This window comes from Sphaeramia orbicularis, chromosome 9 (genome assembly GCF_902148855.1).
Source record: "Sphaeramia orbicularis chromosome 9, fSphaOr1.1, whole genome shotgun sequence".
Classification (NCBI taxonomy): domain Eukaryota; kingdom Metazoa; phylum Chordata; class Actinopteri; order Kurtiformes; family Apogonidae; genus Sphaeramia; species Sphaeramia orbicularis.
In genome coordinates this window covers 33,995,740-34,139,918 of record NC_043965.1, presented here as the reverse complement: position 1 = coordinate 34,139,918, position 144,179 = coordinate 33,995,740, and the positions used below count along the sequence as shown (strand labels likewise).

Sequence of the window (144,179 nt, the reverse complement as noted above, 5' to 3'; positions counted from 1 at the left end):
TGTGTCTGCTGAGATGTCCTCATTTTGATCCTCATAATGATTGGTACCCAGCCAGGTGGCAATAATGCGCCCATTCTACTGTGTTTCCTTCTAGGGGTCAGGGGGTGTCGGCTGATTAACACACAGGATGTGACCTTTAATCCACTAGCAGCTCCTCACAGCATTAATCTCCCCCAGCCAGCATTCAGCTCTGATAATGGCATGTTAATTAATGGCACTCTTTTGAGGTGGCGTCAGCCAGCACTGGAAGCTCTAAGAGCTGGTTAACACCTTGCACATGTTCTCAAGCATCCAAGCCCCAAAATATCACATGCAGATACAGACTTGCAGCATAAAAATTCACCACCACAGCCAAATTATTTCTGTCCTATTTTGCCTCATGTGAATGTCTTCCCACATGATTAAATGTTCCCTTTGAAAAAATGGTACGCTATTGCTTCGTGAATTTCATCAATGGTAAAAATGTTCTTTGTGTCAGTGATGAGATTTATAGGCTTTCCTATACATACCCGCATACCTGACTTGAATGCATGTTTTAGCAGGCTAAATGTCAGACAATCCTCTCTTCCTGTCTCCTCATATCCCACTGACAAAGTCAAACGCATTCATAAACATGTATCCGCCCAATGGAGTCTCACGGTCCCAGCTTATACATATTTAATAAAATATTTATATTATCTTGTTCACTATTCCCTGTTGATGTTAGAAAACATCAGACAACTGGTGTGGCCCAGACTTGTGTACATTGGATGAGTCAGGGGAAGAGAGGCAAAAGCTAGGGTTATCACTGTCTGGGAACGGTGACAGGATTTATAGATCTGGCCTCAGAGGGGAGGGCTCAGCTAGAGTCTGTGTATGTGTGTGTTGTGTGGAAGAAGGGGGCTTGGATACACAGCCCACCCCCCCAACTTTATTCCTTCTGACTTCAATACAAAGATTAATCAGCAATAGTATTAGCAGAGGTCCATCTGTACAAAAATATTTTCAAATATATACTTCACTGAGTTGCCTTTTCCCTTTTAAATTGTGACAGGGATATTAAAAAACACAATATAGCGCTATGTTACTGCTGCTGTGATGTGATACGGGTACATTAAGAGTGAATGACCACATTTCCACAGAGTCAAGAGATGTGAATTTTCAGCAGTAGTGACTCACGCTATTTAGGTCATTAAATAGGCACAAACATAAGCCTTACACTGACATAACTGCAGTTTTTTAGCATAAAAGAAATCAACAACAAAGCTACTTTGCATTCTGAGTTAGAAACATGTATATATTATCTGTTTGTCACACTGGTTTTGTCGGAATGATCATGTCTCTGTCTTTCCTGTGAGCTCGTATGTTCCTTTTTAGGGGTAGTTTATTTATAACTTCGGTTTTAATTGCAGACACATATTGGATACGTTGAATTACAGTATGTTAATATGCAACTGCATTAATTGTGAGTTCCAGTAAATATATTCTCAGTTGGTGTTCTGATGATAATAGAGAGTGCTGTTTATCCCATATGTCGCATAGGTGTTGCATTAGGTGTAGATCTGTAGAACTGTAAAACATAAGACTGGTATGATTTTCATACTCATTAAACCATTCGCTGACCCTTTGCTTAACCCATAAAGACCCAAATATCCACTGGCAACCAAAGTCAACTCCTGAGCTAAAATATTTAATATCTGTTGATCCATGATTACTATTAATACATGTCGATAATTGGTGTAAAATACAGTTTATCATCTTTTCATAGTCATCCATTTGGATGCTCAGAGGCGCCGTAGTGAACATGGAAACACAGTCATTTTCTACAACATTGATTCACCAGTAAAACCCATGGAGTTGGATCAATGACAATGGTTAGAGATGCTTGGTTTATGTTCAGTTAATGATATATTTTACTGTAAAAGTCACCTTTTTTTCCCCAATTTTCTCTGTTTTTGTTATAATAATCCTTAAATTAAATCTGAACTTTTATGAACATCCACATGATCACAGTACATTAAATATAGCAAAATACATCATTTTCACTTAAAAATGCAAAATACTGAGCATAATATTATACCAAATGATGATAAATCACTTAAGAAAGGTTAAATATAGAGAAAAATCAGTCTGAGAAGTGCCACAAAAGTAGCACAGGGTCTTTATGAATTGGGGGCAATTTTAGCCAAAAGAGACCCCACTCATTAGGATAAAGGCAATAAATCAGAACAACTTAGTATTTATCTGCAGGACTGCTTCTATATGAGGTGGCATATGGACTCAAACCATGCCAGCAAAATGGCCCTCACAGCATAACAGGGCTGCTGCGTCCCCTCACTGTTGGCGTACAGCGTTAAAGCTTATCCTGTCCTCTTAGCCTGGATCACTATTTTCCACCACCTATGGGTTTTGCACCACTGAACTCTCAAAAGTGCATTCATCTTTGTAATGAGGGGTTTATGCACTGCGGCCCTGCTCTAATATCCGTCTTTATGTAAATGTCGATGGATGTTGCTGCTGACACGGTCTGATCATGGTCTTTGTTAAACTTTTGTATACATTCTTTGATTGTATATGTAATGAAAACAGATATTAGATGGATGCTGCACTTGCACTTGCAACACTAGATATTAGCCTATAAAAGTAGAACATGCACACATGCAGAAAAATGAAATGGCTTAACACATAAAGACCAAAACATCCACTGTCTACCAAAAGCATCTACTGATCTGAACTGTTGATCCACTAATCCTATCAATACATGTCAATAATTGGTGTAAAATAGTACAGGGTGGGGAAGCAAAATTTACAATATTTTGAGGCAGGGATTGAAAGACAGTGTATGACCAATTAGTTTATTGAAAGTCATGAGAATTTATTTGCCACAAGAAAATTTACATAATAGAAAATGTTTTTATTCTGTGAGTCCTTCTTTCTCAATAACTGCCTTCACACACTTCCGGAAACTTGCCCAAGTGTTCCTCAAATATTCGGGTGACAACTTCTCCCATTCTTCTTTAATAGCATCTTCCAGACTTTCTCGTAATAGTTTTGCTCATAGTCATTCTCTTCTTTCCATTATAAACAGTCTTTATGGACACTCCAACTATTTTTGAAATCTCCTTTGGTGTGACGAGTGCATTCAGCAAATCACACACTCTTTGACGTTTGCTTTCCTGATTACTCATATGGGCAAAAGTTTCTGAAAAGGTATGGATAATAGTGTTAGGTATGATTATGACATCAATATATGTTTGGTTTCAAAACAATTGACGTAGTGCCTGCTGAGAAAAAACAACTACATGTTCATTGTAGATTTTGCTTCCCCACCCTGTAATTAAGTAAGTAAGTAAAGCTTTATTTATATAGCACTTTTTAAAACAACATGTTACAAAGTGCCTCACATAAAGGGGAGATAGATCAAATCAAATCAAATTTTAAGCCAATTTACAGAAACCCAACAGAACCCTCCAGGAGCTAACACTTATGACTGGTGACAGTGGTGAGGAAAAACTTCCCGTTAACAGGCAGAAACCTCAAGCAGACCCAGACTCCTGAAGGATGGCCGTCTGCCTTGGCCAGTTGCGGTTAGAGCGAGAAAGTAAAGGAGGAGAAAAGAGAGAGCGATAGAGATAGAGAGAGACAGGGGGAGAGGGTGGAGAGGGGGGAGGTAGGGGGAGACACATGCACAGATAACTGAACTAGAACATGTATAGAACAGTATAATAAACACTATTGTAACTATATGGATAAGTGAGTGATGGGTTTGTTGGGTTTCTGCAAATTGGCTTAGAGTCTGGTTTTGACCAACTCTATATATAAAGTGTCATGAGATAACTTTTTTGTTGTGATCTGGTGCTATGTAAATAAAATTTGACTGATTGAGTGATTTGATTGGTTTTTCCCTGTAAGTCGCTTTGGAAAAAAGCATCTGCCAAATGCATAAACATAAACATAAACATAAGTGAGTGATGATGATAAAGGTGGAGAGAGGCAGGACCACAGCAGCAGGTTCAGAGATGATCTTAGGAAAACCTGTGAAGATCCAGGGAAAAACCGGTGATGATCCTGGGAAAACCTGTGAGGTGATAAAGCACAGAGACTCCAGGGAAGAAGTCAAGTCAGTAACATGAATTCACTGGGGCGCAAACAGAAGAGATTTGATGAAATGCTTGTTTATAAAAGTGAGTTTTTAAGAGTCGATTAAAATACAGTTATTTATCTTTTCATGGTCATCAGATATGACCCACTTGGATATTCAGAGGCTCTGTAGTTACCATGGAAACACCGTCATCTTCTACAACATTGATTCACCAGTAAAACCCATGGAGTTGGATCAGTAACAGAAGATGGACACATTGGGTTTATGTTCAGTTAATGTCATTTCACTGGAAAAAGTTACCTTTTCTTCAGTTTTTTTCTGTTTTGATACAATAACCTTTGAATTTACTCTGAGTTTTTATGAACATCTACATGATCAATCAATTAAACATAGGAAGATAGATGATTTTCACTGGGAAAATGCATAATTCAGGGGATTATATTGTATTAAATGGTGATCAATCACTTAGGAATTGTTAAATTGAGAGAAAAATTCATTTGGGAACTGACATAAAAGTCACACTGGGTCCTTATGGGTAAAAAAAGTGCCAGTAAAATAGGAAAACCAGGAGGTCTGTCGATAGACTAATGTGGAGTATCCAGACTGGTGTCAATTGGTGTGGTCAGGTCAGATTTTACTGGTGTGGTCATGCAGAAAACTGGACTGTAAATAGATTAAAAAAGGATGTATGGTTTCCCCTCAAACATTTTATTGTCACTGGATTGTTTTATTATGCAGCTGTCATTCTCAAACTCCCCTGTCATTTCCTCACATATCTCAACTGTCACAAATACTTCTGTAAAGCAACATTGCAACGATGATAATTCAACACAGTCTGTGAAGAAACAGATACTTTTCCATTTCCTAATCACAGTTTTTAAATACCAGATCTGCCAGTATGAAGTTATAAATGCTCGTGTTCATTTGTAATGAATACCAAACAGTCAACAGCCAGTCTGGAATAAATCCTCAACAACATGTGTTTTTATTCATTGTTGCTATGTGCTATGAGAAACTCTTCAGGACTGAGCAGCAGACGCACATGAAACAGGTTGAAATTTGACAGAAAAGTATGATTTATTTATCCTTCCTAATCTAGAAAAACAAATCACAAAGTATTATCATGAACAAAATTTGATGAATGACTCATGAGGGGAAGCTATGACAACATAAAACAACTTATTAGAAATGCACTATTAATTATTTTACAGAAGAAAAGCTACATTCACCCTCTAAATAAACTATAATACAGATGAGTGTAAGACTCCTCCAATAACCCATCACCCAGTCACCTCATATAAAGGCCAATGTGAGATCATTAGTATTATTTTACCAAATAGACTCCTCACTGATGGGATGATATGAGGTTTCAGCCCATAAGAGAGATAAATTAAACAGAAACATCTGTTACAGCTCATCACATACCTTTCATAAAAGCCAAGGGAATACTTCTCTTTTTGCTGTTTATCTCAGCTCTTAACTGCTTTTATTGATGTCTTTCAGCAATGTGAAACATTACAACTTATAAACGGACGCACTATCTTGTCTATTTCTGGGTATTTGCATCCACCTGCACGTCCTAGTGTTTACCTGTGTATGCACGTTTGTGTGGAACAGGTAAGGTGATGCGTACATTGTGTCTTTTGTCCTTGTTTGCCCTCCTGATTGGCACATAAATAACATTGTCCACTTTAGATAAGAGATATCCCCCTCCCATATACTCGACAGACTTATGGTGATGATGACATTTCTTGACTTTATAGTAAACATTTCAGTCAAGTGGGAGGTGTCCTGTCTTTAATACCTTCATGCATGAATTATGAGAACCTTAATTAAGATTTTTTTTTTCCTGAGTGTTTTTGTCCCTCTTTAGGCATGAAAAAAAAAAACAAAACAAAACAAAAAAAACATACGATTGATTTTTTTATAAACCTATTTTTCATGGAGTTACAAAAATGTCCACTCAGCTGGACACCATGCATTTAATTTTAGAAGTACAGAAACATGTATTTACTGATATACTGTGTGAAAACTATGAAATAAAAACATTTTAGTGCTGTTAATCTGATGTTTTCTCACATTTTAACGTACCTGCATGGAGATAATACGCAACAACCCCCCCTAAAAAAAACAAACAAAAAAAAAAACACTTTTTGTTTAAAAAAAAACTAAACTAAACTAAACTGTTAATTACAGTCTGATAACAATTAGCAATTTTTAAAAACTCAAACATGTTACTGCAGATCAGGTTTATCTAGAACAGCAAAGTTACAGAAATGGTATGAATGTCAGTGTATGGGATGGTGCATAAGCATCCACTGTGTTGGCTGATATGGAACTAAAACAACAAAATCCATGAATATAAAAGAGAACACCTTTAAACAGCTGTCCACTGTGGTGACCACTATGCATGAAAGGGTTCAGCAGAGATGTATCTGTTTTCTTTTCTTTTTTTTTTTTTTTTGCCTACACAGAGCTATTCTCCTGCTATTGTACTTTTGTTAGAGATAGAAAACCCATGTGACTAATAATATACACATATTTAATCTTATTGATTATTATTGTTTATTTTATCAGAATTATACTGTTATAGTGCAGTGCATAGCACTCATGCCTCACGGCAAGAAGGTCCTGGATTCGATTCCAACACCAGTCGATGGGGGTGGGACCTTTCCGTGTGGAGTTTGCATGTTCTCCCTGTGTCTGTGTGGGTTCTCTCTGGGTACTCCGGCTTCCTCCCACCATCCAAACACATACACTGACAAGTTAATTGGTTAATCTAAATTGCCCATAGGTGTGAATGTGCGAGTGATTGTTTGTCTCTATACGTCAGCCCTGCAATGAACTGGTGACATGTCCAGGGTGTACCCCGCCTTCGCCCATAAGTAGCTGGGATAAGCTCCAGCGACCCCCGTGACCCTAGTGAGGATAAAGCAGGTTCAGAATGAATGAATGAATGAATATACTATTATAGTGATTTTTTTTTTTCCAGAAATAAAAATGACCAATAAAGTGTCCTACAGGGAACAAACAAATCAGTTTTTATCAAGTTAAAAGCTTTAAAGTTTAGTGACTTAGTCCACTTTAAAACAGCATAATTTATGTTCAAAATAAAAATAAAAAAAAAATCAGTTGCCTGTTCATACTCAGAGCTTGTTTAAAATGTGGGAAAGTGTTTATAATTTCAGAGGAGGTAATGTGTTCAAAAAACCTTATGTTAGAACAAATAAGAAGCAGTTTAGTCTTTGTGTTGTTGGAGTAAATGTTTGGAATAAGTTAAATCCTGAGTTAAAAGACTGTGCAACATTATTCAGGTTTTAAACTATGTTTAAAAGAAATGTCATGAAAATATATGAAAAATGTGAATGTTAATTTTTCCACTACCCACACTATTGAATTGCTTTGTTTTTTGTTGTTTCTATTGTTACTAAGCAAAAGGCATTGGTAGGTATTTTATCTCATTTTGTTTGGTGATATGAGTAAGGAGGTTGGCATAATAAGCTTAGGCTTCAGACTATTCCTTTTCAGACTCTTTCGTTTTTAAACATTGTATCCTGCACAAATGCATAATGCTTGAAATGTCTGAATAAACACAAACTGAAACTGAACTGAAACATACAAGAACTGAAACTGAATATTACAGACTGAAAAAAGGGCAGCATTATCTAACAACGTCAGTGGAGTTCACCAGCACAAACCAAGAAAAAACACATGGTAGTCTTACCAGAGACGTTCATGTATATGTATAAAAGAAAAAAAAATAGATTAAATAAAGCAAAATAAATTAGAAAATACCTCAATACTGTTAATCCTAACCCTCTAACACACAGGTGTCGAACATGCTGCCCGGGGGCCAAATCTGGCCCGCCAAAGGGTCCAATCTGGCCCATAGGATGAATTTGTGAAATAGAAAAATTACACTGAAGAAATTATCAATCAATGGTGTAAAAATCATTTTAAGTCAGGTTTCACATACAGACTAATAAGATGTCAACTGGGTCAGACCAGTAAAATATTATCACAATAGCCTATAAATAATGACAACTGCAGATTTTATCTTTGTTTTAGTGTAAAAAAGTAAAATTACCTGAAAATGTTTATATTTACAAACTATCCTTTTACAAAAAATGTGAATAACCTGAAAATGAACATCCTGAAATGCCTTAAATGAAGTAAATGCAATTTTACCAATATTCTGCCTGTTGCTAAATGTTTTGCGTATTTGTGTACGTTGTAATGCACATGTGTAAATTCTAAATTGATAAACCGAGGCAGAATATTGTTCAAATTGCACTTGTTTTTCTCAAGACATTTCAAGTTGTTCATGTCATTCCGATTTTTAAGGAAACATTGTAGATGTAAACATTACCATAATGTAATTTTACTTTTTTCACTGTTACTATTTTACTAATCCGGCCCACTCAAGATCACATTGGGGTGAAATTGGCCCCTGAACTAAAAAGAGTTTGACACCCCTGCTCTAACATGTTTTCTCCTTTAGTAAAAAAACAAACAAAGCAGTGAATATCTTTCTTTCTAATCACCTTCTGTCATCATTGCTTATATTCAGGTCTAACTGAGGTTCTCCAGTATCACTCAGGATCACTCACTGATCATATATAAAATTTATTGGGACTGAGGCAAATACAGTTCTAGAAATCACTCGCAAACATAATCGAACTTCTAAGAGAAACAGCTGAACTGATTCAATTATGGGAATATGTGACCAACCTTGGATTGTTTTAACCCTTTCATGCACAGTGGTCACTCCAGTGGACAGTTATTCTACAGCTGTTCTCTTGTATATTCATGGACTTTGTTGTCCTTTTCGTTTTTTGTTTTTTTTACACATATCTTTACAAAAGTTTTAAGACACTCCATATCTTTTCTGACATGAATTGGTAACATTATGTAGATCTCTCCTGAGCATAAACCCCCAGAATCACACGCCCTCCCCATAGTTTTCTCACAATTTATCAGTAAATACATGTTTCTGTGCGTCAAAAATTAAACGTGTGGTGTCCAGCTGAGTGCACATTTTTGCCACTTTATGAAAAATAGGTTCATAAGAAAATTTTTTCATTATTATTATTTTTGAATGTATTTTTTTTTACATTTTTAAAATTAGTTTTATTTTATTTATTTATCTATTTTTATTTATTTTTCAGAAGAAAATTTTCAGTCGCATTGTTTTTTTCATGCCTAAAGAGGAATAAAAACTCTCAGGAAAAAAATTTGATTAAGGTTCTCATAATTCATGCATGAAAGGGTTAATTACCTCTTAGGCAAACCTACATTACATGAATACAAGAGCCTTCACAGCTTTTACATGTCTAACACTAATAATTATTAAATGGTAAATCTATTCTATGGTGACATACAGGTGCAAAATACCAATAGTGGAATATCTGAAGTCCTTGATTGAACACCAACCATAACTGGATATCAAAATAGTTCAAACATCCACTTCAGTGTTAATGGTTTTATAGACAGTGGAGTCCAGCTGTTTGTCTTTAGGTCATTTAAAAATAAATTATCCTCCTCTGAAAATATCCTGTAACTGTAACTATTATCTCCAAAAGCCTAGTTTGTCTTTTAGACCAAACATAACACTAAACCCTTGAAAATGTGATGTTTTTCTCCAGCTTCTCTTCTATTTTAACCTCACAGTAACATGACATGAACTGATCAGGTGAGACTTGAATGGTTGTCATGTCTTTTAGGATTCACTCTCAGTTTATTTATATTCCAACTGCGAAAAACATAAAGGGAACATAAAAAAAAAATCACTAGTTCTGTCACTATCATATATTTAATTCATATTTATGCTATGTGACTCCACATCCTATGTGAAAATACCAATGCGTCCTCAGTGTTTCATCACTTTAATGAGAGACATCAATTGATCGGTTAGTTTAAACTGAATTCATTCTCATTGTGACAAATCTTAAGCGTAGTTCCATTAAAAAATACCATAAAGAAAAGTAACACGGTAAAATTAACAAATGACAACCGATCATAGATGGAGAGGCTAAAGTAATTTTTGTATTTTTGTTGAAGTTTTCAGTCAGAAACAATTGTAGAGTCAAAAACTAGGTACTTTTTTGTCAAGATCTGCGACTGATTTCATTGTCAATGTGGAAAATATGCAGTGGCTGATATTTTCCTTCGAGATAGAATTTAGACGGACAAAATATAATAAAACCTAGCCCTTCTGTTGTTGGGTCTGGTGTAAAAGATGTTGCAATGTTGATTTCAGTGCAGTGTTGAAACTGTATATGTTGGCCAATTCCTGGAATTGTGATCATTTCACTTTAAAGGTACTAATGGAGAAGTGGAAGTTTCAGTCTGATAGTGAAGAATAAGTGAGGATGAAGTGTTACTTAACCCATAAAGACCCAAACATCCACTGTCAGCTAAAAGCATTTACTGATCTAAACTGTCAATCCACTAACCCTGTCAATCCATGGAAATAATTGGTGTAAAACACAGTTTGTCATCTTTTCATGGTGCCATTTGGACGGTAAAAGGCTCCGTAGTTACCGTGGAAACACTGTCATCTTCTACAACAGGGGTGTCGAACTCATTTTCTTTCAGGGGCCACGTTCAGCCCAATTTGATCTCCAGTGGGCCGGACCAGTCAAATAATAGCATAATAGCCTATAAATAATGACAACTACAGTATTTTTTATATGCAAAAAATAAGATTAAATTATGAAACTATTTACATTTTACAAACTATCCAAACAAAAAAGATGTGAATAACCTGAAAAAAACTGAAATTTCTGAAGAAAAATAACAAGAAATAATAAGAAAAATTTGATCAATATTATGCCTCAACTTATGATTTCTACATGTGCATAACGGATCAGATCTACCAAGGCACAAAACAGGCAGAATATTGTTAAAATTACACATATTTTTCTTTAGACATTTCAGATTGTTCATTTATGTTCAGGTTATTGACGTTTAATTATTAAAGGATATCAGAATTTAATGTTCGTTGCAATAAATCAAAAAGAAGAAATTGGTGTTGCCATTATTTAGAGGCATGATGTCATATTATTTTCTCCACATTAAACCAAGAAGAACATTTGGAAGTCATTATTTCTAGGTTATTATGCTGTTATTTTCGAGTTCGACACCCTCAACTGTTAATATCTTCTGCGCCTTACAAATTCATCCTGCAGGCCAGATTGGAACTTTTGGCAGGCCGGTTTTGGCCCCTGGGCCGCATGTTTGACACCTGTGTTCTACAACATTGATTCACCAGTAAAACCCATGAAGTTGGATCAATAACAGCGGACGGAGACACTTGGTTTAGGTTCAGTTACAGATTTTACTGAAAATGTCCCTTTTTCTTCACTTTTTTCTGTTTTGATATGAAACCTCTGACTTTACTCTGAGCTTCTATTAACATCTTCATGATCAGTCAATTAAACATAGAAAAATAGATGATGTTCACTGGAAAACATGCAAAATTCAGAGGATAATAGTATAATAGATCATGATAAATCGCTTGGGAAAGGTTAAATAGACAGAAAAATTGATTTGGGAACTGACACTTAAGTCAGAATGGGTCCTTATGGGTTAAGCATTAAGTGATAAAAACAAGCTGTGAAACAAGATAAAGAAAGCCATTCAGATTTGATTCCATTTCTTTTATTCTAGCGCTATGGATGGACATCTGCTGTGACTTTTTAGTCTGTCATACGCCTTTATATTTACATGGACGTAATTACTGAAAACTGTTGGTTTGCGCAATACCTACAGGATGGAAACGTTGCACAGTTGAGACAAAGAACATACACAGACTTATAATGATGGTTACTCTCTTGAATAAATCACATTACAACTGCAGATCATATACTTTCTCACACTAGCATTAGAATAACTTACTTTATTATTGGTAGCATTAACCTGAAATATCAATGTGATATCTTTTTCCTTATTTACTTTTGTCTGGGTTTTAATCCATCAGTGGCCCCTGGGTAAAACAGAACATATGGACCCTCTTTGTCTTAATTCCTCCTACTGTGCTCAATAGCAAATACCCACTGCATGCACTGCACCAAGTGTAATGTGCAGGATATCCTCATTATGTAAAGCCTAAAGACGCTCTGGGAACTTTACATTCAGACAAAGTCGAGCAAAGATAATGGATGCCACACCCACAGTGAAAGAACATTCTGGATCTGCATTAGGGTCTTTCACATCAGAATGTTTTGTAGTTATCCACTTGTGCTTATATGACAGATGCACGGTTTTAGGTCCCCATAGTGTTGAGAGTCTCAGCTAAATGGAGCCTCAAACTGATCGAATTTATCTGCATGTATTGGGGCTATAACAGGAAACTGGAGCACTTGGAGGAAACCCACACAGACATGAGTAGAACAAGAGTGAACACACACAGAAAGCCCCCAATAATAGTAAATCACTCCCCCCCCCCCTCTTCTCCCTTCTCCTTTCTTCTCCCTTCCTTCCTCTACTGTCTCCCTCACCTCCCCCTGCTTTACTTTTAGCCCCTTCTAACGTTTAAGGTATAGGAGACGAGGCCCCCTGGCCCAGATACCGGACCCCATCGCTTCATGACATTGCATTACTTGTGTGTGTGATTTATGTGTCTTGTCCAGACTCAGTGGGCGTACAGACCCCCCATCCTCCCCCCATTCGCCCAACAAAGCTCTCTAAAAATGTGTGTGAGAGGTTTTGGGGGAGGTTCCCTTGAGAGCCAAATAGAATTAAGGAGCCGACTCGAGTCACTGAAACTATGCTATAGCTCCTCAGCTGACAGCAGAGGCATACACCCAAAGCAGTGAGTATTCCCTTTTAGAGAAGTGTGTGTTTTCCCTCCACATACCTGCATACGTTAGAACTGATCTGGATCCTCAATTTGGCATGCGTTCTAGACTAAACACCCAGAGAACGTCTAATTTGCACTTGGCGAAGTACTTTACCTTTAATCTCACATGCTGACATAAGCAGTGAATAAATCAAACACACACACACACACACACACACACACACACATAGACAGAATAACAGCATCAGTACTTCCTCTGGCATTAAGCTCACACATTTATTCTGGTCAGTCTACTTGCAGGCAGGAATCCACCAGGACATCTCATGTTGCATATCAACACTTCCATTTGTGCAGCGTGAGGCTTAAGTAGGTTAGAGGCAGGCATGCACACTCCACTTTCGTCTCCAAGCCCTCCAGGCAGTAAACGATTCTGTCAGAGAGGCTGCTGCTCGTTATCGACGCGCTCACAGGCTGGAAGTAGTGGGCACCACAGCAGCTCCTGCGTATGGCTGTGCAGCCTCTGCCACACAACAGCCATGGGTGATCGAGTATATTATGGATCAGCTATAACACCATGCACTGCACCGGGGCTGGTATATTGATTCCAGTAAAGCACACATGAATTTACAGCAGCACTTTTATGAGCCGGAGCTGTAGGTGTGAAGATAGAAAGGTCATTATTCTCAGATTTTGCAAAATGATTCAAACTATAAGAGAAAACTGCTGATTCCTAACACCATTTGCCTTCAGGTGCTTTGAAACAGACCTGTTATTAGATAGTTTGTCTGCACGTCTGCATCCTCCAGCCGGTAGCTGTCCGAGGGAGGGTGGGAGGGTGGGGTGGGATTTGTGGATGCGGTTAGACCAGAATAACAACACTCTGATTAATGACCCCTGTTCCTCTGCAACACAGAGACTTTATGTTGTATTTCTAGAGTATTTGTAGCTGGAAAGTGCCGGTGTGTACTGTACTGTTGAGTAGGTGTACAGTAGAAGTGGGGCCTCTCACACACCCTGTGATATTTACATAGAGAAGAAGAGCATATTGGCTGGGGGGGGGGTTGCAAAGGCAGCTGACTTGTATGATCCATGTGTTTGTATCCAAGATGTCTGACTGGAACTCCCCACCACCACACACACACACACACACACACACTTACACACATACCCCAGGCATAAATGTGACAGGGAATTCCATTATCTCCCACCGACCAACCTCATCTCACACACATGTTTCCTATCAGGGCCAGGACGTTTCAGGTGTTGCCCAGCATTCCACAAAGAAAAAAAAAAATGCAACAAAGAAAGCACGTCTGCCTAGATAGAGCAAAGAAAAACACCACGCTGAGGACACTCACTGGATCACATGTATGCAGGATGTACCCGATAAATGCTCAAATATTTAGCATTTGTCAATAATTAATGTATAGTATAAAACATGAACTACTTGGAGAAGGAGGTGACACGAGGTGAGGACAGCGATGCAGACGCTGTGTTTATGTGCCTGGTTTTCTATGTTTTTGAACTTTCACTCATCTCCACTACACTTGGTTCTATATTTTCACTGACTGGTTGTAAAAAAAAAAAGAAGAATATGTCCTCTGTTGCTTACCATACAGCAGTACTTCTTCCTCAAAAAGGTAGATTTACCGCCGTCATAACCACCGTCCAGAATTTCAGTCTAAACGTATAAGACAGAGGAGACATTTAATTATAACCAGTGGCTGAGTTTGACATGCACAAACAAAGAATAAAACATGAAATACCACTCTTACAGTTGAAAACATTGGGTAATCTGGCATTTCTTGTATCAAAATTAGGTAGTCTAGCTCAAAATCATTACTGATTAGTGGGTTTTACCCCCCCACACGGAAGGGGAGGCAAGGGGTGTTGTTTTTGGTTCAGTTTGTTTCTTTGTTTTTGTTGTTTGTTTCTTTGTTTGTTAACACTCTAGCAGCAAAACTATTGGTTGAATTCATACCAAATTAGGTTTATAGATTGCCAGTGACCCAGAACAGATCTCATAACATTTTGGGAAAAGTAAGTCAAAGTTTAAATTTTTTATGAATTTTTTGTAAATCTTTTATTATTCCCCATTTACTTCTAATGGGTAAAATTTCAAATGTCTGTAGCAGCAAAACTGTTGACTGAATTCATACCAAATTGTGTTTATAAATTGCCAGTGATTCAGAATAGATGTGGTTACATTTTGGAAAAAGTAGGTCAAATTTAAATTTTTTTATAAAATTTAAAAAAAAAATTTCTCCCATTTACTTATAATGGGTGAAATTTCAAATGTCTATAAAAACATACATTTTGTTTCTATTGACTTCAGACTTGGTACATATAGAGAGGCAATTGATATGCTAACATCAGCACACACATAGACACGATGACATCAGCTGGATCGATGCCAAAATAAGCTACAATATGTGCGAGGGGCGGGGTTTGTTGTACCTGGGACCACTTTTCTATTTTTGTTGGACCAGCAAGTTTGTTCTGCATGGAAACTACACAAATATATTAAGCAACTACTATATAAACAAGATAAACAAGAACTGCAGAAGGTTTTTATAGGTGATCAGTATACCTTTCAGCACAGTAGATATTACCAGGACCATTTGCTACTGTGCAGTCAGGTCCATAAGTACTTGGACGGTGACACAAATGTTATGGCTTTACCTCTGTACATCACCACTAAGGATATGAAATGAAAGTCAAGACATGACTGAAGTCTGGACTTTCAGCTGTAATTCTAGGAATTTAACACAAATATTGCATTTACCATTAAGGATTTACAACCATTAAATTATTTTCAGAAGCTCAAAAGTACTTGGACAAACTGAGATTGTTATAAATAAGAGGATTGTTGGATGAAAATCCTTTCTGCCTGAAGTTTGGAACTCATGGACATCACCAAATGCTCAGCTTCCTCCCTGGAGATGCTTTTCCAGGCCTTTACTACAGCCGCCTTCTGTTGCTGTTTATTTGTGGGCCAGTGGTTTACAGAGGCAACATTAAAAAAAATTACGTCACAGTCCCACTATTTACAGATCAGACTAAATAAACATTAGCATTTTCTCAAAAATATTCAAGCAATATTAATTATTTTGGCTGAGATTAAGTGCTACTTGTTTAGCTGTACGTTTGTGTGGTTGTTTTGTTGCTTGATATCAAGCCAACATGTGATACTATCACAGCTCACACTGCTGTACGATCAGAGGCTGCAGACCGTCTGTGATTCAGCAAACAAAAGCTAAAGGATAAGGTTTTTACAAAGCACTCTGTATGACATTCACTCCACGGATCAATCATTCCCTTCTAACTAAATGCAGACTGTTTTACTGTATGAACCAGCAAGTATCAGCAAGTAATAACAAGTTCTAATCCTTCATTGGTATTTTCATTTTACTCGTTCTGCTGTGCAAATGCAGCTGATCCCATGACAAATCTAGAGGCCTCACGTGGTATGCAAACATTGACTCACCTTTAATAACCCTAAACATATACATTGCCTGTAGTCAAATAGGGTAGGGTGGTGGAATCAGAAGGTTGTTCTTTTTTTTTGTTTTGTTTCTTCAATAGGAGACAGGAGGAGGAGAGTCAGCAGAGCTGTGGACGGGGGGCGGATCAGGACAAGATCAATGGGAGTGACAGGGAGTGCAGGAGGCAGCAGGAGATTCAAAGTAAGCCAATAAATAGCATCCTAGTGAGACAGCAACTACCTCCTCCTCTGCTGACGCCCCCCACGACCCCCTGGCCCTGCCGACTGGGCCCCCTTGATTACTGGTCTGCAAGGGGTGGGGGGGTGGGGGGTTGGTAGGAGGCCCCGGCTGCACAATACACCTCTCATATGGGGCCTTCACTCACCACTTGCCTCCATTTGTTGGACATTCATCTTTCAGCATGTGTGTGAGTTTGTTTAGGGGGTGGGGGCTCTGTGGATGAGGGGGTGGCACGGACTGGTGCAGACACGGATGGAGAGATGGAACAGGGTGGAAGTCTAAGTGGGGTAGGTTTGGGGGGTGATTTTTCTTTCTTTTTTCTTCTTCTTTTTTTTTTTTTTTTTTTTTTTTACATCTTTTGCCTTCAAACTATCAACATTAACCCTTTATAGTTCAGTCATAGAAATGCTCTGAAATTCAAAATCTCAACCTTAGTGTGTTATTGAAGGACCTAACAAGACTACCAGTAAGTGGTAAGGAAAAAAATACAAGAAGTAAATATAAAAAAATACAGGAAAAACACATGGAAGGTGAAAGGCACATATATTTGAGAACATTAGAACATGACTTTTAGAACATTACAACATAAGTACTGATCCAGACACCTGTCCACATCCACATTCTCCCTTTGAACATCATTCCTTACATTAGTACCATTACTTCATGGTACCTAACAAAGCAGGTACACTCACTGTTCATGCAGAGGTGGACCTTACAGACCCTGTAGACCACATTGGACCTGAGATTGTTGACTCACTGTCCTCAATGTAACTGTTGCTGTCATTGTCTTATAATGTACGTGGAAATTGCCAAAAATAGTCACTTACCCGATAAAGGGTGAAGCACAGTTCTGTGTCCTTGCAGAACTTAGACAGATATAGTATTCAAAGATTAACTGAAAACTGCTGATGTATTTATCATAGAGTTTATAACGATTATTACACTTGTTCTAAGAAAGACTTCTTTTGCTCTTGTGTGCTTCTGTACTTTGCGGCTGTAAACCTGGAACTTCCCCTTGTGGGACTAATAAAGGCATATCTTATTTTATTTTTGAAGAGATTAAATAATGCCGTGAGAAGAACTCAAACTGAGCCCAATAAAATATAATGAAATTATTTCATTATCACGAAATAAAAGGTTGAAGTTTAATTTCATTGCATGAAAAAAATGACACAAGTGCAGGTTTGTTTCTGGATTGACTCAAATATGGTGGAAAACTTTGCATCATTTCTCTTATTATTTACATACAGTATGAGAAATAAATTCTAAATTCTTGATTTTAGGTGAAACAGACTAGAAACAAGTGAAATTACCTGCTGGTGCCATAAGATCTAGGCTTTTGAAAGAAGAATGAATGAATGAATGAATGAATGAATGATTTATTTTTAAAATGGGACAGTTTGTATTAATTAACATTTACGTGTGAATACGAGGGATTATAGCCATATTAGCTATTATAGGAAAAATTGCTTATTTCCATCTCGAGTCCCACTGGCAGGTAAAAGAAAAAAAAAACAGCTTACAGATAACATAATACCATAACTGACGCAAGATACACAAAAAGACAAACAAGCAATAGCATACAGTGCACACAAACAGACAAGAATGGGGACTAAGGCAGCCACCAAACAAAAATGTACTAAAATTTTCTCATGAATTATATTATAAATATCCCATTGTTGCTATTACACATGTTGAGAAATAAATGGCACAGCACTCATTCCAAGCACTTCATCAAGTCAAATCAACTCAGAATGCATGTTGGTTTATGATTTACGGTCCTTTCTAAATATTTGCAAGTATCATTTATGATTTGTATGAAAAAATAACAGGCAAATTCCTCTGATTACAGGGAAGAGAAGAAATAATGTGCATAGTTTGACTTGGGTATTAAAAAAGTGTTCTTCTGGTTCTTGCTTTAATCATCTTGTGCCTCATTTTTGGGGATCTTCAAAGCTTTTAATATCTGTTTTGTCGTGGTAACACATGGTGACATGTATCAGCCATCAGGACAAATTAAAATATTGGCCTTTGGGCTGTTTCTTACACTTGATGATGTGTCACATAATCAGTGTGAGATAAGTGGGACATTCCATGTTTTTAAAGCCAAGAAAAAAACTACACATCCGGAAAAAACCTTCTTAGGGCAAAAACATATGTAGATGGTTTGTTGCTTTTTTAAATATATTACTCTTTTAAAATTTGTTTACTATTATTTTTGTGTCAGCTTTGAAAGCATGTGACTGTTCCACATTACATACATTTTATCTTTAGTGTGTGCTGCAGCTGCTCTTACAACTGGGACCTAGTATTTCATCATAGTATTGTACCTTGACCTTTGCCCCATTTACTCTGAAGCAGGCCTGGTGTTTTTGAAGAACGGGAACATAACATACTAGCATACTGAGTAGTAGCACAGGGATCACTGCACCACTGCCTTTCACTGTGTGGTCACAGTCTGAAGATAACATGTGATAAACTAGTCAAATGCACATATAGATATGAACATTCAGTTCAATAAAAATAAACCCAAGTATCTGAGTCTGAGATAGTTTCCTGCTGTAAGAACCAACAGTAATCACCATCATGTTTGGGTTGAAACCCCTTGGTACCTGGATTCCATTCCAGAAATATCTTGGTGAAACTGTTCACCAATGCTCATCAGTTATATCACATAAACACAGGTGGAAAAGATAAAGGTGTGGGTTGAAGAAATGAATCTTAAATGACAATCTGTAACCCATGTGTTCATCTGCTTTATCATGTCCTCAAACAGCTGATCATAATTCAGGGTTCTACAGTCGCCCAGGACATTTTGCACCATTTGCACAAATGAATCCCAGGCTGTTAATTCTAGAGAGCTGAGCGTTAAAGGGAATACAGGTTCACCAATGAGCTCTTCAATCGGAGGTCCACTGAAAATTCCAGCTTTTCACCTTTGCTTCACTTTGGACTGCACCAAATATATCCTCCAGGTATTGAAAGCATCGCAATTTTGACCATGTCGAACTACTAAACTGGAAAATGAATGAATGAATTACTAAACTAAACTAAAGTAAACTCAGACACTGGTGTGATATTCTGCTAATGAATATTTATTAATTGGCATAAGTCAAAATCATGACATGCTGGATAAATTCTAATTTCAGATTTGGAATCGACACACCTCATTTAAAGGAGTGATATTTTGCTTTTTTTTAATGGAATTATGCATTTTAAAACATTTCCATGTGGTCTACATAAACTGCAAATGCTATGCTTGGGTCTGATTTCTTCATTAATTCAACTCCACAGGTCCATCTTCAACCCTATTTCTGAGTAATGACACCAGAAAGGTCGTTTTGAGTGTTGGCCCTTTAAATGCACATGAGCCACTTCAGGCCCCACCCCCTTCAGGTTGTTGGCTGTGCTGCTCTGTTCTGTTCAACCACTTGTGTTCGTTAATACAACCAACAACTGAACATTTTAGGTAATCAGCTCAAAGTTTGGACATATTTTCAGTATGGACTACCATCGCTGCTGCTGACAAACAATTATGGCGAATTCGGAGAAATGTTCGTCGGAAGTCTTGACCTTAAATGTGCAAATTTCATGATGTAACTAGTTATAAAATGTAACAAATTAAGAAGGAATTAAAACGGGTTGTAGAAATCCACTCGATTTTTGCCAAAATGAATATAAAGATAGTTTTGCAGCACCTGGAGGGTTCAAATTCAAACTTTATGAACTATTATGGTCTAAATACACAAATAAATGAACCAAAGACTAATAAAAGTGGGTTTAGCAAAATATGAGCCCTTTAACTAAAATCAGATATTTTTCTCCTGGGAAATCACTGTTGACCATTAATCATGTGACTTCTCACCTGTTGTATTTACCTGCCCTGTTCATGTGACACGTTAGCTTAGGGCTGGGTGATAAAATAATAACAACATATTTTTTGAGTTAATGAATATAATTATAAAGTCTTATGAAATCGGACACCCCCAGTACTGCTTCACAAAGGCTGAAGGGAATGATTTTTATCTTGCTTTAGAAAAGATAAGTTATGCAACAAAGAACAGACGTGACAAGGAAATCTGGACCATTTTCTGCAATTTTCTGGAGAATAATAATATACCTGTTGATGGTTGGATGGATGACACAAATGGGTTTATTTTCTTACTCATTTTATTGTGTTTCTGTTCTGTAATATTATTAGTTGTTTCTTTTTATGGGAGTGTTTTGTATTTTTATATGCATAAATACTCTATATGTGCTTTGTTGTCTGTAACTTGATCTCTTGATTATTAAAGAAAATCTCAATAAATACATGTTTTAACCCATAAAGACCCAAACAGCCACTGGTGACACAAACCATCAACTGAGCTAAACTGTTTAATTCCTGTTAATCCACTAAACCTATCAATCCATGTCAATAATTGGTGTAAAATACAGTTTTTCATCTTTTCATGGTCATCAGATATGACCCATTTGGACGTTCAGAGGCTTTAGTGAACGTGGAAACACGATCATCTTCTACAACACTGATTCACCAGTAAAACCCATGGAGCTGGATAAATGACAGTGGATGGACACACTTGTTTTTACATTCAGTTATTAAAATCTTTGCTGAAAACGTCACTTTTTCTACAGTTTTCTCTGTTTTAATATAATAACCTTAATTTACTGAGTTTTCGTGAACATCTAAATTAAGAATAGGAAATTAAATAAAGGAAAATGCATGATTTAGAGCAAAATATGTAAAACACAGAAGATGATATTATAATAAATCGTTATAAATCATTTATGAAAGGTAAACTAAAGAGAAAAAATTATGTGGAAACTGACACATAATTAGCACTGGGCTCAGAAAGAAACAAAAGAAAGAAGTTTAATTTCATTGCATTAAAAAAGTAGACACAAGAACAGGTTTGTTGCTGAATTAACTAGGATATGGTGGTAAACTCTGCACAGTTTCTCTTATTATCTACGAACCATATGAGAAATAGATTCAAAATTCTTGATTTTAGACTAGAAGCAAGTGAATTTATCTGCCGGTGCCACACAATCTAGGCTTACAAAAGATGAGAAATAAAGTCAAATATTCACCCTGGTTCTTAAACTTTCAACTACAATGGAAAATCTACCTTTTAACTTGCAAGAAATAATGATTTGCAGTTATTGTGATAATTATGGATAGATCACCCAGCACCACATTAGAATATATGAAAAAACAGTCCAAAGTTAACTGTTTTACCAATATGGAGGCCAAGTTTTAAGTGTTAACTATGATTTAGTAGCCAAGAGATATTATTAAACACTGAGATTATGCTCAAAAGGAAACAAAAAATAGAAGTTTAATTTCATTGCAATTAAAAAATAGACATAAGTACAGGTTTGTTGCTGAATTAACTAGGATATCGTGGTAAACTTTGCATAGTTTCTCTTATTATCTACAAACTGTATGAGAAATAAATTATAAATTCTTGATTGTAGGCGATATAGACTAGAAGCAAGTGAAATTGTCTGCCAGTGCCACAAGATCTAGACTTAAAATAGATGAGAAATAAATTCAAATATTCACCCTGGTTCTTAAACTTCCAACTAAAATGGGAAATCTACCTTTTAACTTGCAAGAAATAATGATTTGACAGTTATTGTGATAATTATGGATAGATCGCCCAACACCACATCAGAATATATGAAAAAACAGGCCAAAGTTAACTGTTTTACCAACACGGACGCTTAATTTTTAGAGTTAACTATGACTTAGTAGGCAAGAGATAACATTAAATACTGAGATTTTGCTCAAAAGGAAACAAAAGATAGAAATTTAATTTCATTGCATTAAAAAAATAGAGATAAGTACAGGTTTGTTGCTGAATTAACTAGGACATAGTGGTAAACTTTGCACAGTTTCTCTTATTATCTACACACTGTATGAGAAATAAATTCTAAATTCTTGATTTTAGACTAGAAGCAAGTGAAATTAAAGCTGCAAACAGCATTGGGCGGGACCTCGCACCGCATCCCACCTCCTGCGCATTCCGCCTCCCGTGCGAACCGCCTCCCGTGACCGTCGACACCTCAGCTCCACTCACACCTCTCCGTCCTGACACCAGCTCCCACCCTTTTGTGTCCGTCCTCCTTTCATCCCTACAGAACACCAGCGACCCTTTGCAGAAACCACCATCACCTTTTAATGAGGCTTTTATTTTGAAAACCCCTACTGTGCATATGTGCGTGTGTGTGAGAGACAAAATCACTCTGAATAATGAATTAAAATTGTATGAATAATATAGCATAAAACTCCTGATTTACCACATTTTAAAGCTCTTATTTTGAAAAACCCTACTGTGTGTGCATGTGTGTGTCTGTGAGAAAGAATAATTTTCAATGAAGAAAAATTGTACAAACAGTCGAGCGTTTGGTCATAAAAATTAAAAGAACTTATTTAATACTCATTATTTATTAATTTTAATAGGGCTTTTATTTTGAAAAAAACATACTGTGTGTACTGTTTCCTCTGTGTGCAAATTGTCACATACCCACAATGAAATGCAGAAAACCTCTTTTTATAAATATAAAGGGCAAAAAGTCATCTCCATCTGGGAATTGAACCCCAGTGCTCTGTGTGACAGTCCTGCACTTTCCAGTTCAATAACTGCTGGTTTATTATTATGCTTTTTAACAAAGATGTGAGTTCATTAAAGTTAAAATCGAAAGTAAAGGTACTCTTTAAACAAGTCGCAATTATTCCATAACCGTAGGTCCTATCTCAAAAATTATTTCACTTGTGGATTCTGCAGACTTGTGTGAATGTATTCATGTTTAACTTGTGTGAAAAAAGTCCAAAGTGAATAAGCAGTAATCGTGGGAACGTGGAGTCACTTTGAAAGGCAGACTGGCAACTTCCTGTTGGAGTTAGCTCATGAGTGTCAGTGTATGATTTGTTGGGCTCAATCAGACCAACATTTTGGTGTTTGTTTCATGTGTCTGTGACATTCCTACTGGCCGCTAGGGCAGTTTTTGTGTGTTTTTTAGTACATAGGTGGCTCTACAGAGTCTATTTTGGCATCTAAGGAGTTAATTTTGATATTGTATCAAACCGTTCACCAGCCATGACATGTCTGCCAAATTTGGTGAGTTTTTGAGCATGTTGAGGGGGTCAAATGGTAGTTTAAAGTGGAAAAAGTATAAAAACTAAACAAATTTTAATAAATCCATAACCGTACATCCTATCTTAAAAAATTTTTGCATGTGAGAGTTGTGGTGAGTCTTGTGAACATATAGATATATAACATGTGGGGAAAATTCCGAAGTGAAAAATTAGTTCCAGACTTCGCATTTTTCCAAGCTTATAAAAAAAAAAAAAAAAAACTAAGGTAGTTCTGAAAAAATGGAGAGATCACTTTTTTGAGAAGAGTTTGGTCTATCTTTTGGTGCTATTTAGAAATCAATACAATAAATGGTGTCATACGAGTTAATTTTAGAAATTTTATTTTGAAAGGCAAATTACGAAGTTCCTGTTGGAGTTAACTCATAGGTATCAGTGTATGATTTGTAGTGCTTCATCCAGCAAACATTTTGTCGTTAGTTTCATGTCTCTACGATATTCCTATTGGCCACTAGGGCCGTAATGTTTTTTTTGTTTTTACATAGGTGGCGCCAGAGAGCACATTTTGGCACTTAATTTTACATTTTATCAAGTTTTTTGCCTGACTTGATTTGTGTGCCAAATTTGGTGAGTTTTTGAGCCTGTTGAGGGGGTCAAATGGCAGTTTAAAGTGGAAAAATATAAAAACTAAACAAATTTTAATGAATCCATAACCGTACATCCTATCTTAAAAAACTTTGCACGTGAGAGTTGTGGTGAGTCTTGTGAACATATAGATATATAACATGTGGGATAAAGTCCGAAGTGAAAAATTAGTTCCAGACTTCGCATTTTTCCAAGCTTATAAAGAAAAACTCTGGTAGTTCTGAAAAAATTGAGAGATCACTTTTTTGAGAAGAGTTTGGTTTATCTTTTGGTGCTATTTAGAAATCAATACAATAAATGGTGTCATACGAGTTAATTTTAGAAATTTTATTTTGAAAGGCAAATTACAAAGTTCCTGTTGGAGTTAGCTCATAGGTATCAGTGTATGATTTGTAGTGCTTCATCCAACAAACATTTTGTAGTTTCATGTCTCTATGACATTCCTATTGGCCACTAGGGCCGTTATGCTTTTTTTTTTTTTTTTACATAGGTGGTGCCAGTGAGCACATTTTGGCACTTAATTTTACATTTTATCAAATTTTTTGCCTGACTTGACTTGTGTGCCAAATTTGGTGAGTTTTTGAGCATGTTTAGGGGGTCAAATTCTAGTTGAAAGTGGCGACGGTATAAAATAAAAACAAATGAAAAACAATAGGGCCTTGCTTCAAGGCAAGGCTTCTCACTCTGTGGGTGAGAGGGCCTCACCTTTCAGTCCCTAATTATCTGCCAGTGCCACAAGATCCAGGCTTAAAAAAAGATGAGAACTAAAGTCAAATATTCACCCTGGTTAACTTGTAAGAAATAATAATTTGACAGTTATTGTGATCATTATGGATAGATGACCCAGCACCACATCAGAATATATGAAAAACAGGCCAAAGTGAACTGTTTTACCCACATGTACGCCTAGTTTTAAGTGTTGACTCTGACTTATTTGCCAAGAGGTATTAAACACTTTTCAGGTTCGTCACCTTTTTGTTTACCTCAGGTTTCTTCTAAAGAATTTATTGGTTAACTGTTGGTCGTCTGCCAGTGGGAAAGTCATCCTCCGTCTAAAACAGTACATCCCTGATCCCAGTATACAAGAACTGACAGCTTTAAACTTTAACATGTCATGATTGCTTAAGCAGAGATTATGATTTATGGCTCAATCCTGGATAGAAGATACATTTAATTACAACTGATGACTGAATTTAGCACGCAGCAGGAATTAAATGTTATATCTGTGGAATGCATTTCAGGTTGGGGGCCTTGACTTTGTTCCAAAGCCTGTGTAAATAATATGAGGATCTAAATATTTCACAAAGCCTGGACGGGGCACAGGCGGATGACAGGCGGGCAGGATGAGTGAGTAGTTTGTGTGCGGAGGCTGGTATTTTGCCACACCTCAGCCAAGGTTATCACCGAGACTTGGAGTGAAGACAGAGATCCCCTTTGTGGTTCGCAGCCGCTCGCTTACATGACTGTCATACCACAAGACGTTTGTGTGGAAGATGAGAGCAGCCGGGTGTAGTGAGCTGACAGAAGAGAGGCACAGAGGAAGACAGGGAAAGAGGTGTGCAGGGAAGAAAAGGAGAAGCTGAAGGAGACACAGAGAGAGCATAGAAAACGAGTGGGAGGTGGGAAAGAAGAGAGAGAAAGAGAAAAAAGAGAGAGAGAGAAAGTGGCAGACTTACAGTAGACCTCAGCGGTGCATTTTCAAAGTGCAGAATGACACTTCCTATCACTATGTCAGTGGAAGTGGAGCGTGTGAGCTCCGGTGCACTCTCACCACATCTTGCATGCGGAGCAATTACCGCTGGCACATCACCCCTTCATGTCACCACCACCACCATCCCCCCGCAATTCAACGAAATCAGCCCGCAGACCTGTGACTCATCATTTAGAGTAATGGGCTTGGCCTGCATCGGCCTCAGGAGCCTCTGTGCGTGTAGGAGGCGCAGGGAGATGACTAAACAGAGCAAAGACGAGTCATTAAAGAGGAGGACATCACAAATACTGCCATTATTTATACTCACAAGTACAATGAGGATCCCAGCAACTCAGTCTTATTTACATGTGTCTGGAATGTTACTGATGAAATGGTATAAATACATCCTTTTATTGGTCTGTTTACGGTTTGGTCTAACACTGTTTGTAGAGATTTGTGAAAATTCCCTATTCTTTCTCCTATAATTTTCTTTTTTTTTTTTTAACTTTATTTTTTATTATTTACTAGTGCTGGGCAGTGATTAAAATTTTTAGTTGCAATTAATCGAGTGGATTTTTGTGATTAATCACGATTAATCACATAGTTATATTGGGGGGTTGCCGGCATCAAGAGCGTGTATTGCCTTTAAGTGATATTTCAGACTTTAAGTACTCTGGTGATAAAAATAATTCCACATCGCAGTGCTTACAAACAACTGTGTCCTTCTCAACCTCACCATCTGAAAACATTTAAAATGAAAACGTCCATGGAACAGACCGGTACTTTCCTCCATGTTTATATCCACACTAGTTTATTTCCGGTTGTGAGTGATTGACAGGAGTCTTAAGCCCACGAATAAGTACTAATACTAATAAGCCCAATAATATGTGATGTTCAGTTGTTAAAAGCAAGCAAAGGGGGCCCTCTAGTGGTGGGAATAAGTTGCACTAACGTATGTTTTGTCCTTTTGGTGTTCCCATAGCCAGTTCAGACATAAGAAGGAACTAACAGACACATTTCTTTCACTCTGTATGTATGGTCCCAAAAACGTTTGCCTGTGAGTATTTTATGTTCAGCTGTTGTAAGAATGAATAGTATAAAATACCTCTGATGTGAACTTTTGTTGCTGGATAAAAAGACGTAAATTTAAAATTAATCTGTAAATGCTAATCATTAGCGTGTCTATGGATTTTCCCATTCAAGTTAGCATTGAGCTAATCACATCGTAAATAAGTAAAGGTTAGTTCAAAGGCTGGCATATTATACCTAAACACAACCAATGAATTTATATAAACTTAGCATGAGCCTGCATAAAGAATTAGCAACCCATCTCCGACTGCTAGCATAAACGAATTAGCTTAAACATGTTAATAACACATTGTAATAAACACATCCAAAATAACGTCATAAACATGTTTCTAACAGCACGTTTGCATGTGAAATTATTTAGTGAACAACAGAATGACTGATACGTAAAGGTGTTGAACTGCAGGAGTTACACAAAAGTTTGATTCAGCATTACTCGGAAAGTTCGCTTTCTCCTCTCAGCTACCTGCAGTTCACACAGAGCTCCAAAATAAAAGCATGAGTTTCAAAATAAGAGTCCGTATGTTTCAATGAACTAAGACTTGCTTGAAAGGCAGAACAGCATTAACGGGAGATAATTTTAAAAATGTCGGCGTTATTTAATGAATGCGTTAATGCAGTATTAACGCGTTAACTTGCCCAGCCCTATTTTTTACTTTATGCACATCTCAAAATAAGACAAACATAGGGGACATATGGGAGACATTGACCACAATAAATCCTGTGACCAACAATTGTTGTTAGCAGTGTGACATTGAAGTAAAAATTGTCCATTTCTTCCATTTATCATGATATTGTTCCTCTTCAGTCCTCAGTCTATGGGTCAGAATCTCCATCTCAAATATTCCATTCACAGTTTGTATCCAGTCATTAGTTGTCGGTGGTTCTAATCTGCACCATTTTTTGGTAATAGCCTTTTTACAGGCTGATAATAGTATTTTTAAACAAATATCTATCATTATTTCTTACATTATTACCAATAATACATCCAAAATGCATCACCAAACATGTTTTAGGAATTGCATAACCCAGTATCTTAATTGTTGAATATACATTATCCCAGAATGATGCAAGTTTAGGACATGACCAAAAGACATGTGCATGATTTACAATGATATCTCCACATTCTCTCCAACAAGGTTGAACTCTGGACATATATTTAGCTGTAATTTTAGGAGTTATGAAAAATCAAATTATATTTTTCCAGCAATGTTCTCTCCATGTTCTTGAAGAAGTGGTTGACTGTTCAGTTCTCCAGATATTGATCCATATTCCTCATCTGAGACACATATTCCCAGTTCTTTTTCCCATTTCTGTTTCACATCCAAAGTGTTCCAACCTCTCTTCCCCATTAAATGTTTGTAAAGAGATGATATAATTGTGTATTTTTAAAAATGATATATTCCAGTTATCATTTTTACAAGCTCATTGTTATTAGAATCAATATTGTGCTTTATTTTTTTGTTATAAAAGTCCCTTAGTTGTGGGTACCGAAAGGGATCTTGATTTGCCAAGTCAAACTCCTGTTTTAATTCTTGAAAACTTTTAAAGCAGCCGCCTTTAATTAGTACACACCAAGCCGTTATACCTTTATTAATCCACTGCTATAATTTTATTTTTCAAGAAGATTTTGAACAGGAAAAAAAAAGGTAAATAAAAAGAACATTTAAAAAGGGGTGTACATAATCAAATAAATTACAATAACAATATACAGCAAAATACAGTTTCCTAAAGAGAATATATAAATTAAAAAAAAAAAAAAAGATTTAAATAAAGTCCAGTCATTTTAATAAGATGCACATTTCTCCCATATTTTACCAAATTTATCATTTTGGCGTCTATTGTAAAATGTGATTCGCTTCATCACAAAAACTGTGTAAACAGTTTGATGTCAGTCTTCCAGGGGTTTCTCCTGTATTTTTGTACATGTTTATGTTATAACTGAGAGCTCAAATAACTTATTTGTGCACAAACTTGGCCAATAAAGCTGATTCTGAAGTTAGAACTAGAACTTAGAGCTATAATAAGTAATCTATATGAATTCAGTATTAACATAGTGAAAGTAAGCATGATTTCTTACTTTTTTATTGCTTTTCGGACATACAGTAGTGCAGTGTTTTTCAACCTTGGGGTCAGGACCCCATGTGGGGTCGCCTGGAATTCAAATGGGGTTGCCTGAAATTTCTAGTAAGTTATAAAAAACAAACAAAAAAAAAAAACCTTACTAATGAAAAATATAGGGTGAGTTGACAGACAATCCCAATACATAACAGACATGACAAACTGTGAAGCTGAAACTGAAACTCTGCGGTACTGTTTATCTTTCAAATGTTCATTGTGGTCAGTTTCAGATGCTGCAGCTCTTTCATAATTCATAGTTTGAGTTCTTGTTTGTTCAGTATTAATTGTCAGCCTTGTAAATCCAAGTTGGACTGACTGTACATATCCTGACCAAGGAAAATAAAATTCTCACTTTGTGCAGTAATCTACACCTGGCTTTTCTGCCTCCGTCCATAATAATATACATTATATAGTCTAAATGTCATCTAAAATTTACGTTTATTTGCAACATAGTATAGCAAAATATTACATGTTCAAAAACAAATTAATTTGAGCAAAAAACAGTTCTCTGTTTTGAATGTCTGGGGTCACCAGAAATTTGTGATGTTAAAATGGGGTCACGAGCCAAAAAAGGTTGGGAAAAAAGGAGGTTCAGAGGTTGAGAAAAAAATAAAACAAAATTCTTGACAGTTTCAACATGTCACGCCCTGGATGTGTTTCATTATCTGAAACCCCGCTGGAACAGTGCACGTACAGAAGGGAGCATGTGGGTTTGGAAAATGGAACAACACTTGTGCAATTAGAGTGATTATTAATGCAATATATCACAAATGCATGAGGTGTCCAAAAACTTTTCTTTCCATCCTTGCATATTTTATAGTACACTGGTTTACAAGTAATAATAAATGGTGTGACATTTTACCAGGTTTAAATCACTAATACAGAAAAATTAACTCAAAAATGCTGGTTGGCTGTAATTTTCATGATACAGTCTTGGGTCAAAATGTGAAATTATGAGAATTAATGACAAAATGGGTTTTACTCTGAAGGAATATTAGTCTCAGAGCTTCCAGTTCTGCTTCCAAACACTGTCTGCACATTCAAATACATTCACTTTACAGGTTCTTTTTAGTGGAGGATTTGTACGTCTCTTATATAAATGTACAAAAACCAATACATATGTGGAATCATACTTTAATCATATACACTGAAAACATCTGCAAACCAGCACTTTAGTTATTTGTTTTCCAATTCATCTTATTAATGTATGTGAGATTTAGCACATTTAATCTGTGAGGCAGCTAATTAAAAAAAACAAAACAAGTAATCCAGTGTTAATAAGGCTTAAGATGTAAATGTAAACAGTAGATAAAATAGATTAAATGAATATTATCCTAGATAGATAGATAGATAGATAGATAGATAGATAGATAGATAGATAGATAGATAGATAGATAGATAGATAGATAGATAGATAGATAGATAGATAGAGGTGATGGCAGCATAAGACAAAGCTGCTGTTAAACAAAACAGCAAAAATGGGGAAGAACCTGTATTAACACAACTAAACTAGAAGCACTCTGAGAGCGCAGACCTCCGCCAAGGCTGATCAGTGCCCCCCCCCCCCCCCCGTGGGCCCCCCCACCCCTGATCACCACCAAAATTTAATCATTTCTTCCTTATCCCATTTCCAACAAACCCTGAAAATTTCATCCAAATCTGTCCATAACTTTTTGAGTTATGTTGCACACTAATGGACAGACAAACAAACAGACAAACAAACAAACAAACAAACAAACCCTGGCAAAAACATAACCTCCTTGGCGGAGGTAATAATCTGCTACAGAGCATTATGTCTTCATATTCATGTATTGCAAGTAAAGTAGAAAAAAGACAGTGGAACCCAACAAACAAACAAAACTGAAAAGAACAAACAGTGGAACAGATGCTCCAAAGACTCACAGAGAACATCACATAAAACTGGAAAACTATAGGAAAGAGTGTTACAGAAGAATTAACCGATAATTCTACCATACATTCAAAGATTCACAGATAGATAGATAGATAGATAGATAGATAGATAGATAGATAGATAGATAGATAGATAGATAGATAGATAGATTTAATTTTATTTCATTTTCTCACTCGTCTTTTTTTATTTCAAACCTGCTACACGATTATGTGTAAGTATTTATTCCCAACACTGTCTCAGACGTCAGTGTTTTTTCCACAGTGGGGTGCAGAAGTGACAGTCTCCATACGGCCTGTTCTCCTTTACTCATCAGCCTAGTGTTACATCTGCTGGGTGTGATCTATTTATTTAAAGAGCAAATGATCCAAGGCATGTCTGTGAAGCTGCATTGCCAGTGTGTGTGTGCTACATAAACCATTGTTCCACCAGCCCTGTGATTTTCACTAAAGGGGTCGCAGTGGGTTGCCATGGCAACCTTTCAGTATAGATGGCCTGTTTCTTTTCCAAAAGCGGTGATCATGAGCATCATTGGAGGAGTATCATTAGCAGGCAGCCCCCAGGGCCAGGTTATCGACGCCTGGCTGGGACATGAGAGCGTGGAGGGGGAACACAGGGGGGTTTATATGTGAAGGCTGAACAGGAGCTCCATGTCTCCTTCATACCTAGATGCACCCCAGCACACACACACACACACACACACACACACACACACGCACACACGCACACACACACACACACACACACACACACACACACACACACACACACACACACACACACAGACAGACAGACAGTGTAGCTTGCTTCTGCATCTGTTGCCTTCAGCTCTGCTTGTCTCTTAGGCAACAACAAAGCCCTTCCAGCGCTGATCTCCTCACTGTTGTGTCAACATACATAATGGTTGTATCATCCCTGTTTCCAAAGGCTGTCATTCACGTGCCCCCCCCCCCTTCTCCGACATGCTTAGGGGCTCTTGTTCATGGTTCTGTGCAAATGGAGGAAAACGCACAACAATGAAACAGTCGCCCAGATCAATGCGTGGCACATCTGACACTGTTCACCAGGCTTTAAAGACCCTCCTGAGGTAAACATCCACATGGCAGAAAAAGGCCGGGGTCTGAAAGATGAAACTGACTCTGACAGCTTCAACACTCCTTTGCTGTGCTGCTTACCCTGCACCCCTCCTGAAGTGTGGCTTTTCCAATGGAAATAAAGATATCAAGATACAAGCCTGCACTCCACAGTGCTGCCATGGGGGCTTTGTAAACATTCAACTTCCACCTGTAAATGTCTCAGCTCGTGGAAAAAAACTGAGTTAAATCTGAGTAAAAAAAGTACATTTGTGGGTTAATACTTACAGGGTGGGGAAGCAAAATTTACAATGAACATTTAGTTGTTTTTTCTCAGCAGGCACTACGTCAATTGTTTTGAAACCAAACATATATTGATGTCATAATCATACCTAACACTATTATCCATACCTTTTCAGAAACTTTTGCCCATATGAGTAATCAGGAAAGCAAACGTCAAAGAGTGTGTGATTTGCTGAATGCACTCGTCACACCAAAGGAGATTTCAAAAATAGTTGGAGTGTCCATAAAGACTGTTTATAATGTAAAGAAGAGAATGACTATGAGCAAAACTATTAGGAGAAAGTCTGGAAGTGGAGGAAGCAACAAAAAACGTACCAAAGCTTTTATTAAAGCTCTCAAATCCAGAATCCTAGAGGATCCAACCAAATCCATGAGAAAAATGGCAATTGAACTTGAGGTAGACAACAAGACCGTTAGAAATGTAGTAAAATATGATTTGAAGTTAAGATCTTACACAAGAACACCAAAACACTTGTTGACAGCAGCAACAAATCCAGCTTTAGCAATTTTTGGGAATCATGTTTATGGCCGCCTTCTAGCCCAGATCTAAACCCTCTGGATTCTGTTATTTGGGGCGTTTTAGAACATGCTACCAATAGAACATCACACAGCAATGTCGACTTTCTTAAAGATACTATTAAAGAAGAATGGGAGAAGTTGTCACCCGAATATTTGAGGAACACTTGCGCAAGTTTCAGGAAGCGTGTGAAGGCAGTTATTAAGAAAGAAGGAGGACACATAGAATAAAAACATTTTCTATTATGTAAATTTTCTTGTGGCAAATAAATTCTCATGACTTTCAATAAACTAATTCCTCATACACTGTCTTTCAATCTCTGCCTCAAAATATTATAAATTTTGCTTCCCCACCCTGTACATCCAGACACAAGCATGGAAACTCTATCGGGTGTAAAATGACATGAATTAAAAGTAGGTACCAGAGAAGCAAAGAATGTATGTGAAGGAAAGCGTTTACCTTTCTGCAGTGTGGCGTTTTCTATCAAATGCACACACTGACAGAGGAGGTGTGATGAGAGTACGTGAATTGGAGTGATTCATCTGCTCTGTTTAACCACAACATGACAGCTTCTAGGCTTTCAAGCCTGCCAGCTGTTTTACCCTCAGCTTTAATAAACATGCACGACCATTACAGCTCATCTAGTTTTTGACACAAGTGTGACACACTTAGAAGATGACAGTCTCCACTCGAGCTGCAAAGTCTGGTTTTGAAAGAAGAAATATGAGAGGTTGTGCTGAAGGATGGAAGGATGGCCGGGCCAAAGGAACCCGCTCTGCCCATCTGTTCATCTCTCACTCCTCTCTTCCACCTCACCTCCCTTGTCTCCCTAGTTTAGTGGAGAATGTGGACCGGCCACCGAGTGCCAGTGGAGGGAAGAAACACAGGGTGTGCACGGAGGAGCAGATGGGAAATATCAATGAGCTGGAAAATCCAGAGTACTACTGGGGTTTGTTCAGAGGAGGGGCTGGGATACTGATGCCACAGCGCCCCCATGTGGACAAACACAAATCGGATTCATCTGAGGAAGCTATTTTAGATTTACAGACTTTATTTGGAAAGTGGGTCAGCAAAGTGTGGTTTAAAAGGTAAACACTTGGAGCTAATCCTTCGCTCCTGTGCCCTCATGTCTGAATTTCTCTGCTGACGGATCTGCTAGTGTCAGCGGCCGGCCAAGCCAAACCAAACCAAACCAAGCCAAGCCAAGCCAAGCCAAGCCAAGCCAGACACTTGAGATGGCATTTCTAGTCCCTAGTGTCTTCTTTGGGCATTATGCATCAAATCCAACCTCAGCGTCATGTTTAATCAACAGCCTGAGCAGTGACGGTTAACCCTGTAGTACAGCTAAACACTACAATCCTGACTGAAGTAACATCAACCACCTGTAGTTCTGATAAATATTCTCATTTTCAATCAGCTGCTGGGGTATGGTACTAGTGCATCAGCAAAATCAGGTCCATTTTAAGAATCAACAAGACTGCCAAGTACTTACAAGGGATTTAATGAAAAAAAACTTAAATAAAATAAAAGGAAAAAAGATGAATTTGTGTATAAAAACAAAACACTTTATTACAATTAGGCTGAAAAAACCCAATGAAAACACAACTACTTTACAAGTACAAATGTTTTTCATTGATATTTACACTTTTTTTTTTTCTGACATCAATAAAAAAGACAATTTATGAGAAAACACAAAATACTAAAGTACATGTTTACAGTGTATTTGCTGCAATAAAAAACAAATGACTAAAGGAACGTGCATTATTCTCCATTCAGTATCTATAGACAACAAGGGAATTATACATAAAAGGGACTATTAATGAATACACTTAATCTAATGGACAGCTTAAGCCTCAGCCTCACATCTGTCGAGTAATAATATGATCAGCACTTCCAAGGCATGACTTGTCTGATCTCAACTGTGTGTTGGGCAGTTGTGGTAACAAACGTTGGGAACTTTGTCGAACTGTTCTAACATTTTCCAAAAACATTCCACAATTTTAGAGAAGATGTTGCGTGTTGATTCAGCACATCAAAATTATGGATCCCACCAGAACTACAAGCAGCAGAGTTGTGACTGAACTGCCGAACAGTGAGTCTGAGTGGGCCAAGACTTGAATGGACAGTCGAAACTGGTGTGAGGTAAAGGTTTCTGGACATCAGCCTCTGCTGAGGGATTCATAAGCAAACTTCAGGAGCCATAACATCCTCCCTCACAGGTACTACAGGTCCAGTGGACTGGGGCTCCTCAGAGTGGGTCCTCTAGCCACTCCCCCCACTGGGCTTGGCGGGGGTCTTGGCCCTGATGCCGCCCTGGCGAGCCTGGCCCTTGGTGGCCTGTTGGGGCTGGGCGGGCTGCTGCGCTGGGGACTCGGCGGCGGCGGGGGCTGCAGCTTGCTGGGCGGGACTGTGTGGAGGAGGGGTCTGGATCTGCGGCGAGGCGGCTGCCGTCACCACCTGCTGCTGGATGATCTTCTGCTGGACGACCTGGGCCGTCGCCGTCCCGGCAGGAATCATCTGCACCTGTGCAGAGGCAGATGCGGCGGCCTGCGTCAGGGCCACGGTCTGAGGCTGGATCTGAAGGAAACCATAGGAACAGGCTAAATCAGCGTTGTTCAACCTTGGGGTCACCTGAAATTTCTAGTAATTGATAAAAATAAAAACTCACTAATAAAAAATATATGGTGAGTTGACAGAGACAATCCCAATACATAAAAGACATGACAAACTGTGAATCTGAAACTGAAGCACTGTGGTACTGTTTATCTTTCAAATGTTCATTGTGGTTAGTTTCAGATGCTGCAGCTCTTTCATAATTCATAGTTTGAGTTATTGTTTGTTCAGTATTATTTGTCAGCCTTGTAAATACAACCTGAACTGACTGTACATATCCTGACCAAGGAATATAAAAGTCTCACTTTGTACAGTAATCTACACCTAGCTTTACTGCCTCTGTCCATAATAATATACATTATATAGACTAAATGGGGTCTAAAATTAATATTTATTTGCAACATAGTATAGCAAACTATTACATGATCAAAAACAAATTAATTTTAGTAAAAAAAAAAAAAAAAAAAAAAAGTCTCAGTTTTGAATGTCAATTTGTGATGTTAAAATGGGGTCACAAGCCAAAAAAGGTTGGGAACCACTGGGTTAAATCCTGGCATCTTCACACTGATTCATCATTCTGAATTTTTTTTAAATTGGTATGTTTTTACAAAGACCTCAAAAAAAACTTCGTAAATCCTACAGTGGAAAATGAGTCAACGTTCTGCCAGGGTTCGCCTTCATGAGTTAACAGTGTTGGCAACAACTACAAAAACCCATTAAACATGCCACAAAACAGAAACATAGAAAATCAAGTTATTTTTGTTCATATTCAAACTGATTGTTACTCATCAAGGACACAAAAAAGACTTTTTGTAACTGTTATACATTTGCAGTAAAAGTAAAAATTCTGGTCTCACAAGCTGTCCTTAGTTGGAATTTTAATTAAAAAGAACGCTTCAATGTTATAGTAAAAATGTGCAAGGATCCTTTGGGATAATGTCTTCCAGAATTAATTAAATGTCCGGTAACTAAGCAAAAGAAAACAGAAGTAAACAGAATGAAATGCATATAAATGAAACTATTAAAACTTCAACATGTTCTGATAAGCAGTTTATCCCTCATTCACAGTGATGTTTAAAGGAGTGATATTTTGCTTTTTTAAACTGAATTATGCATTTTAAAACATTTCCCTGTGCTCTTTTTGAGTTACGACACGAGAAAGGTTGTTTCGAGCGCTGGCCCTTAAAATGCACATGACCCCGCCCCCTCCAGGTTGTTGACTGTGCTGCTCTGTCCTGTTCAGCCACTTGAGTTTGTTAATACAACCCACAACTGAACATTTCAGGTTATTGGCTTGAAGTTTGGACATATTTTCAGTATGGACTACAACCGCTGCTGCTGACAAACAATTATGGTGTACGGCAGTCTTGACCTTATATGTGCACATGTTGTGATGTAACTAGTTATAGATGTAACAAATTAAGCAGGAGTTAAAACAGGTTGTCGAAATCCACTTGATTTTTTGCCAAAACTGAATATAAAGATAGCTTTGCAGCACCTGGAGGGTTCAAATTCAAACGTTATGAACTATTAAGGTCCAAATAAAAAATAAATGAACCAAAGACTAATAAAAGTGAGATTAGCCAAATATGACCCCTTTAATGTTTCAGCTGGAGTGCGAAGGCGATGACTGTGGATGTAAAGGTCTTTGATCCAACTCTGGGATGGACTTAACCTCACATTAAAGTGAACAGCTGTAAACACGTCACCTTCAGGAACCTAAGAGCACCTACCTGCTGAGGAGACGACACGATCTGTTGAATATTGGCCACAGTCGGCTGCTGCTGCACTATTTGTGGGAGCTTAGTTACCTGATAAATGGAGTAAACAAGAAAATCTCCTTATGAACACACAAGCCCATTATTTACCTACAAATATTTAGTTTGCAGTGGAGGACTGAGGGTGATGATGTACCTGGATTTGTTGAGCTCCAGTGGGTTTCTGAGCCTGGGCGATGGATGTGGTAAAAAACTGAGTCTTTATCCCTGGTTGAAGCTGGGTGGTGGCTGCGTAGGTCACCTTCTGCTGTGGCTGCTGGCCTGCCTGCACCGTCACTTGCTGGGTGCCGATCTGTGGACCATAAACTCACTTCACTTAATCCTCATAATGAATCAAGTACTGGTGGAATAGATTACTTCAGTAAATAGAGATATACCAGACTGACAAAGGCACACAATAAATCAGCATATTTCAGAGTATACTCTGTATGTGTACAGTGTGCACCTCCTACCACTAGGCGTCTCTTAATCAGACCAACAGACGAGGTCACTCACCAAGTACTGGAGATCCAGCACTTACATTAAAAATAAAAGCTCTAAACATATATCCTATATGACTGAACTTAGTCACTCAGAGGATTTTACTAAGAGGAAATTCACAATACCTACAGTTTCATTCACATCACATTTAGTGACATATATAATGCTGTCATTTCATTCTAGTAAAATATCAATAACGTTCAATGTTATGTTAGTTTTAGAAAAATAAATATATATAACAGCATCAATAGGCGACCAAATGAAACAGACCACTACAGTTAAATTGCTGCAAATATTTAATATAAAATACACAAGTCAAGAAAAATGCATAAAATAAGGCCAGCTGTTGAGATATTTCAATCTGGAAATGCTACACACTGTGTTCTTGTTCTGTTTATTGACCTTCTAGACAAGTTGGTCATATGAAAACCAATGTGTCAGTGAATGTTTACCTTCTGCTGCACAGTTGCCTGTGCTTGCTGAGGCTGCCCTGCCTTCTGCTGGGCTGCGGCCGCTGCCTGAACTGCTGCCTGCTGCTGCTGCTGTTTCTTCATCTGAAGCAGCTGCTGAACCTGCATCTGGGGGAAGGACGACGTCAGCACAGGCCCGCCTGGAAAAGGTGAGAAAGAATTACAGAATGGAACTTTAGGATGTGTTACACATGTGTGGTGATTGATATTTATTGTTGAAGTGATTGAAAAAGCCTAACACACCAGTTTTCTGTGCTTGTCCAATAGCCACACTAATGCCTGCTACAGTCACTGGTAGAGTGGTGACACCAGCAGATGAGACCACAGCGGGCACAGAAACCACAGGGGGCTTGGTGAGGGTCACCTGAGCTGTCTGAGCCGCCTGGGCCTGAATCTGGCCCTGAGCTTGCACTCGGGCCTGTGAAAGGAAACAACAGGATTAATGCTGCAATGATGGGAACCACAAACATTACCAGAGAGGAGAACATGGCAGGTAAAAGTCTAAAAACTATAATGACCGGGCTGAACATATTTTTGCTTGACAAACATCATGTCTGTTGAATGGTCAATGTAAGCTAACTTAAGTAGAGACAAAATATTTTCTAAGAAGGCAGAATTTAGTAAATCAGGTGCTTACCAGTCTGGCCACCTGCAGATTGGCCACGGTGGTTCCTGTCAGTACAGCTCCGGGTCTGGGGGCTGCTACAGCTGCCAGCTGAGGACTGGCCTGTGTGGCCTGTGCAGGTTGCACCTGGGTGGCCTGTTGAGCACCTGCAGCCTGTTGGCCTTGTGCTGCCACCACCGCTGCAGCTACCTGCTGCTGTTGTTGTTGCTGCTGCTGCTGGAGCTGCAATTTATGCTTGTGCATCTTTAACAACTCCTGCAGACAAATATATCACCAGTTTAAAATATATGCAACATATTTCATCATGTCGTGTCAGTCGACAGGGTAAATCTGAAAGGTTATGCAATACTGCCATTACTGTGTTAACAGAAGAACATGTCAAATAAACCTCTTAACAGTGTCAGAATTACATCCAACTTTATGACTATCACACATAAAGTTGCATTTCATATAACGTGAAAAAAACACTGCTGAGGTACCTGGGATTTGCCTACAGTTTTGATCTGTGGGGAGGCAGCCTGCTGTTGCTGCTGCTGTTGTTGATGTTGCTGTAATTGTTGCTGCCTCAGCATCTGCAGGTGGGCTTGAGTGAGAGGCTTTCCTTGCTGCAGTGACATACCTGTAGCTGACAGGAGAAAAGCAAACTCATCAGTTCAGTAATCATTACACTGAAAAGAAGAAAACCGGTTCATTTTCAGTTCACTTAGTACCTGGAGTGACCTGAGGGACCAGTGGGCGTGTCTGTGATTGCACTGGGCTCAGAGTGGTAGAAACTACAGTAGTTGCTGTCACTGGGGTAACAGCTCGAACACCCTGCCCTGTAGCTATGGCAACGACTTCAGCAGGGGCAGCAGCAGCTGTAACAGCCCTCTGTTGTGCGTGGACTACCTGGGCTCCGGCTGCACCGGCAGGCTGGATCAACAACAATAACACAATGATCAAAGGCTCCAACCACAGAAACAACCACTCTGTCTATATGGAGACACCAGGTGTGTAATCTGCTTCATGCCAATGCAAAAGCAATTAGTGTAATATGAATTCCTCTCAGTCAGTATGTGGTTAAGTAACGCCAGAGTGGCAGTGCTAAAGAAACGTGACTCACAGACAGGGTGCCTGGTATGACTGGAGATGCCAGGCGTTTGTTGGCCTGGAAGGGACTTGGAGGAACTCCAGCTACTGTGTTCACAATCACATTTCCTGCTACGGTGGCTGGATGAAACAAAGATAAATGAGTTATACACTGCAATAACAACAGCTCAGTAATGAGAACTGTGTGTGTGTGTACGTCAACATACCAGCCTGAATGGTTGTGCCCACAGTTGCATTTTTGATGGCTCCAGCCTGCAAATCATAAATTGTATATTAGAGCATTGTGTGTTTTCACTGCGCTGCTCCCGGAAACACAACAGAACATGTTGAAAGAAGGTGTTTTGATTCTTACCAGAACAGCTGCATTGGGCACAGCGGCAGCACCAGCCACTGCAGCAGCTTGAGGGACCTGAGCCTGAGTCTGTCCAGCAGCAGGAGCTTGGGCCTGGCCCGGTGCAGCTTGGGCCTGGGGGGTCCCAGCCTGCTGCTGCTGGGCCAATTGTTGAGCTTTCTGTTGCTCTGCAAGGGCCTGTAAACAACACCACATAAAGAATTAGGTCAAAGACAGAACAACTGAAATATTTCACTAAATATAAATACCAAACAAGTTTTGGGCCTATCCCTGTTACTTTTATTCCTTATATTTTATTAAAGAAAACCTTGTCCTTTGTCTTAAGGGGGCATACACTGGTTTTATGTAGATAGTAAATATGTAAAACACACTTTGACACTGCAGGACCAATGTACTCAGTTAAAACAGCTATACTAATTGACTAGTATTTGTTTTTGCCTTGGCAAAGCCATGTAGGATGTTACTCCAACCAAAATGTTCTTAAATTTCTAAATTTCTTAAATTAGTTTATATAAGGACCTATATTATTCTAAGAATATTTAAAGTAAATGGATCTTGAATGCTGCTGTCTACATTTAGTGTGCATGTAAGTTGAAAAATGCCGGCATAATCACCTTTTTCTCCTTGGCTATCCTTTCTGCACGCTGTGATGCAACCTGAATGGGAGGTAAGGGTTTGTCGTAGCTGATCCCACTAGGAGAAAAATATAAAACAATGTCAGCACTTTTTCCTTTTTTGATGAAATTTACAAAAAAACATCTAAATATACCTCTCTGCCAAAACTGAGGCATGTTTGGGATTCTTCTGGAATGGGTTCATACCCAACCTATAAATATCATGAAACAGGGTCACAGGTGAAGTGCAAAAGCTTTAAACAAATACCTCATTATTAATTCAATAGACAAACATTTGTACTCACAGTGGTTTGATTGGTGGACTCCTCTTGCTGGCAATGATTTTCATGAGTTCAAAGCGACTGTTGTAGAGCTGAATATGAGTTGCATTGTCATCCTGTGTGTAGATCTGAGAAGTCCGTAGAGGACGGCTGTTCTTAGACTGCAGGTGGACATAATAAAAAAAAAGTCAGCACAGGATGCAAGGACAAATAATCTTATCAGATACAAAGAACCGTATAGATTACCTTGTAAATGCTCTTGGTTTTCTTCTTAGGATTTGCCTCATACACCAACTGAAAATAGTGACAAACGAATATAAAAAGGACCAATCATTATTATGACACTTGGTAATTTGTACGTTACATTATCAGAATATAAAACCTTTCCGAAAAATGTATCAAGCAATTCATCTCTCACAAATTTAGACATGATTTAGTTAGAACAGTAGACACTATATTACCTTGCCCTCTTCTCTGGGAATGATGACATTCTCATAACGGTTGCGGCACTGTTTGGGTGAGCGATAGATGCGACTGCAGGAGTTCACCACATCGCTTACCAAGTCCCAGTTAGGTGTGTGAGCAGGAGATACAATGGTCAGATTTAGAGGCAGCTCCAGCAGCTGCTTCACAGCCTGTGGGGCAGATACACATTTAAAATATACATTCTTAACTCATTTCACCAAGTGCCATGCAATTTCATTACACTTAAGTGAGTGAAGACCACAGTGAAAAGTGATAAGTGGAAGTAGTACCTGAAGCAGTGCCCAGTCCTCACTGATGAGCCACTCTGGATTGTCCTGACCAGCTTCCATGGCAGGTTTAACCAGCGAGGGTAGTGGCTTGGCGAAAGGTGCCTGCTGTTTGAGGGAGAAGTTCTTTTTCTGATCCTTCCCCTCGCGGCGAACTTTCAGCATACTGGCCTTTTCGAAAAGGGAGCGTGGCGGAATGACCGTCTCCCCGTGACCCTTCTTCTTCTTTCTAGCTGCTGCTGGACAAACATATATCAGTAAAAAGAGAGATACCACACCACCCTGCAAGAACATTTTAACAACATAGATTATGTATTTGTTGAGATAATTTCAGATTACCTGAGGGGTCCATCTTGAGTCTCTTGTGCTCCTTACGGATGTAGATAGGAGGCAGCTTGGACTCCGGCATCGGTGTGGTGTCATACATGAGACACATCACAGAGTCGATGTAAATGTCATTGTCGTCCTGTGGTGGTGTCGGGGGAGTCCAAACCTGTAAGGAAAAGTCACAAGTCAGAACAGAACAGGGAGAAAGTGGGACTTTACGATGTGTGGATGTGTGTTGACACAAATCAGTGGAAGCAGGAGGAGAATAATAGAGTTTCATATTGTCCACAATCTCATGCACAATACAAGCATTTGTGGCAAAAATGACTAAATAACTTTACACAGTCCATAACTCCACACACTTCTAAAAAAGCATGAATTACTACTAAATATGAAAATATATTCAGTATCACATGTGTCTTTTTTTTTCCCCCTCTTGGATCACATTTGTTGTCTTACCGGCATGATTTCTGTGTGGCCATCTTCTGTGTCAAACACATACTCCTGTTAAAAAGCAGAGGAAAAAAGAATGAGACAACTGCAACACAATCAATACACCATTTCATCATACTGGATCAGCCAAAATCACGACAGCCACCCACCATGTTGTAGGCATCCTCTCTGGTGTAGGTGAAGAGATCTTCATCTCCATCCATCATCTGCCTCTCCTCCTCCTCCTCTTTGAGCTTTTTGAGCTGCTGCAGCTCCCAGCGTCTTTTAGAGCACTCTAAACGCTCCTGAAGGAAGCAAAACACAGAAAATGAATGAGTCAAATTCATCAAAAAATTACAAATTTAAAAAAATTGCTACATAAATGACAGTACCTTGAAAACAGTTTCATCATCACTGACGTGGAGGTACTCCAGGTAATGCAGGGCATACCTTTCAATTGGTGTGAGCTGTTTGAGGGATTAGTATATACAGTTATAAATTCAAAGTGCTTTTTCTGATTTGTACTATTCTATATAAAATGAGAAATGGTACCTGTTCCATGACTGCATTAAGCTCATCTATCTGAGCAGGTTCTTCTTTAGCTTGGCTCTCAGATTCCTGGTCGTCTTCTGTCACTTCTGTGTCTGCTAACTTTGCTTCTTTCTGCTCTTCTTTTTCTGGAAGAGCATCTAGGTTTATGCTGTGGAGAGCCTGGATGTATGGTCTAGCCACCCTGGGAGAGATGGCCTCTGAGGCTGATGGCTCCTGGTGCAGAACTACAAACTCCTCCACCTTCTCTCCTGATCCTGCCTCCACCTCAAACAGATCCTGGATTGTCCGCTGTAAAACAAAAAAACAAAAACAGTGTTCACTTGAGTAAGTCTGTACTGAAAGCTGTGAAATGTGCAATAGTTCTGAACAGACAATGTCTATTTCACCATTAACATCACTTATTGCCCAAATACAAAAAGGCTTTCATACTTTAATGGGAGGACTACAGACAGGTGATATTACCTGTGTGAGGAAAGCCAGTGTATAGTCAGTGCCCTGGGCAGCCACCTCTCTGATGAGGTCCTTGGTGCCATTCTTCAGCAGTTTCTCCTCAATGGAGTTACCACTCTCCAACCTGGGCAATACAAAAAATGTTACCAAAACTAACACTAACAAGTCCTTTCAGATGAAGTCTCAGAAAATTAAAGTTACTTATAGTTTTACATGTACAGAAAAATTTAAACAAATAGAAAATTCACCTATAAATGTGTATGTCCTTGGAGCGCCCAATCTTATCACACCACTCCTGGGTGCGGGCGTCCATGCTTGGATTTAAGTCTGTGTCATAGAAGATGATGGTGTCTGCATCAAACACACTTCCAACTGCAGAACAGCAGCGGTTTGTAAGGATGCTGCAGAAAATCTGCCTGTTTCTGTTAAACCTCTTCATATTCTCCTGCAAAGAGAGGACACAGAGAGCATGAACAGACTGGCTTGGAAGTTTTTCTACATAAAATGTCACTTATTTCTTGCACATTCCTTGTCCTGCTGCTTAAGATGTGTTTCCTGTACACTAACAGGGCATTATTATATCCATGTCTTTAACATGCAACAGCTAAGTTCCCCTCTGGGCTACTACACCTGTATGTTAGCTTTATTATTAATGTGACTGTTGTGACAGCCACATACAGACACCAAGTAGTCTGTATATTTTCTTTCCTATAACACCAACTGACAAAATTCAATGATGTAAGCGTAAAAGGTTGTGCATTCAACAGGTTAACAAAGTCATACAGATGCCTTTAAAAGAAAATGACAGTGGCACAGAAATGAGACTTAACCCTGAGTTAAATGTGGAAATAAAAAATGCTTAATCCCATATGTTTATGTCCGCTTCTCGCAAAGCCCTGGAAGGAATAAAATCCACCAAGGAGGGAAGAGAAAGCAATATGTTTTGTCCCCATGTTGAGCCGGGAATTCTGCACTAACATTGGGAGATCCCGGTGTTGGATGGGGAGCCACACAACATATGGGTATTATGTGAATATAGTTAATACTGAGGACAAAAATAGCAGAAGGATTACTTAGGAGTCTTGTATTAAACAATTTCTTGGTTTGCGAGTGGAACACGAAGAGGAAAAAAACTCATACCATTGGTCGTTATGGCATATAAATACCAAAATCCGCGTACATGTGACTGGTTTAATTGCTCCTTGTTAATTACATATTGTCACATTTTTGTACATTCACTGTTATGCGTCATGCAAGCAACAGTTTTTAACTTTTAATAAGAGCAAATATGGTTTGTCAGAGTCATTTTAAATAGCGGTTATTTTACCTGTCTTTCACCACGAGTAAAGTGTTCATCCACACGAACATACGTGAGCTGCCTGTGATCAAGGAAGGCTTCCAGGATGTCTAACATTTTTACCATCTGTGTAAAAATGAGGACACGGCGACTCTCGGACCTTAGCTTCTGTAGCAGAATAGCAAGTGCTTCCAGTTTACCTTCATGAAAAAAAAAAAAAAAACATACAAAAGCAAAGTCATCAAGAAATCATTAGACACTTGTATTTTCTCTTGTAACAAGGGAGTTTTTTACATTTACAGTGACTGAGAACAGAGAAGCTGAGCATGAGATGTGTGTGTCTTTTACTTTAATGTATGTTATATTTCTCAGACACAAATGTTTGTAACTCATAACACACACTGTTAACTGACACAGCATATCTACTGGTGCAGGACAGTTGTGTAAAATCCTGCTGGGCTAACCTGAGTCCATCTGCATTAGCTGCAGGTCAGGAAAAGGGAGCAGATGCCTGGAGGCAAACTGGTGGATGTCAGCACTGTGAGAGGAAGAGGCCTCCTGTAGCTGACGGTGGAGAGACTTCTGCTCCAGTCTGTGGGGAACTGAGGGATTGGCTGCGTAGAGTTGAGGAGGTGGTGCTACAGCTGCAGGCACCACACAAGCCAACCTGTAAGGTGACAACAGTAGATTTTAATTGACCAGGCATTTGTGCAATGAATGGATTAAATTATGAAATAAAACGCTCTGTATTACGATAACAACACTAAGTCAATTTGAACAAGAGAAATTTAAAAATTGTTGAGTGCCTTGGATTACACACATGATTTTAGCAAATCTGACTTTGAATGAACGCAGAAGATGGTACAAACTCTCTTCCCTCAAGGTTTTTTTTTCTGTGCTACTCTTATGTCCTACAACACCAAGTGGCAAAGTTAAGTGATGTAAGCGTAAAAGGTTGTGCATTCAACAGGTTAACAAAGTCATACAGATGCCTTTAAAAGAAAATGACAGTGGCACAGAAATGAGACTTAACCCAGAGTTAAACGTGGAAATAAAAAATGCTTAATCCGATATGCTTATGTCTGCTTCTCGCAAAGCCCTGGAAGGAATAAAATCCACCAAGGAGGGAAGAGAAAGCAATATATTTTGTCCCCATGTTGAACCGGGAATTCTGCACTAACATTGGGAGATCCCGGTGTTAGATGGGGAGGCACACAAAATATGGGTATTATGTGAATATAGTTAATACTGAGGACAAAAGTTGCAGAGGGATTACTTAGGACTCTTGTATTAAACAAGTTCTTGGTTTGTGAGTGAAACACGAAAAGAAAAAAAACTCAGACTATTGGTCATTATGGCATATAAGTACCAAAATCTGTCTACATGTGACTGGTTTAATTGCTCCTTGTTAATTACATATTGTCACATTTTTGTGCATTCACTGTTATGAGTCATGCAGTTGAATATCCAAATACTAAATGTACATGTGCACTGTTAGGCTCCTTTTTTTCCTTTCTTTGTATTACGATTATACATACTACTTTGTGTGTATACATATACATGTATTTATGCATAATTTTCTTTGTCTTATTTCCTAGAAGTGTGGATGGCTATGTGCACAAACTTGTTAATATCGTTATCATCATCCATTTTTTACAAACTAATTTACTTTGTTTATATTACTATTCTTTTTTCTTCCTTTCAGTGAGCATTATTGATAACCTTTATTCTTAAAAAACAATAGAGAACAGTGTACTTTGTACCATTGATGTCCTGTATAATATCTTATGAGACTGTTCTGAATAAAAATTTGAATGAAAAAAAACAAAAAACAGAACAACAAAAACATTAAGTCATTAATGATTCCATAACAGTGCTAGTTATGCTGCACAAATGTAAGTTTTTGTATGCTCAACTAGCACGTTCTTAACGACACACGATACATGAATTTAATCAAAACACATGGTCGGTCTAATGCCGAGCTAAAATACCTCTGGACAAGACAGTTGGCAGCCTCAAGACGATCTTTGACAGAGAGCAGAGTGGAGCGCAGTGTAGTTGTTGTTGCTACGCAGGTATCCTGAGCCCTCTGGCAGCTCTCTCTGCCCACCCACCTCCAGCCTCCAGCAGTCAGAGCAGAGTGAGCAGGTTCTGACCTCACAGCGCAGGCCTCCAGCAGGTCGGACCCATACAACACTCCACGGCTACAGCGGCGCTCATTAGCTTCAAACAGGCGGCTTAAACGCTCCTTGGTCTGTTGGGTCTTTTCTTCTGATGACTCCTGAATGTAACAGCAGAATTTTCACTTGATTCTGTCTAATGATTTGACTTGATGATTTGCAAATTGAAACTGATTGTAAAACATCTTTGCTCCGAAGTAAAATACTGACCTGTGGACCAGAAGTAGCTCCAGTAGTGGGCTTCGTGGAGGCTGGTGTTGCATTAGTAGTCACACCCGGTGCTACAACAGACAAGAGAAAGGCACATGTAATCCACTTGTATTAAGAGTGTCCCATCTACATACAAGAATAAAGTAGCATTTTGGACCATAAAAAAAAACATACAAATTGAATACATTTTTACAGGAATAATAAATAACTGTGTAAGAGAAAATGACAGATCATATAACTGTGAGGAGGAGTCACCTTGTTGAAGTTGTTGGGGAGGATGAGGTGCACTAGGGGTTGTTGAGGAGTTGGTGGCAGGAACAGTTTGTGGCATTGTCTGCATTACCATGGATCCTTGAGGCCTGATGATTTGCTGTCCTGGAGTTGACACAATCTGCAGGATATTGCCTAAAACATAAATTTAACAAAATAAAGTACAAGTGTAGAAGAAGTGTGGGTTCTTAAAATCAGCGGTCATAGGACTTTGTCAAACAAAACTGTTAAATAAATTCACATTAAATTTTATCCAAAATATTTGTACACAATCATGGTCAACACACATTTAACCATTTAGTGTCAGCTGCTGAAAATGAAAAAGCAGAGGAGAGTGGCTCAGATGCTTTCAATGTAGACATGATGTTACACAGAGACATAATAATAAACTCACAGAATTTTATATTAATGTCTACAAATGTGTCAATATGGAATGATTATCAAGGGACAAGACAGTGAAATTGTCAAAAGGACACAAAACGTATGCAAATAAAGAATATGAAGAGAATGATGGTAAGAAAAAGTGTGACAATGGGATGTACATTACCGAGTGTACCTTGAAGCTGTAAGGGCTGTCCAGTGGTGAGCTGACGGAGCTGGCTGGGAGAAAGGGTAAACTTGTTACCCTGAAACTGCAGGGTGACAGGAGTCTCTGGCTGAGAGATCCGAGTCTGATTGCCCGCTATGTTAGCCAGCTGGGCTATTTTCACCACATCTCCACCTTCAATGAGACAAAACAAAAAACAACACTCAATCGAAAATAGGACTTAAAAGGAACTTTAAAAAACGACTGACATTTTATAACTACAAAAATAAATAACAAAATATTTTGCATCTGTTAGTTAAAGGGTGAAAAAGATATTTCAACATGCAGAACCAGGGTGGGTTAATCAGTGGAACGGGTGCAGGCACCCTCCACAACAGAACCATAGCAACTTGCATTTTTACAAACCTTGAAAGGGAAAGAATATGGCTATAAGGACAGACCTCAGGTGAGACAGAGAGCCTGAAGTATACACATACAGAACGTAAAATAATGCACTTGACTGTCTTTTCAAGTTTTCATCAAGAAATTTAGAAGGAAAAATGTTCTACTGATAATCACCTGCTATGCTCACCCAGCTTTTGGATCTCTCCCTTTTTCTATCTAATAGAGGTACCAACATTATTTTAATATCGTAATTGTTACAAGGGCATTCTCTTTGTTTGGCGAGTTGACATAATTTTCAAGGATAAACACTGGGATTTGTGGACCTCAGTAAGTGTTTCATTTCTAGCTTTTATGTTGTTGAATGTTGAAAATACATTTACAGTGTTACCATAAGTGAATGCATTAAGCACAAATGTGATTTGAATATAGGCAGACTTTCAATAAAATTGGATTTTGAGGAAAAAAGTATTGCACAACAACAACAACAAAAAACAGCTACCTTTAATGTGTGTGTATTTACTTCTTAAAAACTATTTGACACTGGGTAGACCAGCTTGCAGTAATAGTAACAGCAACACATTGTTATTGTGTAAATGCAGCGAAAATACAGTCAAGTGTTCTGTTTTTGCACATAATGTATTAAACTTTAACCAAACACTCACTAATTGGAGATGATCTTTAAAACATGCAATCGAAATTATTTTTAAAAGCAACCTGAGCTTCAAAACAAAAAGTAAAATGTTTTGATAAAACTAATTCCTAAATAAACCCCTTTCAGTATATTCAAATATTATCATTGAAAAGGTGTCTCTGTTCACATTTGAGGCAAAAAGGGCTGACAAATTATGGGACCACCTCCCCATGCTTTACAGTGATACTCAAGTGAAACCATAACATTAGCAAAGAAAAAAACTGAAACAACCAAAGCTTTGGGGTTTCTTCCTGCAGATGGGCTGATGCAAGAGATAACAGAATTATTAGTAAACTGGGAGGAAAAAAAAAAGAGTCAAAGGAAGGGGAGGATATAATAATTAAGTTAAATACTGCAGTGACATGGTATAACATAACTGAGTTGTTCATAGTGTACATGCAGGTTTTGAGAAAGAAACTGGGGAATTGCTGAGGCTGTGGAGATGCTGCTGATATGGCTTTAGATGTGACTTCAGGGAGCCAATTTTTATTAATTGTTTTTAGTTGGCTCACTTTTGATAGATGGAACCAAAATAGATGAAATTCCGAAACTGTTACATCAGTGTTACCATTAAATAAAGTATGCAATGCAGTTTGTTTGCAGGCACAAATAAAAGTTAACCACATATCAGCAGTGCCCCAAGTGAAGGCCTCAGTTCAGAGCAGCCCATACTGCTGTGCCAGAGGTGGAGGGGAAATGCTGAAAGGGACGGAAGGGGAGGCCACTTACTAGGCAACCGTGCCTGGGCCTGAGATGTAAGAACCAGCCTCTGGGACAGTAAACTGGGCTGGATGGCATGGCTGGGGGCTAGAGCTGGCCTGGCGACTTGTGCTATGCCAGGCTGGCTGATGGGAGCAATTGATCCCACTACTGCACCAGCCAACGTCTGGCCCAAGGCCACAGGGGTAGCCCCCAGCACATGCTGCCCAAGTCCACTAGACCCAGAGGATACAGTGGAGGCGGCAGTGTTGTTGCTGTTGCTGACAGTAGAAGTAGTCTGGGCTCTCTGAGTAGCTGTTCCAACCACTGTGAAGTACAAGGCAATGGGGCATGGGACTACACATTAGGGGCAACCCATTTTTAGTTCAATCATTATCAGATGGCTTCTTTCAAATATTTACTAATACATGGTGGGCCAAAAAGCAAGCAGGATTAGGGATGTTGTTAAAAGGTAGAACAACTTCAACTTGTATGACTCACAGAAAGTTTATCACCCACAAATAAGACATGCTGTAGGAGCAGCAATTTTGTGGGTACATTTAGTAGCAGTAAAACTTCACTGGTAAATGTCTTTTGCCTGCAGCTCCTCATTTCAGATATTCACTATAATCATTGTTATCATTATAATGCATTTCTTTAGAATATTATCATACATAGCATGCCTCATTTGTAACTTGAGTGAGTTGAATTACAAACATCAACTGCTGCTTTAAGCATAACAAATTTCAAATTTAGAAATTTTAGAAACATATCAGTGGCCTGTGCTTTGCTGCTATTACGAAGCAACAATTGTTCATCCCACAAACATCTGCAGAGATGAATACATCTATACAAATCAACTGTATGAACAGTTCAGACTTCATAATGATGAAGGATCAATTGTCTAAGTGAGGGCACAGCAGGGAGACCTGACCATTAAATTCTGCAGCATGGTGCACAAAGATGTACACACTGTAAAACGTGCTGCAAATAGAACATGATAATGTGGTCAAGGTCAATGATTTTTTTTAATGCATGACATTTTAAATCAGGTTCATTAAAATCCAAAACAGCATCACTACCATGCAGCATAACATTGTAAAATGCAAACATCACAAACAAGGCAACACCAGTAAAAGACATTAGGTGAAGACACCAGCAAAACAGCAGTAGTACGAAGGCTACAACAGACTCTTTTGGATGTTAGGTGACACCAGTTGGATGACACATAAGCTGCTGTGGAAAAACTAACTTCCCTGTCATTCCCAGAACGCTGCATTTAACTTGAACATACCATGAGCAGTGGCTGTTGTAATTCCAGTGGTGACAGGGGATTTGCCCCTGGCCTGTGGTGCTTGGGTGGTGGAAGCAGAGGTGGTTGTCGCAGAAGTGCTCAACGGAGGACGCTGGCCTGCTGGAGTTGTGATGGAAGCCAGGCGACCATCAGGCTTTGTCCCATACTGCACTGGCTGGAACAACCTAAAATCAGAAACAATAGTTTATTAAGTTGTGTCAGTGCCAATATGAACATCACTGCTATAATATTAGGGTTCATTTTTAGTGCAACAAGTGAAAAAGTAAGAAGAGCTTACTAATATCTCCACCCGGTCGCACAACACTTTGCCCTCCTGCTCACTCATACCCTGCCTACCCAGGGATTAATTCTGAGTCTTAACTTTACCTTTTTAAAAGCCTGTCAAAAATTTGTGAGGAAAAAAAATGCAAGAATTGGGAAAAAGGCAGATGTAAAGACCGTGTGTGAAATTTGAAAAGAATTGGGTGAATGAAGTTTGAGAAATCATTTGAACAAATTGTTTAAGTTGAAATTTTAAAAAATGTATTTAAAAAAATCCCAAAATTTAAATTCAGCCATCAAACTGTCAACGACACCTCCCCTAGTGGAAAAGAGAATGTGTGAAATTTCAAAAGAATTGGGTGAACAGTGTCCAAGAAATGGGATGGACAAAAATCTCGGACGGAATTCCTGGTAGATCTATATACCCCCGCTGGGCAGTATAATAATAATTAAAAAAACAATCCTATCCACACACATCAAATACTAACCTCATAGGTTTTATTGGGCATGGTTTGGGTCGAGGTGGTGGATCTGGACTAGAATACAGCTCCTCTATGAGCTGCTGTGAAACCTTTAGTTTTGGTACTGCCTCCTCAGTCTGATACCGAGTCAACTTGTTCTCATTGTTGATTAAATCAAATATGGACATGTTTGCAATCTGTAAAGATAAACAAACGGAAGACAACAAAAGAGGTTATAATTGCTTATAATTATAGTATCAACAACAATTATACTTAAAAATAAGAAAATAATTTAAATTCATAATACAAATACTTAAAACAAGAGAATTCTGTGATAACTGCTTTATCATTTTATATGTAGTACTTTTTTTTTGGTACAATGGAATGTAAAGCACAAACATGTACCTCGCTTGGGTCATTCTGCAGGGCTCCCAGCACCAAAGATGGAACGTTATATTGTAGAGAGGAGCAGAAGTAAGAGCTGTTTGTCTCTCTGGGTACCACCAGGTCTGGGTGGTTACATACTCTCTGCAACTGCATCAAAACTTGAAGCACACTGACAAAATGACCAGTTTTCAGTGCCTCTTGGGTCCTGCATAAGCAAATCCAGACAGCAAACAAAGTGAGGAAAGCATTAAAAACATTAAAGGAGACCTCATTATGAACATGAATACATCTTATGTGAGGGGATCATTCAATGCTGAAAATATATCTAGCAGAACTTTAGGTACAAATTACAGTTTAACTTTATGTCTTTGACTAAGTTCAGAATGACTTCCTATGGCCTAGAGTGAGTTTGCATATCACAAATCAATAATACACATTTTTCACAGCCCCATTTTATTGGGTTCAAAAAAGGCCTGTTTAGAATTTAAAATTTCATAGATTCAATACATTCATAAAAGCTTCAGTCAGTAATTTAATAAAAAATGACAAATGGTTAAATAGTGATTAGTTGGTGTTTTTTTCCCTGATATATGACTCTGTGGCACAGCGTATATCTCGAAACTGCAGCTATTATATGAACAAATCTCACCCAGACTGAGTGAGGATATCCTCATACAGGCTCTTCTGTCTGCTGGAGAGGCGGCACTTCAAAATATGCTCATACTTCTTGGGTAGCTGTTTCTCTACGTCCCTTTTGGAGCGTCGCAGGATGAAAGGCTGAATCATCTATAATACAAAATTAACATAAATATTATACATTTATGGATTTCAGATGAGGGGAATATATAATGTTTCGGAACGCTACAATGGTTCATCAAAAGATTTCAATGGGCTTCACACTCACCCTGTGCAGTCGAATGACCAGTTTGTGGCAGTAGTCCTGGTTCTGGTCTGTTCCTGCCTTAACAGGGAAGTCGGAGTAAGCTCTGGTGATTCCTGGCAAGAGAAAGTGGATCATGGTCCACAGCTCCTTCAGAGTGTTTTGTAGAGGAGAGTTGATGAGGAGGATTCTCTGTTCACTGAAAAACAAGTAAATATGTCATCTCGGCTGCATTACAGTCACCTTTGGTCATTACCAGAAACACAAAAAAATATCAAAAAGTGATCGATTTAAATAAAAGGATAAGATTTCATGAGCTTAAAAACATAAGGGTGACAAACTGCTGCATTCATGAGATAGTTCACCTTCTGAGAGCAAAAATTGTTTCCCAGTGCTTCTCAGTCATGTTTTTGATGAGCTGAACCTCATCCAAGACAAGGTGCCTCCACCTCCTCCTCAGAAAGTGGCTCTGGTCCTTCATCAGTAGCTTGTAGGATGTCACACACACATGGAAGCTGTTGACATCCCCCCACCACTGTAAATAAAAGAGCAGATAAGTTATGACATGTATTGATGTTTATTAGAAACAAAGTCTTCTGCATTTAGTACCATCAATATATGCATGTTTTTAAAATACAGCAAAAATTACCATTCTCTTAGATCTGCGCTCCCGTTTGTCACCAAGGTACAGAAGGATCTTCAGACCTGGACACCAACGCTTGAACTCCACCTCCCAACTTAGTAACTTGGATGTCCTCACCACAATGAGATGGGGTCCCCAGATACCTGTGGAAAAACATAATGTCTTAATGATATTTACCCTGAGAAAATGATAGCAGTTAAAAAATTCAGAATTAAACATCCATGTTAAAACAGATGTTTAACAGCCGTACCTTCTTGGCCAGCTAAGTGAGCCATGTAAGCCACAGTCTGCACAGTCTTGCCGAGGCCTGTCTCGTCAGCTAGGATGCCATTGAGGTGTTTCTTGTGTAGGTTTACCAGCCAGTCCACACCAATCTGCTGATATTCTCGCAGTGACCCGTGTAGTAGAAAAGGAGCCGGGCTGCGGGACTAATATACAAGATCAGTTACGGAATCTTAATCATGCCACCTAATTTGTGAGTGTGTGCATGTGTATGTGTGTTTCTTACTGAGGAAGTGGTCCTGAAACTCCCCTTAGGCAGGATAAGCTCTGTCGATGCAGCTACTTCAGCAATGTCTCTAGCAGGCTTTCCATCAGAGTCAGAGGAACTGGCCTTGTCAGTTCCTCGGTACTGTTCCACACTGAGCAGAGAATCAATTAACACTGCTTCAGGTGGGCTGCCCTCAGGACACTCCATCTCTGCAGGACAAAATAAAAAAAATAAGCTACTAAAATTGAACTACTTCCATGCAGACTTTAAAGCATTAATGCAACCAAACAAGGTATGACAATGAGTGACTTTTATTTGTAGAATACAAAAGCACCTTCAGGCTCTTCCATGTCTTCTTCCTCCTGAGGACTGGGCTTTGGCCACTCAAAGCCATCAGCGTAGGCACCAGCGTACTGTTTCACCAAAGCATCCAAAGGCATCTCAGCTAAGAACAAAAGATACAAAAGTCATTTAAGCTATCAGCACACACAGGCGCATTCAAACAGGGTATACAATACAAATTAAATGGATCAATAATATGTATCAAACATATTACTTTAATTGAAGAAAACAAAATGAGATATTTTCAATACTACTGTGAACACAAATAAGACGTAGATTTGGATATTTTACTTACTATAAGCAACAACAGCCTGTAGCTTTTATGTTTCTTTATTATTATATTTGGTTGTACTGTGGGGTAAACGTATTAGTAGTGAGACTAATCTAGGTAGTATACTGCTAGTGTAATATCAAGTTATGAATGCAAGCTCATACTGAAGCCTTATTTACAGATAACAAAAATACTGTAAGCTGTACACTCTGAATATGTGCAAATTGGAATTAGCATAAATTCTTAATTTCCCCTCTTTTAAAGACACTTTTCAACATATGTACAGACAATCTATAAAGTAATTACATACCATCTTTGGCAAGGTCGACCAATTCTGCTTTATGGTCTGCTTCATCCTCCATTGCTTCCTGTTCCTCTATGGTGCTCTCTTCATCTGGGACTTGGAAAAGAAAAGTCAAGCAATGAACAGCTGCAAATGCCTTGAGTAAAGACAACAGTATGTACAGCACCGACTGCTCAGGCTTCCGTAAACATATACATTAAAATCTTCTTCAAAACAACCCTTAAAAGGTGATACATACCATCTTCAGTAGCCCAAGATGAACTTGGTTTTCTTTTTCTACTTGAAGTGGCCACCACCTATAAAAAGAGTAAGAAACAAGTGAAAAAGTAAGCAGAGTTTACCAATTCCCCCGCCCTGGTCGCAGAACACTTTGCCCCCCCCTGCTCACTGATATCCTGCCTACCCAGGGATTATTTATGAGTCTTAACTTTCAATCTTTTTAACAACTTTTTAAAAAAGTGTAAAAAAAAAAAAAAAAAAAAAAAAAAATGCAAAAATTGAGAGAAAGGTACCTTTAAAGACCATGTGTGTGAAATTTGAAAAGAATTATGTAAATAGTGTCCAAGAAATGGGATGGACAAATTTTGTAAGTTGAAATATTCAAATATTTGTAAAAAATCCAAAAATGTAAATTCAGCCATCATACTATGCACTACACCTCTCCTAGTGGTAAAGAATGTGTGTCAAATTCCAAAAAGTATCGGGCGAATAGTCTCCAAGAAATGGGATGGACAAAAATCTTGGATGCCCATGGGGGCAGGCAGGGGTATAAAAATAATGTCGAACATGCATCATCTACTTATAGACCGCCATACAGAGATGTGCCAGTGCAGCACTTACCTCTTTATCAGCTTTTTCTCCAGTGGATTGACTAGATACTGTAACAAAAGCAAGGTGGGCTTAATACATTTAGCAATAGGTGATTATAAATTATGTTAACAATTAAAGGATTGAGTGACTCCATTTAAATTTAATCCAAGCCCAGAGGATAATTATCTGAAAGCCCATGATGTTATTGCAAACAAAATGTTCTGTAGTTGCTTGGCAAAACGTACCTTTGGCTGAGGCTTTTTGTAAGCTCAGGGATTTTAGCCTCTTTTCATAAATTTCAAACTGCAGTTTAATTTCCACAACCTATCAAAAAAACATAAATATAAGTTTAAAGTTAATTTATTGCATATACCAGGAATCCATAGTTATGAGAGAAAAAAAAACATACCTGTTCAATGTTAGACCAGAAAAACTCAACCTCTCTGGCAATTGTGCTGGCAATGTGACGAAGATGAACTTCCCTCTCATTCTTTGACCTTTCTTCACTTTTCTTTTGCTCTTCATGGTAACGGGCACAAGTGCGAACAAGCTGTAATCACAACAATACATAAATTGTTAGACCAATTTGTCATTTCACTCTTCTCTCCTTGTATTATTCATGCCTGCAAGAATACCTTCTTAGCAGCGGCCACTTTCCATCTCCTCTCCTGGGCAAAATCAGCTGCCATCCATTGCATCTCCTCCAGTAGGTAATCCCAGTGGGACTTTGGTCGTGAGGCTTCCACAAGTTTAGGGAGCCTACTTGCTGACCACTGACCCTCTTTCCTCAGCTCAGAGATACGTTGATGCACTTGACTTTCCTGAGGATTAGACAGCACATTAACACCCGAGTACGAATCAAGTAGATTCATTTTTATTAAAGTCACTACATTTAATGTTATGAGACTGATTCCTAAATATGTTGCTTGTTATTTTTTTGTCATCATTATGGTCATCTTATTCATCAAATCTTACATTCATAACAGGACAGACAAAAGCAGTGTAAATAAAAAAAAAAAGTACTGAATATCAAAGGAAACACATTTTATTACATTTTTTTAATGTGTTCACATTTATACGTAAATAGGCTGTGACTGGGGAACTCACCAGTTTGGCCTGCTCAACCTGTTTATCTTGAGAGCTCTCCTGTGAAGTCTGCATGGTTGCACTTTGACCAAATCCACCAATTTTAACCGCAGAGATGCCATTGGTTCCGGTCAATTTGGACTGGGTGCTAGGGTTGATGTTGGAGCCAAGCGGGCGGAGAGGACTTGCATTATGTGAGGTTTGGACAGAGTTTTGAGCAGAAAGGGGAGCAGGAGACAGAGAAGCTATGGATAAGGTGTTGGTCATAATCCTCTGAACTGGCTGATTTGACTCTGTGCTGGGACGAGCAAGAGCCACCGTCTATGGAGAACGGAGAAAAACTTTCGTGAGAACATTCAAATAATCCATCATTCAAACAAAGTGCATTGCTATAGTTTCGGTAAACTGACCGCCTGTCCTGACTGCAGCACAGCCTGGGATTGTTGCTGCTGGGGCTGCAACTGGAGGTGAAGACCTGACTGCATCTGCTGCTGAAGCTGGGCCTGGAGCTGTGTGTGTGGGTTTACAGGGGCCAGAACAGGCCCACCTGTCTGCACCTTCACCTGAGCCTGAAGCTGAGCACCAGGTTGGGCTGAGTTCTCCACCAACTGAGCCTGCTGCGACAGAGCCATCGGAAGGCCAGCCATAGGGAGGGCTCCTTGGGGTAACCTGCCAGGCAACTGTGGGGGAGGGGTATGCAAACTGGCTGCATTCTGCACTGGAGGTCCTTTGGACGGGTCATACTGTTGCTGGTTCTGCTTTTGTCCTGCAATCTGTACCGCTTGAGGGGTAGGCGGCATCCCGCCTATATACATGGTAACCAAAATTATAGGGTAAAAAGGGGTGGTAAAGAAAGCAACACAAAGAAAGAAGGTACAAATCAGGGTCAGGTTGTCAATCTCAAATTATCTGAAGTGAAGTGTTTTTGCACATGTCTTTTATCGACTTGTTTTAACAATGTCATTAATTGTTTAACAGCTTTCCCTTAATTAAAATTTATGAATTACAGCATTTTAAGATAATAAATGTATCATGAAACAATACTTTATTATTTTAAGGAACTGTTTGAGTTTCAACTATTAAGAGCTCCTCGGGTTCTTGCCTTAATGAACTAGGCATACTGTATGGATCAACAGCAGAGGACTAGTTCCTGGTGATCAGAGCGAAAAAACTAATGAAACTCATACAGCAATGATTACAGAAGAAATGAAATCAATGTGATCATCTACATGTCTCTCAAATAAAATACTACTTTGATTAATGCAAAACCAAAATATTGCATTTTGAATGTTGAGAGAATGTGGTTAAAACATCAAAAAGTTTACATGCAATAAGAGAAGTATTTTGAGAGGAGAAAATAGAAATGATACATAGGAAAATGAAAAATAAACATTTGAAAACAAAGAGACAAGGAGAGGAAAGGGGAAATTAAAATACAGAGCGGACACTCACAAAAACACCATATGTTTGGCATGCATGAAGCGATGTCATTCTAGCGGTAACCAAGGCATCTGAATGCCTCACATAGCGACAAAGCACAGAGGTGAGCAAAAGGACACACATGGGGTCTTGCAGACAGCAGGCCTGAGCAGAGCTGTGCACACTAAAGCAGCGCCTGCCTTACCTCCCTGAACGTCACACCACCTTGCCTAGACGCCATCAACACCTGGCCCTGACTCACCCACAGCACCACAATCGCAAAACCCTGTGCCGTGAACACAACTCCTCCACATGATTCCCCTCCTACTTAGACTGAGGGAAAGAAGCCAAGTCAGAACAAAATGCCATGAAATAACATGGAAGGAAATCAACTTAATATGACCATGATATAAATAAAGAAGACACTCTTGAAGATGTGACACATGAATTGAAGACTGATGATTTTGAATCCCTGTTAATGATGCAAGGATGGACAACCGGACAGGGAAAAGATCTGTGAGGGAATGACAATGTGAAACCAAAAAGAAGCATGACACGTGGATTCATGAAATGGGAAAACAAGAACAACCCATCGGAAAGTGAATTTATTCCCATAGGGTTCCCCACTTTCTGTGATCCAGCTTCAAATTAGATGACAATCCATCAGCATGGGAAGGTCTGTCCAAATAAAGACGACGAACAGGAACAAACGTCAGAAAGAAGAGATGGATAACGACGGGTGATCGATAGTAAACACAAACAAAAAAGGAAAAATTATAAGACATGGCATCTTCCCATTGAGTGGCTACTCTTCTTCAGACTTGGATTGTCTTCTTCCCCATTTATCCTGATAGAGTGCTGGTGTTGGTAGAGCTAAGCCTTAAATTCCTTTGGACTGCTGGAAATTTCCAGTAGATGGATGAAGATCTGTCTGTTGATGCTGCTTGGAGTTTGTTTGTAGAAGATGAATGCTGTGATTCACTTTTTAAATCTCCTTAGTTTGAGGAAAGGAATTACGTCCAGCAGCATCGAACAGAACACAGAACGGCCTGGTAGTAGCACTCCTACCTTGCGCAGTTGGCATAAGCTGCTGGAGTGGAACGCCAGGTGATCCTAAAGGAGCTACACCAGGATGCTGGAAAATCAGCCCATGGCGACCAACGTCAATCCGGGACCTCTTAGCCTGATCTGGGATTTAAAACACACAATACCCTCATAACGCAAAAAAAAAGCACTCGGCACAGAGCAATGACCTTCTGAAGACCTTACAGGTCACCTCTCCTTCCTCGGGTTAAGACTTCAACATAGAGCGCTAGTAGAGGATGCCAAATATCTAAAAGCAGAAGCAATTAGAGGGAGAAAAGAAAAGAAACAAAAAACAAAGCAAACGGGGAGGAAACAAAGCAACATAAGAGACACAGGAGTCCACAATCCTTGTCCTACCTGCTTGCACCATAGCTTGTTGCCTCTTAAAGGCATCCATGTCTCCAGGATTTGTAAGGGCGCCAGCAGCAGCCCCTTGGTGTCCCTGCAAAAACAATCTCTCCAAGAGTTAGCAATGGATTTATTGTACTTGAGGTGAACTACATATAAAAACATTTTAAACTACTGTCTGCTCTATCACCTGAAACTGCTGCTGGGTAGAGAAAGCTGCAGAAACATTGGGAGGAAGCTGTGTTGCTATGGCAACTGGTGTCACTGCTTGGCCATCCTTTCCAGTGACAACCTTCACCTGAAAGAAGAACCGTTTTGTCAAAAGCACAATATTCACTGAAAACTAAACTATGCACTTTCAGCATTCACCAGAAATTCATATTCAAGGGAAGCAAACATGATACCTCATCATTAATGACCTCAGACTGCTCCTCATCCTCCTCTTCATCTTCAAGGTCCAAGTCATTTTGTCTCAAATACGTATACAATGGGACACATGGCTTTTTCTTAAAAGCTATGTAGTCCATCATGTTCCCTTGGAGATGCTGGAGAAAAAAAAGCTCAATCAGGTATTCTTTGAACACCTCCTTCAGGCTCTCCATCTTCTTGGTATGGTGGTCCATGCACTGTTTTCTCAGCTGAGCAATCTCTGGGGTAGAAGGAGCAATTTCCTCTAACTTCTTAGGAACCTGCTTCTTTATAGTGCCCACTGCCATGCTGGTGGGTCCAATGGGATTGTTAGGTATTCCTTGGGATGGACTGGTAAGAGAAGGGCTAGATGGTGGAATGGAGGAGGGTATACTGAAAGATGCTGTAACTGTGGTTCCTACTCCTGCAACCACACCCTGTGGTGTCTTGTCAAATATCATTGGGCGTGCCAGCTGTCCTTGAATGATACTGCTGATCTGTGGAGGTAGATTAGAAGTGGTAATGTGACCAGGGCTGCCTAGAGTGGGGAGAGCACCACCAGTGGCCACAGGGCTTTGCGGACCAAGGTGGTGGATGGTGCCTCCAGTCTGAGAGTGAGGCTGAGAGAGCCGACGTTCCCTCACTGAACCTGGAGTACCTGGTGAGGTCAACTGCACCTGCCCAGGTGTGGCTGGGGCAATCTGAGCCAGTCCTGTCCCCTCTTGGTAAACAAAGTGTCCACTCCCAGAGGGACTCCCTAAATTGATTTGTCGCACTAACATACCAGCCTCAACAAATCGAGTTGGACTCTGTCCACACACACTTAATGCTGTTGCAGGGGCTCCTGGTCTCGTCACACCTTGCAGAGGGACTGGGCTATGCTGTGTGGGACTCTGTGGCGGCATGGGCTGGGGCACAGGTGAGGTGACCTGGATGTAGGAGGATGGAGCATGCTCAAACCTCCATTGAGATGTAGTATGCTGAAAGCCGGGGGATGCTGGATTCTGGATAGGTAGTGGAGTAAGCGTGATTGGCTGGTTACCAGTCACCATTTGTCCCACATTTTGTAATGTGATGTTCATGTTCTGGCCAGTGACTGGGCTACGACTCATGATTATCTGATAATTAGGTGACTGAGGGGCTGAAGGGCTGGCAGCAGAAGAAAATGTGGTCACAGGAGATTGAGGGTGGTTAACTGTGGCTTGCTGCTGTGTTGCTGCCAAGGTGGGCTGCTGCTGTTGCTGTGGTTGTGGCACCTCCTCTGCTTCAGACCCACTGACAGACTTAGATCTCTGGAGTTGTCGTTGAATATTCTGTGATCCACTTCCATGGTGCATTGCGTGATACTGTTTCTGTGACTAAACACAATCTGTGAAGAGGGCACAACAAAGAGTTATATTCTGCATTAATTATGGTACACGATCCAAGATGCACCACAAACTAGGGATGCAATAGTAAAGGTTATCCACGGTTTGGTACGTATTACAATTCTTGAGTCATGGTTCACAGTACGGTTCGAATGTAGAGCACAGCTATGCACCAAAACATAACTGGGAGCTGATGAATGTTTTTTGAGAAGAAGAAGAAGAAAGTCCATAATAACAACCATGGCGACAACAGAGGAGGTTTTACTAATGTGGATACTAATGCTAATATTTAGAAAGGTAGTTGCCATAAATATGTTGGTACTTTTTAACTAACTCACAGTCGCTCTTTGAAAAGTTCCGCTATTTATGGAAATTATTCTGTTCAAATCTCAACACTGTCACCACGGTTCCCAGTGATACTGCTCCATATTCTCTGTTTGAGTACGCATCCACTAGCTCCCGGTAAATGGACAGAATTACGTATGTAATGTACACAGAGGACAGACAGAACAATCCATCCGTATCCATCTGCGTCTTTAACATAGAGCATAAATAAGCCATTACTCCGAATTGGATCTGAGTTTTGTTTAAGTCAAACAGCCAGGCTCTGCGTCCGGCTCCACCAATGACAGTAGAATTCCATAAGTCAGTTATTTTGCAAAGCTCTAATATAAACGCAAGTTGTCCAGACATGTCATTTGAACATGACAAATGAGCCATACCACGATACATGCTTGTATTGAACCGCTAGGTGCATACCAATCAGTACGACGTGTACCGTTGCACCCCTACCCCACACAGTCCCGAGACTCTGGGTTACATTTAAAGATCCTCTTCAAATGTACAAATTACATTTAATGTATTATGACATATATAATGTGGACATTACAGCTGTTATATGCCAGTCATATATCAAACCAACATGGACCTGTTTAACAGTATTTTTCTAAAGTTTAAAATGGATTAATGGGATGAAAACATACACTTCAAGCCAATATGAATTAGGGCTGGGCGATAAAGCCATAATGATACATATCGCAAAATAGCTTTTCCTCAATAGAAATATGAGACATGCTCAATCCAATTTCAATGGAATTCATTTGTCCATGTTTTCACAGACATAAAAACAGCCAATCATAATTAAGTAGAGCCGCACCAAACCAATCATGCTAGAGCCACGTCAAGTTAGGTTGATGCACACAGCACAGGCGTAAGAGCAGCCGCAGCACACACACAAATGTTTGGGCTGCAGCAGGAGATAATGAGTATTTCCTCGGGAGAAAATATGACAGAGAACTTGGGTGACTGGGTTACTGAAAAGTAGGGCGCGGACCGTTCTGGTTCAGGGCCCTCAATACAATACGGAGGTGTACCGAACAAATACATGTAGCCTATGTGAAGAACACAAACACTCGCCTTTCCAAGCAAACCCTGAAGTGGAACTTACACAGTATGTTAATTTTCACTTTCAGTTCACACTAGTTACGGAACACACCCCCACATAGACCCCTGGCATTGTTTCATGAAGATGGTCTGTTTTGTTTGTGTTCGCTTTCAAAACTTGAAAGGTTTTGCCTGCTGGTAAGACTTTTAGCTTAGTTTTAAATATATGTGCCTGTTTTACTAATCTTAAAGGAGAGATATTTTGCTTTTTTAAATGAAATTATGCATTTTAAGACATTTCCCTGTGGTCTACATAAACTGTAAATGCTATGCTTGGGTCTGAATTCTTCATTAAGCTCCACAGGCCCATCTTCCACCCTATTTCTGAGTAATGACACCAGAAAGGTACTTTTGAGCGCTGGCTCTTTAAATCCAGATGAGCCGCTTCACGCCCCATCCCCTCCAGGTTGTTGACCGTGCTTTCTGTCCCGTTCAGCCACTTGTGTTCACTAACACAACCAACAACTGAACATTTTAGGCAATCAGCTCGAAGTCTGGACATATTTTCAGTTTTTACTACAACCGCTGCTGTTGATAAACAATTATGGAGTACTCAGAGAAATGTTTGTCGGAAGTCTTGACTTTATATGTGCAAATGTCATGACATAACTAGTTATAAAACGTAAGAAATTAAGCAGGAATTGAAATGGGCTGTAGAAATTCACTAAATTTTTTGCCGAAATAAATATAAAGATAGCTTTGCAGCACCTGGAGGGTTCAAATTCAAACTTTATGAACTATTGGGGTCCCCAAATACACAAATAAATGTACCAAAGACTAATAAATGTGGCTTTAGCAAAATATGACCCCTTTACGCAGTTGTATAATGTTCTTCTGCACATCTGTGAATTCTGCCTCTGACAGAAAATAAATCATATCTAAATCTTTTTGGTAGTTCTTTTCAGTTCAGCTGGACTGGTTTAGCTCTTTTGAAAAGCACTAAACCAGTCCAGTGGAACCGAGAAGAACTATCAACAAGAATGATGACCTGGGTAAATGAGAACCTACACAGATGTATTTAAATCAAAAATAACCTTCTGATGTCTTCACAACTAACTTATGAGTAATGGAAAATTTAAGCTTGACAAAAATTGTGATTTGATTTATACCATGATACATATTGATGTAGTCTGATATGAAAAAAAATATTGTGATATGATTTTTTTCCATATCGCCCAGCCCTAATATGAATATAGCACACTAGACCAGTGTCAGCCAACCTCCACCCAAATTAGTGAGTTCTCATATACTCTTCTATTACTTATGCTTTCTCAGAAAGATAAAATTACAAACATGTTCATGTACTGTGGCAGATCCGTATTAAGAAGTAATTTAGTAATTGCGCTTCTCTATTAGGTGACAACAGTCAATTATTTACTTCTACCATTGTTAAGCTGTCTATTTACAAGATAATGTTAAACTGGCGTCAGAAAAAAATGATTTTCAATTCGTGATGTTAACAGTTAGGCTACTTTTAGTATGCATTAATATGACGAATTATACAGTCAATACAGCATGCAAAAGTAATAATGTTGTTCATGTCTCGGATCCAGACCGTAGCGAAGTGGCACATATATATATATATATATATATATATATATATATATATATATATATATATATATATGTATATATAACAAAAATATGCTATATTTTAATATACAACAATGCTTTACATGAAACATGATACTTACCGGTATCTATCAACAAAATATCTGCAGATACATTTACTTTTAATAATAAAAATAAACTACTTGCTGCTATGTTAATGTAATACAATCAAAGATAAAAGAAGTTACCTAGTTTACTGACGCCAAAGATCCCAAACCTATCTGCATGTAAAACAAAGGTGGTAGTGGGGGTGATGGTGGTTTGTATTGTTAGTGCAGTGTGTTACAGTAAATTACGCCGGTTCAGAATTCGTGAGTTCACTGTGGACTACAGTTTTACACTACAGTAACATCGTTAATTCAACTGCTAAGACAATCTGAGTTGATCAGTGTATTATGCCGACATAATAACTGTAAAGAATAATAAATAGATTTTCCTATGGCGTTACCTAGCTCTTTCAGTATCGATCCGGGGCGTAACATCGGCTAACACTACCTAGCTAGCTAGTTGCAGTACATACGGTAAAAAGACAAGTAAATCCCATTTAGGTCCGTATTGAAATGACAGCAAAATGCATACAGCACTAATGATTAAATGTAATGTCTGCAGTGATGCTGTAGGTTCAATTTCAGCAAATAATAAAACCCGTGCAACGGGACGCGTGCTAGCAGAAGTTAGCTTGTTACTGCTAGCAGGCCATCTTCCATTGTATAAATGCATAATATAAACTCAAAATTGGTACTTACAGGGAAAGATGCCTCTCTAAGGTTTCCTTAAATCCTAAGTCATATTTACAGTAAGACACAAGATGTAGCAATTGTCAAATGATGCTTAAATAAAATATAGATATTTCTAGCGGCTACTTAATGTTTTGAGCTAATTTCATTCAGCAACATGGCGACCGCGGCAACCTCTCCACTAACCCGGATGTCGTTTCCCGTACAGGAAGTTGTAAAGCGGTGATAGTGAGACAGTCGTGTGACTAAAAAAATATTTAATTCACTTTTGAGGCAATTTTATCTAAAACATGCACTGTTTATATTATGTAGGACACAACCGCACTTTAGAATCTCCATTTTCAGTTAAACTTAATTATTACAAATGCATTCAAATGGTGAAATAGTTAAATCATGGTTGTTTTCATAATGGTTTTCTGGGAATAAAATTATGTCAAAATAACATTAAGACGTGATGATGTAGAATGGAAACTTAGGAAATGACAGACAGTAAGGCAAAATAATAATATTAAAAAATATTTAATTTTTATCACAAAGCTATAACAGTGTGTAACAATTTATTTTGGCATATTTGCCTGACAGGCACAAGCCAAAAATATAAAAGGTGATTTGACAACAAGCCCATCTTACACACACGCACGCACGTGCGCGCGCACACACACACACACACACACACACAAAGAGCAAACATTTAAATCAGTGTAATATCACAAGGAAATATCACAAGGAAAAACACAAATTTTGCATTAATCCAAACTTAGATCTTAAAACCAAAATGATCACAGCCAAAAGACAAAAAACAAATTCCACAAAATCAAAAAAAAAAAAAAAGATAAAAATAAAAGGGCATGCTGTTAATGTCAGTTAAAGTATCTCAATACATCCAACAGCAGCAGAAGGGTATTGAATCCAGCTAGAAAACTAAAATGCCATCCAGATGTTATAATAAATTCAGATCTTTTTACTACAAAATGTAAATATATGTGATTACAGGATAGGTGTTGGGTATGAGCTACACATACACTTTTATTACCTTTCTAACACTCTGAGGAAACAACTGTCAATTTTTACTGTACACATAACACACAAAGTACAAAACCTAAGTAATCTTTGTTTCAAGTTTTTAACATAATTAAAAACAGTAGTAATTTCATTTGATTGTTCTTTGTGAAAAAGACAAAACAACACAGTAACACACAAAATGTGTAACAAAATGAAACAAATACAGAGTAACATTCACCTGATCAAGGTATTCAAATAATCATAACACAATCTGACTTCAAGTCTTTGCTGTGTTTTTATAAAACACAATAAACTGGTGGGTGGGATGAGAGCAGATGCTCCAGTGGTCAGTTCCCTTTAGAAAGTGCTTGTGTGAATCAAGGGTCTAGGAAGATTGAAGTATTGAAGGGTGATAGATAAGGCAAACGGATACTGTTTCTGATGATGTGAGTTTGGGCTTCAATGAAACTGTTAAGTCTGTAGAGCAAACAGCCGTCGCTCAATGCACTGCTTACCTGTGGAAAAAACAAACACACTGAGAAATTCATATTACATATAATATTCCATCTTGTGGTCCATTTGTAAAAGTAGCTCTACTTACATTTATCTATGCTGTCAACGTCCTTTTGTTCTATGATGGTTCTTGACAGACCCTCCAAGAGAAGAAGGGCCTTATGGTAGCGTTGGACAGATGCTGTGCCATAGTGGAACATTTCATCTAAGGCAGCAGATTGCACCTGGATATAATACAAACACACATTAGGCAAACATTCAGATGTATACTGGTTGAATGTCAGTACCTGCTGTTGTGGATTTAATAAACTCACCATGTGCACTGTGTGGCTGTAGATGAGCTTCTCTGCTGTGAGCCCACTGAAGCGGTCTATAAGCTTCTGTTTGTCCAACAGGAAGCTTTGCAGTTGTTCATTGAGGGAGCGGCAGTGTGTCACACAGGCCTTATATAAGTCATTCAGCTTCTTGATCACTGCACGGAGGAGGCATAATACAGACAGGTATTCTTTTATTTTAAACTCACACCCAGCAAATTAATTTGAAGAAACCAAAATTTCTGCCTGTATTTGTTTAAGGTATACCATTACCCTTCAAGTTAAATAAAATATTTTTATCTCTTGCCATGTAATGATTGTGACAATGTGATTCAATCTTGGTAGATAAAGTGTCACTGGGGCTCAGTATGTAATCATTGCACCAGGTCAAAGGTGATTACTGATGTGTAGAAATAGGAATAAAGAGAGGAATGTGGGCAACAGTTTATTTTAATGTCATCTGTTTGCTTGATAAGATTATAACATGTTTACATGTAAGGCAGTGGTTCCCAACCTTTTTTGCCTCATGACCCCATTTTAACATCACAAATTTCTGGCGACACCAGACATTCAAAACAGAGACATTTTTTTTTGCTAAAATAATAATAAAATTTTTTTATCAATTGCTAGAAATTTCAGGCGACCCCATTTGAATTCCAGGCGACCCCATGTGGGATCCCGACCCCAAGGTTGGAAAACACTGATGTAAATTATGCATGGGCTGTGATCACAATTAAATTACTGTTAATCTGTATATGTCTACAAAAGATTTTCATTGTGACTGAAAACAACAATTCAAACATTTTCACAAAAAATGTCTGTGTTACCAAAGTCTCTCTGTCTAACAATGTATATGTTAAAAGAAGAGGCTTCATTTTAACTCAAAATAGGGACAGTTGTTGCTTTTCATAAACAGCTCCCTTTCAAGTCTACGTAAGAAGTGTTTGAAAAGAGGAAGCTGGTCTCACCTTGTTTGACTGTAGCAGAGGGAAGGAGTCGGCCCTGCTTTATGTTCTCTTTAGCAGTGTGCAGAGCTGATGAAAGAAAATCCTCAGCCTTCATGTACAACACTAACTGCCCAGCATAGCTGCACACATATCAAACATAATTTGGATTTAAAAGTGTTTGTTAAGGCAAGATGGCACGTGTACGTTATAAAAATGTTAACATCTCTCACCTCCATTCTCTACTTAGAAGGCTGATCTGATCTGTCACTAAGCTCTGCTCCAGAAAGGAAATATCAGGACTACTGATGGTATTCAGACCTGGGTCCTTTGAGGAAGCCAACTCCATGACACAGTGGACAAATGCCAAAGTGAAACGAAGATCATTCAGGGCAACTGTATGAGTCTCCTGTGAAAAAAACAAGACATTCCAAACAGTGAAAACTGAAACTGGCCAGAGTGAATCATGTTTTAGGGCAATTTTGTTCCTTTTTGATGGATGATAGCAGTGAGGAGACAGGAAACAAAGGTAGAGAGGAGAGATGGCGCTGACATTCAACAAAGGTCATCTACATCTGGAATTGAATCAGGGGAAGTTATGGTTCGTGGTTGATGCCCTTAACCATTCGACAACTGGGCCACCCCGACGATTTTTTATGTGACATACTTTATGCAAAAACATTGAAGAACAGCCTCCCATTATCATCACATTGTTTATCTGTACCTCCATTATTGTATCTTCAGGGAGCTCTGGAGGATGAAAGACCAGGTCAGTGTGTGGAGAAGCATCCATTGCTTCACATTCACTGTTCCTCCGGCTTCCTCTCTGCAGAAGGCGATTGCCAAGTAGCCAGACTGAGCTACTGTAGTTAGGGGATCCTATTTTGAAGACAAAAACACATTTCTCTTGGGTTATATGAACACTTAGTACTTGCTAAAAATGCTTTTGAAATTCTGATGAGAAAATTAAACCACGCTTAACATTCATTAGTGGTTTTTATTTACACTCAGCTGACAGTAAGTTAATATTTAGGGTAGCTGGGCCATCTACCTGTGAATATCCTGGGAAGCATTGTATCAGAAGGACTGTTTCCTTTTGACAGAGATCCAAAGGTGAAGCCAGCAACAGGTGGGCTCTCTGAGGAAAGAAAACCTCTTTGACAACCAGTAGGTGGAGCTGAATGAACAAATAAAAGGCCGGTAACTGGAATAAGCAATGCTTATGGAAAATGTAGTCTGGCTCAACAGCAGTGGTCAATGGTCACAACAGAAGTTACTGTTTTCCTAAGTGTAAAAGTGTTACTGATAATATTGGTAGAAATGTGTCTGATCTTAGTTGTGTGGTATTACACTGATACCTGTTGTATCCATGCTTCTCTCACAGCTGAGGCTCTCATCATTTCCTTCTTCCAGGATCTGAGTCCCATATGCAGCCTTCAGTAGCATATCAGACAGTTTACCTGTGCTCAGTGATCTGGATATTTAATAGAGCAACAAATAATCGATTAAGCCTTATTAACTTATCAGAGCATGTTGTTTGTATGTAATGTAATGTGTTATTATGTTTTCAAATCAATGACTGAATCAGTTAATAAACATGAATATTTCCGTTGTCCTTTGATATTTCTGATTTATTTTTAATTCTATGTTATGGCAGTTATTAAAATTATACAGTTTTACAGAGCATCATTCTGTCCTGACCTTTTAAAAGGGCCTTTCCTACTAGTTAATTTCTTGGTGAGACTGGTTTGAGATACAGGAGATTGAACAAGAGACTGCAGATCTGGGACTGTCCTTCTTCGAGTGGCCAGTTTTGATTCCACCTGTTTGTGAAAAGCAAAGAAAAGTTGTAATATGCAGCATATAATATTTTATGGTTACTCAATAAATGTAAACAAATAAAAATAGGTCTCGAGTATTCTGTGGTATAGTCATTTCAGAAATAAACCTTGAGGGTGGAAGTGTCCTTTATCTCAGCAGAGCGAGTGAGCAGTGCAGTAGTGGTACAGAGAGGCAGATTCTGCTCGGGGGCCTTCGGGGTAGTTCCCACTGGAGCACAGACATATACAAGGATTAAACCTTTGGCAAACAGCTAAAAAATTTGAAAACATTCTTTTGTTCTTATTGATATCTACTAACACATTAGCAGTGTGCTCTGCATATTCACACGCTCAAATAAACAAGCTCTGACACGTTTTCTGTTTTCAGCACACTGAAGTAAAAGTGGATGTGTCAGCAAGAGTTTAAGTGGCTCTACTCCATCATAAAACAACTCATGGAATACATTGTTGTGTGACAAATATCAACAGCATAACTGTGTCCATTTTTGCAATTTTTGTCAACACCTCAATGAGTATATTGGCTAGAAACAAGCAGCATAGCTTTGAAAATGCTCAAGTATTGTGGTTAGCTGGAGGACAGTTGTTGTATAATGGCAGTAGGTACAGTAAGTAAAACAAAGTCAATTCTAGTGCCTACCTAGTGGGGAGAACTGTTGTGGCAATGCTCCTCCATTTGTTAGCCCTAATGAGTTTAGGACAAATCCTGTACTTGGAGCTCTACACCCTCCAAATCCTGGGGAAGTCTCATTGCTGTTGCCAGCACAGCAAAGTGTGGCCCTGAATGACATTAGTTAGAGAAACATTACTTATAGCTAGAGAAATGCAGGGAACTATGTTGAAAAACAAAACAGTGCTGTACGGCTAAAGGTAAAGTCAGGACAGCCAATGAGCTGCCAATACCTGGTGGTGCCATGCAGTCCTGCAGGGTGTAGGTTCTGCTCCATACGCTGATAGTTGTGGATCTGAGTTGGGACAGGAATTGGCACCGAGTGGTTGATGTTACTGCAAACTAATTCACCTGGTTTGCTGCATGAATGAAAAACAAACTAAGGAATATGACATAGAAGAATGGGCATTGAGTTATGATTGTATAATAATTAATGAAAAATAAAGTTGATTTTAACAAGTTTTATTTACATGTTAAGAAATCCAAACAACAAAAAACTATTTAACTGACTGAAAAACAGGCTGTTAGATTACTGTTCACTCTTGATCTCTTCATTTGTTACTAACCAAACTCTAAACAGGCCTGCCTTTCTCTTACCCAGTGGGCGTTGAGGGACGATAAAGCAGGGGAGAAGGGGGAGATGTCCTGCCTGCTACTCCAGGACCCCTGGCAGCCACCAGTGATATCCTATATAGGACAAAAAGTAAGATTTTACTTAGCTCGATGTAAAACAAATTATCAGTCGTTTACAAACATTCTTTCAGAGGACAACTGTTTAAAACTGTTCCTTATGCTTGCTACAGAAAATTGATTCTTGTCACATTTACATAAAAAGCATCAAATTTGCCTTCATTATCTTAACTGTTTATGTATTTTTAAATGCAAAGTACTGTTAGCATTTCAATAGAAAAACCTGATCTTGTAGAAGTGGCAATCTTTGATTCTTGGAAGTTTTACACGGATGCTGTGACTCTATATTAAAGTTCTCAGTAAGTCCATTCAATTTCTCATTTGAAACTCACCCACTGTTTATCAGGCAGCTCTCAATGGGTGACTCAACTTCCACTTCACATGTGTACTCACCTAAAAAGCAGCAAACAAATGAATGTGCCAGGCTGTAGTTGCTGCATGATTAAATGCTGATTATCTGTTATGCGAGTGCTTACTAGGAAACTGGGCAGGCACCATGACATAGTCTTCTGTGCAAGATGAGGGATCCCTACTTTCTTGATTAGCAACTTCTTTCAGTGTGAATCCAGAGGCATCCTGTGTAGAAGAGTACCTTGGGGTTAAATGAAATATAACAAAAGCAAAGGAGTGTATTCTATTTCTTTGACCTATAATATATGGTTCATATGCTTTACACACTTGAGGGGAAGCCTGATGAGATGTAGAGGAACTGCTAGAAGAGCTGCCTGAGCCAGAACTGGGGTAGGAGGCCATGGTAGCTGGAGAGCCTGTCCAAAAAAGCACATTCGTTAGGATCTCAAATACAGCACTTGCAATAAATATATACAAAGTAAAAAGCAAGATAAAGGGCATACATTTCTTGATGGATGAGCCTGTTTCCAAGAAAGGATGATGGAAAAACTCATCTGTAAATGGGAAGATGTAACTGTGAGAGAGGGTTTTTAAAATGATGAAAATGTGCTCTGTGTCTTAAAATGCTAGTGCATACCAAAGCTGATCCTTTCTTTGTGGTTCCTCTGCAACAGCCCCAGCAGTAAATGTCTTAAGTGACTAGAAGTCTCCTTGGGGATGCTGGAGAAATGTAGAGTTTTGTCAGTTTAGAGGAATTCAGATTATAAAACGTGTCTTGTTTTTACTGTATGTAGTGGCAACAGAAATAACAACTAGGTTACTTGTGTTTTTTTAAGTACGGGGTGAGCTGCAAAATATGTGAATTTTTAATCACATTTATGGCTTCACTTCAAAACCTCCAGGCACCACGACTCTCAGTATCAGTACTGCCTGTGTGTGCGTGTTTATGTCTGTGTTGAGCTATGTGGGTCATGTGGAAAATGATAGCCGTGCAGGCCACTAGCTGGCAGCTCAGAGTGGTTATATATAGATTAGACTAGAAAACAACAAACCATGCCTCCTCACAAACACAGTCCAGCATATTATCAACAGCTTTATCAATTTAAAAGATAAGCATGGCCAAAAGCCAAGAGCTGGAAAAATACACCATCAAAACACTGCGTAAACAACACACTTTGAACCATTGCCAGGTCTATGTTCTGAACATCAAAGATATAGTGTCGGAAATCACTGGAGAATTCATAGTCGAGGGTCTGATATCAAAGCAGACTTGTTCAGATTCACCTTAAACACTCAAAAACCTCTAAGAAATAGGCAATAGAGTTAGTGTCAATTTTAGATGTATACATACATTTATTACACTGATATCATATAAGCTTTAAAGACCATTATTGACAGGACTGGATAATTACATAGTGACTCAACAGTGTGTGAGTGACAGATGTATTAGAAAGCAACATACCATTACAACTGCTTGTGTAAGAGTGGCAGATGGAAACTGTTCGAGATGACCAGTCCTGTCTCGTGTTTGTATCAGTTTCTTTCAAGTTAAGACTATTTTAGTAGTGGCATGCAACATGTTAATTCATTTAGCAATATGTATATTCTGTGGGCACAGGCCTGTATTTGGTTTATCAATGTAAACAAAGACCATGATTTACATAAATTATTACTTGTATGTCAGTTAGTTCATGGTAATCGGTGCCATTAACCAGTAAACTGAGATGCTTAAGAGACAGACCATTGAGTAATAAATTTGTCCATGTTCTCACTATTGAATTTCTCCATGTAGCACGTGTTTAAATATGTACATGTGATGGCAGAAAGTCGGGAGGCAGCACCGACCTTGGTAAGAGGGTCCTGTTGCTTTCGTAGAAAAACCGGAGTTCCTGTGGTGTGCTGGCCTATACACAGAAACATAAACACATCACAAACATCACTTGCACCAGATTACCACTCACAGTAAACACCAAACATGAATGTAAATAGTTGAGATATTTGACAGTTAAATTTCCAACTTTATTACAAATCTGTTAAATCAGTGGTGCATATAATACAAATTCAAATATTAAGCTGTTTGAGGATCCTACTGAGAATAGGAGTTGAGTGTGGCGATATAGGCTAAGCTAGCTGAGTAAACACCATCATAACCATCATTCTCTAACCTCACACTGGCCCTTGGACTTAGCTCACTGCCCCGTTGGCAGAAACAGAAGTCAATCTTCCCTCTCATTCTCAGGGTAAATTAATTTCAGGAAACTGCAACATAAATAACCTCAATAGGTACAAAAGGTCAAGACAACAGAATATTTCTTCCCCATCTTAAACTGTTAACACACAGGAGTAAAAAGGAGTTTCAAGAAGAGTGAAAACATTATCATGTGTCCACATATCAATCCAAGCTGCAGCACTTACAAAATAATAGTTCAAAGAGTTCCATCTGAACTGCCATGTGAGCAGCAGAAAGTAATACTCAGGGTTGTGAAACAATATTTACACAGGGCTCCGAGAAATGGCTCACAGCCACTTCCGCATGACCCCCCATCTGTAAATAAGTCTAAGCAGTCAAGCTCTTCCAACATTTTCCAAAAAAAACAACACCAGAGATCAGGGAGGCTGTCAGATTGAAGACAGGTGTTTGTTAATGACTGTGTTAAGGATCTTGTTGTTTTCCAGTTTTGAAAGCATGCCTTCTGTACAGTTGTGAGACAATAATGAACTCTTCTTAAAGCTGAAGTAAACCTAGGTCTTTATACCTATCTATATTTTTTTATTATCTAAGGGAATGGAGTGAGCTTTTGTTGAGGAATTGCTAACTCAATTTACCTTAGCACACAAGAATGATTTCACAGTTTCAGTACCTGTATATATGGGTGCTTTATATGCAACTCACATGAAATGGTGCCTTTCCTGTCAGACACTGGTAGATGATTGTGCCAATGCTCCACAGATCAGCTCTGGCATCGTAGTTCTGGGACATGATGACCTCAGGAGCCTGTGTCCAAATACAGCCCAAACACAGCTTACAGCTTAGAAACACAGTGACATTACACCTTGCTGGCAAAGCCAACAAGAATAAGAGGCCTTGATACTCACCATGTACATGGGTGAGCCACACAGCGTGGCTGCCATAGTGTTAGTCTGCAGATGACGTGCAAACCCAAAATCAGCTGGAGGGAGGGAGAAATACAGTAATGGATGGGCAAGGTCATGTGTATGGTACATCATGACACCCTCTCTAAACAATGCAACCAAACAAGACTGTGCAAAATGAATGATGCTCTGTAATTCAATGATTCCCATATACTATACACTACTAACTTATACTTTTACTTTGCATTCCCAAAAATTGGGTCAGGATCCACAGGTGACCAAGGGAAATTACATTTCATACATTTCTCAAAACTTTTAACTAGAAGCATGTTACAGATGGTGCTGAATGTTCATGTTGTGTATGGAACTGTATTTACAAACATTTTAACAGTAAATCTATTATGAGTTAATGAATCTTTAAATTTACTGGTAAGTGACAAAACAAGAATTTCCCCTTGTGGGACTAATAAAGTAATATCTTATCTTATCTTATCTTATCTTATCTTATCTTATCTTATCTTATAAGCCAATTAGGTCCATTTGAATTTATAACATATTTTTTCTGTAGGCTATAATATATGTTTTCACCAATACATGCATAAACCAAGTTTATAATTTGTGAATGGCATATGACATGTCTCAGTTGGTTTGCCTATTCAAGTTAATATTATAAGCCTTATAATACTATATAGTGAAAGTAAAACTGGTCATGAATGTGGATTTGCAGATAATGTCTATTGTGAATTAGGTTGTGATGCCTTTTTTTAAGGGAGAGAGAAACGTTTGGGAAACAGAGCACTTTACACATATATTTGTACCATACATTCAGTTTCCCTAAATTCTGCCCCATAATTCATTACCTATCTTGATGCAGATATTTGTGGGACTCGACCTTCGCCGTTCTGGGTGACAGAGCAAGATATTCTGAGGTTTAAGATCTCTGTGGAGGATGCCTCTGCTCTGCAGAACTTTCATAGCTTGAGCAATCTGCTGAACAAATATACGGATGGTGTCCTCACTGAGTGTACCCTTTGCTAAGGGACAGAGGAACAAGATACAGCAGTGTCAGTTACATCAAAAGATAGAAGACTTTTACACATAAAGAGGGGTTCATTTAATACTCATATGAAACTTGAACATAAGCTAAGGTAAAAACTGTTAGCATCTCTCTCATCAGACATTATAAGGGTAATTTTGTAACATCTGATTTGGAAGTTTCATTCATTATGCTAGCACCAACCCCCCCCCCCCCCATCTTTTTAATTCAGGTTTTTTGGCTTTCATTGTTGCTTCACTGGAGGACAGAGGATAAGTGAGTGGCAGATGGGTGAGGTCATGTGGGTGCTCTGTGAACCTTGCCAAGTGTGACTGAGTGTTGTGCTGCAAATAGTTGAATGTGCCTTCTGGCAGGGACACAAAACGGGCATGTCTATAAAATAAGGCGTGCTGGCATGGTGGGAGTAAAACATCGAAGATAACATTGACAACATCAAGCTAAACTTAGCCTGAGAAAAATCAACTCCATGCCCTCAGCTGTGTCATTATATTTTAAAACAAGGATTGAAACTTAATGCAGGAGTAATTTTCCGTTTGACAGCCGTGTAATGAAAGATCTAAGTTACCAAAAAGCAAAGGTCACTTATGTCATGTTGGCTTTTAAATGATGTCTCCAAAAAATAACTTCTTCAGAAGCCAATTCTAGGGATTTATTTGATCTAGGCTAAATACTTCGGAGTATTACAGATAAATTACCCACTGACCTGTGGGACCGATCAACCTAAATTTGCTGGTTATATGGAACAGTCTACTGAAAATCCTATTATTCTTTAAAACACTGAAAATCTTTCCCAAGCTTCTTAAAAGCCACATTGACCCACCATCGAGCCTTTAAGCTGCTGGAAACATGTTTACAAGTAACAAAAGGTGTGTTTGAGCTTCTGTGGGGTGTGAATGTCCTCATTTTACTTTGACCATAGATGAAATGGAAAACTTTACGGCAGTGCGGTGAGAGCTATATTAAGCCAGGTGTGATATATAGCACACTTACAGTGCAGATACTCCGCCAGGTCACCTCCATTGCAGTACTGAAGAGACAACAAAGAACAGTAAGAATGGCAGGTGCTACCAATTACAACTGTCAGTGAATACAGCACTTTCAACACAACTCACCTCCATAACAAGATACACACACCCACCCATTTCCTGTTGATAAAACAAACACACAGAATGCAAAAATAAAAAATGAAATACACTGGTTTCAACATCAATAATCCAATAATGGATACTGATAATTACATCACTTTTATTCCAAAAAACAGAGATGGGTAATTATAATGTAATTTGTGTAATTTCTCAACATATCAACACCTGTGTCCCTGTGTCATCAGCTCTTAGACCCTCTTTTGGAGCATCACCAGCAACTTTTCTAGAAATTACTGGCTTCCTGACAACAGCTATCTGTATCAGCTATCAACCTGTAACCCAACATGTCCCCTGAACTATCCACAACCCCCTCCCAAATTTGACACCCCTCTTGATTTTCACTGAAAACGTCACAGAGTGGTGAGGTAAGTTGGGGTGACTTAAAAGAGCAAGAAGTTCAGGGTGAGAGGGGGAGCAAACTGCATCAAATACCATCACTTACTCATCACCACTTTTAAATTTAGAATATGTTTGTATTAAGATTGAAATGTTGTAAACAAGTTAATCCACGCATTACTGATTAGCATTCCAGCCTGGCATTGAGTTTTGCTGTATTATGTAAAATACTTATCCTTATGTGCTGGTGTCAGAGTCAGTGTTTTATAAGCCTTTGTTTGAATGGCTCGGCTCTGTCACCTGTTAGAAACGTGTGAGATCAGCTCACCCATGAATGGCTGTTGGCAGGTGCCAGTAAGATGAGAAGTGGAAAGGAAACAGATGGTTTGCTATGTGTGACCCTTATTAGGTTTAAGCACATTTATTTAGGTTACAGCATTCAATAAAACCCCACTGTATGTAGATTTAGAAGATACACTCTTTTCCACTACAAACTAAACTTTCATTTGATAGATTGATCCATTTGAGATGTCTGAGGCCTGTTAGCAGCAGGAAAACTACAATATCCAACAGGCAAAGTTGCAACACTTGAGCAAAATGTCAACATATGTCAGCATATGTCAACACTGGCAACACGTGGCACAAAAAATATTACCAACCTGATAGTCAAGAAGTCTGACAATGTTGTCATGTTTGAGTTCCTGGTAGAGATGGGAAAATATTTGGTTAAAGTTACACAAACAGGGTATCAGGGGATATATGAGACATTAAAAAGTTTATTAGTACCTTTAAAATTTTGATTTCTTTACTGAGCAGAGACTGTGATTTGGCCAGGTTCTTCTTGTTGATACACTTAATAGCAACTTCCCAGTTGCGTTTCTTGAAAAGGTTGTTAAAACACACACAATTTAAGATACACACACCAAAGGAACATATTCAACAGTGATAAACATGTAGAAAAATTGTTGTTACATATAGAAAGCTTACCTCTTTATGTCTGCCTTTGAACACAACTGCAAAGGCTCCATGACCAATCAAGTCTTTCCTGCTGAACTCAAACTTCCCAACGGACTCCATGGAAAATAACAACACACCGTTCAAGTCTCCCAGTAGGTTCAGGAGGTTAGTGTTCCAAGTTTAACAGACGCACAATCCCACGACACTTTCAAAGTGCCGGTAAATCCCATTTCACTGATAAAAAATATTGTCTTCGCATATGGCAACCTTTATGTCATAAGACATATTGATGACAACTCACAGTGGGGCTGCCAACGCACACACAAAGTTACCACAACCTGCGCAGGAATAGACTCTGAGTGTAAACAAACTACTATCCACCCACTGTTTATGAGAGTAGAGCAACTCGTCGGCGTTTTCTGGGTTCTTTAAAAAACATATAACAAAAACTTCACTCACGCTAGTATTGTTATTCGCTGTTTCTGCTCATAAACTGAGCTTAGATATTATTGTCTTCCTCACCTTTTCTAACCATTTGCGGGAGTTCAGGGTGAGCATGCGCAAACACACAGGCAGATGTTTGATTGTGGTGCCTTCAGGGACACCTCGTAAAGTGGCAAATCTATTTTACAAAACATGCCTGGACTTTTTTTTATACATCCCAAATCTACTTAAACACCTTGCCAAGGTGGCTTTATGTCCACTGATGCTTTTATTTTAGAAATGCTTTTAGCTCTTGTGTTTAATTTCTCTGTATAATCTTTGGTCACAAACTGAATGTACAAATGAGACAAAGTTGGCAAAAAATTTACAAGTTAACTCTTAACCCTTTCATGCATAAATTGTGAGAACCTTAGTCAAGATTTTTTTGAGTGTTTTTATTCCTCCTTAGGCATGAAAAAAAAAAAAAAAATGCAATTGAGTTTTTTTTTCTCCTCTCTCTCTCATGGAGTTGCAAAAATGTCCATGCATTTAATTTTTCAAGTAAAGACACATGTTTAAAACCCAATATCAGAAAGTGAGATGAAAACAATTAAATAAAAACATTTTAATGCGGCTAATCTGATATTTTCTCACATTTTAACATATTCTAATGCTAGTTATTTCTCACGTCATGGAGATAATATGCAAACAAAAAACTTTGTCTTACAAATAATTAATTTACACTAATGCATGTTTATGCAGATCAGGTTTATCAAGACGAGCAAAGTTACAGAAATGATATGAATTACACTGTACGGGATGATGCATAAGTGTCCACTGTGTTGTCTGATATGAAACTGAAACAACAAAATCCATGAATATACAAGAGAACAGCTGTAGAATAACTGTCCACTGTAGTGACCAGTGTGCATGAAAGGGTTAAAGACTTCAAAATATTTTTATGGTGAATTCCAAATGAATTTTTTCTTTAATTTCTAACATTTCATAACTGATTTGTCACAATTTGTCATAATATTGTAACCTACTTTTTGCTTTTTTTTTTTTTTTTTTTTTTGTAAAAATCTGGCATTTTCCTGTGTACATTTTCCTAAAGCTCAGACTAAATTCAAAGGTCCTTACGTCAAAATAGAGAAAACTGAAAAAAGGGACTTTTTAAGCAAAATATATAATTAACTGATAAAAACAAGCACCCACTAACAGTTTTATTTAGGTTTTACAGATGAATCAATGTTTGAGACATGATAGTGTTTCCATGTTCCAAACTGAACCTATGAAAGTACACATGGGTCACATCTAATGCCAATGACAAACTGAGAAACTACATTTCAGTGGAATAATTTAAACCTATTGATCTTATTGGTCTTGAAAGTTATTATACATTTTAGATTGGTAGATGCTTTTGTCTGCCACCAGCTGTTTAGACCTTTAAGGGTTGAAAACATTAACTTTGAATTACTTTCAGCCTTATTAACTGTCTCATATTTCTTCATGGTCTTCATATTCACACCAAAACTGGTCAAAGTTAATTTTCTGGTACACTTTCAAGAAGCCGTGTTGGTTAGGGTCATAAAAATTACACTGAATTCTTGTCATAAACATTTTTTAATAAAGATAATTGGGAAGCACAAACCATAGTACCATAAGACAACAATCAATAAAGGCCTTATACATGTTTAGAAATACTGATATATTTAAACTAAAATCTGACATGGAAAGTGAGTGCAGAGTGACTTACAGTAAATCCTGTTAAAGGAAATGAAACGCTGGTACAGTGTAAGATCTTTGACATCTTAAATACGTCATCATCCTCGATTCTCACAGTACACTAAGAAAAAACAACCTTTTCAAAAGTAACAGCCCCTGTTGTAGAGCAGATTTCATATTTTATTTTACAAAAAAGTAATAAAACGTAATGGAAAGAAAAAGCCAAAGACGCCATTAAAACTTCACAGAATTGTGTCCAAAACACAACTAATATTCACTATTTTTCAAAGAGTATAACATAATGCAGCTTACTAAGATGTGAGGTACTGCAAAAATACCAGTCAGTTCAGTTTGAAAGGAAAAAATAACACACAAAAAAATAAAGACACAAAACTTAACATGAGAACATACTGATTGTTGAGCTGTGAAACTTTGCAGAAGTCATAAAAAATTACTCAGAATCACAAAATAAATAAATACATTACACCAAAATTACATGGACATGGCACTGCAACATTATTTATTGTTATTATGCAGTTCCTCTGTTATACTGTCTCCAGAATTGAATTACAATTAATAAGTGGAAGTTTTTTCTGCAAAACTGATTTGTCTTTGTAGAAACACATTACACTTTATTTGATTTTTCTACCTTCATATTACATTTGTAGCCCTAACTACATTTGAAAATATACTATCAGGTCAGATTTTAATACTTGGTATACTTTCTGCAAATTCAACAGTCTATTTTAGAAGGAAATGTCAGAGTGTATCCCTGTTATTTCAATCATCTCTGGTCAAATAGTAAATCAGTCGCATTAGACAGATGTTCCATTCAACACTCAACTGAGAGGAATGGTCAAACATTAAACTACAGTTATAGTTTATGGGCCTCACTGACTTCCTTGGATATATCTGCTCCTGTTTTGGGGAACACAATGTATTTATAAATGAGACAATAATAAGGCACAGTCCTTGGTCTGTTTGTCTTTAAAGTTGAAGATGATATTAAGTTAGAAACGCCCTCAATACCCTGGTGTCACTTTCACTTGAATGGTTGAATGAGTAATTCACAAATAAAATAGTGGGAACATTTTCTGGCCAGTGTTTGTCAGTTTACACCAGAGTGCTCTCCTGCCACATAGAAACATGGTGATGTGTTTCTCTACACGGCTGAGAGGTCGATACGATTTGCTGAGTTGGTGCTTTTGTCCCATGTGTTCATCTTAGTGGGAGTAACGCCTTCCTTGTTTCCATTCATCTAAAAAAAATAAATAAATAAATAAATAAATAAAAAAATGGAAAGACAGCATTAGATAGGGGTGTGTGTGTGTGTGGGGGGTTAATAAAATGAATAAGTACTCATCTTCACTCACAATGTCAGAGTTGAAGGGTTTCACATTGATGTTACGGATGGAACTGCTGGTAAGTGACCACACTTTGGTTTTATGTTTGAAAGCAGCTCTGACCTGTAGAAACAAGAAAGACCATCACAGGAACTGGTGACAGATGCCATATGACTTCTTTTTTTTTTTTTTTTTAACTACAAGCACACACATCCTGTCATCTTGTACCAGATATCTGGAGTCATAACAGTCCGGAGATCAGTCCCATCCAGATTAATTTCCTCCCATAAATCACAACTATCATCTAAAACACATTTTTATAAATATTAGGACTTCAACTTACCTCAGAGTTGAGAAGACAATGAAACAAGAAGACAAAGAACCCCTACAAAAAGGAAAAGCAACACATTTTACTGGTAATTTTGCAAATAACAGAAAATATTTCGCATAATGACCTGTTGTGTGAAACTTACTTGTAATGAGTTGAATATAGCAAAGATATATAGGAATGCCAAAGAGTGTGTGTTGACTGCAAGAACGCCAAAAATCCAGGAAATGCCTAGAATAGGTAGGAGTACAGCCACTGCCTTTGCAGTCAGTCTTAAAATAAAGCAAGAGACAAACCATATTTTACATTATTAACTTTGTTTGAGGGAAGTTACTTCAGATTCAAATTCTTAACTTACTTGAACTTACTTGACTGCATTTGCATCTCCATGAACCTTATAATTTTCTCCACTGATTCGAGATATGATCCTGGTCACAGATATCAGAATCCCAATGTTTACCTGGAAGTCAGAGAGGAAATCTGTTAAATAAAGGGCGTTGGTTTGCTTTTTGTATTGCTTTTCCAAGAATGGGCAGTAAATTACATTGCAGTGCAATTTAGAAAGTGAATTGTGTGAAAAATGACAACGCTAATTGTTTTTCCTCACCACAATGACAAACAGAGCTGGTGCCACAAATGCCCAGATGGCTCCATTTTTCAGTGACAGCCAACAGCTGAGAAAGCAAGGATAGGGGCAAGAAAAAAAAAATTACACAGTGTTCCCTTCCAAGAAAAATGCCATAATGCTGTAATGTAAATATGGAATAACATATGTTAACCTAAAAGCTTTTCAGTAACATTAAACGCAGATGAAGGTTCCAGTTTCTTTCCACAAGTGAAGTCATTCTTATGCAATGCCAGCAAGTAATGGTGGATTAAAATCAATCCTAACCAATTGTTGTTGTTTTTTCCACGTGTAGGTCATACTCACTTGTCAACTTCGCCATAACTATCCAGAGCTGATGTCATGGACACCACGCAGATCAATAATGGAGAACCTGATGCACAAATAAACAAACTCAGCCTGTCGTTCACTCTAGTCTCTTTGCATTATGCAGTAATAGAGTAAAGTCCAAGTTGGTAATGTCAACACACAAATTTTAAATTTCATGTACTGCTCATTGCCTTTGGAAATCACTTTTAAGATTTATTATATTATCTGCTATACTTTTACAAGTCGTTTTCTTAAAGAAGAAAATGAAAAACAAAGGGTCAAAACCTTTATCACAGCTAAGAGCAGAAGCAATTAATTACATAATTTACCTAATAACAGCTAAACTTCTAGCTTTCAGACAATTCTCTAGCACATAATTTGCAGCTGGCCACACAAAATGAAAAATTACTCTGGCCAGAAGAGAGGAAGTAATAAAAAAGGATGTTTTTTTCCACTAATGGGTTCAGCATGTGAAGGAGAGACCATGCATTCCCGAGCAGACAAAGATAGCATACGTATGTCCCAGATTCTTTTTATCTGTCCATCAACTCCAGTTCACTGAGATCAGGACAGACAGTTGTGACAGTAACATAACTCGAAGCAGATTTATTTAACAGGGTCAACGTTATTTACTTTAAAACTACCAGTTACGTGTATTAAAAAGCTGAAGTCACATTTACAGTAATGGTCTGGCACCAGGTTGCATCAGTCAGTAAAATAAAATAGCGTGCTCTTGACGAAATAACTATATTATGTATTGCAGCTCTAAGACAGGTACATCATTTTATTCGGAATAATGGCTCCTGAGAAAACCTACCCCAGCCAATGCCATAGTAGTAAAAGTGTTTGCTTCCCTCAGAGCCAAACACCTTGACAACCATACTGTAGAGATGGAGGCCCTCCACCAGCATCCAGGCAAAGGCGCTCAGAAAAAAGAAGTGAAGCAGAACAGCCATGATCTTGCAAGGCAGCTGGAAAAAGGAGAAAAGGTACAGCATTTATCATCAAAATCATTCTCATTTATATAATTATGCATTTAAACATAACTAAAAGGACTCTCAACAGATTTTAATAGAATGTTTATAACTAATCTGGCATTATGGGAAATAATGGGAAGTGGACATTATAGCAACAGAGGGATGTTCAGTTGCATTGTGGGAAATATGAAGAGTTTAAGTTTTTGGAGCTTGTTTCATAGCAAGGAACTAAAGTAAAAGACAATATTTTTCTAACAATTTGGTAATGAATCCCAGCAGGAATATTTTTCAGGTCCTACTTGAGTCTCCTCTCTGAGTTAATTTGTCTCTGTCGTTGGAATACGTACTGTTCCTGGGTCAAAGCGAGCGCTGATGAGCAGTAAGATCTCCGCCACCAGGATGGCAAAGGACAGGTTGGCATGGATATGGTAGCGTTGGTTACGAATGGTACTTACTGACCTGAAGAGCAGCAGTATAATGATTAGAATAACTGGTATACACAGATTAAAAGCTGTTATTACAATGTTTTGATGAAATTTAAGGGATGAGATATGTATATTTGAACACGAATTAAACATATGTTATCATCTATGTGTTTATTCATGACAAATGACTGTAATTTGTTGTCAGTACTTACGACAGGACTGCAAATGTAACCAAAGTAATGGCAAGACAGAAGATAGAAATGGAGCAGCCGACATAACCAATGGTTGAGAGTGCCACCCGGTGGCCAGTGGTGAGCTGTGAATACAGACAAATCAACGTGACAAGACAATCAGCAATGGAGCGGGCATAGTTTTGTCTACTATACTATGCTGTCTGAACACAAATAAAACAACCGTGTCAAACCGTCTGGTCTGTGTGCAACTCGTCTGCACAACTATAACCTCAGCCAAGGAATTCATGTGGACTTCATGTGGAGCCAATGATGATGAGCACATTTGTAACCTACAATACTATTTTCTTTGGCTGCTGCTCTAGTGGACTGAGCTACTCTATATAATAAATTAAAATAAAATTTCAGTAAAAAATAAAAAAAATCCTGAAGATAAAATTAATGTTTGAAACTCAATATTTGCTTTAGATATGTACACTGGACGTGTTTTTGTCATTTTAAAACATTGTAATTTTTCCTTAAATATACAGTAAAACTTTGGCAGTAACAAAATGTTCACTACTCAATGTCAGCTTCAATTGTATTTCATATAGTTCTGTATCCCCATGCCAGTGATGTTGTTTAGGAGTTCAGGATATTTCAGGGGTTTGGGTTTGATTCTCCATTAACCGTCTTCACATGTGCCTTGTCATTATGAGGGCAGAGGAGTCTTAGACATCCAGAATAGGGATATGTGGGATGTTCCCTCGCAGCTGAGGGATGAAGCAACCCACTAATTAGAGACTGGTTGAGGGAAAAGTATAGCATCAAATAGACTTCTGCTCCTTAAATACAACACTGGCCCACTTAGCTGCAGTAAGAACTCCTCTTTTCTATTTAAAGGCAGCTTTGGGGATGCTGACCATACTCCCATGGCACATATCCTTGGATAACAAATAGTCATTCTGTGGTTTCATTGTTCACAGAGTGGGCATTACAAAAAATGCACATAATGTAGATATAAAAATATTGCACAAGTGAGTGTTTAGGGAGTAAGGAAGGAGAAGTGACACGTTGTTTAAACTGGACAAGTGCTATGTGTGAACAATGGTTGAAATGGACAGCATGTGGTCTCTTGAGGGTCTATCGTCTTTAGCGGAATGGACCACTGACCTTTGCAGTAAACCCCTAAGAGCCACATTTAATCATGGTTGTCCACAGTACTCCATAAAAAACCACCAGTGAAACCGACTTTGTTACTGCGAAAGTCTGCTTATAATTGACCTACAGGGAGGGTAAATTGTCCAAAAGGAGCAGCGAAAAAAGGAGGGGGGTAAAGGGGGGGGGGGTCTGGTCGGTGGATAACAGTGTGGTAAACCACTGTTTCCTGGCCAATTATACTATTACAGATCTACTTATAATGCGACAAATGCACAGAGGGATAGGGGGAGAGGCGCACTTTTAAGGCCAAACAAGGGGAATTAACTTCACTCTTTAAAAACGTGGGCGATTTGAACTATTATATTAAATATACTAAAGTAAAAATGTCAAAAGAAGACAGTCATTTCAAGGACCAGTGGATATCCACAACTGAAGAAATATTTCTAATGGAAAAATTAACATACAGACTGAGACTACAAGAACCACAACTAGATAAAAAGTGAAATAAATGGACTATATTTACACAAAATCAATAGACTGAGTGTTGCTACCTGGGCACATTGTTTTCTTTTGTACTCATTTGTTCTCTTGTTTGTCCGTTCGTTTTTTGTTTTTTTTGTTTTTGTTATAACTGTTGTCCACAAAACTCAAGTTACAAAAAATATATATATCAAAAGAAGGTAAAGCCCGTACCTCTATAGGCACTACTTGCATGAGAATTGCAAAGTTCGTGAGGTGGTTGCACAAGCACACGGAGTAAGTCATGTTTCCCTCTGAGCGAACACAACCTTCGTTGGACCATACTCCTTCGTTTGAACTATTTAAAAAAGAAAAAAATATCAGGTACAATAACAGAGTACACTTTCAGAAAAGTACCAATATAAACATATCAGCATGACACCTTATAGAGCAAAGGCAGAAAAAAAAAATCGCCCAAATAAGATTTCTGGCAGGGATCATTCAACATGATCCATTGTGGGAGTCACACAGAGAATATTCTTCACTGAATATGAGAGGTTCATCTGACAGAGCAATCCAATTATTCACATTTTTCTTGAGTTTCAGAGCAAAGGGGAGTCAGGGAGCAGATCCTTCGTATCCAACTAAAACACACTCCCTTTTAAAGTGATTTATGCTTTCTAAATAGTGTTTTGGCCCCACTTACCACTTCAAAAATGTTTTTTACTGCGCGCTGTTACTCACGATATGCTGAACTGAAATAGCGGTGCATGAAGCATGGGATGTTTTTAATCTGAATGAGTAAAGGGTACACCTATCCAAATCAATGTTTATGGCCCCTGAGTTGAGACTCCTCTGACGGACTTGAGCACCAAATATGTAAAGGCTCAACAATCAAGATAAAACCCTTTTGGCATTACGTGTGAATAAATAATTGAGACATGCTGTATCTAAATCATGACCGCAGACCCACCTGTAGTCCAAAAAGGCACAGTAGAGGAAGACTTTATTGCTGTGATTTAAGACTTGATCCTGCTGTTCTTTAGTCTGAAAAAGAAAAGAAAAAGAAAACTGAGGTAATGCCATCTGTAATTTTCAGAGAGAATTATGTGATGTAGGAAAACATGTGCTTGGCTTGTACTGTCTAAACAATGTCCATTATATTCCAAACTTTGTTGTCCCATAACTCAGAAGAACCTATATGGAAAACACGCCCTCATCCAGAAGACGACATGCACAGACATCAATTACATAACTGCATACCTTCCCTAATGATCTGTGCCTTTCCTTCCTTTCATATTTTCAACAGAAACATCATATTTTAATGTATCCTTTGTCTCTGAGGAGAAGCAGAGCTGTTTTTTTTTTTTTTTTACTTTATTCTTGAGATATAGAATGAGAGCACTTGAGTAGAGTCTAAATACCAATCAAAAAACAAACCATTTTAAGGAATCTGAGCTCATAATAAAGGAGAGACTAGACGCAGATCAGGACTCAGCAAAGGTGATTATTACACTGAGTGAAACTCCCTACTGTCTTCAACAATCTTATTTGATTATAACTCACTCTTTCCATGTCATTCCTTAATATGAGATTCGGAGTCCCCAGAGACAGTGAGCTAATGGCTAAAGTGCAAGAATGCAGTAATTGGGGTTTGGCCCTGTTTTCAGGTCAAACCACTACTCTCCTCAATCGGTCTTCTGAAGAAAACAACACTTTCATTGGCTAGTTGGGTGTACACAGAGAGGCTGCACACCTCTTCTTACTCTGAGCCTCGACTCTCAGACTGAATAAGTGTATGATTTGATGGACTGTGTCTGCACCATTTCCTTTGGAAAAACTGAGAGGGAGAGTGAAAGTGACAGTCAAGCTGTCTGTTTCCTGGCTATAGGCGCTGTGATTCATATTACAAAGGAATACGTTAACTTCATTGTGTAACCAAATCATTGCTCTCATTCTGTCTGTTTTGTACATGCATCTCTTTAGTCAACATGTACTGTTACTCTCAAAATGAACGCAAAAATAGATATCCGTGCAGTCCATTTAAGCAGGCAAGACAAAGGATCCAAAAGGCTGTGAGGGAGCAAGAAATGCACCCATCATCAACAGGACGTGGCCAGCGTTGAGAAGCTGCAAGCAACACTGTGGGTGAATTTACTGATCCCCTGTGGGCTGTTATAACTCTTATTTTTTGTTGGGTCTAAATGAAAGCAGATGGCAGAGAGTCAAACTGTAAATGAAGAAAGGGAACATTCACATACTGTAAGGCTTGTTTCATAATGTCATATTTGCGCTCCACAATCTTCATATTGCGGTGTCGTGAAAAAGATGAATGATCCACCTTCAGCACAAAATGTAAACCCTTCATGAGAAACAGCCCATCATTACTGAACCCTGATACGTACCAGATACAGGCTTTAATATACACTGACTAACAGATCACCACACATGTGAAGAGTGCTGGTGCCATGCTTCCTGTCAAGCAACTCTCTGTTTGTGCTAGTATATATATCCAGAGCATGTTCCTGACTGATATCTCAACAGAGGTGCAGGAACCTGGAAGTCACTGGTGAGTGTTAAAATGCACTTGGAGAGCTGGCTGTGCTCTGTGTGCACGTCGTTGTTCCCTGGTGCCCTGAGGCCTCAGCATCTACCAGCCAAGACTGCAGCTGGGGCTCCAGCTCTTTATTAACAACAGAAGGCCAGTAAAACCAGCCTTAGAAATTACTTTGAGCCCCGTAAGAAGAATGGATGGTGAGGAGAAGAAATAAAAGTAGAGAGTTGATAGCAAGTGACAGGAGAGTGACGCAGAGTGATATGATGATAGAAGAGAAGAGTCGGTAAGAGAGAGGCTGATAAATCATAGTTAGTCAAGGTATTTCTGGTACTCCTGTGATAACATTTGGTGCAACTATTAACTATAGCACCATATGTTTACTTCAAGTCACTGACCGTCTTTTGTTATAAACCATAACGTTAAACATAATGCAAAACACACAGCACAGATAAACTATTTCCTCCGTAGCAGCAACAGCTATTGAATCCAGAAAACAAATAGTATTTCATTTGGCACCACTTACTGAGGCAAAAGTACTGTAGATTATGACGCAACTCTGGCAGAAAACAAAGTCTTCTTCGTTGCCATGTCATCATCATTGTCTATGTGAGAGTGGTTTATATAATTTGTTTGGCAATTTAACTTTGACTTTTGTTTCAGGTATGAGAAATGTATCTTGATGGCTTAATGGAAACACATTCAGGCTTAAACACCATCAAACTCATCGGTTGCCATAGTGAATGAAGGACCCTGAATATGAACATGAGACACACTGGCTCTGTCTTGTGTGTATATCCCTCTAAACCAAAGTAACACTCGTCCTTCAGCTGTTTAATGACTGTTGAGCCTTCTGGGTAAAATGATGAGGAAAATAAACCCTCTCATGATCACATCTGCATAGAACTTTTAGATGACATACAGAGCTCAGCTATTTGTGTAAATGCAAACTTCTTTATCCACTGTGGTGTCTCTAAGACCTCCCATGACTGGCAGAGTTGGAAGCTGGAGCCTCGCTGTGGTTGAACTAGCTTCACCAAACACAGACAGCATAAGCCTTCTCAAACCCCAAGACATCAGGCAACTCCAGGAGCCTTTATATTTTAACTTTTGACAGCTGGTTTAAGGCATAAATGAAGAAAAGATGGAGAATTCAACACATCATTCATCATCCATATTTCAACACTTAAGTCAAAACAGACAGGCTATTGTTAGGAGGACAACTTAACGTCTTGCAGCCAGAAGTAGACTGTCACTCGTGTCATAATGTGCATAAACACACAGAGATCATTTTAATTCCACATTTCAAAAATAATACAAGGAAAATTCAAGTCTTTTGCATGTTTTAGCAACAGCATTGCTTTAGAGATGATAGTGTTGGACATTAGTGTGTTTAGAATAAAGAGTCCTGAAGTTATAGATAGATGCCAGCGTATTGGATTATAGCAGTGGTTCTTAATCTTTTTCTGTCGGGCGCCCCTTTGGAGGACGAAACAACTCCAGGCTCCCTTCAACCCCAACAACATTGTAACAGTGGTGAAATTATAACTTTTATTGAACGAAACATCAATATCGTAACAACGCTTTTTGCTTTTCCTTGAATAATTTCTTGTGCAAATTAAAAATATTTTAGGTTTTTGCTTGAACAATACAAATAAACTCAACAAGACTGCTCCCTAAGACAATATTTTTCCAAATAAAAATAGGAAATGTGCAATTATCTTACAACTATGACAATAAAGTAACGACCAACAAATTTTGGTAACAAAGATGAACATTTTAACAAAATCAGTGGCTGCAATGAGCCAATTTGCACTGCACATCTCAGAACATTAAAGTGCAAAACAAAAATATTGCACATTTTTCTTTTCCAGTCCAATCCTTGTCCATTCTCCTAACCCAAACTCTTTGTCTAGTCTACGACAGACCACCATGGCAGTAGACTGGTTTGTTGTAGATTCATAAAATGAGTCCAGGGTGCTCCAACGCTAAAAGATTAGTTCCACCCGCTACATGTTCTATCCTGAAGAAGAAAAAAAAAAAAAACACCCAGGAGTGATCCCATGATCCCCCTGGCAAGCCTTTGTGCCCCCCCAGAGGGCCTGCACCATAGTTTGAGAAACACTGGACTATAGAGATATGACCAGAATGTATTTACCCAGGGATTTATGTGACCACTAGGAGGAGTAGTGAAGTGAAAACTTACACCACAAGGCCTTAGACCAAAGTGTCATGAAGTGATGAGGTGGGATGAGCACTAATTAGAGACAACTTTTACAGCAAAAAAGTGACAAAGTGAGAAAAGTTAGAAGCACTGTTGTAGTTTTCACCACTGGACACAGCTCTAAATTAAATGAATGGAGTTTGGTGCTGAAATTGTAGTGTTTCTTCAACATGGGTGAGTTTGATTATGAAACATATGACGGTATAAAGTTATTGTATGAAGTTATTATCTTTCCAAGGTCTTCAGTTTGTTGATCCAAAACTAAACTGTGACAGCTCTGTCCTTGTATTTAACGATTCCAAACAGATCTTTAATGCAGCTATTGACAACACAAACTGCACAGAAAATGGAGGTGATTTGTGGTTTTACTGTGGCTAAGCTAACAGAGCTATAATGTAAACTATCAGCTGATGCAGCATGTGAAAATGATAAGAAACAGTGTCATTTTGACCAAATATCAACCAGTTATGAGTTTGAGTTTGAGGAAGAATCTGATGATTCCATAATACAGACATGTATAAACAATAAGCTCTATGCGTTATTCAGTGAATGATACAGTCTGTGGATACATGGTGTTGATTTTCCTGAGGTTTTGGTAGCCCTAAGTATGTATGTACCCCTGCCGTTGAGAGAATAATATCAATGCTACATATCACCACTTTAAGCAAATATTTAAATCTTTGGTAAAACAAAAAAGAAATAAAGAAAAAGCAGAAATGATTTATTGTTTGTTGCTGCCCTTTTTCCAGATCACTAACTGAATCATCATTTGCAGCTCTCACCAGATGGATTGTCATGAAATTTGTTATTGATATTCCTGTTCCTGGTGAGCCCTATTACATTAAACTGTCATATAAAACTGCAACACTGTTAATTTAGTTATACTTTCACTGTATGCTGCAACTAGTTTGATCTAAGACTAGATTTCAACAATAGAAGTGAGTAGGGAGTTAAAAAATCTTTACTTATCAATTATTTCATTATAATGCCGACTTTCTACTCAACAAAAAAACACTTCAATTTAATACAGTACATGGATATTGAAGGTATCACCCCCTTTAGAGATCTTGTTCAAAATCAAACAATGGTTTCATTTCTGGACTTGACCCATCAGTTTAACATTGATAATAAACACTTCTAGGAATACAAATCAAGTCTTCTATTAAAAGTGAAATTGATATGAACAATACAATTAAGCTTAAGTCATTTAGTCAGTCAATTCTGATCTAAGATCTGATCAAACAAAAACAGACATCTCCAAATAGATCCTACATGCACCCACTCATTCCCTCCAGCTCTGGTACAACAATATGCAGCCACAAGTCAGGCAGTCAGGCATATTTTAGGGTAAAAAAAAGTCTGAGTAAAAGCTTTGGTTGAGCTAAATTTAAAAAGCAGTGAAAAATTATACACCAGTGCGATTGAATAAGCCAGTGATCCTCTGCTTTCACCTCAAATGGTCCAAATATTTGAGAGAACAGAGAGCCAGGGTGTAAATTTGGACTGCACTTTCTGCATTTGTTGTAGATATCATTTCATAACTGTGCAGCTGCAGAAGCCCAGAACAGCATTGAAGCATATCAGTCACAAATGATGAGATAAAAAAAACGAACGACAAGAAAAGAAGCCATCAACCTCATTTTCTAGTAATGTACAGTAGGTAGAAGTGTTTATGAAATGTATACGTCAGTAAAAGAGAGTACATCTAAGGTGTAGCCGGGGTTTGACAATGGTGAAATTGTTCTGGATAACAACAGAGAGGCTATACATGCATTTCCCAAAAGCCACATGGACTGCTGTTAAATTTAGTAAGGGAAGGAAATGTTTTATAGCTGTATGTCTGGGAAAGACACAATAAGGTATGGTGTAACATGACTCAACCCACCAGATGCTAAATAACAAAAAATAAAATAAATTAAATCAAGCTCAACACAGCTCAAAACCTAATCTGGGCTTTGAGGAAAATCTGATCATTCAGTCCCATAAAGGTCAATGTATTAGAGCAGGGGTGTTAAACTCATTTTAGTTCGGGGGCCACATTAAGCCAAATTTGATCTGCAGTGGGCTGGACCACTGAAATAATAACATAATAATATATAAATAATGTCAACACCAAACTTTCCTCAAAGTAAAATTATGCAATGAAAATGTTAACATCTACAAACTATCCTTTAAAACAATGTGAATAACATGAACAAACTAAAATTTCTTAAGAAAACTAAGTGCAATTTGAACAATATTATGTCTCATTTTATCATTTGCACGTGTAAATTACAATTTACAGATCACAGTGGATTTACAAATACACAAAACATTTAATAACAGGCAGAATATTGGTAAACTTGCACTTCAGACATATCAAAATATTCATATTTGTTCAGGTTATTTGTGTTTTTGAAGAAATGATAGTTTGTTTTAGTGTAAATACAGTAAAATTACATGAAAATGTTAACATTTACAAAAAGAAAAAATTAGAGTTGTGAGTATTTATAGGTTATTACGATAGTATTTTACTGATTTGACCCACTTGAGATTAAATTGGTCTGTATGTGGAACCTGAATTAAAATGATTAATATCTTCAGTGTAATTTTTGCATTTCACAAATTCATCCCACGGGCCAGACTGGACCCTTTGGCGGGCTGGATTTGGCCCCCTGGCCGCATGTTTGAGACCTCTGTATTAGAGCATCATGGTGACAAAACCAGTCCTTCTGATAGAGCACAGACCTTGTTCTAACAGAGTTTTTCAATCTGAAGTCTGATCCGCATACTGTACAGCATGTGGAGTAATAATCTGAATCCATGCAAAAACACAACTGGCCTTGAGTGAGATCATTGTGTCAGGGGAAATGTAATAAGACATGCAGCTGTGGTCTCAGCTCCGTCTCTGAGGTAGACACTCAAAACAACAGGACGTGTTGATAGGCATGAGAGTGCGAGGAAAACTGGAGACAATTAAATAACCCTAGAAGTTACAGAGATGTTTTTGATAAAGGTGAGTGGTAGATGTTCACTGAATTGCTGTAGGGGGGATATTACTTTGGTGACCTTCTTTTTGGAATTAAATCCACAGCAACACTGTAGGAACTTAATTCGTGTGTGAAATCACATGAGACCGCTGCAATCTGTTCTGCCTCTGTCGTTGCATTTTGATGTTAAACGCTGCTCTACTTTTATTAACATTTTGAGTCTTTGCAGAGAAGCAGGAACACGGGAAACACTCACAATCTGCACCAGGACCTATTAACTATCCTCCGGGTTTGTACTGGAGTTCTGTTTTGTTTAGCACGTAGCGAGAGGTGGTGGTCGTGAGGCTGAAGTGGTGATAGAAAGGGGGCGCTAAATGGGAGGAGTGGCAAAGAAAAAGACTCCAAATCCAAAGCTTTTGGCAAGAGAAGAATAGCAATAGCCAGACCTCCATCTGTGATTGATCAGCATGTTGGCTCACGTAGCCTGTGTTTGTATATGAGTTGCTCTATGGGTGTGGGAGGCTGGGAGAGAGAAAGAGAGCGAGAAGGAGGAGAGACTTCACCCACAAGGTTTAAGCTGGGCGTGTGCTGGGAGTTATAAAAAGACTGGCAAAGGAGAGTGGTTATTATTGTGGCCGAAAGGACTGATACCCACACTGGCTCACACGACTTAATGATTAAAGCGTGGGTATCAGAAAGTATTAAATAACCTTTACGTGGTTATTTTCAAAGTTGCTGAACAATTAATCTATTATTTTCTGCACGTATTAAAGAGCTCCAACAAGTCTAGACATCTTTGTAAACAAAAACCACCCAGTTTCCCTTTCTGCTCTGACCTTTTTCCTTCCTCCCCAGCAAATTCGCCCCTTTGTATTCTTTAGGAGACAGTATACGAAACTATATGGAAATTTTAGTCATATACACTTTCTCACCGGTTATTTGGCAGATTTTGTGCCACTTTAGCAAAGTTCAGATATTGTCTTCAGTGATTTGCTGTCAGTGTAAATTATTTCATTTATTAAAGGCTACCAGCGCTCTTCCAGTACTGCCACCCCATTTCACGATTTCAGTGGCTCTTCTTAAGAAGCCACTAAACTAACACACTGCTTTATAAGCCCATAAAATCAGGCCCCCTTGTCCAAATCAGTTTTTTAAATCCTCCCAGTTTCAGCTTTGCTTATGAAATCAATCTTTCCATTCATTCCCTTCATACCATCAGTGTGATGCTCTGAAAAAGGAAGTGGGACAAGGAGTGTCACCCTTTTATGCATGTATTAATGTTTAACTAAAGACCCTGACGACTCCCACTGTCTTTTTTCTTTTCTTCTTCTCTCCTTCGTACCTCTCAAACTAAACTACAGTCAGACAGTGGTAATAAATCACGGATGGGGCCAGGGTCCAATCAACACGGCAGCCGAATGGCGTGAGAAAGCTTGTGGGTCTCCTGCAGTCGCGATAACACCTTGTCTGGATATCAAACTTAGTACACGCCACACAACTCGCGATGGCGGCACCTCGGCTCTGACCGAGTCAGCTGGGAATGGCATGACCTCAGCGGGTTGATTCAGTGAACTAAAGGGGCATCAATCAGCAGTGCAAGGTCATGGAGACACCACCTGCATGAATCTGACCTTCAGTGAGTGGCTACCTGCCATGACACAAGGTTTTTCACAGGATGGAGACTCCATCAATTCAGGGTACGATAAGTTTTATCATGGCAGGTGTCAGATAAAGGAAATGGACGGCATTGGGTCTGAGCCATGGCAGTATGTAAGTGTTTGTACTGTACGACAGAGGTTGCATAAAGGACTTGCTGTAACCATGACGCCATGAAAAGAAGCGAGACATATGGGGAAGGTGACAGATTTCTTCACATTCAGTCCCGCTGCTAGGTTTTAATGAAGTCAAACAGGCAGTGGATACTTGTCTTCTCTGTGTGGATAAACACAGAGGTCAGTAGCAAATCACTTTGGGACACTGAACTGGTGCCATTTGAGGACATTTTTAAACTTTAACTTGTGCAAACAGTAAAAAGCGACATAAACAATGACCGCAAAAGTCTGCCACATACTGTACTATGAGTGCAGCCCTCCCTGCCTCCAAGTTAGGGAGGTGATAAGTATCCACCAGCTGCCAAAGACATTAAAATTCCAAAAATAGTCGCTTTTTGACTAAACCCAACAACAGGTCTGTAGAGCAAACCACTTATAAGAAAATAGCTCTTTTTCTGGACATGTTCACAGCCAAGTGTGCTGGGTGCCAAATAACCATGCGGCTCCTAAATATAAATCATCGTCAAAGTTCTGTAGCAAACTTTAGCAGAAAAGTGCTGGCATGGGTTGTAGCAATCAGAACAGTATGCATTAGTAATACGTTTAACAGCCTATTTTTAATAGGTTAGAGAGGAAAGAATGTGAAAGTAGTCTGATTTATCATTTCATCAGAGGTAAAGGCAATCTGACTAAAATAGAAACACCTTGACTTTACAGCCAGCAGAGCTTTTGAGCATCTCCAGTGCCTCCATAACAAAGAAGATTATAAGCTCTCTCCCATGGTGTCGGTTAAAACAAACACAGTAATCACTGTCACGAGGACTGGGCCAAGTAATTACAGCATAAACATCTATTTCACCGGCAAACAAAACAACATTGCCATGGTTTCATAAAGTTGCATGGTTTTCATTTAGGCTTTTATAATTGAGAGGAAATCAAATGTGTTTGCAATAGGAAGTGAAAATCCTTGGAGTACTTGTAAATTTAACAGAACTACATTAGTGAGAATTTAGTCAGCTGGTTTTGTCAACAAACTTCTAATTACCATTGTCAGATACACTAATAAACCATTAACACAGTGCATTCATAGAAGAATTGCTTCAGAATTATTTTATTGTACAAAGGATAAAAACACATGGCTGTGAAGTGCACTGCCACATTTCTGACTTTATGCTGCACCAGGCAAATGCAGTACACATTTTTCAGTTAATTTTCACTATGAGTTTCCAATGCATTTCCCATGGAAAACTGGCACAGTCCCTGTCATAAAGCGGTGAAAAAATATGCTGTTCATAAAAGCAAGTCATTGTTCTTTTCTAAGTACCCCAAGCCCACAGTTCAATGTCCGTAATCAGTTTGCTTTCTGGAAGCCACATGCTCCATGAGGGAAAGTTTAGGCAGACTAATGAAAAGTAGGTTCGCTCTTTGTGCTGGTGAGTGCCCAGCTGCACAATCCTCAATCAGTGATAGACACTCATCTTCTTACATAAGAGAACACCAAAAATAGAGCTGATAGATTTCATATGGGGGGATACAAGTACTGCTGCGACTGGCAAACTGTGGCCTGCTTCCCTCTGATAAGGTGGGTGTCCCACACCCAAAAACTGCAGCCGACTGGAAAAGTTAACTACTCCATTTTCCCAATATTACTGACTCACACTGCAGTCAGTAAAGATATGTGTGTCAGTTCTTACCAGGGCGTGGGTGAGGACAATTTTAATAAGCGGGGCCCCAGACAGGTTGACAGACAGGGCTGGGGAAGGCTCCACTTTCAGAGAAATTAAGCAGCTGGCCACCTGGATCTTATGATCCTTGAAATCAGTGGCTTCATTAATCCTAAGAAAGAAAGACAAAAAAATAAATTAGGTTGAAATAAAACACAACGTTAAAAAGACAGAGATGGAGTAACACAGATCCAGTGAAGTGAACAAGAAAAAAACTACTGTAATCTGGCACAGACGTCGACACATAAGTGTTACACATGAGCCCAGCGCTGTAGCATTCATGTGGGACTTTGATTTTCTGTCAATATTATTAATCACCAGACAAAGAGCCACATGGCATTGATAGTTTTTCAGGGTCATCTGATATGTGACATGGGGATCATACAAGCATCACCTCTTTATCATGAGAAGTCAGGCAGTAGACATGCTATATTAAAAGACATCAGTCACTAACATTTTAAGATGTACTTTCACATACTGGGAACTTTTAATTTAAGGTGCAAACAAGTCAAAAGTGGGGAAAATAGCTTGCTTAATCAGTGTTATGTCAACTTTGCTAAGAATAAACATTGCAGTTTCGGTGGAACAAACTGCTCCGGTGATGAGACAATAACTGAGGGGGGAGGATGGATGTGGAGGGCTAATAGCAGGGTGTATCAGTCAGTGGAGGTTGAGTGGTGAGATGATAGATATGAGAAAGGACAGATAAGACCCTGTCCCCAGGCATCAGCCGTTCTGTGGTTCAGGAAGCAGGGGCGCCTTAGTGCCTCTGGACCTGACTTCCCACACAGGAAGTACAAACAGGAAAGCTCGATAGATGTTTTTTATCATTCCGTTAAATGTCTGAAATTTAATTTTGGAATTTTCTTTGATTCCCTTGGATTAACCAAAACTGAGGGTACAAACAGTATGACTCTTGATAATATGATGGTTTTCCTTCAGTCTTTCTTACCTGGTCTTATATGGGCTGATTTCTTTGTAGTAGTTGTGCATGTTGTGGTAGTAGAGGCCAACAATGGTGGTTTGAGCTGAACAAAAAAAGACAACATGGTTGGAGGTGAAATGAATGGAAAGAAGGCGAGGAATGTGATGCAGTTCTGCTAAAATGCTCACAAAGAAGGGAAGTTAATTAACGTCGCCTTGCCGCCTAATGCTGGCACCGACAGACTAATAGAACAGCTATATTCTCGCACAAAGGTGACAGAGAAAGGGCCACAAACCACATGGATGTTGGGAAGTCTTATTAAACTACTGTGACTTCACCCCTTTAGCAGGGGGTCTTATCCCCCTACTCTAATCTGACTTATCGTCCAGCCTGGTCCCACTTCAATACTGTAAGATAAACAATGAAACTGGAGAAAATCCATAATTGCCATGTTCCTCTTTTCAAAGGCTTTCTACTCTGAGCTGCTGCTTCTGACGTCAGAGGCAAATGTGTACTGCGAGAGTGTTTCAGTGTTCCAAAAAAGTAATTTCAACACATTGCCCCCTGTCAATCCTCACAGGAGAACACTCTGTGACCATTTTGTATGTTCAAGTCTCCAAATAAGAGAGGGAATAAAAATAAAATGCAGTAAAATGTAATAGCTTGCCAACGTGTAGCCCTGCCTCTGTACCTAACCAACATATAAAACCACCGGCCAGGTATTCACACAAGTTTATTTGGTCCTGGCTCAAATGTGTCAGCAATAACATATTTCTGATAAAAGTACTTTAATGAATTATAAAAACAGTTTACTCAAGTGTTTTGTATAGTAACACAGTGCAGCAGTGGCCAGGTGAAGCCAAGAATCTGACCTGAACACTAAGAGTTTTAATGTCCACGATAATTACTCTTCTCAATTCTTTTTAATGACACAGGAAAGTGGAGAAAAAGTGCTCTCTCTTTTTTCTTTTTGTTTTGAATAAAAGAGTAACTGCCAACATTAAAGTCATAGCTGGATTTCTACAGTGTACCATAAAGTCACACAAAAGCTCTCATGGCACTCCTGTTCTCCACTGTATGCTATGTTAGTAGTCTTAAATCTAAGCATAATAAATTACGGGCTAATAATAAGAGCCTCCCGGCTGGACAATTTTCTCTTGGCAGAATGAGTGCAAGGCTAATGCGCAGTGTTCACACTTAACCTAGAAAAGCTACCAGCGAATACTCAAGATAGGAAAGGTCTGTTTTTTACATCACACTCAAGTTACTGAACATCTTTAATTTGCAATATTTATGCTCACACTGCATGGTAAAAGCTTCTCCAGGCACTGAGATGTAGTTCTTTCCTTCTGTGGGGAAGCGGTAATGCGGCAGGTTGTAGTTCTGTGGGAATTTCATCAGAGAGTAATCTGCAGGGTTAGAGGTTAGAAAAAGGGTGAAACACTGAGAAAAACATAGAAGAGAAACAAACCAAGAGGTAAGCACTAGGCCAATCTGTATTATCAGGGGTGGATCATAGATGTGAGGAGACCTCAGGGAGAAAGATACAACAAAAGCTGCAGGCAAACAAAATATTATGCAAAGAAATGGGGAAAAAAAAAGATGGAGGGAGTCGATCTCTGCTTATCTGACCTGCATTTGTCCTCCCAATAAGAAAACTAATGATGTCAGAGCTGCATTCTCTCATTTTCTGATTTCTTAACAGTAACTGTGTCTACACAAACTACAAACAGTGAGTCACCTTGTAGGCCACTGACACCACACTGACCTGCAACAAAAGATGTTCCACCCAGGGAGATGAGAGTGTTCGGGCTAGGCTCCAGGTTCGTCACCATGTGTTCCATCACTCTGTCCACGGTCTCAATCAGCCCGCTGACCACAGGGCTTGAATGCTGCTTAACAATGACCCAAAAGAAATAAACAAGAAGTGTAGTCACATTCACTGCGTTAAGAGTCCAACATTGTGTCATAAAGTGTACCACATCTGAAGAATAATTTTTACTGATGTAAATTTAATAAAATATTCTTAATTAAGTGGAGACTAAAAAACGTCAACATGACAAACTAACAAATGATTTTAATTTGTTTTAATGTTGTACATAACTTTGTGAAATGATCTTGATCTGGTTTCACAAAGACAGACTCTTACTTTGGCTCAGTTATAATAAAACCAACACCAGCCCAAAACGTTTGCCTCTGGAAGTATTTAACAGTAATAAAGGATGAAATGAGGTAGAGTAAAACAATAAAAGGTGACTGATGTTGGAAAATGGAAATTTAACAATTGAATCACCACGTGTGCTAACTTCTTATTCAGACTCAGGGAAGATACTCTGGCCAATTTCCTCACTGCTTGATATTGCTATTTATTATATTTTTAAGGGTTCCTATATTGGTTCTCTTTGATGGCTCTACATTAGCAAAAAATATAAACAACAAAATCAGCTTCTTTTGATAACACTGCTTAACATTTGCTCCTGATTGTTACCTTAGTCTATTTTTTTTACTTCCCATTTTTGTAGTTTGGGGATGGAATGGTCCAGTCATATCTTCCACATTTTTAGTCTAGACCATATGTACCAAAGATATGGCCTGCGGGCCAAAACTGGCCCACCAAAGGCTCCAATCTGGCCCGTAGGATGAATCTGTGCAAAAAATTTCACTGAAGATATTAAGTCAAATATGTCATACTCATTTTAGTTCCCAACTCCAAATTCCAACAACATTGTGTCTGTTACTAAATGTTTTGTGCCTTTGTAGAGCCACTGAGCTCTACATATAATACACATGTATAAATGATAAACTGAGGCATAATATTGTTAAAATTGCTCTTATTTTTTTAATCCATAAAGACCCAGTGCAACTTTAGTGGCAGTTCCCAGGTGAATTTTTCTTTATATTTAATCTTTCTTAAGTGACTTATTACCATTTATTGTAATATTATCCTCATTTTCAATGAAAATCATGTATTTTCCTTTATTTAATTGACTGATTATGTAAATGTAAATAAATTTAACAGTTATTATATCAGAAACAGAGAAAACTGAAAAAAGCTGACTTTTTCAGCAAAATCTATCATTAACTAAATATAAACCAAGTGTCTCCATTCACTGTCATTGATCCAACTCCATGGGTTTTACTTGTGAATCAATGTTGTAGAAGATGACAGTGTTTCCACAGTAACTTTAAAGCCTCTGAATGTCCAAAGGGGTCATATCAGATAACTATGAAAAGATGACAAGCTGCATTTTACACCAATTATTTACATGGATTGATAGGATAAGTGGATCAACAGGCATTAAACATTTTAGATCAGTAGATGCTTTTGGTCGACGGTGGATATTTGGGTCTTTATGGGTTAAGAGAAGAGAACTCAGGAGGGTAGAGACGGCCGTCCAGTAACTCAAGGGTTGGTGGTTCAAATCCCGCTCTGTCCTAGTCATGTGCCATTATGTCCTTGGGCAAGGCATTTCACCCACCTTGCCTCCAGTGCTGCTATTCACACTGGTGTATGAGTGCATATGAATGTTTGGTGGTGGTCGGATCTGCCGTTGGCAGATTTTTTTGGCTTAATTCAAGCAAAAAAAAACTAGAGTGTGATGAGATATTTTGAGTAGAAATGACAAAAATACAATTGGTAAGATTTAGATTTTTTTCCAGTGTATTATGCTACTTTTACTGTTCTGGCCCACTTGAGATTAAATAAATTGGTTTAAATGTGGCCCCTGAACTAAAGTGAGTTTAACACCCCTGGTTTAGACTAATTAAAACAGACAGTATAATTAGTTTGGATCAGTCCTGAATCGTCTTGGTTTAAGGTCTACACTGACCTGTGTGTCTACATAATAGAGAGTACAAATTTCTGACACAGCAGTCTGAACAGTGAAGGTAATCTTCACTAAACATTGTACTGTCCAAGTCATGTGTTCTCATACAAGGACATCTGTTTCAGCTCGCTCCTAAAACAACATCCATGCCGGTTCTGAGAACTCAGTGTATTGAAACCACACACTTGCTCAGATGTCTTTCTTATGGCAACAATGTGTTTGTATATGAGAGCAGAACTTTGGCTGGGATTAGAGTACAGTGCAGGAAACTGAAAATTTAGACTCAAAAGGCTTTTACACTTCATACTCTTGAACACTTTATAGACAAATTTACACCACTATGGTTTACTTTCTCAAGCATGTAAAGAGTCTGTATGATTAGTGCCAGGTAATGTTACTTTTACTGGCGATACTTTTGTTGAAAATATGCAGTGTCTGAATCTGATACTCGTAACTCCGTTAAGTTCCTGGGGTTTAAGTCTTTACATTGCCTATGTTGTATTATGTCATGTTGGACATTGCACAACAACAGTGTGAACTCATTTACCTCCGGCAACCCTGGAGAGGAAAGCACTTCTTCCACACTTTTGAGAAAAGCCTGAGTGGAAGAAAACGGACATCACGGAACTGTTGCATCATATGCACATGGGTGGGCATTGTGTCTGTGTGTGAACTGGTTCTGCAAGTTGTGAGTAAGTGTGCGTGTATCTGAATGTGCTCCAAAACCTGTGTGAGGTTGTTGGCGGTGTTGTGAGGAATGGTCCTGTTGGGCAGTGCCTGTAGAAAGCCTAACACTGGCATAGGGCCCGGGTCCTGGGAGCTTTGCACCTCCTCGCGCTGACTGCTGACGACAGGAGGACTCACTTCAGTGGCTCTCTGGGGAGACAACACAACAGGCATCAAATGAAGTTTATGATCAGGAGACTGTTTCTGAAAGAGCACGGAGTTCCAACATACACAGGATGTTTAATGTGACTGAGAGCCTGTGCTTGGGGAATTCTCTTTGGACAAATGATTCAGTGTTGCTCGATTTCAGTCTCATGTCCTAAAGGGAGCCATTTAGCGTGGTGCTGAGCAGCTGTCTCCACTTTCTTCCATTTCTTTATCTACCTCCAAAGCCCTTTAATAAACAGACTGGGTCTATTCACATGTGTTCTCAATATGCATTTTGTTCTCATTGTCTTTAAGTTCAAAACAAAGCAATAGTTTAATTACAAATGAATTGTTCATTCTGGTGCATTAGAACTGATCCATATTATTTGTTTTCTTCTTTTTGGGTCTTATTTTTGACACATTTTGCACAGTTTTCAACATGAACTCTTTATATGTAAAGAACATTTGGATTATTTGTGTTTAATATTTAGGAATAAGACTTATTCCTTTTAACTTAAAAGCGGCACAAGATCAGAAGTGACAAACTTACAACTGTTGGTGAGGTTGAGGTGACTTCCTCTGTGACACTCTGTGTTGTAACAGAAACCATGGCTTGTCCTGTAAAATAATAGACATAAAACAGACTCTGAAATTGAGGCAGGAAACACTCACCTGTGTAGATCATTGTACTCAATGATATTTAATGTATGTACAGTAGATACCTTTTTGATAACTGTGTCAGAAAGGCAAATGCTGTAAACTGTAATCCTTCTATTTAAGAAGCAATGTTGTTATTTTGTTATAAGACCCTTTGCTGAATATGATCAGGCAAGCAGCAATAATGTAGCTGGATTTTATCACCATATGGCTTCAGCAGTTTACAAGGCTGGAAGGTGCCCAGTCATGTAAGGAGATAGATTACAACCTCCACAAAACTGGGATAATGAACCACATAATACTGTGTCACTAGCTTCTGTGCAAAGCTAAGATACATTTTATGTCTTTGCTGTCATTTAATAAAAACAGCACTAACTAGCTACTAGAAAAATGGCCTTATAAGGAGCTATGTTTGAAGCATCAGTCTGAACCACCAGTCCTGCTCTTCTTTGGTTCAATGCAACATTTTATATGTGTGCTCTGGAGAAGTAAAAATATTTTTCTGTAACCATAACAGTCAGGCTCTTTGCGTCTGGTAATGGCCTGTGGAATATATTGCTTTTGGTAACGACTTCGGAGGAGAAATCACGGCAGTGTGCTTTTCTTCTACCAGTTAAAGTTCAGCAACATCTCACACATACAGACACAAGCATGTGTACTGAAACAAAAGGCAGATTACACTGAAAATAACACAGCCACTACAGAAAACAAAAGGCTTTCTGGTCTCCGCACCCATTACAATTCTAATAAATGTTAACATGCTTTTTGTCTATTCAGGGTGCTTTATTTAATGGACATGATACACAAAACAGGACCGAAAACAGACGGACTCTCAGGGATGTCCTTGCATGTTGTCACCTGTCACATTGAATCAAAATGATCTGCCCCTTACAACCCAACATGCCTTGACGTTTTTAGAAATACATATAAGGCAGAAGTATGTGAGCTGCTATACTAACATGGTGAAAGGTCATGAAAATGTTGTTTGCAAAGGTTATGTAGGGAGGCGTACTTGTACAGTTTAATATTTTGTTGTTATGCATGAAAGCTGTGGATGGAATGTAATGAGTATATGGGCGGAAATTGCTTTTTAACCTGGGGTCGACAGGGAGGAAGCAGTATAATAGATGTGCCATATTGTAGAATGACAGGAAATACTTTGCAGTGGTCTCTGATGTCCTACCTATGGCTGCATTGTAGTAGAGCAAAATCTCATCAGGAGAAAGGGCCCTTTCCCAGATGACAAATTCATCAAAGGCCCCTGTTACGTAGTGACTGTATGACCTTCCATTGCCTGTTCCAATGACGAGGTCAGGGTGAGGGTCACCGTAGTTTTCTGAGATACTGCCAGTTGAGTCACCAACAGTGAAAGTCCCATTGATGTAGACTTTCAGACCACTAATCTTAGTCCAGGTAAAGAGAATGTGAGTCCAGAAAGGCCCTAAACGGAGAGAAAAACTGGAGTTAAAAATGTAATATATTGTTAGTTGTAGCAATTTAAACAAATGCTGGATATGAGTGGAGGGAAAAGGAAAATCTTTAAAACATAAGTCTGTTATGCAGCTGATATGCAGGCATTATGGGTTCTCATCTAGAACATTTCTAATGTGGCAGGTAACTTTTGCTTTTTCCAATTAATATTAAAGTGACTAAAATCACTTTAGAAAAGCTAGAACCAAGAAATGCTAAGTATTTTGGTAGAATGGGCTGTCTACGTGATAACATCAATGTAGTTTAACATTCACAAAGCTGTTTCTTAAATGAACTTACTGGTACAAGGAGAATAACTTAGATCTGGTTAATGCCAAATATATAGAGGACTATGGAGCTGGGGTGTACATACAGCATGTGTAACACTTGCATGTCTAACAAATACGACACATGTAATGAAACTAAGATGCGTAAACATGTACATAGCAAGAAGTAGATAAATGACAATGCTATTATACAAATCCTAAACAGTGATCGCATGCTAAATTTTGTATTTAAGTCTTAGATTAGCCTACAAAAAAACCATAGTATGTCTGAGGCTGAGTTAAGTTATGGACAATAAACCAAAGTACTGGGCTAATAATACAAAACTGATTCAGATTTTTCTAGGTCTAAACCTTTCATTTTTTTCCCTTTCATTGTGAATCTTCTAAAGCCGTCACCAGTTGAGTCTCTTCTTTACCCTGTCATCCTCTAATTTCTAATATTGCAATGCGTCTTTTTACTTTCTTTTAGGAAATGGAGACCCCTGTATATACGCTACCACGACCTGCAATGTGTACCATGTGGTAATATAACAAACTACATTACACCCCCCCCCACACACACACATAAACCTTTACACTCTTAGTATATTCAAATCTGCAGACATGTTTGTGTGCATTGTGTAACATCCTTATCCTTATCCTTCATTGACCCTGAAAGCTTTTCCTGATAGTATCAGGAAGAGACAGATCTGGCATATATACAGATTATGTCCCAAAACTTTGATATGCTACACCATATGAAAACCAGATGATGAGTAATTCTCTGTAACTGAACACACATTTAAATTGAGTTATGACGCTCAAACGTGAGTAACTGAACACAAAAACAGAGATGACAGAAGTAATTTGAGAAGACAACACTGTGTTTGACTTCACTCCCCATATGGTTTATTCTATTTTGTCAAACATGTTAACAAAACATTTCATTTCATTGGAAAACAAAGTTTACAAAGTTTCTGTAATTTTATCCATCACATTCTAACCTTTGTAAAGTTTAGCTTTTCGTACAGGTTGACCTGTAATAATTACCAAAACTGCTCAAAATCTTATTCAAGATTAGAAATGAGAAAAAGAGAAAAATGTTTTAACCCATACAGATCCAGTGGTACGTTTGTGGCAATTCCCAAGTGAATTTTTCTCTCTATATAAACCTTTCTTAATTGATTTATCACCATTTACTGTTATATTATCCACTTTATTTTGTGTTTTTTCAGTGTAAATCATGTACTTTCCTATATTTAATTCAGTGATCATGTAGATGTTCACAAAAGTTCAGAGTAAATTCAAAGGTTATTATATCTAAATAGAGAAAACTGAAAAAAAAATTGACTTTTTTAGTCAAACCTATCATTAACTAAACATAAACCACGTATCTCCATCCACTGTCATTGATCCAACTCCATGGGTTTTACTGATAAATCAGTGTAGTAGAAGGTGACGGTGTTTCTGCAACTACGGAGCCTCTGAAAGGTCCAAATGGGGCATATCTGATGACCATGAAAATATGACAAACTGCATTTTAAACCAATTATTTACATGTATTGATAGGATTAGTGGATCCACAGTATTTAACATTTTCGATTAGTAGATGGTTTTGGTCGCTGTTGGTTTTTTTGGGTCTTTATGGGTTAAATGAATCACGACAGACCTGCACTAGTTAAATACACCATGAATGTGTAGTCAAAAACAAAATTATTGAGACATAGAGGATCATTTTAAATTAAAGTTATACTTCCTCCCCCTCCTTTTCGAATGTGCAAATGAAGTCATGTATACGTATAAGTTTTGTTTTGTTTTTTTTTCCATGACTTCTTACTACCTGTGTTATTTCTAAGGACTAAGTAAGATTACTTGTCTTGTTGCATATTCGAAAGAAACTAAACTAAAAAAAAAAAAATTAAATTAAAAAACAATAAAAAACTTTGTAATGCAAAAATAAATTTCTCATCAAAGCAACACTGTGTACAGATGTGAATGTGAATTCACGGTACCTGGAACGCTGATGTTGGCCTTCCATCTGTGGTTGTTGCCTCGCGTGTAAAACTCCACATATCCTCCGTAGGGATTGGTGAAAACAGAAAATCCATTGGAGATAACTTTCCCTCCAGAGGCCACAGCAAAGCGTGACTCTGCTTCATGGTTTTTCCAAAAGAAGGAGAAGGTAATCCCTACAGAATGATGGTTGGATCATTAGTAGCCATCAGTGCAAGAGCTTAGAATCATCATGTGCTTTAACTGCACTGACTGTGTGCTCAGTTACATGGTTTAGTGCCAGTCGTTAATGCAGCAGGACTCACCCTCAGGACCGCACAAAGTAGGATCACTGATGCAAGTGTTCTGGTAGTTCCCAAAGTGGAGAAATGTCCCACCGTTATCTCCATTCAGAAAGATGCCTTTGTTGACCATTCCTTCAACAATATCTGCAGCAAAGCAAAAACCAAGGGAATCATTTGGCTTGAAATTTATAGGCAGTGTCTTCCAGCCAGGAGGGCTGCACGGTGCCAAAAAAAATCTGGATGTTCAGTTCTCCACTCATTCATTAAATCTAATTATCCAATCTGCCTTAATAGTGAGGTAATTGTGAATTCATTTGAGCATGAGGATTTTACAGCTTTCTTGGTGTCTCATAAAACTGCACAAAAGACTAAACATATGAATTAACCTTCTGTTTGACTGGAGCTAACAGAATATGGATATACATTAAGACTATACATATACAAACACAATAAATAAATGAAATAAAGTCATTGCAAATTAACCAAGAGAGTCAGATGGTGAGTTCAAGGTGAGTGAATGTGAAGAAAAGACAACAAAAGGATGGTGGATAATGCAAAAGTGAATTTCAGTGAGCAGAAGTGATTGATTCTCACCTACTGTTGCAGAAATGTTAGTGTAGGCAGAGTCATTGGTATACACATAGGAAGAGTTATGGGAGGAAGGGAGCACAGTGTGGTTGTGGATTCTGAGTGCTGGACAAAGACAATGGAGAAAAACAGTGATTCACACCTACAGACACATAACACAAGACACAAGTGAACAGTGAAAGAAGACAATGGAGGGACATGGTGCGCAGGTATGAGACAGAGTGATGCCGAAGTGCAAAGTGGCATCGAAAGACATTCAGCTTTTCCCCCTGCAACGGAGGAGTTCCGAAAACTCAGAATGACTCCACACATCAGACTCAAGTCATACCCGATCCCTCTAAATCTTTGGTCTATTTTATATAAACTTGATTTAACTGTAATGATTTGTGTGGCTGGAAGGTGGATGGTGATAATAGTTGGAGACAATGCAACAGGCATTAAGTGGTGTGTTCTCATGAGTATGTGCAGTGGTTTTATGTATGAACATACTTATGTTACTGCCGTTAACATAACCTGGTCTCTTTCCAATCCGGTCCCACAATTCATGGATTCCATTCACATCATCGAGAGGCCAGTAATGTGAGGCCGTGGCCAACACCTGCAGGCCTGGATGAAGAGTTCACGGGTAAACAAGGATCCAGAAAGGGCTTTGCCCCAATCAAGCTCTGTCTCATTACTCAAAATCTATTTTCCTGGCACTCCACTTTGGATTTTAGGGGATTAAAAGATTGATATTAATGAACCAAACAGCTGTATTGCAGACAAATCAGATTAATTACAGGAATAAAAGAGAAATCATCATCCTCTGGTCTGTTAGTTAGTCAGTGACAAAAGAAGGAGCAAAATGTTTTCACAGTTCACATTATAGTTCTATATAAGCATCACAATGACATGTAATTAAACTACACAACTCAGAACAGTATGGAAACATAAGAACAATGTCACCAGCCTTCCAAAAATTAATGAGTACCTGGATGCTTCACAGGTTGCACCACTTGGGCATATACCTGTAAAAAAGTAAAAAAATAAATAAATAAAAAATCTCTTTTTAAAAGGTGCATATCCCAAATGTACAGCGTTTGGTATTCATACTTAAGTTCCTATAGCTGTGAAAAGTTCTCTTTAAAATCCTTACCTTAATACAGGAGACAAAAGCTGAGAAAAGATGAATTCGTAAAGGAAGCTCCATAGCGTTTGGAAACTGTACCATATACAGTCAGTCATACAGCTGTTAAATCCCCAAATAAAATTTAATCCAAATGGTGTGAATCATTATTCCAAAATGAGATGAGGAAAACTGTTGATCAGTCCATGTGCCCAAAATTAAAAATGTATAAAATATTGAGAAAAAAAAAAAAAAAAAAAACAGCTGAAAAAGCAGAATTAATTTAGTGTTGTAGCATCAAGCTCAAAATATCTGAAGTTTTGCTTTCATGGTAAAGTTAAAAGTCCATCTTCCACACAGAAAAAAAACGAATCCGTGATTTTTACCTCTACATTCAACTAGTACTCCTTTCTTTGACAACGCTTTCTCAAGCAGGAGAGAAAATCTTTGAAGGCGAACAGAGTTGTTGGTCCAAACGTGGGAATTGCAAAACGTGATGTCATATTTGGATCTTCTGAGGAGGGGCGTTAGAGCTGTGCGTAAATGGCATTATTTGTGCGTAATTGGAGATTGCGCGGGGTTCGAATGAGATCAGGATGTGCATTGTGTTTTCCAAACATTGTTTTGATTAAAAATGCACAGTTAACAGTTCGTCTTGTGACTAGTTCGTGTCTGATTTAACGACAACACCCCGTTTTACCGGAGCTACATACAATTATTGGGGCGGTGGGTTCTAATTTCAGACAAAGAAACACTCAGTACAGCGATTATTGTTTTTGTTTTTTTTGTTTGTTTGCTTTTTTGTTTTTTGTTCAAATCTGATTAATTTTGTGAATTAAATTACTAAAAAAACAAACAAAAAAAAAACAAAAAAACCCCGCATAAATGAAGAAGGAATCACGCAAAAAAGTAACAATAATGAAGGGAATCTAGAAATATGGACTCCAACATGTGGATTTACAGTTTGTATTTTCATACGTAATGTTTAGTAAGTGAAGTAAAAGTTGCGGATGATGCGTACAGGTGTTGGATACTTTTAGTCGTGTCCTGTTCTCACCAGCTCAGTTTACATTTTAAAGCAAATAGCGCCACCGTGAGGCCAGGTGACCAATAGTTTCATAACCTCTACCAATCCTTGCTTATGTATTATTTAGAACACCTTCTCCTATGACTTCCCTGCGTTGTTTAAAAAATAAAATAAAATAAAATAAACGCAGTTAAATACAGAATCAGTATTTTGCGTAAAATTATAATCCAGACATTTTGTGGTTTAAAGCACTGGGGTTGGTGTTTTATTGAAATTGAAATTGCTTTTTTTTTTTTTTTTTTACAGCAGTGTTCACTGGATAAAATAGATGTTAATATTAATTCAGCTGCTTTTCTTGATGTCCATGTTGCATTAAACTGTCGGTTTTTAGTCCCGAGAGACGCGCGTAAAGAAGGAAAGAGGGAGTGAGAAAAGAGAGAAAGAGGCGTATCCCGGTGAAAGCGACAATGAGCTCTATTACAGACCGTCTCTTCTCGTTTGTTAGGTGAGAAATGTCTGCACTGAAGAGCTGAAACCTGCTTCTGTCTTACTTTTATTTCATATCCAACAATTTTTCATTTGTTTTTCGTTCCAGTTTTGGCACAAAGTTGTTGTTTTTTTTGTATAGTCTCGTCTTCTAACCTTTTCTTTTCTTTTTTTTTTTTTTTTTAATGCAGGCCTTCTCTGCTTCTAAACTCCTTTTAATCCTCATCCTGGCCTGACCTCAGTCCTCAAACCAAGTGTCTCAATGATCCTCCACATACGGAGCCTTTCAAGGATGATCCAATGATTGTTTTGTTAGAATTATCCAGACAGGAGACGCGCTGATCGGTGTGATGAAGGATCGACTTGCTGAGCTTTCTGCTGTAAGTGTCTGTTTCTTATTTGAACTGAATAGTCTTGGATTGGAATAACAAAGATGGCACAGCTGCTAAAAAAGTGGCTCAAATACAGTTTTCACCTGTACAGAGCAGGACGCAAGGAGAGGAGGATGTTGTGGTTACAGTGGACAGAGATGGCTTCATGGAGGGGTTTTTCAGAAGGGTAGGTACCACTGTTTACATCTAGTGCGTAAAGTCATGGTTTGGATGAAGTGATCCATAGTGTTGATGGATTGTTTGATGGATATAGGTTGAGGAAGTTCGAGGGCTTATTGATAAGATCTCCTACCAAGTGGAGGAGGTGAGGAAGATACACAGCATGATCCTTTCTGCACCAAACCCAGATGACAGTAAGTATAGGCAGACACTAGGAATTAAGCTCAATAATGTGTATTGAGAAAAAAAAAAAAAAAAAAGCAACACTGTAAAAGATGTGTCACTTCCTGCTCATTGTAAATGAATGGCTGGCTGGTCAAAAACATGTGAAGGAAATGAAAATGATGTTTGTAGAACAGTATCAACTCCTGTCATTTTTAATAGCTATAACAGCTAAACTAAAGCATGTGGAGCCAAATAACATCCTTCAAAAATAATGGCATCATTGTGTCTGTGTGTAAAACACTCACAGAAACTGCTTTTGTTTAATGTAACATGCAGTGTTTTAAGACCGATGACGTGGAAATGGTCACCAGGGAAAGAAACAATAGTTGTGTGCTTTGTGCAGTGGGACCCTTCAGTTTTGATCAAATGGTTGTTGCTAAGTTACATCATGAAACTGACAATAAATCCAATATTTGCAAGGGGAGAGCCGCAGCGGTTAGATGCATGACATTATTTTTCCTCAAACAAAAGCTGATGTGCTTCCTGTTTGTGTGTGTGTGAAGGAACAAAGGATCAATTGGATGCACTGACCAATGACATCAAAGGGAACGCCAATGTTGTACGAACAAAACTAAAATGTGAGTTGAACCATAAAGTTGCTGAATATTTTCCGTTTGAGTTACAGCACACTAAGCAGATGCTGTTCTTACTCTGCTTTTGTGTCATGCTGGATCTTATCCCTCTCTTTCCATGAAGCTATGGAGCAAAGTATGCCTAAAGATGACATAGCTAACAGGTCATCTGTGGACTTCAGGATCCAGAAAACACAGGTAAGGACACAAGTCAACACTTCCACAAACCCACTCATGTTTTTCACGTATAATCCTCAACACACCGGTGACATTTGTGCACATGCATCAGTGTGAGATGTGTTCCTCAATTATACAACACATATAAACCCTTCATGGAAATACTCATAGAACTCATTTCCCAGTCTCTTGTTCAGATAGGGGACGTTTCTTGTCATTTCCGTTTTTTTCTTTGTATGAGAGAGGGAGGTCCTGAAATAACTGTGTAACATTGTGTTGTGGCTTATCCTCAGCACACTGTGCTGTCCAGGAAGTTTGTGGAGGTCATGACCCAGTACAATGAGACGCAAGTGTCGTTTCGGGAAAGAAGCAAAGGAAGGATCCAGAGACAGCTGGAGATAAGTGAGTGATAAATAATGGGCAGCCTGGACCTTCATGAGATCAGAATTAAAGGAGATGCATTTGTAAAATCACTGTTTTAATCAGTTCAAAAAATTTACCACGGCAAAAAAACTAGTCTTTTATAGTAACAAGTGCATTGCTTGAATGTGGTGTTTGAGAACTGAAGTGTAAGATTATAAGTCTGGACATAAAAGGCTGGCAAATAGAACCCAGAAGTTGTGTTAGGACGGGATCCAGGAAACAGACTTTACCGGTTTCCTCTCTGTGCGGATAAACAGACAAAAGCAAGGACAATTCATTCAAAAAATATGATTTAGGTTCAAACACTTACTGAGTACATCTAACCAAACTTTTATTTGCATCCAAACAGAAATTTATAGCACTTAGTAAATCATATCTTGCTGCATCAATTGAATTAATACATATGAAAACATGCTTGAATATAAGATGCAGCTATATATATTTACTGAGTATAATAGTTCCTATAATGAAATCTACAAGTAGAGGTCTAAACCTTGCAAATAAATCTAAAATCAGCATGTGTCAGGTGTGTTGTAATATGCACATAATAAGTAACAGGAGACAATAGTGAAAGGTACAAAAAAAAACAAAAAAAAAACAGTCTTCCAGTCCCTGCGGCCGGCATTAATGAGAGGCTGTAGTTCTCCACACTGCAAACGGAAGAGCCTGATACTAGAGACGCCTCAGTGTGTTTGTGTTGCCGGGGAAACGGGCAGAGGGCTCAGCTGCCTGTGTAACAGTAGTTCACCTGTCTTTGACACTGCCATGTGATCCTCGGCCACTGCTGCATTAATTTACATTGAGAAGTGATTCGGTTTTTTTTTTTTGTTTGTTTGAAGTGTATTATCTGTCACTGGCATTGATCTGTTATGTCGGAGTGTTTTGCTCTATTTGCTTGCATCTCTCTGAGGAATAGCCGACGTGAAAGGCGTGTGACATACAGTTAGCACCTGCACAGATCTATCTCCTTAGGGAAAGTTGTGTACAGCAGGGGGTATGGCTTCAGGCAGAGAGAGCTTTCTGTTTATAGAGTTTCACCAGCTATTTCTCTACGAGGACTGTTTTCCTTTGCTCCTCAGACAGTTCTAATCTTAGTCACAAAAATAGTCTTTGTCCATGAATAAACCAAACACCACAGGAACAGCTGACAGTAAAGAAAAAACAAAACAAACTTCCATAAAATGTATTAACAGCAGTTGCTCTAGTCTGTAATTAAACTGAATTATAAGACAATAAATGCTGTTATCATATATATATATATATATATATAACAAAAAATGTAACAATAACATTTTTTTTGGTGTCAGGGTTGAGAATGTTTGGCATTTTTACTCAATTCTATAAATAATTTGGTCAAATCCTTTCCATGCTGTAATAAAAAATATTAGACAAAGAGAGAAAAGGGGAAATGCAGGATTTTTCCCATATTTAAATCCCAAAAGTCAATTTTCCGCATCATCAGGATAAAATCCACCAGTGAAGTGTCTTAATTACATCTTATTTGGTTAAATATCTGGATGCTGTGAGTCAAATACATGACAAATAGCATATTTAATCTAAAATTCAATTCTCTTTTTAATATCATGTGATTGTTCTGAATCACCTCAGGGCTTTCATGTTTCTGCCTTTCTGCTCTCACAATGTAAATGCATTTAATTTTTAAATAATTCAGTGGTAAATTAACCAGAGATAGGTATATAGTACATGGGTAAAACAGATATAGATACAAATTAACTTTATTGATCCTGCATAAATTCATTTCATGATTCATTTAATGAGTGTTTATACATTGTTATAATTATTTTTAGCTGGAAGAATGACCACCAATGAGGAGCTGGAAGATATGTTAGAGAGTGGCAATCCATCGATCTTCACATCTGATGTGAGTTTTCTAGACCTCCACTGTAGCGTATAATTTTATTGCAGATATTACTGCCATCTAGTGGTGAAAAATAGTAACTGATTTGATGTGGGGTAGATGTTGGATAACTTTGTTTGTCTTACTCTTTCTTTTCGCCTCCTTCGTCAGATCATATCAGATTCACAGATCACACGTCAGGCCTTAAATGAGATTGAATCCCGACATCAGGACATCATGCGTCTGGAGACAAGCATTCGAGAGCTTCATGCAATGTTCATGGACATGGCAATGCTGGTGGAGACTCAGGTAAGTCCCACCTGGAGATAACACAGGTACAAGAGTCAGGGAACTGTTTTTTTTTCTCACCACCAAGACAAAACAACTCATTTTTAACCCATAAAGACCCAAACATTCACTAGTGACCAAAAGCATCTACTGATCTAAACTGTTTAATACCTGTTGACCCACTAATACTATAAATACATGTAAATAATTGGTGTAAAATACAGTTTGTCATCTTTTCATGGACATCAGATATGACCCATTTGGATGTTCAGAGGCTCCGTAGTGAACATGTAAACTTCGTCATCGTCTGCAACATTGATTCACAAGTAAAACCTTTGGAGTTGGATCAATGACAGTGGATGGATACACTTAGTTTATGTTCAGTTAATGATATATTTTACTGAAAAAGTCACCTTTTCCTCAGGTTTCTCTGTTTTTGCTACTTCAACTTTAATCTGAGGTTTTAGAAACATCTATATAATCAGTACATTAAATATAGGAAAATACCGGATTTTCACTAGAAAAATGTGTCTTTTTTTGTTTTTTTTTACCTTTATTTAACCAGGAGGTCCTATTGAGATTATAAATCTCTTTTGCAAGGGAGACCTGGCCAAGGTAGCAGCCATACAAAGTCCAAACAATACAAAACACATACATGATACACAATGAACAATAACAAAAAATAACAACTATTCAACCATAATGGTATCAAGAAAAACAGTCACATTCCTCCTTCACTGCATTCTCCATGATACTTTTAAAATCATTAATAGGAACGAAGGTCTGTAGTTTTACAGTTCTGCAAAATACTAAAATAATAATAATAATAATAGTAATGCAAAATAAGGAGGGTTATTTTATAGTAAATGGTGATAAATCACTCAGGAAAAAATCATTTGGGAACTGCCAAAAAAGTAGCACTGGGTCTTTATGGGTTAATGTTATCACTTCATGATAACCATGATAGTTATTTGTGGTTATTAGCCTCATGTATATGGACAAGTAGGTGGTTGTTACACATACAGTTGTGCTCATAAGTTTGCAAACCCTTTTGTTCACATTTCTCTATTGTCATGTTTAAGTTAATGCTTGTAATTTTTTTTAGAGGTCTGGTAGTTTAGTTTGAATCCCATTTAAAATAAAATAAATTTGTTTTGCCCGAAAGATCCTGGGTTTGATTCCAACCAGGGACCTTTCTGTGTGTATGTTCTCTTTGTGTTTGTGTGGGTTCACTCCAGGTACTCCAGCTTCTTCCTACCATCCAAAGGCATGCAAATAGGCTAATTGCCCATAGGTGTGAATGTCAAAATTATTGGTTGTTTGTCTCTGTGTCAGCTCTGCAATGAACTGGCGACTCGTCCAGGGTGTAATCCTCCTTCACCCATAGGTACCTGGGGTAGGCTCCAGCACCCCCCACAACCCTAGTGAGGATAAAGCGAGTTTAGAAGATGAATGAATGAATGAATATTTTGCCTGATCTCTCATGTTTTCATTAATGAATGGTACACATACACAGTTTTTGCCAAGGTATGTAAACTTATGAGCACAACTGTACTAGAAGTTTAAGGTAAGATAAGATAAGATAAGATAAGATAAGATAAGATAAGATAAGATAAGATAAGATAAGATAAGATAAGATAAGATAAGATAAGATAAGATAAGATAAGATAAGATAATACCTAACTTTACTTATCCCACTGTGGGGAAATTTCACAGTTAACAGCAGTAACATACAACAACCAAGTGCAGAGAAAAAGAAAGGTAGAAAAAAATACAAACAAGTGAAAAATTAAATATAAAGAGAAATATAAGAAATTTGGTGTTTATATAAAGATTTATATAAATACGGAATTAGAATTAAAATAAAATATTTCAGAGGAGAGTTTCATATGATCCACACGTCACAATATAGCATTCAGATGGTCATTATTTAGTCAGTGAGCAAAAAAGTTGTCCTCTGCGTTTCATTCATATCATCCATATGAATAGTTGAAATGCACCTTCTGGATCCACTGGTAGTTATGAGTGGACAAAACCCTGTATACTTGTTAATGTTGATGAACAAAACCCTTTGTGAATGTCTTTTTCATAGGGTGATATGGTCAACAACATTGAGAAGAATGTCTCCAATGCGGCTGAATACATTTGTCGTGCAAAAGAAGAGACCAAAAAAGCAGTGAGATACCAGAAAAAGTCCAGGAGGGTATGTACTCTTGCTTAACACGAACATGTGCTCTTACTTGAACACCTAAAAACATTAAAATTCAATCGAATGTTACAAATTTAAATAGGACACAAATGAGGAAGTTCATTTTCTGTTAATGGATTTTCAGCTAAAGTTCAAATCAACCTCTTCTTTACTTGGCAGAAATATATCATCCTTGCCTTTGCTCTGTTGATCCTAATTGCTGTCATTGCACTAATTGTTGGCCTGTCTGTTGGACTTACTAAACCTCCTGAATGAGACCCACTGCAATGACTGTCAAGGTAACAACACTTTATCTACACTAAACACAACAGTTAGTCATATATCTGCTCATCAACCCTTAAAGACCAAAATATCCCCAAGTGACCAAAATCCTTTACTGATATAAAAAGGTAAATCACTGTTGATCCACTAATCTGATCAATACATGTCAATAATTGGTGTAAAATGTAGTTTGTCATCTTTTCATGATCATCAGATATGACCCATTTGGATGTTTACATATATTCACTCGTAAAACCCATGGAGTTTGATCAGTGACAGTTGGTTTATGTTCAGTTAATGGTATACTTTACTGAAAAAGCCACTTTTTCTTAAGTTTTCTCTGTTTTGGGTATGATAACCCTCAAATGTCATCTCAGCAAGGTTAATATCGTTAACGAAAGCTAACGAAATGACAAAAACTAGAATTGAAAAAACATTTTTGTTAACTGAAATAAATTAAAACTACAGTTAATAGAAAGAACAATATCTACCTGAAACTGTATTGTGTGCTTACAAAACTAAATTAAACTTATAAAAATTATAGATAAAATTCCCTTCATTTTCGTCTTTGTCAATGTGGGATTGATATGAAATTGATTTTTTTTTCGCTCTAGCCATTTTAGCTAGCGGCACCATACGGCACTTTGTGGTCCATCACTTCACTTCACTTGTGGTTTAGAGTCGGCTTCTCATCCCCACTCTACCTGGAAACATGGAGACTAAAGTTGGGAGAAAGCAGCAGAGTCCTGTATGGCATTTATTTGAATACAACGGCGAGGAAGATAAAAGATATGAAAAAACCAAAACTAAACTAAAACTGAGCATTTAGAAGAAAACAAAAACTAATAAAAACTAGCAAACCTGCTCTAAAAACTAATTAAAACTAACTGAATTAGAGAAAAAAAAAGTCTAAACTAAATAAAACTAAACTATAATGAAAAATCCCAAACTATTACAACCTTGCATCTCAGCATGATGATTAAAGTACATGATCAGTAAATTAAATATTGGAAAATAAATGAGTTTCACGGAAAAAAAAATGCAAAACAGAGAGCTTAATATTATGATAAATGGAGACAAATCACTTAAAGGAGTGATATTTAGTTTTTTTTAAGAAATTATGCATTTTAAAACATTTCCCTGTGGTCTACATAAACTGTAAATGCTATACTTGGGTCTGAATTCTTCATTAATTCAACCCCACAGGTCCATCTTCAACCCTATTTCTGAGTGATGACACCAGAAAGGTCGTTTTGAGCGCTGGCCCTTTAAATGCACATGAGCCACTTTATGCCTCACCCCCTCCAGGTTGTTGGCTGTGCTGCTCTGTCCCATTCAACCATCAACTGAACATTTTAGGTAATCGGCTCGAAGTTTGGACATATTTTCAGTATGGACTACAACCGCTGCTGCTGACAAACAATTATGGCGTACTTGAAGAAATGTTCGTCAGAAGTCTGGACCTTATATGTGTAAATGTTGTGATGTAACTAGTTATAGACATAACAAATTAAGCAGGAATTAAAACAAGTTGTAGAAATCCACTCGATTCTTTCCAAAATGAATACAAAGATAGCATTGCAGCACCTGGAGGCTTCAAATTCAAACTTCATGAACTATGAGGGTCCAAATACACATATAAATGTACCAAAGACTAATAAAAGTGGGTTTAACAAAATATGACCCCTTTAAGAAAGGTTAAATCTAGAGAAAAATTCATTGGGGAACTGACATATAAATAGCACTGGGTCTTTATAAGTTAATCAATTTATTCATGTATTTGCCGGTTCAGTTGATTAGTTATGCAAACCTGACACTTATTTTTCATTGTTTATTTCCTTTTTACAGAGGTGTCTCAGCCTTGCCATGCATGGGATTGCCAGTTTCCTCATTTTACTCGTTAGATTAGTTGGAGTCTTTGAGTGATGGATTTCATGTTTCTAAACATCACAGCACTCAGCTGATCCTACAGCGATAAAACTGGAAACTGCTTCATTCACTATCCCACAGCATTACACAATGACACACAGTAAGTATAATGTGTGCAATCCACTTTGCACCAGTTACATCAAACCTCATGATTCACTGTTCTGGAGCAATTCTGTAAGGGTAATAAAGCATCCTGCCTTCGTATCCTTCTCTGTCAGCGGTAATATAATGAATACTGACAACTCCACATTGACATGTACTCTGGTGTTCATTGTGCATTTCTGCCATGTTTTCATGTTGAATATCATTTTCAGATCAGTCTATTGGTTGTAAAATTCAACAGGAACTGTAATCACTGTAATTGTCATCATCATTTGTGTTTATTAACTAAAGGGTATGTTCTTTTATTTTTGTATATTTACAGAAATTCATGTGAACTGAATGTAAAACTGAAGAATCTCAGGTTTTACTTAGAACTAGTGAAATTCTATACTTAAGTCAATACTACTAAATTACCAGCTCACGCACTATTAAAATATTTTGTTATATGCTTTGTATCACTTCCCTAAGAAAAGTGCCTTTTTAGCCTTAAATATGAAACCTTAATTTTAGTTGTATTTATCAAAATTATTATGTGTGATGACTGAAATATAACATTTGAAAAAAGTCTGTAACACAAGGACTTTTGGATGCCCTGATGTTATTTCAGGAACACACATTTTCATTTTGATATATTTGATTCTTTTTTTAAATGTTGTCTTAAGTTATATCTTGTGTTTTATATTGAATAATAAATATAAAAATAAAACAAGTCATTGTATAGAATTGTTTGCTTGTTTTGTGGTCTTATATAGGCTTCCAAACATGCCTGCAGATAGCTTTAAATGTCAGTGCTTCTGAATTTGTCAGACAGAATTAGGTTATAATTTCTGCTGCTTTCACACCCCAAACATTTGGAGGTACAGCATGTTTAGAGGAAAACAGAAAGAAACAGAGGGTGTTGTTTACTTGTGGACTAATGAGCGCAAAGTGCTTGACTTCCGTGCAATCAACCAAACAAGATTAGTGAGGAAAGTGAAAGTTGCCCCCCCAGGGCATGTTCTTTTCTCTCTTTGAATTAGATCAAAGCAAACTTCAGAGGTGCACTTAGTGAAATGCCAGTGAACGTCCTTAAAATCTGCACATAGGGCTGTCTTCAGGTCACTGAACCAGAGCACACATGTCAAGTCAACTGATATCATGAACTCTGATTGAAGTTGGAGTGTGACTAATGTGATAAACAACTTATCTGTATGGGTGTGCGTGGTCTCCTGTAAGTGTTGTTGCTGTAGAAGTAGAAATGTACAGAAAATGCCTTTTCTAAATGGAAACAAATGTTGGGACCACTTGATACTACAACCTTTAAAGACCTAAACAACCACCAGCATCTACTGATGTAAAATATTTAATGACTTTTCTACCACTAATTTGAACAATACATTGGAATAATTCAGATATGCGGTCTCTCAATTTTTCAATAGCATCAGATGTATCAGTCTTTTTTGGGATACTCAGAGGCTCCAAAGTGAAAATGATGACGCCGGTGTTTTCTGAAACATTGATTCATCAATAAAACCCATGTAGCTTGACAAATGACAGTGGCTGTTTTTATATTCAGTTAATGATATATTTTACCAAAAAAAGTAACTTTTTCTGAAATAAAACAATAAATTAAGTATGGGAAAGTACATAATTTTCACAGAAAAATGCAAAATTCAGAGGATAGCATTACAATAAATACTGAGTGGAGAAAAGTAGATACAAATTTTATGTGGAAATACTTTTCTATCTTTAAGGCACCGGCTATAAAAGGCAGATATTAATGTCTTCATTATTATCAACCCCCCCACCCCCTGAAGGGGAGGCAAGGGGTATTGTTTTTTGTTCAGTTTGTTTGTTTGTTTGTTTGTTTGTTTGTTTGTTTGTTAACACTCTTGAAGCAATGGTTGAATTCACACCAAATTGGGTTTATAGATTGCCAGTGACCCAAAAGAGATGTGGTGACATTTTGGGAAAAGCAGGTCAAAGTTCAAATTTTCAATGCATTTTTTTAAATCTTTTTTTTTCCCAATTTACTTATGCTAGGTGAAATTTGTCTATGCTGTCTATATCTATGCTGACATCAGCACATGCATAGACATGATAACATCAGCTGGATCGATGCCAAAACAAGCTACAATACATGTGAGGGGCGGGGTTTGTTGTGCCTCGCACCACTTGTTAATAATGTTAATAAATTTTTTCCAAAGGTTATTCTGGTGATCACCTGTGTTTTTTCTGTCTGTTGATAGGTAGGGCTGTTAAAATACTGAAATTTGAGTTGATGATGAATTGTCAATGATTGCTATCAATAATATAACATTATGTCTAGTCTATTAACATATACTAGTTCTGCGTTGAATTAGTATCGGAAAAGTGTCATGAATGGAGAGCTAGTCATATGGAGGAAAATGATAAGATCATGACAAAATGTTGGTTTTATATCGGGGAATGGAGACAATTATCATAATTATACTAAAGCGTCATGGTTAACTCAAATCACCTCAATTCGTTAACTATGTAATAACTGTGTCAGGCCTGTTGGTGGGATAAGGTTTCAACTTTCATGAAACTTGATGGGAAGAAAGTGGACACTAGAGCTTGGTTTTCACTTTCATCAACAACAGAAAGTAATTTATCATAAGGCTGACTTAAAGCTAAAGTAAAAGTTTAACTAGTGGCACAAACTGACAAAAAGCAAAAATGAGTGTTATTTGCAGTTTGTTTGTGGCTTAAAATGTAAAAATGAGAACATTTGACTTGATTTATTTCAAACAAAACACTCAACCCTCATAGTTTTATGAGACATCACAAAAACACAGCTGCAGTGGTGACATTAAAATACCATTCGAGTCTCCTTTAGCACTCAGACTTAAACAAAACATTCTGTCATCTTACCCAGGTAGCAGCCTTTACCTCAAACCACAATCCTGTTCCTAAAATAAAACTCCAGTATTTCACATCATCCATCCCTAAGAATTCAACATAAATGGAGAACATTTGACCAAAAATGGTATTTGTTATGTTCTCATACCAGAGCAGTTGTACAATAAATGAATCTCACTTTGTGCCGTCAGTCTATCATCTGCAGTGTCATTAAACCTGCAGGTCTGTGTAGAGTGTGGTGATGTTCCTGAATGTAACTGTGCACATTAGGATCTTTGTCGTTTGTGTAAATTATGCCTCATGTAAGGTTCTACATTGTAGTTACTCTTTATGAGACAAAATGTTCATAATGTTGCTTATGCCATTCATCAAGAGACCATTTCCTCTGCATGTTGGAATCATTTGAATATCACAGATGAAATGTATGACATTGGGCTCAAATAAAATGAGGACTTTTGCTCATTAGCCCAGAGGTGACCATGTAAAATGTCCCAATTAAATATCTTTTTTAGTGAAGTCTATTCCAAAGCATTTGGCATTTATGTCTGATGTTTAAATGTTCCCCTCTGATATCTCATCTGTGGATTTATGACCTCTGGAAAAGGCTCTAATTAATCTATGGCAGTGTTTTTCAACCTTGGGGTTGGGACCCCACATGGGATTGCCAGGAATTCAAATGGGGTCGCCTGAAATTTCTAGTAATTGATAAAAATAAAAATTAAAACTTACCAATAAAAAATATATGGTGAGTTGAGACAATCACAATACATAAAAGACATGGCAAACTCTGAAGCTGAAACTGAAGCACTGTGGTTCTGTTTATCTTTCAAATGTTCATTGTGGTCGGTTTCAGATGCTGCAGCTCTTTCATAATTCATAGTTTGAGTTATTATTTGTTCAGTATTGATTGTCAGCCTTGTAAATACAAGCTGGACTGACTGTACATATCCTGACCAAGGAAAATAAAATTCTCGCTTTGTGCGGTAATCTCAACCTGGCTTTTCTGCCTCTGTCCATAAGAATACATACTATACATAATACATTATATAGCCTAAATGTCGTCAAATTAACATTTATTTGCAACATAGTATAGCAAACTATTGCATGATCAAAAACAAATTAATTTTAACAAACAAAAAAGTCTCCCTTTTGATTGTCTGGGGTCGCCAGAAATTTGTGATGTTAAAATGGGGTCATGAGCCAAAAAAGGTTGGGAAGTACTGATCTATGGTGTACAGAGCTACAACGTGTATGTCAAGCAAAATATCTGAAAAATAGTTAGATACAGGACTCAGACATGAAATATACTTGTGCGTGGAATCCCAGATTACTGCATTGTTTCAGTGCAGATCCCAGTGCTCTAGACTGTCAATGAGCGAGCTACAACACTCACAATGTCATGTCCTCATATGAAGCCAAGATATTATACTGATCATTATATGGCATGGATTACAACAACTGTACATCACCAATGAGTTCTGTGCGCAACGTGTGTTTTGTCTTGATTATTATGACTAGTATCCATTAGTGGACTACTGGCCTCGGTCTGGCCAGGTTTAACAACATACTACTGAGATCTGACAGTGAATACCATCAGTGGTAACTCGTCAATAGAGGGTGCTAGGGTGCAGCCCCACCTGTCTCACATAAAGAAGAAGACGATAGGACTCACCCAAAATAATTTTACAAAAACATTAATATTTAAATAAACAAGCTATATATGATATAGCTAGTGAGTAGTATGTATAATCTGCATTCAAGTGTGGTTTAAAAATGTTTTCGGTCGTTTAATGAGCAGTCAAGTCATGTGTTTCCTGTTCGAGGCACTGCCCCCCGAACCAGTGGACACTGTTTTAAATGGCGTGTGTGCAGTGGACGTCCCCTTTCAATACAAGAGATGGGAGAGCGTAGGGCGAAAAAAGTTGCGCTTAAGCTGTTGTGCCGAATTGGTCAAAGGAATGTTATTTTATGACAACAGAATACCCAGGATCTCGTCACTCTTTATAGATGATGTTAATTTTATGGGAGAAAAATGTACAAACAAATTCTTGCGTGGTGCCCTTACATGTAATCTTTTCCCCTTACCATTGAAATGGAAAAATGTATTAAAAGATTTTCCTAATGAAATTATAATCAAGATTAGAACCAAATACCTGACTCTACCCATACCCCCAAAAGCGAAAGAAACTCATTTTAAAAGATTAAATGATATCTATCCTTGCAATGACTTTATGAGACAAAGATTTAATATTGAGAAAAATAATTGTGTTTTTTGTGAATTTGACATTGACTCTTTAGAACATTTATTTTTTGACTGCTCATTCATCAGGACATTTTGGACAACATTTCAAGAATGGACATCTGAGAAGGACACTCAATCGCCCAAACTGGAATACAAAGACATTAAATTTGGAGTTATAATGGAAAACAGAAAAAGAGAAATTATGTATAACATTTTGATTATTATGGCCAAACAATTTATACACAAATGTAGATTTGTAAAGACCCCCCCGCTGTTCTTAATTTACAAAAATGAAATGACAAATTTCAAAGACACTAAAACATGTAAAAACCAAACAAACCTTGATTGTCTACGAAAATTTAAATTTGTTGATTCCTGATTAGACCTCTGACTTTATTTTGATAATTATTTTATTTATTTTATTCTATTTTATTTTATTTTATTTTATGATGTTCTTTATTAATATTGTTCTCTTAAATTTTGAAAATGTTGCTCAGTCTGGAAAAAATAAGTATTTTTGTATGAAAGTGATTGAAAGTAAAACTAGATTTTGATTAATAAAGTTCGAAAAAAAAAAAAGCTGTTGTGCCGAATTCTACTCCCTGCCGAAAACTGCTCCCCCTTCCTAAGTCGGCCATGAAGAGGACAATGTGCACCAAATTCACCCTGTCACAACTTTCTTCCCTTTCTGACTGTAGGGTATGAAATTAATTGTGAATTATTCAACCTCTTAACACCATCATAGCTGGGTAGCAATTAAGTAATTAATAATATTGTAAGATATCACAGTTATGTTTTTTATCTGTTTAACATTAAAGAATGTGCAAACTGTAAGGTATATAAAACCTTTTCAAGTTAAATCTTAGATGCACAACACACAAAATATGTAACGATAGAAACAGATACCGCCGAAAAGTACACCACTTGTGGCTAGGGATGCAGTTTTCAGCAGGGAGCAGAATTCGGCACCAAATACTGCTGAAAACTGCATCCTCCATTAGAATAAGACAGCGAAAACAAAGGAGTGAAATGACTTTAGCGGCTCACATTTGGAGCTATTCTGGTGTGACAGGTTGAATTTGGTGCACTTTGTCCTCTTCATGGCTGACTTAGGAAGGGGGAGCTGTTTTCGGCAGCTGCTGCGCGATGCAGTTTTCGGCAGGGACTAGAATTCGGCACTACATAAGCACCGCCCACAAGAGTAAACGTCACATCCCGAAAAGAATCAAGCCCTTCCTAAGTAAGTAACACTGGAAAATTATATAATATCTAAAAGTAACAATAAAATAAAATTAACATCCCAAAATGTAATTACTTATTTTAAACATGATACTAACAATCTAGAATTTATTGTAAATTTGTTCATATTATTTGGAAAATTTCATATACATAAAAACAAATATACTAAAACACACCCAAATTTTAAAATCTTCCTATTAGAATTTGAAAATTATATTAAATCTTTAGAATTCATTTATAATAAAAAAAAGCTCTAATACGTTGGCTATTTATAAACAATTCTTTAATGACTGAACTCTCTGTTGCATTTATTTATCTATATTTGTCAAATTTATTATTTTTTATTTATTTAGTAATTTTTTTTTAAATTTACTATTACTTGTATATTATGCTTTGTATTTTTAAATCTATGCATTATTTTCTTAAACTTATATGTTCAAATGCTTTTTCCCTTTTGACATCTTGTTGTTTGTTTACATTTTTGTACTATATACTCAAATGTTGTTAATAAAGTTGAAAAAAAAAAAAAAATCCTAAGTAAGTAGCACTACTTAACCATGACTAGCTGGGTAGCTTAGTGGTTACCACGATGGACGATTATGCAAGAAGGTATAGGTTTGAATCCTGGTATGAGTGATATGTGTTTTTCTTGTTTTCTACTTTTTCAGTGCCATGCAATCTACTCACACTACCTTTACCCCTGGTCTAAATGCATTGGTCATACTACACTGGTCTACAAGGAAAATGCTTCCAGAATAAAAGTAATGAAATTTTACCACATGAGAGTCACTAATAAAGAAAAATCAAGTCAAAAATGCTGGTTGGCTGAACTTTCCAAGATACAGCCTTGGGTCAAAATGTGAAATTCAAGAATTAACGAGAGAATGGGTTTGACTCAAAAGGAATATTTGTCTCAGAGCTACAAGATCTACTTCAAAACACTGTCTGCACATTAGAATACATTCACTTTACAGGTTCTATTAGTGGAAGATTTATAAAACTATTATATAAATGTACATAAACCAATATATATATATATATGTAATAACACTTAATCATATACCTTGAAAACATCAGCAAACCGGCACTTTTGTCATTTATTTTCCAATTAATCTTATTAAAATACGTAACATTTAACACATTTAATCTCTGAAGCAAATCATTTCTAAAAAAATTGTAGGCCAGTGCTATCAGTGGAAAAGACACTTATCAGGGACATGCCTGACTTTAAAATAGAGTCATAGAAAAATTTGCATGTTTGAAGGATAGATGGGTGAAATTTACATACATGACTGAAAACACATACTGTGTATTTTTATTTTAATGTAAATTAATATTTTAAAATGGTGGTGCATGTACTTTGGTGTTTCCTAGTGGTCTTATGTGGTTAAAGTGCATCTGAAAACTGACTCGGATACTGCACCCCACCAAAAAACAATTTCACCAGCTGCCAGCCAGCGGTCAATAGTCTCCCCCTGTAGGACCATTCATAAGTTCTCAATGGCCCATAACAACAACAATAAAAAAATACTGATGATTATAATAGCAAAAAGGAGCTGGCATTTTCTACATCTATAGTTGGTTAGAACATAAAGTGTGGTGTAGCCTGCCTAATGACCAGAATTTTTCTAGGATTACAGCCTAACTCTAAAAAAGATTAAATTCATTTTTTACCTCAAAATTCAACACACACTACCTCACAATGACACAGTGAAATAAGTTTCTTTGAAACTTTTGCAAATATATTAAAATGCAAAAATATAACATGTACATAAGTATTCATAGTGTTTGTTTTCCACTCGTGTTTCAGATGTTTCCACAACTTAATTGGAGTCCACCTGTGGTCAATGGAGTTGATTGGACATGATTTGGAAAGACACACACCTGTCTATTCAGGTTTTGCACATACGTCACATGATCACGTGGTTTTCTGTTTACGACGCCATATTGGTAGGCAAGCTTTCCTTTGATCGTACAATTGCCCATTGTTGGTGATATTTATCTTTCTCCTGTGTAGATCTACAATAACATACAGCTTTAAGCAGTGTGATCATGGTAACCACATGTGTTGCAGTTGGTTGCAATAGATGAGTTTCATGTGACGTATGCATACATTAAGTCTTGGAGGCGGAAGTCACGCCGAGTTCGTAGTGTGTTAAACGATGGACCTGCTAAACTCCTGTGTGCCGTTTATTACTTAGTTTTCACCAAGTGTAAGTTAGGTAGAAAGACCGCTCTGTTCCATTGGTGGCAGCGGTGGTTCTGTTCTGCCGACCGCTGTTTAGAGTTATTGGCGGTTAGCCTAGCTTCTCAGTACAGTTAGCCTGTTGCGCTTAGCGGCGTGGAAAAATAGAATTGTCATCATGTGGTACGGTGATGAAGACCCCCTTTAAACCTACCAGGAGGACTTCCCCTGGCCTATCACCCTATAGAGACAGAGTGAGTGTGGATCTACCTGTTCCCTTTGCCGGTGATGGCAGCCAGAGTTTCCTCAGCTGGAAGTGGCAGTCGGAGCTACGGCGGACGACACCGGTGAGTTCAGCTAGAGCTGGTGACAATACTGCCCACCCGTCTGTGACAGTCTGCTTTTCTACTATGGGACAGCCTTCCCCATGCGGTCAAGTCAAATTGTGCGGCCGTGAAAGAGAAGATGAGATCGGCTTTTGGAGACAGTTATTGGACCGTTTTAGAGCTAACATATCGGCTCGGTCACGACTTCCGGGGGCGAGCCTGGAGGTGTATGTGAGCCGGCTGGAGCTGGTACTGGTGTTTTTGCCTCTGAGTTGCGCGCGCATCACTGTTGTTAGTAAACACTGAAACTCATCTATGGTGCCTTTATCACAAGCAGACATTCACAAGCAGACATACTCGCAAATAACCAAACACGCAAACACGAGTCCAAAGAAAAACGCGATATAAAGCAACAGTTCTGACTTTCTGGATCTAGATAACGTGCCTACCAATTGAGGGTATGCACGTGACATCACCTACCAATTGAGGGTATGCACGTGACATCACCGCTAGCGGAAGTCACCGCGGTTCCGTCCACTGAGTGGCAGAAAGAGGGAGATGAGAAGCAGCTTTGGCTTGAATACTGCAAAAACTTTAGAACAATCTAAAAAAATGGGGAAGAGCTGTTGTGCCATTGATTGCACAAATAGGTTTAAAAAGCACTCGGAGCTATCATTTTAACGGCTACCTAAAGCCAAAGACAGAAGAAGCAGATGGATCGCTGCAATTCGTAGAAATAACTGGAATCCAGGCAACGAAACCTGGATTTGTGTCAGGTAACATTAATTTATGCTGTATTCTTGTGTAAAATCATACCTTAACATACATATCGTTTTGGCTAATGTTACTTCTTAGTAAAGCTCTTAATGTTAGCATCTGTCATTTTTTAGTTATATATTTGATAACTGAAACATTTTTGTCTTCAATTGTGTGATTCTGAACCTTGTGCTCTACATGATTTGTAAACTAGCTTAAACTGAGGCTAACCTAGTTTTCCAAATAAGGGGATACTCTAGCACAAAGCTGTCGTAGCTGTGTTGTATCAAGTATTTGATGTTAACTCTACTTAAATATCCAAAGTGCCAGTAGATCATCCACTCATTTGGGTCGATACTAAGGCTTCAACTCCAGTAAATCAGTAGTGAACTGTGAGCACTACTGCTGGGCCTTTACCTTGGCAATCACCGCCAAGAAAATACGTCTTCACTGACATAAAACCTCAAAAACAATAGTATGTTGAATTGAAAGCACTCACCAGCTGTAATCTTCCTCTAATTAACGATGACGAGGATGTCAACAACTCTTTGGCTTTTGTATGCTTTCAGGCTTTGCATTTGGTATTTTCCCGGTATTGAAATCAGGTTCATATAAATGTCAGGATACGTGATTTCTGTCCACATATCAATGTTCGTAGACCACTTGTTGTTTGGTAGCTTGTATGGATCCATGTCGAGTCCAGTTGTCTTTAATGTCATTTTATATTCCACATTTTTCCCGGTCTGGCTGTAGTTACTGCTATGCTCCGCCATGTTGAGCTGGTTTGTTTTTGCCACTCAGTCTGACTTAGAAGGGTGTGGCCCGGGGGGAAGTGACGTATGTGCATTCCCTCTATATGGTGGTGTAAACAACAATCACATGATCAGTGACGTCAGCTGCAAGTCCTGGATATAAGGTTCGATAGTGACCATTGCAAGGACTTGTCTTTAGACCTCTGAGGCAGGAGTGTATTGAGGCACAGATCTGCAGAAGGTTACTGAAAAAAGTCTGCAGCATTGGAGGTCCCAATGAGCACAGTGGACAGTAGTCAGAATATTAAAAATAATCTTTCAAAAACTGTAATTTGCATTCTCCTTCTATGTTCAGTATAATTTAATAAATTTATGTTCAGATACATCTCTATTTAAATATATTTTATAAAGAAAAAAATGTCAAATGTAGCTGAGATGGTTTTCTATTTACATGCATTTCCTGTGGCAGCTGTGCTACCCTTGCTGTTTGTGTGTCCTGACAATAATCCGACACCCATTATTATGTAACTCAGCTGAATACAGATATTTATAATCTCAACATGCTGGAGTTATGACATCATCTGGCTCTGCTGACCATGACAAGCATTTGGGAAAGCATGCAAACCGTTTTGTCATGGTAGGTCCTTACTTGTATCCAACAGGAAATGTGTGATGGAGATGTAAAGTGATTGATGCGTGGCTTGACTTAATATCTGCTTTTACATCCAAGGGGACAATGGGTTGTCAGAAGACTTGCAAGGTTGAGAAACTCCTGAAACAGTCTCAGAGGGAAGCACTGTGGAGCCAGAGACAAAGGTTAACTACAACAAAGAAGAACAGCCATAAGGTGAGTGCATTTTAAATTTTTTTTTCCAGTGAATCAGATATTAAGGAGAGCTTTCGACGAATAAGCTTTGACTGAGTTAAGTCTGGACACGAGCAGGATCATCACTTGTTGATGCCTCCAGCCGTAATCTGACCTTATCCTGCACTCCTCGAGAAACACTCTACCGTCAGCACCATTAACAAATCCAACATATCAGTTTTATTTTCATTCTTATATACATGATGTGTCCACCAAAAAATATCTAAAAAATATTACCCAACATGTCATTATGTAACATGTATGCTTGCTTATGAATCATTCTTAAAAAAAACTGCGTATAATATTTTGCTTGATGTCCACAATTGTAAATGTCTGCACGTAATCCTAATGGTACAAATGCATGTAGAACAAAAGATTAAGAGATTGAGACATAAGACAACCCATGGCAAGGGCAGACAAGATGCTAAGGAGCTATTTGGTGATGTTTCGGCAGTAATCATTATGACATTGAATTGCTTTAAGTACAATAATCCTGTGTCACAATCAAGAGTAATATGTAACACAGAAATGAGATGAAGCAGGTGAATTTCAATGCAGCAGGGATGGTAAATAGCCTAAATATTTTAACAGTGTCTGTGTGCAGATTAACACTGAGCCTGTCATTCCAGAGTGGTGTTTGTGTGCTTGGGGATGTGGGATTCAGTGGTGGATTTTAGTTGTTGGTTGAGGACACAGCTGTAGGAAGAAAACCCTTGCAGATTTTTGTGGCCAGTGATGCAGTGGAAACATCCTTCAGGGTGCATCATGCAAAATGGAGTACCTTATTTTTCTCTGCTGTGATTTTGGGCAGCTATCTGACCTAAAGCAACTGACTGTCCTTTTCTGACACAGTATGAAGAGAATATATTAGCTATATTAAAGACTAAAGAGCATGATAGATAGACAGATAGATAGATGGATAGAGATTTAGGCTTTCTCAGAATCCATATATTCATCTTAGGGTCTTTCATTTTACATGCAGAGCGTTACTTATGTTTTGTAAAGTCTCTCTTTGTCTCTAGTAACCTTACAGTGTAAATAAAGACTGTTGGCCCACCAAAATTATTATCCTCTTAGTGGGTCACATTGACTCTGTCCGCATATTTAAACACCTTGAATAAATGGTTGCTGCAGGTGCTGTAAACTTGTATGTTGGGACAAGTAAAGAGGAGAATGTGCTGCACTTTTACTAACAAGGGTTTACCTTCACATACTGTCTTTGCATATTAAGAAAATCCATAAGAAAAGGAACGTGGAAATGCTGGAGACTGGCATTTACAGCGTTAGAACAGCTCAGTCTACTTTCAAACAGCTATGGAGAAAATCGTGCTAATGCTCTTTAAAATGGAATGCAAGGTGAATATGATGAAGCTAAATTGAGTTCCATCTTCTTATAAGCCTGATAATATGTGGCTATTATCTTCTATTTTGAAATGGTTGCTATTGTGCTTCTCGGTTGTCAAATATAGACTATTATTACTGATGGCAGGCGACATGACAGATCACAGAACAAATCATCTGGGTTGAACCTCTCTTTATGGAGTTGCATGCGTTTCCAGTGTCTGTGTGGATTTCCTTCTACCCGAGGACATGCGAGTTCTGTTAATAGGTGACTCTTGTCAATGTAAGTGTGAATGGTTGTCTGTCTTTATGTGTCAGGCCTGTAATGAACGGGTGACCTGTCCTTGGTGTACTCTTGACACTTCAAGGATAAGTGGGTATAGATAATGGAAAGATGGATTATTAATGATTACTGATTTTTTGGTCCCCATGAAGAGTGCTTTACTTATTTTTACATCCTTCTGTGGTTTCGTGGATGTGCACATAACACCTATAATAGTTCTATAAGAGGCCTGTGTTCTTCATGTTGTTGCTGCTTCCTGATAATATGCACAACCCTTCACAAAACGCAGTGTCAAAACAATTGTTCACACCTCCACACATCTGTGTCAGCTGAGTTAAGGCAAGCCTGGAGCCCTTCTTCTGCCTTCTGACATCCTGTGACAGCTGTCTGAACAGGTTTGGTTTCTAAGGTGGGTAGGCATTCTCTGAATCTTTATAAAAAATAAAAAAAAAACGTCAAATAGACTTGAGAGCAGCACTTGCTAGTCCAAGCACACAATATAGGTTTTTTCTTTCCACTGAAACAAATACCTTGATCCCACTTAACACACCATTTGTAGCTTGATGTCAGCAGTCAGTGATATTATTTAATATTCTCTGTCTTTTGTCTCTCATTTGACCCAAATTTAAGAGCACATTGCTGTTTAACAGGGCAGCTTTGATGTGTCATAGGAGGGAAATTACAATAGACGCTGAATCGCTGAATAAGAGGTCACAGTATTTTCACATCTGCTGCAAATTCACAACATTTGCAGATCATTTATTGCACGTATCTGCGTAATAATGGAGGAAAAAAAATCAGATTTATGAAAGCAGCAAATGGTTGAAAAGTGTCATGCTTGCCACTGTCACTGCTTTTAATCCTGCTGTGTTACGGTTTTAGTGATTTGACTCATGGCCCTGGTGGAGATATAATCTACTGTGCAGCTGCCCATATCAGGTATGCTTCCTGCACATTGTCAGAGCTTACCACCTCCCCCTTTTGTGTTTACACACCGAGCAGAGGACATGGGCGGGAACGTTTGACATCAGTGGTGTGCGATGTCGTGGTGCCTTGAGTGTTAAACAGCCGTTGTGCTATATAGGCTCTCAATTGGGATTGCAGAGAGGGTCCCACTGGAGGGGGAGGGAAGGTTTAAACAGAGGTAAGGAGCTGCTGTGGTTGCTAGGCATCCAAGCTGAGGAAAGCATCTCTGTTTTGGGCCCTGCTCTTCCTCGCTGTTTTTCCCACAACATAGTGCAGCACCACTGTTATCCACAGAGGGCAGCCATACTGCACATGCTGTGCTGCTCTCCTCCTCATTTCCCTGTAGTGAAAAAAAAAAACCCAGCATGGCCCAAATAATCCCCTTTAATACCCTTCTGCACTTGATTTTCTGATCTGTGATTGGATGGTAATAGTGTTGCTGCTGTTTGTGATAGCTGATTGGTCTGGCTGACCGTTCAGTGAGTGAGGGTTTATCAAGCCAAGCCTCTGGGGAGCCTCTGTGGCATAATGACCCATGACGAGGCGAGGCAGTCCCTGTATCAGCTTGCAAAACAAATAAAAAAAATTAAAAAAAAAAGCTGAGAAGCACTGCAACAAAATTGGGAGGAAAGACCAAGGGAACGCCAGAGAACCTCACATGACCTTGCCAGCTTCGATCATGGCTGCTCATCAGTGGTTGTTGGGTGGAAAGGGAACACAGTGCTGGAAGGGTATCTGACAGGATTGTCTGTGACTGCTGAGAATAAGACAGAGAATGACCAGGTCTGATTAGAGGAAGACGAAAGACATCCTGGAGAGGGAATGCTGCTCAGTGCTGCTGCGCACTGCACTGCCTCTGCACCCCTGCGTGCCTGAGTCTGTATCACCAAGTGAGTGTGTGTGTGTGTGTGAAAGTGAGAGAGAGAGAGAGAGAGAGAGAGAGAGAGGGAGAAAGGGGGCGTGTTGATGTGTGTGCTCTACTGCACAGCCATGGTAGTGTGAGCTGAATGATGCTCGCTGGCTGTCTCTCTCTCTCTCCCTCTCTCTCCCTGCGTTGCCTGGCTGTGCCTCTTTCTGCCAAGCATTGATGAACCATTTTATGCTACAGAGCTGCCATAGCCATCGTCCCGGTCCTACTGCTGGTTGATCTTCTGTCCTTCCATCATTGTTGGAAACACCTGCCACTGCATTGGTCCTTTAACCGCTGCTGCTAAGGTACTGTACCGTCTACTGTCTGCTGCCAAACTGTGTGTGTTTTTCCAACACACACCGTTTGTTGTGCTGCCTCTGCTGCAGGATCTCTCTCTGTGCTGCCTCTGTTGCCGGGATAAGAATCATCATAACATGTCTCAGCCTCTTAGCGGCTACATTAATTGAAATGTAGCTTCCTGTTTATGATACACATGCAGCTTCTTACCCTTATGTGTGCTTTGTACACATGGATCGTCCTGTTTAGAGCTGTTCTGCACATGAGTTCACAATATCCAGTTCTGACAGCACAGAGAGGAGCTAGAGGACACTGCACATCATTTGCATGCAATAAGGATTCGCTCCCATATTGTTGTTGTGTTTCAGTTTTCTCTTCTCCTGCACTGTTTTTTAAAGAATTGTACATATTGTGAGCGGTGTGTTTATTATGTGTGGGTGATATAACATGATTTTCGAGGTTGACGTTGGTTCCGGTTGTCACTGCCATGACTAGTAAAAGGAGCTCTCAGTAGAGTCTGTGTGCAGAGGATGTCTGCATCTTAAGTTTAGAGGGTAATGAAGTTGTAGCACAAATTTATACATGTGAATGGTAATAGGCATTAAGATGTCATATGAATTTTGTCAATAATTTGTGCAGATTTGCTAACAGTGGTTGAGCCTGTTCAGACAGATGTCAGACAACAGCTGATATGGGTGGTATTTTTTGCATAATAATAAGGTGTCCTTGAATGTCTGTGTCCAAATTTTGAATTGATATGTGTTATATGGGGCATTAAAATAAAGGGGGGGGTTCTGTATGTTGTGTCATTAGCTTCAAAGCATTAGTACACTCTGTGATGACACTAGAGCCTATAGATGGCAGTCATGAGAGAGAAGGCGGCAGTGGGAATGCCTCTGTGTGATTTCTACTGTCAGAAAATGCGAGTTTTGTGAATGTGCGCAGGTATGTGTGTATGTGCATATTTCTGTTGCCTCCCAAGGTCACTCATTTGAGGAGCTTCCATAATTAGGGCTGTCAGTCTCAACACACACCACAGATATGAGAGAGTACAAGCTCCATTCATACCCCAGCTCCCTCCTGCCCACCTTGACAAGCAGGCATGGCCATTCATCATTTCACTGGTTAACCCTGAGCTAGAAGCAAGTCACTTTTATCTTCACTATGCACCGGGGACATGGATTCATATTTCTAAGTTAAATTTACTCGCTTCTTGATTGCAAGAGATATTGTGGAGGGGAGTTTTTAAGGACTGGTGGAAAGTGCACTCATGTCTGTGTCATATAGAGTTTGGATTAAATTCTTAGTGTTTGTTATTTTGGTGGTACCAAATCAGTGGACTCTGAAATGTACTTGACATAAGTGTGTCAATGTTTGTTCGCTGATTTTAGACCATCTTGAAGCCATCCAATATTTGTCCATATTGTGGCTCCAAATTGTTTTTTCTTTAAATATGTATTTTGAGTACTTTAAAGGCAACATTTTCAGTAGATGTGATATTTAAAACCAGCATTAACAGAATTTGTGTCCACTTGGGGGCAGCACAGCTGAGTACAAACACAACACTGATATATTTTTACATATTTGGGAAATTTGCTAGCAAGCTGCTGGCTTTTACACATTCTGCAGGTACTAAGAAACATTGGCATTTGTTTTAAATTGCGTGTCTTCCAACTAATTAACACATTAAGTCTAATATTTACTCCTTTTTAGTATGAGCAAAAATATGTTCTCATCATAGTGCTCATGAAATGTATCATGACTGCAGCAACAATGGGAATATTGTCCGAATGACAGTCTCCAGAGAGTGAGGTGGATAAGCTGCTGAGGTGCTGAACATGGCCGCTCCGTGTAGAATGAAGCAGTGTGAGAGTAGCATGGCTCAGCATGGTCCTGAGTGATGGAAGCGAGGTTGTAGTAACAGCTGGAACACTGCTGCTGTTGGCGCCTGGATGTGGCCTGGATAATGCACGTGACCCCCGCCACAGTGTGAGGCATTAGTGATATGAACAGCAGGATCCATGGCTGATGTTACATAACACCATCTTCACTGGGAAATCTCTGCAAAGATGGCTCCAGGAAACTCTGTGACAGAAGCCTGAAAGTGCATTATCATTGTCAGAGAATACATCACTTGGTGTCCTGTGCATGACAAAGCAAGTATCGGGTTTGCCCCCACTCTCTTTATGTGACCTGAGGGTGTTTAATGTAAGGGCAGATTTACGTAGATTGTCTGCTTTATAAGCTCTGCTTTGTACTATAAATCTTCTTTGATATCATCTGTACATTTGTGTAAATATTACTGTGTGTAATCTCTACTTGTGTGTGCCCTTGACAAGTATGTGTGTTATCTTATTCGTTAGATTTCCATATTTACATGCAGCATATGTTTGTGTTATACCATTGCTCCTGCAAAGCACATGTAATGTAAATAGGTATGTTGTTCCAGCTGTCGTCATGTTGGCAGTTTGACTGACTGCTGTAGTCAGACTCAGCCATCCAGGAGAGACTGACTGCTGACGGAGCAGGAGGTCAGAGGAGAGTAGCTAGTAATCACCTCGGGGATCTGACTGCATTCATAATTGATTGTTCCTGGAGTTGATCAGTGCTGTCTACTCAGTCCGATGGACAACACTGATTTGGTGTAAATAGCATGAGATTAGAGGAGCCCCCAAAAAGTTCTCATGTTAGATGTAATGGTTTGTTTCAAGTGTAATGGCAATATTTTACTCTAGATTACAGATGTGTCACAGTACTCAACATGGAGATGGTTGTTCGCATTAAAAGCTTCAGTTCTGCCAAGTTTAAGGAGGGTAGTGCCATGTTATAATGTTATGTTTTTTAGGTTAGATTCATTAAGTTAAAATTCAGTGTAGAAGATGATCAGTTTGAGAGTTGCCACAAAATTATTAATATCAGTATGGACAATGCAATTATTGAAATCCCTGAAATTTCCCTGATACAGAATCAAAATTCTCTGCATCAAACATTACAGCTACAACAAATAATATGTAAAACAATATCACAAAATGCTAGGTTAAAATGACAAGAGTTTCATAATTATTGATATTAAGTATGCTATAAAATATTTTTGAAGCTTTATTTTACAAACATCCAGTGATAAATTTGAAAGTATTCATTGAATGAGGCCATGCTGCATCCGTTGGTCTTTTCAGTGCTTTTAACAGTGAACTTTTCTTAGCTTTGTCATTTTTCAGAAAGAGCATTATAGTGGCAGTATCTTTAAGGAGTTCTCTCTTAAATTTTGCTCATTATCCCAAAGGTGGATGACAGGCTGTGTGAACCAGCGGATATATCTTACAGAGTTATTAAATATTATTTCAGGCTGTGTTTGTGGTCAGCTCAGAAAGGTAAAGCACTGTTTGGATCTGCTCTGAAAGGTGGACATTCACATCTGGGGGAGGGAGGGAGGTGATTATGTGGATCTTGCCAAAATCCACAGCTAGTGATGATTATTTGTCAGGATTTGCTTTGTAATAAAAAAGCTTATCTCTCCAGGTTCAATCCTGGCCTCTGTCTGTGGCTATGCTTTTCTATTCTTACTGTCTGCTCTCTTCATTCTGTATTCACTATTTTTTAACCTCAATCATATCATGGGTTACAACATAATGCACTACAACATGTTTAGTTTCAATTATTTTAATTGAACCCCAAACCCGGGACTTGATCCTTTGACCCATTTTGTTTAATTATCATGACACAGACTTGTGCAACAATCAACAATAGCAGATGAGAAGTTGCTGAACACCGTGTCCAGTTATCATGTCCTTTATGTGGACAAGCTCTTCTGTGTGTATTGTCCACCTCATTGGAGGTTAATTGCACACCCTTTGATAACATATTATTGGCAGGCAGTGCTACAGGAGCACTCTGCCAGTCAGTTCAAGGCACACTTGCTGTTTCTACACCACTTTTACTGTTGAGAATAATTAATGGCATGCTAATGTGCTCTGGAGTTAATGCTTTGTGTTTACGTGGGATTGTAATTGATTCTAATGTCCTGATCAAGTGGAATTTCACAGCAGATTAGTAGGGAAAAAAACTCTGCTGTATAGTGGGTGCTGTAGCACAATGATTCTTCTTTTTTTTTTTTTTTTTTGCAGTGATTCATCTTTGTTAACTCTTTGATAGGACACACCACATTGTTTTATGTTATAGATCTCTGTGGAGATGGTAAGTCTCCTGGTCTCCTATCCTATCTGTGTTTCCATGCTGGTCTGTCAATGAACAGGGGCACAGGGTAATTGCACAAAGAAGCTGTAATAAGGTGGATTGAATTAGCTTTGCCCTGACTAAAATGAATTAAAGAGACAGTCATGACATATAGACGCCTAAACTGACTCATTATACCTGCTCAGCCAAATATATCATAATATATGATTGTTAGTGTAGATAGTCAAGGAATACAACCAACCATGAGATTATGCACATGCCTGAACACTCGAGTGACAAACACTGTCGAATTCTGCTTAATTAGAATTGCCTGCATGGGTATTTGTTCTAATTTGGATGAAAACAGAAAGTGAACACTCAGTGCTGGCAATTGCAAGAAATAATGAGCTCATATTGTTCTCAAATGTCATTCACTCAGATCCTATGTGAGTGCCTACGCAGTCACTTATATTAAGACGAAATTTTTGGCAACTGAATTGTAGTCATAAATAACTGCATGCAGGATTATTATAATTAATGGACCTTTTGAAATGTTTTTGGAATTAGCACGGTGTCACTTTTTGCTTAGACTTGAGCCCAGACTGAAGAGGAATTATCATGAGCTTAGGTGATATGTATGAATGTGTAAGGATGTAAATAAGTTGCCACAGTGCTGGTCAGCAGAAGATCTTGAAGAACCGCTGAAGGCTGAGGTAGACGGAGGGACTACATGGCTTTAGGAGTCGTGGCCTGTGGCAGGGATACAGGGCAGGACGGAGACAGCCTGTGTCCAGATGTCTGTTTGCATTAGGGAGGTTACGGCACTGCCTCCTGCCATGAGAAACAAACACTAATTGCCCACTGGCCCCGGGTTGGAGATGTGCAGCTGGGGACATGCAGCTAAAAATAGCATGGCTTGTTCCCATGAGTGGCGGGCACACAGCACCAGAGCATTAGTATTCTGCATTAAAGCATGGCATGGACAAAAAAGGTCATCTTCTGGCCATGGCCGCAAATGTCAGGGTGGGGTACAAAGCGACACCAACACAGGGTGGGTGAACTGCAAGCAGCACCTCAGGGTTTGCCCTCATGTGGACCAACCTACTGAACCATCGTCCTCCGAATACTTGCAGGAAAATGTCACATGGAAACAGCCAGGCCAGTGTCATGACATCCCTTTTTTTGTTTGTAGCTCAGCAGTCTCCGAGCTTGTTCCATGAAGCTTTTACCTCCATGCAGAAATGGGCTTCCATGCTTGAGTCGAGTTACAGCTCTGCCTCTATGACACAAAAGCAGCATCTGGTTCCACCTGACTGGAGCCATGAATAATTTAAAAGGGGGGCATTATTATTTCTAGCCAGCTCCACTAGCTTGGCAATAACAAGCAGTTTAGGTAGTGCTATCAGCATTGCTTGCTAAGTGGTTGAACATGGAGAGAGGATGTTATTTTACCTCGTTGGCATCTTTTACTTGTGTGGGTTTGTAAGTATCTGGTTGAATGAGTGCTTAAGTGTTATTTTTCATTGATACACTAGGTCAACATGTTCCTTGGTTGTTTGCAGATTTATGTGAGAGAACAAAAGCTTGTGAAACATGTTGGTGACCCGCATAATACAATTAAGTTTGGAAAAATATGGCCAAACAAATCTGTTGATGTCTTGTGACATGCGAACGCTGCCAAGCACAACACACGCAGACTTTGAATCTTGCTGCTCATCCATAAAACATCATTTCTTTTTTCGTTTTATTACAATTGAGTGGGTCCAGATAGTCGAAGCTTTCTGGATCACTGTGTTTATTTAATGTGTGTTTTACTGTGTGTGTTTAACAGGTGGTCCAGTATACTGTAGATACTTAATTTTTTCCTGCTGTTGAACCAAACAAGTAAAGATCAATAAAGGGAAAACACACACTCACACACCATCTGAGCTGCATGAGTATAGCTAATAGCTGTGTCTCCACTTTGACCACCTGCTAGCTCTGAATGGCCACTTACCTCCACTTACAGGAAAAGTACAAGCAGATTTCATAACCAGGGACAGACGGTAATGTTTTTTTTTTAATAGAATAATGGCTGCACAATCAAATAGTTGATTTGGTTTTTAAATACTGATGACCATTTAATAAGCAAACACAGTAGTAGTAATAGTGTTGGGTGATGTAAAAATGGATGTATGCTGGCTTTAACTTCCTGTGCCATTTTTTTTTTTTTTCATACAGCTATAACGTTTCAATAAGCATCTTTGGGATGCATGCTTATACTGCCCGAACATTCATGTATCAGGCTTATTGACTGACACTGGCTACAGGCAACCAGGTGACATTTCACAGATGGCAGTGATTTATTAAAAGTGGTTTGATAAGGTTAGATGTTTCTGTGTCGGAGTCCAGTTATTTGCAGATAGTAGTCGTTGATGAAGTCTCCAGACTTGTTATATCCTTGAGTTGGTCCGTCTTGTGTATGTGGTGGAAATGAATAGTTGGCAAGGTAATCGTAAAGGGTCTTTTTTTTTTTTTTTGTGGAGAAGAGATCTCTTTTTAATGCACTTGTCAGCAGTAGGACGCCACCGTTTTCGAAGCTCACCTCTGTTCGACTCTTGTAACACTCACACATGCATCAACATTCATGCACACGTTCCAAAAATGCTTATTATGAGCAGAAAAGATTGGTTCTCTGCATTGCCTTTGGTTGTGCCTATGCCGCTTCCTCCCCACAAAAACTGCAGCCAGATAAAATTGTATGATTGAATGTCGTTTGCCCACTCATAAATAGTACAATAACTGTTTGAACGACTTTGAAACAAATATGTTATTTTTGGCATGAAAGGGGGAAGAAATAACAAAAACAAAACAAACAGAAAATAACAGCTACATTGGCTTAAGTAGTACTTTTAAGGCATTCTACTGATCCATAATATGAAATAATAGAGAATTTTTGGCTTGATGACATTGTCATTTAAAAACCTTGCAATTTTTCAAAATCATTTTATTTATGCATATTTTCATGCTGAACAAACATTCTGTCATGATAATTGTGTTTCTGAAATGTTGCTGTCTGAGGTAAGTGTGTTTCTAACCATATTCTAGCCATTTCGAAACCATAAAATGGCATAAAACCACAAAGGTCAGGTTCAAACAAAATTCAGTCTTTGAAGTTGACCGAAGCTAATATGTACATTGTTATCATGGCAACTTTTTTGGCTGTTGCCTCTCAGTAAGAATGTACTGGGTTAGAACCTAGTTTTGGCTGGTGGGGCCATACTCCTTACTGTGTGGAGTTTTTATGTTCTCCCCTGTGTACTCCGACCACCCAAAGACAAGCACCTTAGTAAGTTAATTTATCATCACAAGAGACGGTCATGTCCACACAAAACCATCTTTTCCTATCCGATCTTTTCCTTTGTCGTTTTCCAAAAAAGTGCTCCATAAACATGGAGTCGTTTCAGGAAATATCTACGTCCACACAAAACGACTGAAAACGATGTAGTACTAATGCCAGGCCTGTATGTGGCGTTGTAATGTTCTCACAAAAAACAGAGAAGACATGGAGCATGCGCATAAAGCTTGCTTGGTTCTGATCCAATATTTCCTTCTGGTTGCCCCTCTCTGTGGTAGATCCAAGAGCATGTAGTGAATATTGTTAGCTATGGTTGTTTGTTGCTCATTGTAATGAAAGGGTAGCCAAAGATTTGGATTCAATATTTCCAATAAGCTCAGTAGCTGTTGTAGCACGAACACTCCTCTGTAATCCGCCGTTGTGTTTGTTGTGAAGTGGCGTCTTGCTTCTGGGGTGGAAGTTTAGAGAGGTGGGGCTATGACATCTTCATTTTAGAAAAGTTATTGTTTGGTCGTACAGACAAAGACGCGAACAGGGCGGCTGTTCATCTGTATATGTCCTGTGATGAACTGAACTGATGACACATCCAGGGTGTACCCCACCTTCGCTTATTGGTAGCTGGTGTAGACTCTAACCCCTCCCCCCCAACCTTCTAGAGGATTAAACAGTTTTTGTGAATGAATGAATGAATGAACATTTTTGGCCATATCAACCATAATTACCTCTTCTCATGAAATGATTTTGACAATGTGGTTTATTCTTGATCAATAAACTGCAACTGGGACTCAATATGTAATCAAAGGCGATTTCTAATGTGTATAAATAGGAATAAAAAGATGTGTCTGAAAACAAAATTATTCTACCTTTAGGGGCGGCACTGTATACAGGGAACCCATATTAACTGTGCATACCCTTCATACTAACTTTATCACTGTATAACATAACAATTACTCGCAAAGTTACAAACACAGTTACAACCAACCACAGAGAAGACAACAGACTGCATGTTATATCAGTTTATTATATTGTACAGTTATCTTAATTTTTTTCTAGTACTTTGAACAATTAAAATAGTTAGCATTCTGCAATTGTTTCACACATCCAAATTCCTTCACATACTGAATCAGAATCGCATTTATTTGCCAAGTAAATGAACACATACAGTTATAATGCAACTTTTTTTGTCCTATTGGGATTCAAAGGAGAGTGTTAAGTGCTCATTAAAGTGACTGCTGTGAGTGGGGGAAAAGCCAGTCATTGTACATTTTACCAAACATATCACATGATGATTTTTAAGTTGTTTTTTTCATTCTATGCTCTTGTCCGGATAAGCTTTTTCCATAAACATCAAGCCATAGTATAAAAAAGTAATGCACTGTGAAGAAGAAAAAGTCATGCAAATAATAGTAGTATTAATGCCAGTGTTAATTTGGATTTAACACTTTCACTGACTGCTGCTGCTTCTTTCTTCTGTTTCCCCTCCACAGCTGAGAAATGAAGTTTTACCCCTCCAGCTTCCAGACGTAGAGCATCTGGACGGCGTTTGCCTCCTCGAGGACAGCGGCAGAGCTGTGAAACCCAACACAGATATCCTGAGCCACCAAAGGCTAAAGCAGA

The 144,179-nt window shown here is 38.4% G+C and overlaps 4 protein-coding genes and 2 non-coding genes across 15 annotated transcripts; 1 reads left to right on the top strand and 5 right to left on the bottom strand.

Annotated features, from left to right (window-relative positions):
* Positions 1 to 34,595: 34,595 nt before the first annotated feature.
* Positions 34,596 to 65,992, bottom strand: ep400 (E1A binding protein p400). Of its 5 annotated transcripts, none has more exons than XM_030142610.1 (54): positions 65,824 to 65,992; positions 60,653 to 62,025; positions 60,439 to 60,546; positions 60,258 to 60,342; positions 59,883 to 60,002; positions 57,806 to 58,200; positions 57,417 to 57,716; positions 56,945 to 57,130; positions 56,719 to 56,859; positions 56,555 to 56,633; positions 56,340 to 56,377; positions 55,738 to 55,795; positions 55,506 to 55,595; positions 54,917 to 55,027; positions 54,601 to 54,791; positions 54,343 to 54,520; positions 54,099 to 54,235; positions 53,815 to 53,984; positions 53,474 to 53,648; positions 53,219 to 53,355; positions 52,588 to 52,774; positions 52,210 to 52,379; positions 51,440 to 51,624; positions 50,176 to 50,472; positions 48,372 to 48,545; positions 47,810 to 47,959; positions 47,555 to 47,625; positions 47,156 to 47,445; positions 45,629 to 45,831; positions 45,195 to 45,364; positions 44,116 to 44,312; positions 43,880 to 43,991; positions 43,418 to 43,705; positions 43,258 to 43,332; positions 43,036 to 43,170; positions 42,893 to 42,937; positions 42,446 to 42,599; positions 42,110 to 42,345; positions 41,816 to 41,989; positions 41,601 to 41,648; positions 41,379 to 41,515; positions 41,229 to 41,285; positions 41,074 to 41,152; positions 40,460 to 40,636; positions 40,314 to 40,359; positions 40,121 to 40,227; positions 39,729 to 39,930; positions 39,498 to 39,643; positions 39,031 to 39,273; positions 38,637 to 38,811; positions 38,376 to 38,533; positions 37,580 to 37,735; positions 37,399 to 37,476; positions 34,596 to 35,629 (listed from the first exon to the last, which is right to left on the bottom strand). In XM_030142610.1, exons 2-54 carry the CDS (start codon positions 61,991 to 61,993, stop codon positions 35,315 to 35,317), a joined length of 9,477 nt encoding a protein of 3,158 aa, XP_029998470.1. In that variant the 5' UTR covers positions 61,994 to 62,025; positions 65,824 to 65,992; the 3' UTR covers positions 34,596 to 35,314. The 5 variants fall into 5 exon arrangements, with proteins under 5 accessions (XP_029998470.1, XP_029998472.1, XP_029998474.1 ...); XM_030142612.1 differs by having other exon boundaries at positions 48,381 to 48,545; XM_030142614.1 differs by lacking the exon at positions 50,176 to 50,472.
* On the bottom strand, positions 44,742 to 44,875 carry LOC115426510 (small nucleolar RNA SNORA49). The gene has a single exon (XR_003936357.1). It is a non-coding gene; the product is annotated as a small nucleolar RNA SNORA49 (small nucleolar RNA).
* On the bottom strand, positions 46,242 to 46,375 carry LOC115426509 (small nucleolar RNA SNORA49). The gene has a single exon (XR_003936356.1). It is a non-coding gene; the product is annotated as a small nucleolar RNA SNORA49 (small nucleolar RNA).
* A 635-nt stretch (positions 65,993 to 66,627) lies between the features above and the next one.
* ulk1a (unc-51 like autophagy activating kinase 1a) lies at positions 66,628 to 79,219 on the bottom strand. Of its 2 annotated transcripts, none has more exons than XM_030144032.1 (27): positions 78,755 to 79,219; positions 78,554 to 78,646; positions 78,427 to 78,468; positions 77,399 to 77,431; positions 77,277 to 77,313; positions 76,090 to 76,263; positions 75,233 to 75,306; positions 75,030 to 75,131; positions 73,982 to 74,040; positions 72,774 to 72,856; positions 72,640 to 72,690; positions 72,464 to 72,552; positions 72,262 to 72,361; positions 72,118 to 72,178; positions 71,693 to 71,782; positions 71,329 to 71,454; positions 71,066 to 71,205; positions 70,536 to 70,636; positions 70,289 to 70,410; positions 69,946 to 70,061; positions 69,639 to 69,725; positions 69,312 to 69,466; positions 68,821 to 68,996; positions 68,612 to 68,730; positions 67,644 to 67,801; positions 67,418 to 67,553; positions 66,628 to 67,331 (listed from the first exon to the last, which is right to left on the bottom strand). In XM_030144032.1, the coding sequence occupies exons 1-27, from the start codon at positions 78,842 to 78,844 to the stop codon at positions 67,288 to 67,290; spliced, it is 2,658 nt and encodes an 885-aa protein (XP_029999892.1). In that variant the 5' UTR covers positions 78,845 to 79,219; the 3' UTR covers positions 66,628 to 67,287. The 2 variants fall into 2 exon arrangements, with proteins under 2 accessions (XP_029999892.1, XP_029999891.1); XM_030144031.1 differs by having other exon boundaries at positions 69,639 to 69,764; positions 78,755 to 79,141.
* Positions 79,220 to 80,751: 1,532 nt separating this feature from the next.
* Positions 80,752 to 110,388, bottom strand: adgrd1 (adhesion G protein-coupled receptor D1). Of its 4 annotated transcripts, none has more exons than XM_030144281.1 (26): positions 109,951 to 110,388; positions 109,786 to 109,822; positions 109,305 to 109,421; positions 108,822 to 108,920; positions 108,249 to 108,371; positions 107,943 to 108,119; positions 105,378 to 105,635; positions 104,088 to 104,155; positions 103,391 to 103,540; positions 103,212 to 103,262; positions 100,606 to 100,732; positions 100,139 to 100,246; positions 98,865 to 98,940; positions 97,883 to 98,024; positions 87,643 to 87,716; positions 86,904 to 87,027; positions 85,092 to 85,195; positions 84,802 to 84,913; positions 84,295 to 84,448; positions 83,475 to 83,541; positions 83,151 to 83,217; positions 82,912 to 83,003; positions 82,689 to 82,815; positions 82,559 to 82,600; positions 82,246 to 82,338; positions 80,752 to 82,130 (listed from the first exon to the last, which is right to left on the bottom strand). In XM_030144281.1, exons 1-26 carry the CDS (start codon positions 110,023 to 110,025, stop codon positions 82,035 to 82,037), a joined length of 2,760 nt encoding a protein of 919 aa, XP_030000141.1. In that variant the 5' UTR covers positions 110,026 to 110,388; the 3' UTR covers positions 80,752 to 82,034. The 4 variants fall into 4 exon arrangements, with proteins under 4 accessions (XP_030000141.1, XP_030000142.1, XP_030000143.1 ...); XM_030144282.1 differs by having other exon boundaries at positions 100,606 to 100,729; XM_030144283.1 differs by lacking the exon at positions 108,822 to 108,920 and having other exon boundaries at positions 109,951 to 110,387.
* A 1,058-nt stretch (positions 110,389 to 111,446) lies between these two features.
* Positions 111,447 to 120,746, top strand: stx2b (syntaxin 2b). 2 transcript variants are annotated; one of them, XM_030142472.1, is made up of 11 exons: positions 111,447 to 111,813; positions 111,917 to 111,991; positions 112,079 to 112,178; positions 112,713 to 112,787; positions 112,906 to 112,979; positions 113,252 to 113,360; positions 115,190 to 115,263; positions 115,411 to 115,548; positions 117,620 to 117,730; positions 117,896 to 118,014; positions 119,846 to 120,746. In XM_030142472.1, the coding sequence occupies exons 1-10, from the start codon at positions 111,784 to 111,786 to the stop codon at positions 117,989 to 117,991; spliced, it is 882 nt and encodes a 293-aa protein (XP_029998332.1). In that variant the 5' UTR covers positions 111,447 to 111,783; the 3' UTR covers positions 117,992 to 118,014; positions 119,846 to 120,746. The 2 variants fall into 2 exon arrangements, with proteins under 2 accessions (XP_029998332.1, XP_029998331.1); XM_030142471.1 differs by having other exon boundaries at positions 111,902 to 111,991.
* Positions 120,747 to 144,179: the final 23,433 nt, after the last annotated feature.

Coding starts and splice junctions, on each gene's coding strand:
- adgrd1 (XM_030144281.1), bottom strand. CDS start 110,025: ATGGTACAGTTTCCAAACGCTATGGAGCTTCCTTTACGAATTCATCTT. Junction 108,120..108,248: donor TACTTTGTGCGGTCCTGAGG/GTGAGTCCTGCT, acceptor ATCATTCTGTAG/GGATTACCTTCTCCTTCTTT. Junction 100,733..103,211: donor CCTCTCCAGGGTTGCCGGAG/GTAAATGAGTTC, acceptor GTCATTGTTAAG/CAGCATTCAAGCCCTGTGGT.
- ep400 (XM_030142610.1), bottom strand. CDS start 61,993: ATGCACCATGGAAGTGGATCACAGAATATTCAACGACAACTCCAGAGA. Junction 50,473..51,439: donor TACAACAGCCACTGCTCATG/GTATGTTCAAGT, acceptor TGTACTTCACAG/TGGTTGGAACAGCTACTCAG. Junction 39,644..39,728: donor GGTCCCTCAGGTCACTCCAG/GTACTAAGTGAA, acceptor TTCTCCTGTCAG/CTACAGGTATGTCACTGCAG.
- stx2b (XM_030142471.1), top strand. CDS start 111,784: ATGAAGGATCGACTTGCTGAGCTTTCTGCT. Junction 111,992..112,078: donor TGGAGGGGTTTTTCAGAAGG/GTAGGTACCACT, acceptor TGATGGATATAG/GTTGAGGAAGTTCGAGGGCT. Junction 112,980..113,251: donor TCAGGATCCAGAAAACACAG/GTAAGGACACAA, acceptor GCTTATCCTCAG/CACACTGTGCTGTCCAGGAA.
- ulk1a (XM_030144031.1), bottom strand. CDS start 78,844: ATGGAGTCCGTTGGGAAGTTTGAGTTCAGCAGGAAAGACTTGATTGGT. Junction 76,264..77,276: donor CCTGGCGGAGTATCTGCACT/GTAAGTGTGCTA, acceptor TCTGTCCCTTAG/CAAAGGGTACACTCAGTGAG. Junction 72,179..72,261: donor GGTGCCTGCCCAGTTTCCTA/GTAAGCACTCGC, acceptor GCTGCTTTTTAG/GTGAGTACACATGTGAAGTG.